Source organism: Eumetopias jubatus, unplaced genomic scaffold, assembly GCF_037043125.1.
Source record: "Eumetopias jubatus isolate StellerSeaLion01/CBP00866 unplaced genomic scaffold, mEumJub1_p1.0 scaffold_1, whole genome shotgun sequence".
Taxonomy (NCBI): Eukaryota; Metazoa; Chordata; class Mammalia; order Carnivora; family Otariidae; genus Eumetopias; species Eumetopias jubatus.
The window spans coordinates 13,588,320-13,731,924 of record NW_028274807.1 but is presented as its reverse complement, the minus strand read 5'-3'; the positions used below and the strand labels follow the sequence as shown (position 1 = coordinate 13,731,924).

Below are 143,605 nucleotides of genomic sequence, written 5' to 3'. Positions count from 1 at the left end.
TCCCCGCTGACATCATGACCTGAGCCGAACTCACAGGCGCCCCATCATGAAGATCTTTTATGGAACCGTAATTGGAAAGACACAGGAACGATGGGCTAAAATAGGATCTGAATCTTCACCATCTCTGCTCTTGTCCTGTTAGTCTATATATGTGGATTTGATAACTGAACCTGAAACCTCCTACAGGACTATACTATTACTATGGGAATTTTAAACTCTGTTCTATGGAACTACAGAGCTCTCCAGAGAGTCCTTAAAGAATCCTGCAGGAAATAATCTGTTTATTTATTCAACAAATATTCACTGAGTGCTGGCCAGATGTCTGGCGCTGGGTTGAATATGGTCTTTGGGGAGATAGAACCGCCAAGTTTCTGGCCCTCACTCTTTCAATCAGAACAGCTCTGCTGGTATCTGTTTCTGGGTAAGGTGTTCAAAGAAAGTTCGAAATCTTCTGTGACATGGTACACTTATTTAAAAGAAATTTCTAGCAAGCAAAGCTATTTTGGGACTATGGCCTAATAGTTACATGTATAAATAAATTGTACATCCAGCACAGTGATGAGCACATTGTGGGTGTGGGTGTTATTCGGGGTGGCTATCTTCAACTGCTATAAAAGTGACCCCAAACACAAAAGGTTTATTACTTGTTGATATTAAATGTCCCTTGTACATCTGTGGCTTTGTTTCATATGTCATCCTCCTTTGGGACTCAAGCTGACAGAGCATCTCTATCTGGAACTTGCTGGCTCATGGCAGGGGGGAAAGAACATGGTAGAACTTACATTGGCTCGTGAAGCTTCTGCCTGAAACCACACATGCCACTGCTATGGGTTCTTCATTGGCTAAAGCAGGTTGTACGGCTTTGCCTGATGTCATTGGCACAGGAAAATATAATCCTCCCATAGGGAGGGGCAGCTGGTATTTGAGAGTGATAATGCAAAGTGTCATAGTACTCAGTAAATATTTGTTGGTTAAACAGCTCAATGCAGTAAATAATCATGTACCAATGCAGTCTCAAATCCCAGCCATAGAAGTCAGTCTCTTTGAGTAGAAGTCCATGATTGTGCGCTTTTGTGAATTGTGAGAAGAGCTGAAATTAGGTTAAAAATCATCTCAAGATTTTCATGAACACAACACAGTAACAACTACTCTTCCATACTGGGTAACAAAACCATAATATCCATTCGCCCAACCCCACATCCCTTCTGCCTTTTCTAAATGAGTTTTACATATTAGGAGGAAAATGGTCTGGAACTTCTAAGGATCAAGAAGAAATTTGCAGCAGCAGAAGGTCAGCCTGTAAGCCCCAAGGAGTTGAAGAGCTTAGTTCGAGAGCCAGATTGTATAAGACAGGGCTTAAAAAGTAATCTGGAGCCATCCTATGTAAAACAAATTGTCCGCCAAGAGGAAGCCTCAAAGAGTTGCAAAGTATGAAGGAATGAAATGATTTCCAGACTACCATGAGGATTTTCTTGATTGAACCAAGACCAATTTATGAAATCATGTTCTCTGTGAATCTATGATTTTCCCCTTTTGTGCAAAAATATGAAGGAAATCATCTAGAAAATTTTAGTGTAACCTGGACTACATAGAGGAAACACGCTTCTCTGTGCAAAGAGATACCGTGAAGGAAAGCTATGGTTGGACTCGGTAGGTGCAAGTGATTGAAATTTGACTCATGATATCTTTAGCAAAGGGGACTAATAGTGGTTCTCAAAGCTGAAAAGCGCAGAGGTGGATTTGGCCTTAGGTACAGCTGGATGCAGGAGCTCATGCAATGATGTGTGGTCTTTGTCTCTGTCACCCTATCTTCTTTGTTTCTGTTTGGCTTTATTCTGCAGGCTGGGTCGCATCCATCCAGGTTTTCCTCACCTGGGCCTTGATCTTTGCAGAACACACCTGTCTCAGCTGAGCATTCAAACATATCTGGAGCTACTTGCAACAGAATTAGGTCTTAGCCTGCTGGCTTGTCTCTGTCCTTCCTTTGCAGCATATCTGGACCTCTTTGTGAGCTCCCACCAAAGTCCTTTGGCTCTTGCCATCTGCCATTTGCTGCAGGTGACCAGCTATCCTATTTCCTATTTCTTATTGTCTCCTATCTCCTTCGGTGGGGCACTAGCATGACTTAGTATCACCCAGCCAATGCTGCCCTCTCTGTAGGCTTTGTCCCCCAGATTTTTAAAAAAAGATTTTATTTATTTATTTATTTGGAGGGGAAGGGCAGAGGGAGAGAGAGAATCTTAAGCAGACTCCACTCTCAGTATGAAGCCCGACTCAGGGCTCGATCTCACGACCCTGAGATCATGACCTGAGCCAAAACCAAGAAGTGGAGGCTTAACCAACTGAGCTATCCAGGCACTCCTTTCCCCCAGATTTTTAAAATGCCCACATCATGGCACCTGTCACAAAGCTCCCTTCCACTGGGACATTTTCCCAGGCCACCACTCGTGATATCTAGCAATTGAGCTGCTAGCTTGTGACAGGGCTGTCCTTCCCCCACCTGCCAACCCAGATAGCATCCTCTCTGCCCACCAAGGGGGAAGTTGAGGGAGTCACAGATTCCCACTTTCCATCTGTATTGTCTGACCTCTCTGGGCACCACTGAAGCTAGCTTTGGTCTTCTAAGAAATAGACATTGAAATGGGTTTAACATGCAAAGATTTTATTAGAGCAAATGCCTATGGGAAAAATGAGGAGAGAGATCAGGGAAAATTTGGGAGAGCTTGCAGACCTTGAGAAAAAGGAGGAAAGGTTGGGTGGAAGTGTCCCAGACTGACGTGCAGCTTAAGGAATGTTCTGCAAGGATGCCTGGTAGTTCTCGAGCCCATATGAGAGTTGTCAGTCTCCTAGGCAGGAACAGCTAAGTGATTTGTGGGGCCCATTATGAAATGAATACACAGGACCTGTTGCGGAAAGTTGTTAACAGTGGGACGCTTAACCAAGCACAGGACCCTTCTGAGTGTGGGCTCCCAGGGGACAGCATGAGTCTTGTGGCCATGCAGCCAGCCCGGCTCCCGGGAATTTTCTCTTAAGAGCGCTGAGGATGAACATATTATCCTCCCTTTCCAGCTAATACTTTAAAAATAGGGCTTTAATCCTGACACAATTTATTTGTATTAATGGTGTGAAGTGGGGATTTAATTTTTTCCCTTAGGTGATAACCATATGTCCCATGACCATTTCTTGAATGGCTGGTCTTTCCCCTTCTGATTTAAACACTCATTGTGTCAAATATTAAATTTCCAACCATACGTAGGTGACAGGAAGTGATAATGGAGCTCTTTTGTCTTATTTTAGCCGCTCAAGAGAGCAGATGCCATGTTTCCTGTACCACGTAGGAACGCCATGAAGGGCAGGCAGAAGGGTGACTCGAGATAGGTTTGTGACCCTTAGCCCCTCAACAATATAGGGTGGAGAAAGAAGGAAGGTCGCAGCTCGAAGAGGATTTTCCGAGAGAAGTTTGGTGAATTTGGAGTCTCTCTACCCTACAAAGGTGATGGGATGCTTGCTCCTCTTGCTAAGGCTAGGGAAAGGGGCTCCCGTGGGACCACTCAGAGAGCTTGCTCTGGATATCCCACAGCTGGAGAGACACAGCAGGCTGATGCTCAAGACAGAGCAGGCTGGTCCCCCAAGAGGGCACCTCCCTGATGGTGCTGTTGGCGGAAGGGTTGCTGGTCTCCACCTGCAGCCACAGCGTGATAACCAGCCCCCCTTCTTGCTCCTTCAAGCCTGGGCTGAGAGCTACCCCCACCTTCCCAAGCCCGGTGGGCTTCCCTTGCTTGTCGCTTTCCCTGCCCACACTTGTACTGGCCGGCCTCCCTTCCTGGACTTACCTTCCATTTTCCCCTCCCAGTGTGCCAACTGTTTCTAATGGGAAGGAACCTGGGTGTGATGCACTTTGATATTTTAGAAGATGATATTTATTCCTTTTCCCCCTAATTCAAACTGTAATTTATGCTGAGTGCACAAAACTTGGAAATGGGAGCCCAGTGCAGAAATGCGGGAAGGCTTGTCCTGGCTGTTCTTCCTTTCTGTGAGCTACCCTCAGTTCCTAGGGGATCCCAGCTTGGCCTGGAGCTCCAAATGCATCTATGTGCTGACCCTCCAATTTACATCGTCTTCCAGTTCTTCTCTTCTGAGCTCCGGGTTTGTATGTCCAAAAGCCTATATATATCCACCTGGCATCTGATGGAGCTCCTGATCTCTGCGCCCCACTGTCTAGGCTACCCTCCACCTGACACTCTGCTCCTTACCAGGCTGGCCTGTGGTGGTCAGGCACCCCCCCCCCACTTCTCCCCCTGCTCCCTCCCTGTCTACACTGAATCTATCATGAAGTCCCGTCAGCCCAACTTCCAGAGTAGATGTCAAATCTGTCCCCCTCTCCCTGCTCTGTGGCCATGCTCTTCACCTAAGGGGCCTTTTCACTCACCTGCACAGAAATCTTTTTAGGGTCTTCCTCCTTCTGTCCTTTTCCAAAAAGTCAGACTTGCATTTATGGGCTTTGATCATGACTCAATTTATTTGTATTAATTGTGTGCAGTGGGGATTTAATTTTTTCCCTTAGGTGATAACCCTATGTCCCATGACCATTTCTTGAATGGCTGGCCTCCTGGGTCCTCGCATAAAAATCGTCACTCTCACTGGTGCTAGGACAAAGTCCAAACTCCTTACGGTGAGCTGTGAGCTGAGCCACTGGGTACAACTGGGCGGTTTGCGTCCTGCTTGCCCTGCTTGGCCAACATGGTCAACGGGCTGACGTCCAGCCTCCTCTCAGCTTTGTGTCCTGCCACAGGGTAAACTTCTTCTCCCGAGGACAGGGTGCCTCTCTCTAGCTTGTGCCTGGTGCCCTGGCACCACGCCTTAATGGCCTGGCGTCTGCTCTCTCTCTGGCCTCATCTCTCATTGCTCTGTCCCTTGTTTCCAGGACTCCTGCCCCAGTGCTCATTCCCACCTCTGTGCTACCGCAGCTGTGGGTCTCTTTCTCTTGAATGCTCTTCACGTGACCTACTCATTCCCAGTCTTTGGGTCTTGGTCCAGATATTGCCTCCTCTGAGAGGTCTCCCCTAACCACCCTAATAAAATGACTGCCCTAGTGTGCACACTTACTTACACCATACACTGATGTGATTCCATCAATATTTAATAGATGCCCACCATGTGCTGGGCATGTTTTATGTGTTGAAGCAGTGAATCCAACAGACAAGAATTGCTGTCCGCATGCATGTTCCTTTCTAGTGGTAAGGGTCAAATAACAGATGTGACAGTTAATTTTGTGTTACCTTGGTTAGGCCGTGGCGCCCAGATTTTTGATCAAACACCAGTCTAGTTGTTGCTGGGATAATATTTTTCAGATGTGATTGGCATGGATATCTGTAGGCTTTGAGTAAAGCAGATGATCCCCCACTGTGTTGGTGGGCCTCACCCAATCAGTTGAAGACCTTAAGAGAAAAGACTGACCTCTGTCACGGAAGAAGGAATTCTGCCTCCAGCCTGCCTTAAGACTTGAGACTAGGATGTCAACTCTTCCCTGGGTCTCCAGCCCCCTGCAGATATTGGTATGCTTCCACAATCATATGAGTCAATATCTTTTCTTTTTTTTTTTTTAAGATTTATTTATTTATTTGAGAGACAGAGAGAGAGAATGAGTGGAGGGAGAGGGAGAGAGAATCCCCAAGCAGACACCCCATCAAGCATGGAGCCCTCTTTGGGGCTCAATCCCAGGCCTTGAGATCATGACCTGAGCCAAAATCAAGAGCTGGATGCCCCACCGACTGAGCCACCCAGATGCCCATGAGAGCCAATTCTTTAAAATAAACCTCTTTCTTACACACACACACACACACACACACACACACACACACACACACACACTGCGTTTATTCTGTTTCTCTGGAGAATCCTGATGAATACAATAGACAGGATAAATCAGTAAAATAAATGATCTAGCACACAGATCGTGATAATGCAATGGAGAACCCCCCTAACCTTCTCTGTTTCCTTCCCTGCAAGCATCTGTAACTGTCTCATTTGATGTTTTCTTTGTTCCCTACCTTGTCTACCAGGGTATCATTCACGGTTATTTGCTGTTCTGGTTATCTTCACTGCATAACAAAGTGGATTAAACAGCAATCACTTCATTGTGCTCACACATTCCACGGGCGAGGAATTTGGAAGAAAATTCCATGGGGATGAGTGTTCTCTACTCCATCAAGCATTGCCCTCAGTTGGCAAGACTCAAGGCTGTGGGCTGAAAGGGCAGAGGCTGCAGGAGACACTTCTCAAGAGGCTTCACTCATCTGCCTGGAGCCTGGGCTGGGAAGGCTGAAGAATGGGTCCAACCAAGACTTTGCCAGCACCACCTATATTGCCTCCCATGTGACCTGGGTGTCTCCCAGCACAGTACTTGGGAGGGAGAGCTCTCTTTCTTTCTTTCTCTCTTTCTCTTTCTTTTCTTTCTTTCTTTCTTTCTTTCTTTCTTTCTTTCTTTCTTTCTTTCTTTCTTTCTTTCTTTCTTTCTTTCTTTCTTTCAGATTTTATTTATTTATTTGAGAGAGAGTGAGTGAGAGAGAGCATGAGCGGAGGGAAAGGCAGAGGGAGAAACAGAGACTCCCCGCTGAGCAGGGAGTCCGACATGGGGCTCAATCCCAGAACCCTGGGATCATGACCTGAGCCGAAGGCAGACGCTTAACCAACAGAGTCACCCAGGCGTCCCGAGAAGGAGTTTTCAAGGGCAGGCTTTGGACAGGAAGCATTCAGAGAGAGCTAGGCAGAAGTGGCTTGGCCTTTTATGACCTAATTTCAGAAGTCACAGCGTACCACCTCTGCCATCTTCCAGTGGTGGAAGCAGTCTTCAGCCCAGATTCAAGAGGCGGGGACACAGATCTCCCAATCAGAAAAGATTTAAAAAATGGATTTAAAAAATGTGGCATATATATAACAGAATGGTATTCAGCCATAAAAAAGAAGGAAATTCTGCCATCTGGGGACTACATGGATGGACCTCGTGAGCACGATGCTAAGTGGAATAAGTCAGACGGAGAAAGAAAATACCGTATCTCACATTATGGAATCAGAAAAAAATCCAAACTCATCCAAACAGAGAGTAGATTGGTGACCATTGCCAGGGGTTTAGGGTTGGGAGAAATGGGTGGTGGTGGTCAAAGCATACAAACTTCCAGTTCTAAGAGAACTGAAAAGAAACATCAGGAGGCTTTCTAAAGAGAACAAGTTTTGGGGACCTCATGTACAGCTTGATGACTACAGTTAACAATACTGTACCGTATACTTGAAAGTTGCTGAAAGAATCCATCTTAAGTGTTCTCAACACACACACACACACACACACACACACACACACACACACTCAAGGTAACTATGTGAGATGATAGAGGTGTTAACCAACATTATTGTGGTCATTATTTCACTATTATACGTATACCAAATCATCATGTTGTACGCCTTAAACTTGCACAGTGTTACACGTCCAGTCTATCAACAAAGCTGGAAAAAAAGTTTCAGGTGATGTTTTTCAGACTATCTCATGTGCTCGGCACCTACCCCAGTTCCCAGCACATAGAAGATACTCAACATATATTTGTTGATTGCACACACAGAAAAACCCAAGCCAAACAAAATAAATGTTACTTATTCTCCTCTCTAGAGATAGCCACTATTAAAATATGATTCTATTATTTTTTCAACATATGGACTGTATCTGCATATATTCTTTTTGCTCAGTGACTGCTTCTATAAATACCACTGACATTATAATATTTTCCACTTAATATTATGACTTTCCCATGGCCACAAATTTTCTTCTACCCCACAATAGGGCTGTGTAGTTAGTTGCACATTTTTGGAGGTACCGTATTTTATTTATTTGATCTGCTGGTGTGAGGCAATTGGATTTTTCCCAGTATTTCACAATTAGTAAATACTACAAAGAACATATTTGTTGCATGGCTTTGAATACTTTTCCTGGAAATCTTTTAAAGATAAATTCCTAGAGGTAAGATTCCTGGGTCAAAAGGCATGTATGTTTCCAAGATTTCTGACATATATTCATACAATATGATTTTCTCATTTTTGAGGAATCAAAGCTGAACATTCAACAAAAGTCATGTTGCATGTTTTGAAATAGATTTATTTTCTTTAAAACAGTAAAGCATAAATGTATTTTCATCTATTCTAAGTGTTTATGGCTTTTGCTTTTTTTATAGTCGGTGTTGCAATAAATTCAGAAGTGCTTCTGAAAAGAAATATCAGGAGGCTTTCTAAAAATATCACATCTTTGCAAAAATGCTCAGATTAAAAATGGAGTGTGTCTCGAGCAATTGAATCCCACTGCAAACCAATTCATCTCCATTCTAAGGAGCAAAGAAAATTGCGTGGTGAGAGGCGTGACTGTAGCACATTACACATAGCTTGCAAACTTGTTTGAACAACACCCCAGAGTCTAGATGTACATGAAGAGAAAATTCAAGTTTTTAGTTTCATGACAGTGCTATGACACTCTATCCCTTAGAACGTGATAGCAGTCCATGAGTTTTAATCTTGTCAGGGATTATCCAATTTCTTTCATTTGTGCGCACCTTTAGTTATATTAATGATGGGTGTTATACTGATGCGTAATCTAACTTTTATAGTCTCACTAAAGTTGCAGAGTAAAGAACCATGCCTTCAAATATTGTATCGTATCATATGTTATATATCATATCACGCAGCTGTACTTGCATTTACAATTTGTGATCTATGTTTAATCAAGCTCTCCTTAAACTTATAAATTCTACATGCTTAAAATTTGCACATTCTATGAACCAATTGGTTTCACAGTATGTCATATTTAGCTTAGCTAGTGTGATGTCTAACTTCTTTAATGTATCAGGAGGATGGCCTCTAAAACATACATCTATCTGTTTCTATGTCTATCTCCTTTTGAGCAAACAATACTAGTGGAATAAAATACTAAAGGCTCCAAGTTTTCTATTAAAAATAAAATGATTTATAGTAATTTTCCTTTTCCCAAGTTCTAGTAAAAGGTAATTGACATACAACGTTGTATTAGTTTAAGGTGTACAACGTAATGATTTGACATATGTATGTATTGTGAAGTGGTTACTACAATGAGTTTAGTTAATATCCAGTACTTCATATATGTATAGTGACTTCTTTTTCTAGTGATGAGAATTTTTAAGAGCTTCTGTCTTAGCAACTTTCAAATATACAATATAGTCCTATTAACTGTAGTCAATGTGGTACATTATATCCCCGGGACTTATTTATCTTATAACTGGAAGTTTATACTTTTGATCACCTTCAGCCATCTCCCACCAACAGTCCCTCTCCCTGCCTCTGGCAACCACCAATCTCTTTGTTTCTATGAGTTTGTTTGGTTTTTTTTTTTTAGATCTCACATAAGTGAAATCATATAGTATTTGTCTTTCTCTGTCTGACTTATTTCACTTAGCATAATGTCCTCAAGGTCCATCCATATTGTCCCAAATGGCAGGATTTTCTTCTTCTTTTCTTCTTCTTCTTCTCCTTCTTCTTCTTCTTCTTCTTCTTCTTCTTCTTCTTCTTCTTCTTCTTCTTCTTCTTCTTCTTCTTCTTCTTCCTTCTTCTTCTTCTTCTTCTTCTTCTTCTTCTTCTTCTTCTTCTTCTTCTTCTTCTCCTTCTCCTTCTCCTTCTCCTCCTCCTCCTCCTCCTCCTCCTCCTCCTCCTCCTTCTCCTTCTTTCTCCTTCTCCTTCTCCTCCTTCTCCTTCTCCTTCTTTTAAAAGGTTTTACTTATTTATTTGACAGAGAGAGACCGAGCACAAGTAGGGGGAGCAGCATGCAGAGGGAGAGGGAGAAGTAGACTCCCGGCTAAGCAGGGAGCCCAACATGGGGCTCGATCCCAGGACGCTGAGATCATGACCTGAGCCAAAGGCACATGCTTAATGACTGAGCCACCCAGGTGCCCCAATTTTCTTCTTCTTTTTATGGTGAATAATATCATATATTATTATATAAGGATTATATAATACATAATCTCATTTTTATTCATTCATCTATTAATAAACACTTAGGTTGTTTCCATGTCTTAGGTATTATAGATAATGCTGCAATGAACATGGGAGTTCAGATATCTCTTAAGATAGTCATTTCATTTCCTTCAGATATAGAGCCAGAAGTGGATTTGCTGGATCATAGGGTGGTTCTAGTTTTCATTTTTTGAGGAGCCCCCATACTGTTTTCCAGAGTGGCTGCACCAGTTTGCATTCCCACCAACAGCATGCAAGGCTCCTTTTTCTCCACATCTTTGCCAGCATTTATCGTCTCTTGTCTTTTTGATGATAACCATTTCTAACAGGTGTGAGGTGATATCTCACTGTGGTTTTGATTTGCATTTCCTGATGATGAGTGATGCTGAGCATCGTTTCAGGTACCTGTTGGCCATTTGTATATCTTCTTTGGAAAAATGTCTGCCCGGTTTCTCTGCCCATTTTCAAGTCAGTTGTGTTTTTTATTGTGTTTTGTTTTGCTATTCAGTTGTATGAGTTCTTTCCATATTTTGTATATTAGCCCCCATCAGTTATATTGTTTGCAAATATTTTCTCCCATTCTTTAGGTTGTCTTTTCATTTTGTTGCTGGTTTCCTTTGCTATACAAAAACTTCTTTTAGTTTGATGTAGTCCTATTTATCTATGGTTGCTTTTGTTGCCTTTGGTGCCTTTGCTTTTGGTATCAAATCCAAAAAAATCATTGCCAAGACTCTTGTCAAGGAGCTTACTGCCTATCTTTTCTTCCAGGATTTTTATGGTTTCTTATCTTCAAGTCTTTAATCCATCTTGAGTTGATTTTTGTGTATGGTGTAAGATAATGGTCCAGTTGCATTCTTTGTGTGTGGCTATACAGAACACCCAACACCATTTGTTGAAGAACCTATCCTTTCCCCATTATATATTTTCTCCTTTGTCATAAATTAATTGATCATATATGTGTGGGTTTTAAGTCTGGGCTCTGTTCTGTTCCATGGATCTATGTGTCCGTTTTTATGCCAATACCATACTGTTTTGATTACAATAGCCTTGCAATATACTTTGAAATCAGAGAGCGTGATTCTTCTAGCTTTGTTCGTCTTTGTCAAGATTACTTTAGCTATTTAGGGTCTCTTTGCAGTTCCATACAAATTTTAGAATTGTTTTTTCTATTTTTGTGACAAGTAGCCTTGGAATTTTGAATGGGCTTGTATTGAATCTGTAGATTGTGTGGGGTGTACACACATTTTAACAATATTAATTCTTCCAATTCATGAGCATGGAATATCTTTCCATTTATTTATGTCTTCTTCAATTTCTTTTGTCAATACCTTTTTTTTGTCAATATCTTTTTTTAAAAACCAACTTTGTGATTTTCACTGATGGGCAACGACTTCCATACTCCTAGAGATCACTAAACTGTGTACAATTAGAGATGCACCGTTATAGAAAAGCAGACAGCAGAATTAAATAGAGCAACTTAGGGAAATATTAATCTTCATTATTTTGCCCATTTTTCATTATGTGTACACAGAAGCATGAATGCAATTAGAAATCTTTTAATGGCAATAAAGTTTGCAACCACCCATCTATGTGCATCTTTCATCAATACCTTAAGGTTTCCAGTGTACAAATCTTTCACCTCTGCTTAAATGTATTCCTAGGTATTTTTTTTATGCAATTGTAAATGGGATTATTTTCTTAATTTCTCTTTCTGACAGTTTGTTGTTAGTGTATAAAAGCACAACTGATTTTTATACATTAATTTTGCATCCTATGGCTTTATTGAATGTTTTTTAGTTCTAAAGTTTTTGGTGGAGCCTTTAGGGTTTTCCGTATATGAATATATCATCTATATATAGTCATCTGCAAATAAACACAGTTTTACTTCTTCCTTTCTGGTTTGGATGCCTTTTATTTCTTTTATCTTTTTCTTTTTCTTTTTCTTTCTTTTCTTTCTTTCTTTCTTTTTTTTTTTTTTTCTTTTTTTTGCTTATTGCTCAGTCTAGTACTATGGTGAGTGGATATTTTTGTCTTGTTCCTGATCTTAAAGTAAAAGCTTTCAGTTTTTCATTGTTGAGTATGCTGTCAGTTGTGGGCTTGTCATACACGGTCTTTATTATGTGGAGATATGTTCCCTCTATACCCACTTTGTTGGAAGCTTTTGTCATGAATGGATGTTGAATTGTGTCAGATGCTCTTTCTGCGTTCATCGAGATGATCTATAGTCATTTTCTTTGGCAGGATCATTGCAGCAGCAGATGACTATTCTGTAGCTGGGTTCGTTTTCAATGGTATTGTCACCATTCCTGATGCCCGCCTCTAATGAACAGCATTGAGATCTTTGTTGAGTAGGGGTTTCCTGCCATGTCTTTCTAAGTTCTTGCCCTTTTAACGTGTCTTCTTTCTGTGTCAGTTATGTGATTCTTGGCATCGTGAGGAATCCTTTGACATGGTTTGAACATTGGTTCAGCTACAGCTGTCCATGATTGGGGTTGTGACTACGGGCTCAAGTCTTGCTTTCTCATTTTCCTCACCAGTACCTGAGGGAAACTGGCACTTTCTCCCAGTTACTTCTCTGAAAATTTGTGCACAAAGGGGGTATAACTTGAGTTTAAAAAGGTAAAATAATTAATGATTGAAGATTTTTTTTGGAATCTCTAAATTATACCTCTGAAACTAATAAAAAATATATTATTTAACTAGCATAAATCTATAAATAAGATTAATAAAGATTTGAAACATAAGAACAGAGATAAAAATTGATATGATCTTTTTGTAAGTTAATAAAATCATTAATAAAATAGGTCCATGAAAGAAAAAATAAATAAAAAACTTAAAAATAAACTTTTTTTTTCAGATTAGTTCAAACTAGTTCATTTACATTCATTCAACAGTTCCAGGCAACAGTTTTTTTTGTTTTGTTTTTGTTAGACCAAGCAAATTTCTGTTATACCAAGGTATTTGTACTTTGTATCAGTGAGGACTTTGGGACTAGAATAATTCAACAAGTACGCATTTGAAACAAGGTGTCCTAGCTGGGTGAAGTCACCAGGGTTTCTGGGATGTTTGGGCTCTGAAGGATAACCTTGGACACTTAAGAGTGTCTGTATTATTTCCTGTCATTTTTATAGGATCCAAAAGTCCCTTGGCAAAGAAGTTTCCCTATGTAGTGATAATGGCTTATATCCATAACTCATGATGCCATGCAACACTGCAACTGAGTGTGTCTCCTGCCACTTGTGATGAGTTCCACACGTTTCCAGGGTCCCCATACCAAGTTTCAGGCCCATGTCATAGTTGTCTGATGCTATTTAGGGCTTGCAAAAATTGTGAAAAATACTTCCAAAATGTCTTTATTCTTTCTTTTTTAAAAAATATTTTATTTATTTATTTGGCAGAGAGAGAGAGAGACAGTGAGAGCAGAAACACAAGCAGGGGAGAAGGAGGCTTCCCTGATGCAGGACTCGATCCCAGGACCCTGGGATCATGACCTGAGCCGAAGGCAGACGCTTAACCGACTGAGCCACCCAGGCACCCCCAAAATATCTTTATTCTTGACTAAAATTCCAGGAAGTCCAGAAACTCATGGATGGCATAAATATATTGAAATAGAAGTACTCCACTGTCTCAACTCATGAATGACAACTCCTTCTCACATTTCTTTTACCTGAGGATTAAACTGGGGAAAAGTGCCCAGCATTTCCTCTCAGCATATTTCCATTGAGTTTTTGCTTTAACCTTGGTGCTTGGGTATTTATTTCTCCCTCGGTAATCTTCAGCATTCTCTGAGAGGCAAATGCACACCATTGGTAAAGTCACCAAAGCTTTATTTTATGTCTATTTTCGTTTGTACTGTGTACTGTATCACCAAAAAGTTATAATTTTGACTTTAAGCAAGGTAGACCTCATTGAAATCTTTAATACATTTTTTTTTTTTTGTTACAAGTCTGGACTCTGAACTGGCTATTGTGCATTTAGATTTGTTTGTATAACCATCTGTGTACCTATTTTTATTGCTTCTCTTTTGAGATTGGTTGTTACGTTGAATTTTATGCTTTTGATCTAAAAACGGCTTTCAGATTTCTGGTTTTCAGATTTCTTTTACTTTTCATGTCCATCTTGGCACTAGAGAACTCATTTATCTTTACTATTGTAATCACATCTCCCTGTTAAGGGCTAGCACCTCCCTCTTGCTTGAAGATGACACAGAGCCTTGGTCCAATCTCCCCTCCTCACCAAGCAGCCAGTAGCTAGGGATAAGTCACAGCATGATGACTGGTGAAGTGCCGTTCTGAATAAGGGAGCAATATGACCATATGTTGAAGAAGCTGTAGGACCTAGCCAATGTGTGCTGGCAGAAGCCAACAAAGAATGGAAGGTCTGGATTTGCAGGTGCTGGATCAAGGGGAGTGGAACAGGAAGTTGGATAAGGAAGAACTCATCAATTTGGGAGCACTCTCCTGGGATATTGGGTCTAACAAGTTGGGCAATGATTTTTTTTTTGGATCTGACATCAAAGGCATAGGCAACCAAAGGACAAATAGGCAGATGGGACTGCATCAAACTAAAAAGCTTCAGCACAGCAAAAGAAACAATCAACAAAATGAGAAGGCGGCCTACGGAATGGGAGAAAATATGGTTTGTGTATCTAATAAGGGGTGAACCTTCAAAATATTAAGGAACTATGCAACCCAGTAGCAAAGAAACAGATAACCTGATTTAAAAATGAGCAAAGGTAGCAGTGCCTGGGTGGCTCAGTAGGTTGAGCATCTGACTCTTAGTTTCAGCTCAGGTCATGATCTCAGGGTAGTGAGATCAAGTCCCACATCGGGCTCTGGGCTCAGCACAGAGTCTGCTCAAGGTTCTCTCTCCCTCTCCCTCTATCCCTCTCCCCACTTGTGCTGGAGCTCTCTCTCTTTCAAATAAATAAATAAATAAATCTTTAAAAAATGAGCAAAGGACCTGAATAGACATTTCTCAAAAGAAGATGTACAAATGGCCAACAGGTACATGAAAAAGTGCTGTTGCACTCATCACCAGGGAAATGCAACTTGAAATCACAATGAGATACCATCTCACACCTGTTAGAATGGCTATTTTCGGAAAGACAAAAGATAACAAATACTGGGGAGGATGTGGAGGAAAGGGAACCTGGTGCAGTGTTGGTGGGAATGTAAATTGGTGCAGCCACTGTGGAAAACAGTGTGGGGGCTCCTGAAAAAATAAAAAAATAGAAGTACCTTATGATCCAGCAATACCACTTCTGGTTATATATCTGAAGGAAATGAAATGATGATCCTGAAGTGATACCTGCACGCCCATGTTCATTTCAACAATACTCACAATAGCCAAGATATGGAAACAACCCATGGATGAATAAAGAAAGTAAAGTGTATGTATGCAATGGAACATTATTCAGCCATCAAAAAAAAAAAAAAAAGGAAATCCTGGCATTTGCAACAATATAGGTGAACCTGGAAGACATCGTGTTAAGGAAAATAAGCTAGATGCAAAAAGACAAATATTGCATGTTGTCATTTATAATGTGAAATCTAAAACTGCCAATGTTATAGAAACAGAGAGTGGAATGGTAGCTACCAGGGGCTGGGGAGGGGAATATGGGGGGAAATTGGTCAAGGGGTACAAAATTTCAATTATGCAAGATAAATAAGTTCTGAAGATCTAATGGATCAAAATGTGACTATAGCTAACAATGTTGTAAACTTGAAATTTGCTGAAAGGGAATATCTTCACACACACACACACACACACACACACACACACACACAAAAGGCAAGTATGTGTGATCATGGGTGTGTTCATTAACTTGATTGTGATGAACATTTCAGTGTTTAATATATAAAACCATCAAGTTGTATTCCTTAAATAGATACAGTTTTAAATTGTTAACTAAAACAATAAAATAGAGGAAAAAAGATATTAAGGTTTCCACCTTGCCCTTTCTTAAATATCACTGCATTTGGGGGAAGCCAACTGCCTTGGCAGGTGGATAGTCAAACTACCCTTTGGAGAAGTCCTACGTGACCAGGAACTGAAGTCTCCTGCCAACCATCGGCATGAACTTCCCAGCCATGCATCTTGGAATTGGATCTTCCAGCCCCAGTCAAGCCTTCAGCTGACTGCAGCCCCAGCCCACATCTTTCCTGCAACCTAAAGAGAAACCCTGAGCCAGAATCTCCCAGGTAAGTCACTCCCAAATTCCTTATCCGCAGAAACTCTGAAAGATAAGGAATACTTATTGCCATTTTAAGCCACTAAGTTTGGGGGGCAGTTTGTTACACAGTAATGGATAGTTAATATAGGGAAATGCCCAAATATTTCAATGACTCTTTAGGTCTGAATTGATCTCCAGACACCTAGAGCCTCATCATGGGTCCTCTGTTAGAGTGGAGGCGTATGGGAGTAAGATCATAAATGGAGTCTTGGCCCAGCTCCAGCTCGCAGTGGGTCCACCACATCCATGGACTCATGTGGTGATGCTTCCAGTTTCCAAATGTACAGCTAGAGTGGGCATATATGGTAATTGCCACAACCACTGCCTTGATTATTTGGCCTGTGGGGTAAGAGATATTGTAGTGGGGGAGGCCAAGATAGTTGTGCATCCCAAGAAGGATACGAGAGATTAGTTCCAATTTAAGGACCTGAAGGATGCAGATATGATGGCCCCAACATATCTCATTTAATTCACTAGCCTGGCCCCAGCAAGAACCACTGGATCCTGGACCATGACAGTGGATCACTGTAGACCCAGCCAGAAGTAGCACAAATTGGTGTTACTATGTCTGGTATGGTATTTTTTACTAAAGCAGATGAGCATAGTCTTTAATGCATAGTATGTGGCCCTTGTTCTGGTGAATGTATTCTTTTCCATCACTACAGGAAAGGAGGAGAAAAACACCCAATTTTTATTCATTTAGAACAGATAATAGTATATATTTATAGTTTTCCTTTGGGCCAAGTTAACTGTCCCGCTCCCTGTCATATATAGTCTGAACAGGACACCCTGAAGAGGACTATATCAACGCCTCAGGCCAATCAAATAGATGAGCAAGAAGCAGCAAGTGTAGTGGAAGCATTGATCAGTCACATGGGCTCCAGATCATGGAAAGTAAACTCCACATTTCAGGGGACTGCTACATCACTGTAGGAATCTAGTGGTCTGAGGACTCCTGGAATGTGCCGTCCGTGATAAAGGACACATGATTGCATCTCCCGTCTCCCATCACAGAGAAGGAAGCACAATGCTTACAGGTCCTATAATTCCTGGAGGTGGCATTTTCCATGTCTGGGAATACTCTTCTGACCCTTAGGCTGGGTTACACGGAAGGCTGCCAGCTGCCAGGCCCAGGGGGAGGGCTCTGGAGGAGATCCAGGATATAGGGCAAGTGTGCCAACTTGCTTGGGCTGTAGGAGCCCGCAGACCCTAGGTTACTAGAGACGTCAGTGGTGGGAAAAGACCACCATGAGCAGTTGACAATAAGTCCCAGTGGGAGAATCCTAAAGTAGACCCCTCGGATTCTGGAGTGAGGCCATGCCATTGTAGTGGGGAGTTTCGCATTCTTTCGAAAAGAGCTCGTGGTGCGTTGCTCCTGGACCCCGATGAAGATAGAGCATCTGGACCTGGGACACCCAGTGACCATACCTCCTGAGCTGCTCCTTACGGGCTGCATTCTGTCAGAGTCATCAGGTTAGAAGACTGCCTGAGCTCAGCAGCCTCCACGGCGAGATAGAAATGCTGCCTCCGGAAGCGACCGTGAGCAGGGTGAGGGCCAACGCAAGCTACGTAAGCACGCAGCTCAGACCTCCACACCCTGCCCCATTGTCTCTGCCACCAGCTCTCCACCAGCTCACACCCGTGGCTACATTGGGAAGGGAGATCCCCTTATGACACACTGACGGAGGAGGAAAAAGCAGGAGCTTTGTTCTTGGATGGTGTGTGGGTGGGGACATGGCAAAAATAGTCAGCTCTGGCTGCCCACGGGTTGGCCTTAAAGACACCAGTGAAGGGAATTCCTTCCAATGGATGGAGCTTCCATGGTGCAGCTGGTTAGCTCCCTGGTCTAGATGGAGAATATCTATCATCCATCTATCTCTCTACGCGCACAGACCCATCGGCAGTAAGAAATGACTTGGCCGGTCGATCAGATGCCTGGGAGGAGAAAAGCTGGAAGATCAGGGTTAAGGGTGGTCTGAGGTAAGGGCAGGTGGATGGACCTAAGACAGTGGGCACAAAGTGTAAAGATATTGATAGCCGTGCCAATGTCACCAGCAAACTACCCCCTTGAACAGAAGAGGGGCTAAACGACCCCATCTCTTCAACTGTTTTTATTTATTTGTTTGCTTGTTTATTTATGAATTCGTTGTTTTCTAATCTATGTTCCAGACACTTTCCATGTTGACTTATGACAACAATAACCAAGACCATCTCTATTTTTGCGGCACCTTCACTTATGTTTGCCTTATTTTAGCCCTGCACCTGTCCTGTGAGCTCGGAATGACAGAGAGGAGCTACTCCCTTTAGAGATGGAGAAAAACTGATGATCACAGGTCGTAAGTGCCCTGCTCAGGGTCACAGAGCCAGCCGGTGAAGAAGGTTCTGGTTTCCACACTGCTGTTCTGTTTGCTTTGGGCCTGGCCTCCGGCCGTGGAAGGAAACCAGAGCTGAGTCAACCAGCAGGGGGCGCCTGCCTCTTCTCGGCCGCAATCAGCCTGCCAGAATGCCCCCCTCTGGTGACCGGGGACTCCGCTCAGTTCCAGACTGCCCTTCCTCCCCACCCGCTGGTCACAGTTTAGAGTTGTCCCATTGAGTGTGCTTTCTCTCCAGGTCCCGCTGCAGACCCGGTGATGCAGCCCGGTTCTGCCCGGTGCCCAGCAAGAAATGGATAGGCGGGAGCACCCGTAAACTGAGGCCATACATTTCAAGCCTTTAGTGCTAATAATAGCCTTTCCCTTCGGGCCATAATACAAATGTGGAGCTTGGTATGGAGGTTTATCTTTGTGGCATGAATATTGATTTTTTTTTCCAAATATGTCTTTATGACGCATGCTTTCTTCAGCACAACTCTGTGTTTTTTGTTTTTTTCCCCCTACTTTCCCAGGTATTATGGTCTCCTCTTCTGCAGCGGGAGACCCTGTGAATTACAAATTCATTCAACCACAACAAGTTTGTATGGAGTTCTTCCTAAGTGCATACAGCACGTCACAAAAAGCCCAGCCTTGATGGAGCCTCCATCCTATGGGAAGGGAGGTAGAGAGCAAACAAAATAAATAAGGGAGACATAGGTTTTGTCACGTGGTGTTAAGGGCCACGGAGAAAAATCAAGCATAGAAGGGAAAAGAGGGAGTTGGGGGAAATTCGCATTGTGAATGAGGAGGTCAGCCGTAGGTTTGCAGAGTAGGTGACACTTGAGCAAAGACCCAAAGATGGTGAGGGAGCCAGCTCTGCAGGTGTTTGGGAGAATGGATATTCCAGGGAGCGGGCTGGTGCGTGTGGGGAGCAGTGTCTAGGAGGGTGTGGCTGGGTATCGTGAACAGAGAAACTGAGGTCAGAGACGTGAAGAGACAAGGGAAGGAGAACGGGGCGCTCATAGGGCAGGATGCTTCACAGGTCATGGGAATGATGCTGCTGTTGACCCGACGTAAGCTGGGAAGCCACTTCCAAATATAGAGAAATTCATGCAAGGAGAACCGGTCCAGAGGATTCTGTGTGAGGGCCTCTTCCTATAGAAAATTTTAACTTCCATTCCTTCTCGATAGCCTCTTTCTGAAGTTTGGGGGAAGGAGGCAAACTTTCACATGTGGAGTCCTGAAGCCTTGGGCTCCCCTCTGGCTGGGACGTGGGGGATACTGTTTTCTTACTGAAATAGCCGGGACATTTGGCTCGTGAGGACTGATGGAAATCAATCGTGGTCACAGCCTGGCTCTTGTAGGGGCAGCCATCAGCATTTTGCTCAAACAATAGACTTTTCTGGTCCGGAACATCAGCACAGTGCTGCTGGGGGGCTGTCGCAGGAGGGCGGGCTTGGTGCTACCACGCATGCCCCACCACCCTCCAGGTGCCATGCCAACCAAAGTCCAGGGCTCTCTCCTTTCCTGCAGGCAAATCAAGAGTTACAGGAGGTTCCACAGGTGTTGCTGAGCAGGCGTGCATGGGGGTTGGGAGACAGAAAAGTCCTTGCTTCATGGATCTGAAATTCTCGAGGGACTGAGAGACAGTAAACACATAAGCTAATGTGCGCTCTTCTGTCAGCTCCTGATGAATGGCATGAGGAAATACTGAGCAGGGTGGGGGGCAGTTGGAGGATGGCTCTCTGATGAGACAGCAGAGCCCTGAATGAAGTGAGGGACAGACCATTGCAAGTTGTAGAAGCAATGTGTTGCTGGTGCAGGGAGCAGCAAGGGCAAAGGCTCTGGCGTGGAAAAGAGCTCAGTGGCTTGAAGGAAGAGCAAGAGAGAGGTACAGCTGGTCTCAGGAGGCCGGGTGCTGAAGAGGGGGCCACCACCAGGATGAGTCACTTGGGGTATCTTTTCGTGGTGGTGGCCCATTAAAGGGTTTGCAGTGGGGAAGGGATGTGAGCTGATTCCCATTTTTAAGAGATGGTTTTGGCTTGGATGTGGAAGCTACACAACTCTGGATTCAGGGAAGAAATCCAACCTGGAGAAAATGCTTTGAGTTCCTCAGCAACAGGGACAACTGGGTTGGGGGAGTTCTGGGGCATTCTCGAATGACTTCTCTCAGTGTTGTGATGAGGGTATAAAAAGAAGTATTGATCAAGGTCACGCTCTGCTGATAAATGCCAGGCACCAGGCTGAATGCCTTGTGTGCATCACCTCATTTAATCTTCGTGCTTCCTTAATGTTCACAGATGAAGGAAACCGAGGCACAGAGAGGTGGTGAGTCACGATTCATTTTCATTGCCGGGTGTTGCCGGCAGCCTGCTCACCAGCACCACACCAGGCTGCTTCCACACACGCCTTTCCTTCAGGGGAATCCTTCCTTCCTCAGCCTTGCACTGTGCCATTCAACAGGGGGGTGTCGTGAAAGAAGAGTGGCGAACGTGAACTCTGGGGACATGGGTCCAAGTCCTGCCTCGAGTGTGTATTGGAAGCTTTGTCTGGGGAGAATTAATGAGAGCAGAGTTCACAAAACGTCTTCCTGGCAGCGTGTATTCATGCCTGCTGTCTTCGCTTTGCTCTCTGTCCCTTCCCCGAGTCACCAGTCACCGTCTTCCTGTCTCCCCCGCCCCCCCAGCCAACTTCCATTTCCTGCCCATGCCAGCCTGATTACTTCTAATTGTCTTTGACTGCTTCCAGCTGGGTCTCCCGAGCTGGCTGTTCTGTGGCAGCACAGAGATAGTTGCTAGCCATCTGGAGGGAGGAGATGGGACAAGAAGATGGGAAGGAAGGAAGTGGCTGGGACAAGTCAACGGACAAAGCTCTCTGTGGCTTTCCAGCCCGCCATAGTTGGTCATGTTTTTTTAAAGGGTTAACTCATCCAAGGTAGACAAGAGCTCATCTTGGGCACGACAGAAAGTTTGATTTGTTGACCCCCCCGCCCCCCCCGCCCCGCACCAAAGGCAACCAACGATATAACGGCAAAGGCTTTTGGAAGCTTATTAGAAATGTTCTTCCCCAGGACAGATGGAGTCTTGCAGTCAGGAGCCATGAAACTCTACTCACTGGAGAATCAGCAAACTCTTACTTTCATTCATTTAATCAACAAATATTTATTGGATGACGACCATGTCTTGGGCACTGTATTAGGTGTCCCGGGGCAAATAAAATGTAAAATAAGACACAGCTCCTGTTTTCAGTGAGTCTAACAGAAGAAAGACCCTCATGGTAAGTAATGTAGGACACAAGGAGAATGTGAAATGAATGATCCATAGTAAGAGAGAGTGGAGGTGAGCGATGAGGTGAGGAAGCCGGATCCTGGATGAAGACAACTGAAATGTAGTGCCCAAGGAGATCCCACAGGAGGATGAGAAATCTAGTTTAGGACAATTCATAGCGAATCTTGAATGCTGGACTACTGCTTTTCAACCAGATGTTTTCTGCATTATCTATTATGAGGGCAATCGATTTTTTTGGGTACTAATTTGTCTTACATAAAGGAATTTCTGGGGTTATTCCTTCTTAAACAAGACCATTTCAAAGAACAGGACTGGTGTAGTTCAAACACCAGTTCCTAAGCCCAGGCAAGCATAGGATTTGGACTTTTCTTTGGCATCCATCCCAGCTGATGGAATTAACAGTGAACTTGAATCAAACCCAGGCATCAGGCTTGAAAAAGATTTAATGGGCCTGGATTTTCTCTCTTCTTCACCCCTTTTCTGACCTCTACCCTGAGAGGATAATTAAAAGGAAAGAAAAATCTCTATTTTATTGTAAACATCTTCCACCATTTTTGTGCCTGAAGCTAACTTTTTTCCCCCTTAGGCCATAAAGAGACTTTGATGAAACCGACTCAGAAATTTGCCATATACCATAAAAAAAGGAACTTCCAAGTTTTCATATAGAGCCAATGTCCTAAATTTTTTTTTAATCACACTCTATTAAAACAACATTGGGGAAACTCCAAAATATTTTCTGAAAGAAGATTCAGTGTGGTTATGACCCCAAAGTGAGTTCCATATTTCTCGTTCACCAGATATTTGTTGACCATTTTACTTTGCAGACACCAGCCCTGGTCATTCAGCTCCCGCCTTCCCTCTCTCTACCCGGTGTTACTGTCCTCAGATCTGATTGTTGAATCAGACCCATTAAAGCGTTTGGACTGGCCTTGCAGAAACTGTGGGAGTGGGCTGTCGGTACAGCCCCTCAGCACAGTAAGAAAAATATTTGAAAAACATGTCTCATGTTGGGGGGGCGCCTTGCGGGGGCGCAGTGGCTTAAAGTGTTCCACTCTTAGTTTGGGCTCAGGTATGATCTCAGGTTGTGGGAGAGAGCCCCTGGTCAGCACACCCCTCAGCCACGAGCCTGCCTGCTTAAGACTGTCTCCCTCTCCCTCTGCCCCTCCCCTCTGTGCTCTCTCTCTCTCTCTCTCTCTCAAAATAAATCTTAAAAAAAAAACCCACACATGTAATATTGGAAAACAGGGACAATAAGACTGACAGAAAACACAAGCTTAGTCATAACGAGGCTGGTGACTCCTAACTTGTGAGTAGTTGACTATAGCATATTTAACATTTGATCTATTTAAGAGAGACGTTTCTCTGGGTCGCTTTTCAGATGGGTCAGAGAGCCCCCAACTGGATTAGTGACAGCTGTGTACCCCCCGCTACCCCCCCGCCCCCATCTCAGAGCACTGACGGGGATCGTGCCACACTCGTTCACCGAGGAGTCAATAAAGAAAGGAACTAGGTTAGGACCGAATCCTCCTTCGACTCGGATGTAATACCAGGGGTTAAGTACGCATTAAACGCTGGCGCCTTTCATCTGGCTGCTCAACAGGTAGTATTTTGTGAATGCTTTCCCCTTACCTCCCCCCCTCCCCCCCAAATCTTCTGCCTCCCGCGATTCCTCATTCTGGGTTCGGGAAGACGTTGGGGATCCTGGGGAAGAGCAGAGTCGTGAGTGCAGCCGCGCTTGTTTCTGCGGGATGAGCACAGTCACGGCGCGCTCAGAACAAAAGCCCCGACGAGCCGGGAGCGCGGATCGACCCCCTCCCGCCACCGCGCGCCGTGTTCCAATGGAAAGCGGAGGTGTGAACCTCCGAGCGGAGACAGCGGGCGCCCTGGTTCCTACGGTGCTGCCGCCACTACTATTGTTGCGGGGCTCCTCCTCCAGCACCGCCATCGGGGCTGCGTGCGAGCCGGGACAGACGCCCCGCCACCTCCCCGTCCTTCCTTCCACGCAGCGTCTCCCCATCCACCCAGGCTCCACAGGGCCCTACTGTGTGCCGGGCCCTGGACTGGACACCCACCGCCTAAACCCCCATCCACCGGGTTCGAGAGCCCTCGCTCCGCCCTCCCTTCGTCCTGCCCCGGGTGGGTGCGGCCGGGGGTGCATTTCAGCGCCGAAAGGTCCAGAAAGCCCGAGCCCGGAATCCGGGCGAGAGGCGCCGCGGGAGGCAGCCCGACTGGGGCGGCCCGGGAGCGCGCGTCTCCGAGGCCGCGCGGGGTACCCCTGTCTGGCGCTCAGGTGACTCCGCCGCCCACGCCGCCGCTCCCCTCCCCGGGCCCTCCCCTCTCCCGCGAGGGGCGAGTTCGGCTGTTGCGCGCGGCGAAGGAGGGGCTACGAGGGATTTGAAAGTGCACAGACTGCGGAGTGGAGCTCGCATCTGTTCCCGCCGCCCGCGACCGGATTGAATTTCTGCGAATTCAAACTGAATGGGGCTTTCTTCTGCTGCCTTCCAGAGGGCGCCTGCAGCCCGCCGCGCGCCGCTCTCGGGCGGGAGCCGTCCCCCGGCGCGCAGCTAGGACGAGCGAGCCGGCTCCGAGCCCGTGCGGGCCAGCCGGCGGCGGCAGAGCGGAGGCTGCGGACGCGCCGGGGCTCCGGGACCCGGCACCCGGCACCCGACCGCGCCCCCCTCCCCCCCCCCGCCACCCCCCGGCTCCCCGCGCCCGCTAGCGGGGCGCGACTGTCATCAGCCGCCGGACGGGACCCGGTCGGGGTCCCCGGGGTGCTGGCAGGGGCCCGGGCGACCCTCTGAAGAAGAACTTCTTGGGGGCGGGTCCCCGGTCCCCGGTCGCCCGCTATTGTCTGCGCTCGGCGCTCGGCGGCGGCCCGGGGGCGCGGGAGACGCGGCCCGGGCGGGGCCGGGCCCAGGGCGGCGGCGGGAGGAGCCCGGACAGCCGGAGGCGGCGGCCGAGGAGCTGCGAGCGCGGGAGCCGAGCGGAGCCGGCGGGCGGCGGTCGAGCGCGATGCCGGCGGCGGCCGGGGACGGGCTGCTGGGCGAGCCGGCGGCGCCCGGGGGCGGCGGCGGCGGCGCCGAGGACGCGGCCAGGCCGGCGGCGGCCTGCGAGGGAAGTTTCCTGCCGGCCTGGGTGAGCGGCGTGCCCCGCGAGCGGCTCCGCGACTTCCAGCACCACAAGCGAGTGGGCAACTACCTCATCGGCAGCAGGAAGCTGGGCGAGGGCTCCTTCGCCAAGGTGCGCGAGGGGCTGCACGTGCTGACCGGAGAGAAGGTGAGCCGCCCGGGGCGCGGGGTCCCCGGCCCTCGGGGCGGGAGGAGCGGCGGGGGACCCTGCCGGGAGCACTGCACCGGGAGTCCGGCTGCGTCGTCCCGGCCCTGCACGTCCCCTCCGCCTGCCTTTCCTTGCGGGTTGAAAGAGGGGACGAGGCCAACGCGCGCGCACGCCCCCGCGGCGGGCTTACCGGCTTGGCCGGAGGGGCGGTCTGGGGTCGGCTGCCCTGGGGGGGGGGGGGGCGGCTGGTTTACCCACTAAGCCAGCCGCAGCCTTTTTGCTCCTCGAAGAGCGCCGCCTGGTGGACACCAGCGCGGGGGATGGTGGAGGTGCTCTGTTCTTGGGGCCCATAGGAGCCCCACGTCAGTCGAGGGGCTGGAGCCAGACCATTGTGTTGCGTGGGCCATTACGTTTTGGGTGGGGGAGCCGGTTAGCCAGCCCTTGGGGAAGCTTAGAATCTGATTCCTCTCCCGGGCTTAGGAGGTGGGGGAAGGCCGAGACCCCGGGGACATTTTACACCTGTAGGCTGGGGCAGCTAGGGAAGTTTTTCGTGCTCAGGTGAGGGTTTTCCGGCCCCTCTTCCACCCACCCATTCCCTCCCACCCCTGCTTTCCGATCTCATCCACCCCTCCATTCCCTACCCATTCCCGTCTCCTTCCCTCCATCCCTCCTCCACTCTCTTCAGCCACTGGGTAGGAGCTGCAGTAAGGCCCCTGCTCAGGCCGGTACAGAACTACACACTGATATCCCCAAGCTTCAGGGTTGGGAGGTGCCTTCATATCTTCCTGGAAGAAGAGAAAGCGAAGGAAGATCCCCAGAGACCCAAAGGGGCACCCTCTCCAGACTTGTGAGAAGTTAGATGGTTGTGAACCCTTGCCAGGCTTTGCTGAGGGAGATCTAAGTTGTAACTTGGATCTGTGAGAAGAAACTCAAGATAGGATGACTTATTTTTGCAGGGGAGTGGCCCAGACACTGGGTCATCCCAAGTGGTGAGGCTGCCTGGCAGCTGCCCAAGTTTGGGGCAAACTTCTGGTCATCTCAGACTCAAGGCTCCCCCTCCTCCCCTGCCCCCCCCCCCCACCTCCAAGGCTTGGAGTCTCTCAGCACTGGCCAGGGAGCAGCCCCTTTTGGTGACTCATTCATCAGGGAGGCATCAGCACATCCGGGGAGAGGGGCCTGTAGGCTTCCTACCTACCCTTCTGCCCACTGACCTGAGATCCTCTACCCGGCCTGGGAGTTCCTGGGAGTGCCATACTGTGGAGCTCTGATTCTGGGGCGAGCTGCCCTGCCCTCCTGTCCCCAGCCTCACCTAACTTTGGTTTCCCTCCTCCTTTCCCTACTGGGTCCTGAGGCCCCTCGCATTTGAGTGCAGGTCCCTATCACCTTGTCATTTGTCCTCTATTCCTAAGCTGCTCATGCTCCAGTGGGGTACCTTTGTTTTAGGTAGGTGGAATTAGAGCGAGTAGTTTAAAAAGTGCCTCTTGCTTGAATTTCCATGTAAAAAGGGAGTGTGCAGAACGAACTCACTGAATTAAGTCTTCAAAGAAGAAGGAAAAACACTCCTAACCTCATTCTAGTCCAAAGAGAGCAAGCACAGCATACTTTCCAATCCTTTGGTTTTGCAGTGGGCTGGCCAACTGACACATCCGGCCGGGGTGCACGGCCGAGGTCCCCCTCGCTAGCTACAGTGGGCTCACTTCCCCATGCCTGGGTAAATTCCTGTTGGCATGGGTAGTAGAACTTTGTTTTCCTTTGAAACGTATAGGGTTCAGTCTGGTTGTGCATGTTCCCGCTTGAAACTTAGCAAAAAAGAGACGAGACTTTATACTGACGGCATATGGCCAACATTACGAGCGCATGCATCTCGCCTGCCCCGCCGCTCAGCCTCTCCTGGCTTCTCTCCACTTTCCCATGCCCTGTTGGGTCTCTGGCTCCTCACCGGTGCAGTTTGGCTTCATAAGACAAGGCTGTTGGCCTTGGCTGAACTGGGCGAGGATGCGCTCCGAGCTCAGGCCCTACTCGGGGCTTCTAGAGCTCTGTGCTGGGCCCACAGGACAACCTGGAGAGCAGGGAGTTCTTGCCCAAACGGGGTCCAAATGAGGAGCCTTTTGCACCCCTAGGTGTCCATGTCCTTTCTCTCTCGTCTTATCTTTCTTTCTTTCTTTCTTGAAGACTTTATTTATTTTAGAAAGAGAGAGAGAGTGCAAGTAAGCTGGGGGGAGGGGCAGAGGGAGGAGGAGAGAGAGAATCTCAAGCGGACTCCCTGCTAAGCAGAGCCCGCGGGAGGCTTGAACCCACGACCCTGGGATCATGACCGGAGCTGAAATCAAGAGTCAGACACCCAACTGACTGAGCCACCCCAGGCGCCTCTTGTCTTATCTTTCTTAAATGAATCTCACCTCGTCTCAGCCAGGGGAGGGGACCATTAACTGCCTGTCAGGTTGTCATTCTCGACTACCCGATTGGCTCTAGCCGTGAGAATCAGTGCTTCAGGGAGTACAAGCATCATGAGAAACCTGGATTTTAGTTCACTTAATTGCCAGCTTTAAGGAAACAATGGGTGTCATTCATAGCTTTTATCTCCCAAATCCAACACCTTTAACGCTTAACCTAGTAGATTAGGGTTTTGGCAGAGCACAGAGATTAAAATGTGCGTGTGCGTGTGAGCGCGCGTGCACTGCATGCATGACTTTGGGAAGGATGACCGAGTTCGTGAGCCCCCATCCACACTTGTGTTCTGGATATTGTCTTACTGAACCCAAACACAGGTGAAGTCAATCTTCTGCTATATGCAGCCCTCTTTTTACAAGGGGAGCTGGTAAGAGGGTTTTCAGGCTGGTGAAGGGGTACTTATGTGAACCTAGCAAGGGGAGACCTTGAGGTGACAGTACCCCGGGGGAGGGGAAGTGAGGTGTCCCTCCCCAGTGGGTGATATGAAGGGCCCGGGAGAGCCTCTCCCCCCAGTAGTGCCCCCTTTTTTGGGGTGCATACTTTAGATAGAGCCCTTCACTTTTATCCTTGTCTTCCTTTTTTAAAGGACATAGACCACAGCGGGAGGAAAATTAAGTCACGGACACTGTAGTAAGAAGTGAATGCATGGCCCTGTACCATCCCCCAAGTGGCAGGATCCGGGGCAGCTTGTGGTGGGGAATCAGTTCATGCAAAAGCTGAAAGGTGGGATGGAGAAAGGGTAGAAGAGAGGGTCCCCACGTTTGGCCTGCCTCACAGTTGCAATCTCAAACTATGCAAATTTGGGTGATTTGTGGCCAAATCTAGAGTACCGCTGGTTTAGGACACTGGGTGTGTGTGTGTGTGTGTGTGTGTGTGTGTGTGTGTGTGTGTGTGTTACATTTTGACTCAGTGCACATTTCCAAAAAGATCTGGACCACACCCTCCACGGCTTGCTGGGAATTGCAGTTGGAGATGACAGAAAACCACTTTTTCCTGACTTTCATCTCAGGCTTCAATCCTACCTCATCAAGAAGCTTCCTTCGGTCACCGCTGTCTGCTGGACAGTATTTTCGCCTGCCTGCCCTCTGAAGTTGCCTGTTTGAAAGTCATTTGGATCTAGATGGTCCTGTTGCTGCTTGAAAAGAGAGAATGGGTTTGGGTGATACCTGTTTTTGTCCTCCTTTAGCTTTGAGTGGATGTCGTCTCTGTTAATATGGCTTTAAAAATAAATAATTCCCTCGGTCATGTGAGACTCCTAACGGGTATGTTCTTAGGCCAGGGTGTCTGCGACTACAGGAAACTGACGATTGGAGGAGGAAAAGGCACCACAAAATCAGATTTTGAAGAGTATTCACTGTGGCTTTGAGACAAAGAGCAAAGTTGCTGAAGGGGGATATTGAGTGATGACTTTGAAAGACCCAGAGAGGTTGTGCTTGCTGCCCCTGAAATTGGTCCATGATACCTATGAAATGCATCGTTTATGGCACATAATTGGTTATTGTTACATTTAAAAAAAAAAACGTGCGAAAAGAAAGTCGGAAAGGCTGACAGTGAAAAGCAAGGTACATCTCAGGTAGGGGGCTGGTTTCAGAAGCAAAGCTGCAAAAAAGGGGGCAGGGGTTGATGCCACAAAGGACCTCCTTTTGTGATTAAGTCTTTCTGAGATGCAAAGTTGGGTACATAAATGATTGGTTAAGAGGTTTAAATATCTTGTTCTAACCCTTGGTTTAAAAAAAATAAGCCTGTTTATCACTTTCGTTGGAGCTATTTTGGGGCTAAAAATAAGGGTTGCCTGCTTAGTAAGTTGCCAATAATTATGCTTGGAGCACGACAGTGCCAGATACCTGGAGTGAAGGAGTTACTAAAAATACGATTTACTATGTTTTGCAGAACAGGAAATATGACTAATTTTAGAGATGGCCTTTTGGCAGATCTGTTTTTAGAAAGTATTTCTGAAACAAACAGGTGCTAAATCCTGTGTGTATATATGTATATATATATATATAAATTTTTTTTGAAGTGCTAGAAATGTAGGGGTAACAGCTCCGAGGAACAAGAAATGATTAGAGAACTGGAAATTCCTATTAATCCGCAGCAGGAATTTCTTGGCAAGAAGGAGGCGTTTGGCAAAAGCACCTGCTCAGTGTGGCGTGCGTGACAAGGCAGTGCCTATAATTTCTGAGATTGCATGCTGCAGTTGCGGGCACATCCTTTTTGAACTTCCTGCCCCGTCTCATCTTTTTGAAGTACGTGTGAATGGTGGAAATTGGCACGTAGGGCTCAGTTCTTAGTGTTCACCGATGCGCAGGTCCCGTGGACTTCAAAGGGAGCTTAGGAATCGGCACAACAGGGCTGCGCGGGGCCCGCGAAGAGCCGTACAACCCTAAATTTTCTCTGCAGGTGTTGACTCACCATACAGGCTGGGTTCGACGACAGCGTTCTGCTCCAGGGAGGCATGGCAGTCAGCCATCCTGGTGGGGATCTTCCAGAAGGTGGGGGGAGGGGGAGGACGGCGGCAGCTGCATCTGCCCGGAGAGATGGGCAGGCCAAGTGCCTTCGGTGACCAGGTGGTTTGGGCACAAACTATCGTTTCCCTTGGGACATAACACCCCTGTCTCGATTATTCATGGTAACCCAGTGACCTGCTCTCTTGGCTAATGGAAATGCATAGAGAAGTGTGCAAGCCTTATTTTTAGCAAACTGGTGCGAGCTCTTTAAAGATGCTCTCAAAAAGATGACCAGTAGGAAGGAGGTGAGCCCCGGGGCCTGAATAGGACCCGAGGAGGCTGATAACCTGTACAGAGGGAGGAAGGGAGGGCTACTGCCTCTCCTTGATCACAAGGACCAGCTCTCAGGGGGGTGGTGTAGTGTGTTTTGTGGTTTATCCGGGGTCCTCCCTGGATTTTCTTACTACAGGCTTGCAGTGGCGCTGGGCAGGTGAGAACCCACTTGCTGGGGTTCTTACCTGTAGGGATGACGTAGAGGAGTGCCTTAGTAGATTTTCCTCTCTGACCTTTACTTCTCTCCTGTTAGAGCTGCGTCACAAATAACCATAAACTGGGTGGCTATTCCCTCCCAGTTCTGAAGGCCAGGAGTCCCAACTCCAGGTGTCAGCAGGGCCGTGCTCCCTCTGGAGACTCTAGGGGAGGATCCTTCCTTGTCGCTTCTGGCTTCTGGTGCTTACCGCCAGTCCTTGGCATTCCTTGGCTTGTGGCTGCACCGCTCCAGGCTCTGCCTGCGTCTTCACGTGGCCTCCATCCTTCTGTGTGTCCCCTCTGTCTCCAAATCTCCCTCTCCTCATAAGAACACCAGTCATTGGATTTAGGGTTGACCATAATCCAGTAGGACCTCATCTTCACTTGATTACATATGCAAAGGTGCCATTTCCAATAAGGTGCCACTCACAAGTACCGGGGGTAGGACTCGAACATGTGTTTTGTGGGACACGGTGCCGCTCGCGGCGCCTCTGAAGACTGTTAGGCTTGTGTTGCTTGGGGTTTCCTGGGAAGCAGGCCTTGAGCCGGAGAAGAATATGGTCTCGGGGAGTATACTTACACCGGTACTTGGGAGGGGAGGGGTGGGGAGGGGCACAGCAGACCCTGCCGCTGAGATGGTCCTACACAGGGGTCCAGGTTGGAGTGAGGGGACCCGTCATTGGATGGGGGCTGCCCTGGGAAGGGGGCATGACCTTGGGCACTTGCTGAGGGCCGTTGGGGGCGGGGCCGTTGCTTGCAGCTAGAAGCTGGAAGCTGGGAGGCAGCCTCGCGTCTGCAGCTCACTGGCTTTACTGGGGGAGACAGGACCAGGGCCCAGCTGGGAGGGAGTCTTAATCTGAGTCCAGGCTGCTTCCATAAAGAAAGTGGCCAGCTTCCCCGCCCCACCTTGCTGACCCAGTTGTGATCCCTGTCACCCTGAAATGAGGGTGCATCAGCAAGGTCTACACACCAAACTCCGTGTCCTGGGAAATATTCTGGCCTCATGTTTCTCTTCGGTTGGAATTCTTGGGGGCCCTGATGTGTGTGGGGGGTACTTTTAGGATACTTTTATGTGTTGTTTTCTCTGGAAAACTTGGTGTCAGCGGAGTTTGACTAACTTGTTGACCAGTGCGCCTAGTTCAGAGACAGTAGGAGGGACCCTCCCTCCCCTGGGTCGTGGGAAAAGTTCTTGAAGCAGTTGTGGGAAACTGGGCTATTGTCGGTTAGAGTTAATGATTCGGGACATTCCGGTGGACAAAAGACTACTTGGGTCAGAGCTGTTTCTTAACATGTTTTGTGTGTTTTTTTTTTAAAGATTTTATTTATTTGACAGAGAGAGACATGGTGAGAGAGGGAACACAAGCAGGGGGAGTGGGAGAGGGAGAAGCAGGCTTCCCGCCGAGCCGGGAGCCCGATGTGGGGCTCGATCCCAGGACCCTGGGACCATGACCTGAGCCGAAGGCAGACACTCAACGACTGAGCCACCCAGGCGCCCCTGTTTCTTAACATCTTACCACCTCACCCTGCTGGCCCTGCCCTCCTTAGCTATGCACTTCCTAATTACTGGCTTCTTTTTGGTTTTTAATAATTTTTGTGTGTTTTAGGATTCGTTTGGTTAAGTTTTGGTGTAGTTCATACAGACCCAGGTTCTTAAATTCAAAGGTTTCGAGAGGGTATGTAGTAAGAGGTCATTCTGCCCCTCACCGGTGTGCCTCAGCAGCTGGTTCCTTTCTCTCCCCGGAGGCACCCCTGTTTCTAGTTTCCTGTGTATCCTTCCGAAGATGCTCTCTGTGCCTGAAAGTGTTCATACACATTTGTAAATGTAGGTATAGAGAGGTGTACACCGTACATGCTGTTGAGTGTCTTGCTTTTTTTCACTTAGTAATATATGTGTTGTGCATCCTTCCCCCAAAACTATATAGGATTGCCTCATTTTTTTAAAAAAGATTTTATTCACTTATTTGAGAGAGAGAAATAGCAAAAGAGAGCACAAGTGGAGGAGAGAGGCAGGGACAAGCAGGCTTTCCACTGAGCAGGGAGCCTGATGTGGGGCTCGTGGAGCTCCATCCAAAGACCCCGGGATCATGACCTGAGTGGAAGGCAGATGCTCAACCGACTGAGCCACCCAGGCGTGCCTCATTATTTTTAATTACTGCATTTTATTCATCAGATGGAGCTAACATATTTGCTGTATCATTCCTTGTTGGTTAACTCAGAGGATGTTATTTAAAGAATTAAAGACATTTAAAGAAGGGACATTTAGGTTGTATGGAATTTTTTGTCATTCTCAAACTGCAGCAGTAAACATCTGTGCCCGTTGGTTATTTTGTAAATGTCTCAGGCATATCTGAGGGATCAATTCCTAGCCTTAGGTAAAAGGGTATGATTGTTTTAACTATCAATAACTGTTGTCAAATTGCCTTCCATAGAGGTTATCCCAGTTTCTGTACACGTTAACCTGCCGTGGGGGTATCTTTCCATAGCTTTGTCAATACAAGGCCCTCTTTAAACGTTTGGATCTTTGCTGGTTTTGTAGGTTAAACATGGGTATCCAGTTTTATTTATAGCTCCTCTTATTTACAAGTGAGTTGAGTATATTTTCATGTTTAACGACAATTTGCATATATTTCTGTTCACTGCTCCTGTCTGTTCACCATTTTCCCCTGGGCTTTGTGTCTTTTTCTTATTGATTTCTAGGTACATATTATATATTAAGGAGATCAGTCCTCTTTCAGTGATCTGTTTTGCAGCCTTGTCCATCTTCTCCTGCTCCCTGTTTATTCTTTGGCTTTGTTTCTTGGTGATTCTTGCCACCGCAGAAGTTGTTTCCCTGGATCCCACTAATTAGAGAGGGACCATAGATGAACTTTGTAGGTCCATGACCCCTTACAAATTGTATGTGGATAATTATATATTTCTGGGGAGAGGGTCCTTGGCTTTCATTGGATTCTAAAAGGAGTTTTTTACCCCCAGAATGTTAAGAGCCACTGCTTTGTTTGCTCTGCATTTTTGGGATGAGGATTTGGGCTGCCTTGGTTTGCTAGCACCTGTGCTGATTGGGCTAAAATTGCAGATTACACTCAGATCAGGCAGGCTGGTTCTACAACCATGACCTTCGACTGGGCGTGGTATTCTGACATCCGGCTCCTACTGTGCTTGGGTCATGGGCATCGGGCATGATAGAGTGTGGACGGATCTTTGGAAAACCTTGACTCTTGCCCGGACAACTCTGAATCCATGTCCCATAATCTCAAAGGGAGTAGATAGAATTTATGGTGGGTGGTTGAGAAGAAAAGGAAAGGGGGAATATCGAGGGAAATGAAAATCTTTAAAGGAGCAATATAGTCCGCCACTTGACTTGGACATAAAATGCACTAAGTGTAAGCACCTGTGTAAAATTATGCCTTGGGACCCTCGGGCTCTTTTGTCTTCCCTCAAAGTGCTTCTCATCACCTCAATTAGCTTGTGGGGCTGTTGTAACAAAGTACCAGCAACTGGGTAGCTTCAACAGAAGTGTATTGAGCACAGAGACTGGAAGACTGGAGACTGGAAGTCCAAGATCAAGGTGCCGGCAGGGTTGGTTCTTCCTGAGGGCTGTGAGGGGGCGTCTGCTCCGGGCCTCTCTCCTTGCCTCGCAGATGACTGTCTCCTCCCTGTGACTCTTCTGTCATCTTTCTTGTATGTGTGTCTGTCCCTGTGTCTGTACTTCCCCTTTTTAGAAGGACACTGGCCATATTAGATTAGGGCCCATCCTAACGACCTTACTTTAACTTGATTACTCCTGTAAAGACCATATGTCCAAATAAGGTCACATTCTGAGGTCCTGGGGCTTAGCACTTGCTATGGTCTGAATGCTTGTATCCCCCTGGGATTCATATGTTGACTCCTAAGCCCCAATGGGATCCTGTTTGGGGGGTGGGGCCTTTGGGAGGTGATTAGGCACGAGGGCAGAGGGCCCATGAATAAGACTCGTGGTCTTATAAAAGAGACCCCAGAAAGCTCCGTTGACCCCCGCAAGAACACAGCAGGTAGACATAGCACCAGACCCCAAATCTGCCAGCGCCTTGATCTTGGACTTCCAGCCTCCAAAACTGTGAGAAATAAATTTCTGTTGTTTAGAAGCCACCTAGTCGATGGTACTTTGTTAGAGCAGCTTGGATGGATTAGGACAAGACTTAAACACATGAATTTGGAAGAGGGGAATGAAATTCAACCCATAACATCACCTGACCGCATGGTGTATATTTATGTATATTTATATATATTTATGTGTTGACGTGTTGTCTGTCTCCCCACTGGACTGTAGACCCCATGAGGAAGGGCTCACTGCTCTCTCCCTGGTGTCTAGAATAGTTCCTGGAACAGAGAAGGTGCATCAAAGAAAGCTTTGATGTTCCCAGGACAGGAGGGCAGCCTCAGAGCTACAGTGTCCAAGTTAGCAGGGACTGGTTCTGCAGGCACTGTGTCTCCACTCCTTGCGGCTCCTGGGTATGCCTGTGTGAGTGACGTGTAGAGGGAACGGGTTGTCCAGGTGGCGTTCTTTGGGAAAAATCTCAGCCCCGGAACAGCTGTGCCTTCTGCAGGGATTTGCTAAGGAAGGCATCTAGGTATCAGAGTGAAAGGTGACCGGCCAGAAGCAGACAAATATTTTGCAGTGTCATGGGACTTTTAATGGACCCTCAGCTCTTTCCTGAGAAAATGTACCAACACTGCAACAGATGGGTGAAGTTGCTATTTGCAAACATACATTTTTTTGGATGTTTCCCATGGAGATATATGGAGGTTTGGATCTGTCTCTTTGACTATAATTTTTTAATAAGTTTATCAGTCTCCTAAGCCAAATGGCTGCCAAAACATTTGGCAATCCTGCTTGCTTCTCTCGCCTGTTCTCTGAGCCATTTGATTCTTTCTCATCTCCCTGTTTGCATTATTTCTGCTGTTTTTATCCCGTAGTGAGTTCTTGTTGTCTTACATCCCATCCCATGGCTTTTTGGTGAGGTGTCTGGCTTTCTTTCTGCCTCTGTTTAGCTACTCTTGTTCCGTGATGCTCCTCTCTTGGTCACTTCCTGCCCTTTGCCGGAGCTCTGTGAATAGAACATGGGAGAATGGACAGCAGTGATGGGCACCCCGGAGCACGGAGCGTGGTGCTGAGGGACAGAGGGAGCACCTGCCCTCAGGGAGTCTTGCTATTTCTGTGGAGGGATGCTAGGATGAAATTACACTCCCAGCGAATCCTTTGTCTACCTAGAGCAACACGAGGGATTTCATGAGCTCCTGAACCACCGAAACCCAACAGGAAAGAAATGAGTGCCTGCTCTTTGCTTTCCCCATGCGGATGTAATACTGATAACAATAATCACGAACATTTATGGATCTCATACAGTCTGCCAGGCTGTGTCCTGGGTGCTTTGCTGCAAAATGGAATTTCTTCCTTACAGTGGCCTTTTGTGGTAGGTCCTGTTGTGTTACCTTTGCAGAGCCACCAGCCATCCGGTTGTGCCCAGGACTCTCAGGCTTAGCAGTGAAAATCCTACGTTTTGGGAAACCCCTCAGATAGTGGCAAAACCAGATTCGCTCAAGAGAACATTTCATCAGAGTGGAATCCTACCGAGGGTTTTCAAATAAAAGTTTTAGTGAGCAGCTAATCGGGTCATGAATCAGCAAGGAATAAACCAAAGCCCAAAGTCCTGGGCATGGCTGGGGTGCTTGTTGTGATGACAATCTCTGTGTGTGTTCCCGGGGAGTGAAGGGTGCCTTTCCCGCCTCCACCACGCTCCACCATGCCAGGTTCAGTGGTCTGCCGCCTTTTATGAGTTCACTAGAGATGAGGACCTTGAGCCTTGTGTGCATGCATGTGTATACGATACACACATAAATGTATTATGTATATACATATACACAAACGCGTGTGTATCTATATTAAATAGAAATCATATCATATTATGCTAAACATAAATGCATAACTTTTTGGCAGCAGATTTTGTTTTTCAGATTTTATTTCTGAGAGAGAGAGAGAGCGCACGTGTGCATGGGAGGGGGCAGAGGGAGAAACAGACTCCCCACTGAGCAGAGAGCCTGATGCTGGACTGCATCCCAGGACCCTGGCATCATGACCTGAGTCAAAGGCAGACGCTTAACCGACTGAGCCACCCGGGCGCCCAGCAGCGAATTTTCTTAATGAAGGAAGTGGTGGGGACTGGTAGCTATGTTGAGTAGGTCTGGTTAGCATTAATCTTAGTTTTGTTTTGTTTTTTTTAAGATTTTATTTATTTGTTTGAGAGGGAAGAGAGCATGAGAGGGGGGAGGGTCAGAGGGAGAAGCAGACTCCCCGCTGAGCAGGGAGCCTGATGTGGGACTGGATCCCGGGACTCCAGGATCATGACCTGAGCCGAAGGCAGTCGCTCAACCATCTGAGCCCCCCAGGTGCCCTAGTCTTAGTTTTGGTAATTTTCTTTTGTGTTGGAGGGAGAAAAATCTCTATGAGGGGAGAGAGAAGTTGGAATCAAAGGGTAGGACTGCATGTAAGTCCATGTCTTCTGTAGCCCACCAAACAATCCCGTAGTCTTCTTGTTAAACTGCCCTCCTGCAAGAATGAACACAGATTATTTATTAAAAACAAAGCAAAACACCAAGTGCCTTCACCTTACTTATTATGCAGACTAGCTGGAGCTTGACCAGTTTTTCCAAGCTCCATTTGGGCTGAGAAGGGGCATGGGAGGCAAATGGAATGAGGAAGTGCCCAGGTGAAGAGAGGTGTCAGAGAAAGCTGGCTGTTGAGTCTGGGATCAGAATATTCTAGCATTTTATCTGAGCCTTATGTTAGTGGAACCAAATGGATAAAGGTAAGTGTTATCACTGATATAACCTGGTTTTCAGTTGGAATTACTGCTGCTCCGATTAGAAGTCTTGCTTTCTAAGTCTAGTCTTTATTCCGGGATAAAAATTTAATTAGAGAATGTAGTCTCTGACTCAGTTCTCAGTTGAACATTTATATTTAGTAATACTAATAAAAAAAAAAAAAACCTTGTTTTGAAAACACTTCTCCAGGTTTGTAGAGTGTCATTCCCACAAGATGACATTTTATTCTATTAAAAACTAACATTTGTGAGCAGTAGTTGCAATTTCAAGCCCAATTTGATGTAATGAAACTTGAATTTCCCTCTGGAGGGAATGGCCATATGACTGTTGTACTCTCACCTAATTCATCACTCTGAGATGCTCTTTTCCTAGATCAAGGATGCGCTTTTTTTTTTCTTTCTTTTTTGTCATAGAAGGCCATTAAATTAAAGCACCTGAGAGTGTGTGGAGTAATAGTTTCTTTCTAATCAGACTTAGAGTAATGTCTTACAGATTTCAAAGGGGCATATTTATTTAAAAATAAATACAAATCATCTAATATAAACCAGTTTCTTCAGATGACCAACTATACATATTTTTAAAATAATTTTTAAAAGCATTTTTAGGGGCGCCTGGGTGGTGCAGTTCATTAAGCATCTGACTCTTGGTTTCGGCTCAGGTTATGATCTCAGGGTTGTGAGATGGAGCCTTGGAGTTGAGCTTCCATGCTCAGCGCAGAGTTGGCTTGAGATTCTTTCTTCCCCCCCATCTCTGCCCCTCCCTCAGCTCGCGTGCACGCATGCGGGCACACACACACACACACACACACACTCTCTCTCTCTCTCTCTCTCTCTCTCTCTCAATAAACAAACAAACAAATAAAAACTTTAAAAATAAATAAATAAAACCATTTTTGACCAGGTATTTAAGTGTTTTAAAATTCTTTAAACCAGGCCAGTTTCAGGTGTGTTCCAGAATATCTGAGGTTATTAATCAATTAGGTTAATATTTGTTCATTGCCATGCCTTTTTTCTTGCATAGCTACTTACATACACTCTCTTCATCATTAACTCAGCCACTTGCTACCACACTTCACTAATCACACTTCATTGTCTACTTCCATTTTGTTTTAGATACCTTAAGACAATTGTCCCTTTTTTTGAATAATTAAACATGAGTTTTTATCTGTGGTTCCTTGTGGAAAAAAAAAAGAAACACAAAGAGGAAAATAAAAATCACCTGTAATCACACAATCCAGCAATAACCACTGTGAACATTTTTAGGTGTTTGGGCTGGGTTGGTCTGCGTACACATGATTCAGAGATATGTATACAGATACATATGCGCATCATTGATTTTTCCCCCTTTGAACCCATTTGCTAAAAAATTGAGATTCCAACCTTCTTAATACTTCCCCCCCACCTTAATATATAGAGAACATTTTCCCATGTTGTTAAATATTCTTTTAAAATTTGATTTTTGGTGATAAATAGCCTTCCATTATTTAGACTTACTGTAATTTTACAAATTCGTTCCCAATTGTTGACCATTGAGATTATTTTTAACATTTCTCTACCTAAATGATATTGCTGTTACTATCCTTGTATGTACATCAGGAAGCCATTCCTTAGGATAAATACTTAGAAGCCCTTTGACATATTGCCAAATTACACTTTAGAGAGATTATGCCAAGTGATACAACGTATGGAAGTGACTTTCAAAAAGTGCATTTTGGTAATTAGTAGGGGTAAACATAATTTGTGTACTTGATTGAAAATTTGTATTTCTTCTACTAACTGTTAATGATTTTTCCCCATTTTTTTCCTGTTTGTCTTACTGATTTGTACACACTTTTTACATGTTAAGGATATTAGTTGTTTATTTTTGATTCATTGCAAATATTTTCTTCCAATTGGTCATTTGTCTTTTGATTTATTTTGTGTCTCCTTTTTTGAGGGGGGCAGATAAAAATTTTAATTTTGTGTAGTCCAACCAATTAGTCTTTTTTCCCCCTAGTTTTCTCTTATTTTTTGTGCTTAAGTAAATTAGAGGGTTTGTCACTAGTTTTGTTTTATAAATTTATTATTGCTAAATAGAGTATGAGTCTTGCCAGTGTTTCACTGTTGTCTGCAGAAAACTCTTTGTGTTGTTGGGTGGGAATTTTTGACTGTTTTTTTTTACCCGGTTGCTGTTGAATCTAATGGTATCATGTGCTAAAGCACAGGCTTTAGGGGATGACAGTCTTGGGTTCCTATCACCTTTCTGCTACTTATTAGCCATGTGATCTTGGGCAAGGTATTCAAACCCTCCAAACTTCAGTTTCTGTGTCTATAAAATGATAATAGCTCATGGGTATTCAGTGGGGGTTTGATATTTTTTATATATATATATAAAATATATATAAAATATTTTAATACTTATATATTATATCATATATAATATAATATTTATATTTTTATGTATAATATATAATATAAATAATATGTGGTATATAAAATATGCAAATATATGTGTAATATATATAAATGCCAAAATATATATAAATTTGATATTTTATATATAAAATATATATATGCACCTGTGCATAAAAACATATATATACATATGTACATATAGATAATGTACATACATATACATGTATGTGATATACATGTATATAACGTATGTATATATAATATATATATATAGTGTACACATATATATTTTATATATATATGTGTAAAGTACATATTTATCCTGAAAATATATTCAATATTGTGTTAGTGAACAAGTAGCAGCTGGTTATTCTCTTCTGTTAGACTTTCACGTTTATATTTAACTCTTAAGGTAGGTGCGAATGAGGCTTCTTCAGATGATGAGAAATAGATACTCACTGAGTTTATCATGGGTGATGGAGTTTTATTTTAGGCATAAAGGGAAGTGAGGAAGATTAGGGCTGCACCTCTCAGCCCTGCAGTCAACACCTCCCTGAGGACCTCAAGGGGCACTTGGCACCCCAGGGGGCCTAGATGCCTGCATTCCTAGAATCCCACTCCCCTCCTCTCTCCTCTGCCTGGAGCTTCCAGCAGCTTCTGTGGCTCATCGGGAATATTCCTTCATCCGCCCTCTGCTCTGGCTCACAGCTTCGTACTTTTGGTGGCTTCTCTGCTGACTGACTTTTACTTTCAGCTCTTTCTAAGTATTAATGGCTCCCTTACATTTCCTAGATTGGTGACAGAGTGCTAGGAAGGTTTGATCATTGAGTCCTTCCTGGCCTCACCTTCTGGTCACCTTCTCGGCATGGAGCATCCTTTAACAGTAGGAAGTTGTTTTAATGGCGAAAGAAAGAGGAAATCTAGCGATAATTCCCCACCGAGTTACCAGATCAGTATGGTGTGGAAAAATTTATTGGACAACTTAATTCCCCATGTTTTGGTTTGGTAGCCAACTCTTTACTCAACACTCAACAAAACATTTTCCTGTCTTTGGGGGTTATGATTTCTTCTACATTTGTGGTTTTGGAGGTACGGTGCTACATTTGTTTACTGGCTCTCTGCTAGAAGTCCCCGTTATTTCCACTGTGATCTAAGACCTCTTTAGATTCCAGGACTGGGTTGAGGATTTTGTCTTGGACTATTATCGCCCAAATTTCTGTGTTTCCGGCTCTTATAGTGTCCCCCAAACCTCCCCCCACCCAAAGGCTACTTTATTCATGTACCTTTTCAGCTACATTTGGCTGCCGGTTTTGTCCCAGGATGTGAGAATAGACTACTGATTGTTTCCTGCTGCCTTTGGGACAGGAATACTTCTTGAATTAGGGCTAATTTTGGAGTTTAAGTATTAAATGTCAAATTTTGAAGAAAGCATGTCTGAGATCTCTGTTGTGGAAGAGAAGGTCATGTAAGGCTTAGGGGAAGGGAGAGGAAAACAGAAACAAGCTGATGACTTCTTTGCTTTTCAAAATCATGCCCTCTATACCCGTGGAAAACCCTTCCCATTTTCAGAATGTCCTTTAATCTAAAGCCATTTGCTAGGTGTACGGTGAAGTCAGAATGGCCACTCCTGGAGAAATTTTCCAGTTGTAACCAGTTTTTTAAAAACGTGTTATCTCGGGGCGCCTGAGTGGCTCAGTCGTTAAGCGTCTGCCTTCAGCTCAGGTCATGGTCCCAGGGTCCTGGGATGGAGCCCCGCATCGGGCTCCCTGGCTCCCCGGGAAGCCTGCTTCTCCCTCTCCCACTCCCCCTGCTTGTGTTCCCTCTTTCGCTCTGTCTCTCTCTGTCAAATAAATAAATAAAATCTTAAAAAAAAAAAAAAAAGAAAGAAAAACTTAAAAAAAAAAAAAGTGTTATCTCCGGGCACTCCGTGGCTCAGTCCGTTGAGCATGCCACTGTTGGTTTCAGCTCATGATCTCAGGGTCTTAGGATCGAGCCCCATGTCAGGCTCCGTGCTTAGCGGGAAATCCGTTTGAGATTCTCCCTCTCCCTCTGCCCCTCGCCCCACTTGTGTGCATGCTCTCTCTCTCAAAGAAATACATCGTTAAAAAAATTAAAAAAGCATTATCTTGGGGCTCCTGGGTGGCTCATTCGGTTGAGCAACCAACTCTTGATTTTGGCTCAGGTCATGATCTCAGAGTCGTGAGATGAAGCCCCAGGCAGGGCTCTGTGCTGGGTGTGGAGCCTGCTTAAGATTCTCCCTCTCCCTCTCCCTCTGCACCCACCCCCCTCAAGCTCTCTTGCGTGCTCTCTCTCAAATAAATAAAGTAAATCTTTTTTTAAAAAAAGCATGATCTTTACTTGGCTATTGGAGATGATCATGTGTCTTTTCATTCAAACATTTACTGATTGCCTTCTTTATGCAGAGCTGCTCGTAACCTGTATGGGCTTTTGTATGAATTAGAAAAAGGTATGACTAGGCAGACCGTTTAGAAAAAGGCATCCCCTCTGGGTAGACCAGTTGGAAAAAGGGGCTCCCTCTGAGTGGCTACAGCTCCATGATGCATGATTTGGTGAGCAGAGCATTTCAGGGAAAAAAAAAAGTACACACACACACACACACACACACACACACACACACACACCCCTTTCCTCCAGAGCGCACAGGATGGCAAGCCAAGTGAGGCCTGGGTTTCTGTCCCAAACATCGCCCTCCAATGGATGTTTTTGTGTGAGGCACCAAATGCACTGTGAACAGGCACCAGAATCAGATCTGCCCTCAAAGAAAGCAAGGTCCGAGAATCAGAATCGAGCTGTGAACCACAAACAGAACTTACGGCGTTACAGTGAGAATTTTTCCTTAAAGAGTGACAGATTAAGTGTCCTAGGGGGTTTTAGAGGATCTCAAGTAAAACTCTGCAGCCTCAGTCCTGGTTCCTGTCTGGAAAAGTCCACTTGGTTGCTTTGCTGGAAAAGAGAAAGATAAGCAACACAAGAAATAAATTTAGGTCTGTTTGTGTCACTCACTGCCCAGGAGACACAAGACGTACTCCAGCATATGTAACAATTAAGATCTTGGGGGAAATGCCCTTCACTGGAGCCTTAAGACCTGTGACCCCTCTGTCTCCTGAGTTATCATTCAGCCTGTTGGAGGGGCCCAGGGCTGAGACTTCCTGTGTGTCAGGAACCTACAGCAGCTGTTCAGCTGGGGTCTGAGAGCCCCCTCTCTGGGAGCTCAAAGAGAAAAATCCCCCCACAATGTGCTGATCGCTCATCAGTCCCCTCTGCACAATTCCTTCCTTGGAAGGGTAAATAGTGTGACAGTTTAATAAGGGGTCGGTGACCATTACTTGCAAATGGAGAGAATCAAAAGCAAGTGTCTTTGAAAAGAGGTGTTCCCCCCCCCCCCGCCCCCGCCCTGGGAAAGGAATGTGATGGTTTTGGGTTTCTCTGTGTGTAATCTGAGAGGCTCATCCATCTCGGTGTGACAGAGGAAAATTTCAGCATTAGGAAAGTAACTTCTGATTTATCACAAACAGCTGGGTGGGCCATGCCTCACTGATGCACAGGCAGAAGCAACCTTTTAAATATCGTTGCTCAGCGTGGCTTCTGCCTCCAAAAGGGCTCGTGAGCTGGTGCCTGGTGTTTTGCAGTGTTTGTCAAACCACTGTTGTCCTGAGCATCCTCACGTGGAGGCTCATGGCTTGTGTTCTGTGTAGGCATTTGTTTAGGCTGAATTGGGTCCCCCCCCCAAATTCCTGTATTGGAGTCCTAATTCCCAGTTGCTCAGAATGTGACTGTATTTGGGGCCTTTAAAGAGGTGATTATGGTAAAATGAGGTCAATCTGACTGGTGTCTGTCTAAGAAGAAGAGATCAGGACACAGACACACACAGAGGGAAGACCATGTGAGGGCACAGGGACAAGACAGCCATCCACAAGCCAGGGAGAGAGACCTCATGAGAAACCAATCCTGCCGACACCTCGATCGTGGACTTCCAGTCTCCACAACTGTGAGGACATGAGTTCTGTTGTTTAAGCTCCCCAGTCTGTGGCATTTTGTCACGGCGTCCCCAGCAAACCAACACAGTGTTTATATATCCGTATATATGGTGTCCTGAGAGCTAGGGCCAGCCTCAGGAATCACGCTGGGCAACTTCACTGTAGTGAATTGCGTTATATCCAGATAGTATAATACCTGCAAACAGCCCCCTCTCTCAGTAGGGAAATTAATATTGCTGATTGAACTCCGGATTTGTTTTTGTTGAGTGATGCTGCCTGCTGATTCCATGTAGGAACAGTTCAATCAGTCAGTCAGTCAACCAGCCAACCAACCAACCAGCTAACCAACCCTCTGAAAATATTCAATGCTGACAGAATTTCTATTTTCCTGATATATTTACTTTCTGTCGCCTTCAGAAGAATAAAGTATTTTAAATTTCTACTGGAATTTCTTTTTTTTTTTGAGAGCGAGAAAGATTACAGTGGGGAGGGGCAGAGGGAGAGAGACAGACAGTGTGGAGGTAGAGCTCACAGGAGCTGCAAATGACCCAGAGGGGCTGAGGAAGACGGAGGACACAAGTTGGTGCTAAGACTGGACAGGAGCAGCAGGGAAGGACGGAGAGGGCAATCAGGAGGCGCCGTGCTCAGTGGCTCCAAACTGAGCGTGGAGCCTGCTCAGACACTTGGGATTCTCTCTCTCTCTCTGTGTGTGTCTCAAACAAACCAAATTTATTTGGTTCTGTAGGCTGGAAGTCTAAATCAAGCTGCAACAGGTTCGGTTCTGTCTGAAGGCTGTGAGGGAGAATCTGTTCTAGGTCTTTCTCCTAGCTTCTGGTAGTCTCAGCTATCCCTTGGCTTGTAGATGGCATTTTCCCTGCATCTTCCCTCTGTGTGTGTGCCTGTCTCTGTGTCCAAACGTCCCCTTTTTATAAGGACACAGTCATATTGGGTTAGGGCCCTCTCTACTGACCTCCTCTTAACTTCATTATCTGCACAGACCCTAGTTCCAAATAAGGTCACATATCCATAAGTGCTGGGGGTTAGGACTTCAGCATGTTTTGGGGAGACACGATTCAACCCATAACATCCTGCTAGGATTTTTCTCCTTATCCTTAGTCATTCACTAGCCCCGAATGGCCTCTGGACTCTCCAAGCAAAGAGCAAGAGACAAAGTCAAGGGCACAGTGAAGGAGGTGGAGCAGTTGGGACCCAAACACCCGGGCACTGGTGTTCCCTGGGCTTTGGGTGGAGAGGGCTGCCTGCACCTTCCATGGGGCTTCATCGCCTCTGCTCCCCATCTTCCAGCTTTCTGGGACACTGAGCTCGCTAGGGGTGCTTGGGGCTCATCCCAGAGCGACAGTTCACTTGGGGAGAGAAACGTGGGGGGCCAGGTGGAATAGAGAGGTGTTGTAGAAATGCAGATGGTTACGCTGATGTTCCATTGAGGAAACACCGGACCCTGGACACAGACTTGAGCCCTGAGCCCTCCAGGGGGGCTGGCTTCTGTGGGAAGGCAAAGAGGTGAGTAACATAGGGCCTCACTGTTTACCCACCTGGCCGTGGTAACACCTGGCACCCTCATTTTATGTTTTCTGGTTATTATATTTCAGGGCAAAGGTAGGTGTGTTGAATATGTGTCTCGTGAGCTCTCTTTTCTTCAGGACTCTCAAGGCCTGTCTTGGTCGCCCCCACGGAGAAGTCCAGCATTGAACTTTGCTGTGTGGTGGGATAGAGGCTTCCGGAAAGTGTGAAGAGAGGCGGCTTGTCAGAGTAGCTTGGTGTGCAGCAATGAATTTGGGAAGGCTGAGAGCAAGGGAGGTGTCTGCCCGTCTTGGAAGAGGCTGGTTTGAAAGCGAAGCCCTTAATATCCACGCAGCGTTCAATCAGTATGCCTCGTTAGTTTGTCAGGAGCCTTGTGAGGAATACCGTTTGTGAACTGACTGTCTTTTATGGCTTAATGTGACACACATGTATAATGTATGTTATAGTGGAGACAGTTTTAATGATTGTAAATTGCTCTGAAGTTATCAGCCCCCTCCCACTGCTCTATAGGTATGTGAGCCTAGGGGGAGAAGCTTTTTCCGAACTTGTTGGTATGGGGAAGTGATTTGAAGGCTGACAGCAATTTCCTGGTGAACCAACCTTACTTAGATCTTCTGTTTTTACACTCTGTGTTACTTTCCTGGGCTGTAACAAAGCGCCACAAACCAGATGGCTTAGAATAATAGTAATTCCTGGTCTCACAGCTCTGGAGGCTAGAGGTCTGAATGGGCCACACTTAGGCTCCTTCCATCTTCCCAAGGCCTTCTCCTTGTGTCTTTTTTTTTTTTTAACATTTTATTTATTTTATTTGAGAGAGAGCGAGCATAAGAGAGGGGAGGTCAGAGGGAGAAGCAGACTCCCTGCCGAGCAGGGAGCCCGATGCGGGACTCGATCCCGGGACTCCAGGATCATGACCTGAGCCGAAGGCAGTCGCCCAACCAACTGAGCCACCCAGGTGCCCCTCCTTGTGTCTCTTCTTACAAGGACACTGGCCATACTGGGTTAGGGACCCTTCCTACTCCTTTCTGATGTCACCTTGCTGCAACTATGACACCGGCAATGAGCCTGTTTCCAAATCAGGTCCCGTTTAGAGGGACGGAGACTTAGGACATTCACGTATCTTTTTGCAGGGACCTAGTTCGACCCCTAGTACATTGCAGACCTAATTCATTGTCTGCCACCACTGAGCATCCTCTCCATCCTCCCCTGCTCCTGTCCAGCCTTAGCACCAACTTGTGTGCTCCGTCTTCCTCAGCCCCTCTCGGGTCCTCTGCGGCTGTGAGCTCTACCTCCACGTTGCTGTTTGATTTCATCTCCTGCTGACCCGTCCCTTGGCCACTTTCAGGCTGAGTCCTTGTTAATCCCCCGCATCTCCAGTGGCTTGCGGCCGTAATACATCTTAACCACTTCGAAATGAACTTGAATCATGCTACAGCCCTGCTTAAAAAAAAGGAAAAAAAAAAAAAAGCCCTAGACTGCTTGGTTCCCTTCTTAACAACAAAGTGAATTCCCCCTTCCAGCGCCTGTGTTCAGGGCTGTCAGCTCAGTCCTCGGATGGTGTTCTTGTTTCTGGCCCCCTTCGTGTTGGTCCAGGTAAGGCGGGTTCTCTGTCTTCTGAGTGTCTTCTTCGGGGTTCCGCCGGCCCCCTCCTGGCTGCCCGTCCTTCGAGCCCCACCGAAATGCCCCCTTCTTCCACAGGGCCGGCCCTGGCTCTGCCCAGCCTGAAGCATTTTCTCCTGCCTTCTGTCTCACCTGCCGCACGTCACCTCTGACGTTCACCGTGACATTGGGGACATTAAGCAAGCAGGCGTTTGCTTCTTCGCCAGTTTGATTATTTAGGTAGAACCAGGTTCGAGGCGTGAAAAAGCAAACATTCTCATCGGTGCCTGTCCTGATGTTTCGCCAAGGGTGGCCCTTGGGCAGCTCAGTAGAACAGAGGTCTTCCTGTGGAAGTTCTGGCTCCATTTCTAAGGCTTTGTCACGGTCCAAAGGTTTCCTCCGGACAACATCCCTCTGCCGAGCCCTGCGTGACACCTAAGTTAATCAGTATTCTGGAAATACGCCTTTATCCAAAGTCAGCCGCCAGTTTATGTGGTTTATGTGGTTTATGTCTAACTTCCTGACGGATTAGATGCAGAGTGGCTGGAAAGAATTTCCCAGGTGTCAGAAGAGAGGGGATCCAGGTAACCCCAGAGTCCTGTGTTTGTTTTCCTGGGGCTGCCTAACAAAGGACCACAGCCCGGGTAGCTTAGAGCAACAGAAACGTCTTCTTGAACAGCCCTGGAGGCCAGAAGTCTGAGCTCAAGGTGTGGACGACGGGGGCGCACTCTCTCCGAAGGCTCTAGAAAGGGTCTGTTTTCCAGGCCTTTCTCCCAGCTTCCGGTAGTTCCTTGGCTTGTGACAGCATCGCTGTAACCGTCATCTTCTCCCTGCCTGTGTGTCTCTGTGTCTCCGTTTCCCCCTTTTAAGGACACCGGTCATATTGGATTGCCCCCCCCCCATGTCCTCCTTTTGCCTGATTCCATCTGCAGCAACTCTATTTCCAAAGAAGGTCACATTCTGAGGTACTGGGGGTTAGGACTTCATCATGGAATTTTGGAAGGGGGGATGGGATACAATTCAACCCGTAAGTACTGAGTGTCAGCTCTCTTGTAGAGCCTGGGGCCTGTCTGACTTGGGTGAGGCGCTGAAGCTTGCCAGGTCAGGGGGGTTGTTTCTTCAGAGAAGATGGAGATGAGAAGAAGGGGTTGACCGTTCTGTCCACACTGTTTCCCTCCTGTCCCCAGGAAAACCATCCTGGGTGTGCTGATGATGGGGTCCCAGCTGTTCTGCCCCGTAGGGGCGTCAGGCTGCCGGTAAGAGTGACTGGCCTGGCCTGGGGAGACAGGCAGGGGTCAGGCCTGCTCGCCTGGTCAGAAGGGATCGTTAGGACCTCTCGGGGAGAGCTTTTGAGATCTCAGAGATAAGGGCCTACCATCAGTCACATCTGTGTTTAACTAACGTTTAAATTTGTAACTCACTCTTCTCAGTTTACACTGTCCCACCTGGGCTGTTTCTTCCTCTCTTCACCAAGTTCTGATAATCGGTGTGATTGAGCTACGTCCTTGATGCCAAGCAGGTCTCACGAGGCAGTGGAAGGATGTAGAGATTTGGGAATTACGGTTTTATATAGTGATCAATGTAGATAGTAAGATCAGTTTTTGTTTTTCTTGGTGACGCAGAATTTCCTGATGGAGCTGTTTACATTAATCAGCCCACTGGGTTAGCCCAGCTTGGGCCCCAACCCCGATCACCTGGTCCCCTCTACACAGCAAGAAGCAGCTTCGCTGTGGATTGGGAGTCAAATTCAGGCTGTACCATAGCCCGGCTGGGCGACCTATGTGCAGATTTCTTAATCTGTGTGAACCAAGAGCTTTCCCTCCTGTAAAAAGGGAAAACAAGAGGATCTTCTTCATAAGATTGTGGGAATTTCAAGGGACGATGTATGTAATATGTCTTGCAGAGTCTTGCTTGTCAAGTGCTTACTATAAATGGGAGTAGTCCCAAGTTGAGATTTATATGGCTTGGTGACTGTGGCCCATATGTGTGCCTTTTTATTTGTTTTCACACTATGCAGTTGACAGAGAAATGGCAATTGTCCAAATAGCTCATTAATTTTATGCTTATAGGTAACTAAACTGTAATTTAGATCGCTAAATGGATCCCCAGTCGCCTTGATTATTTATGTAACTTAAGTTATTCAGACAGTTGTCTACCTTGATTGTTTGATTGATCTGGATCATGGAGACCTGTGCCTAATTACAACATGAATTTTTAATACTATTCCTACTATTAATCTTTTCTTTATGTAATGAGAAAAATGTGTTCAGTATGAGATTATCACTATTGATCTACTTTAAAAAGCTATGGTAGCAATCAAAGTGTCTAGCTTTTTGTTTGCTTGTTTTGTTCTTTTGATGGAGGGGAAGAGGTGAGCTTTGCAACCAGTCTATCTTGTCTCCTATAAAAGACACTATTAAAGTCTTTCCAGCCTGATTTTGACATAACAAAGCTCGATTAATTTTGATGGAAGAAGTAGATAACTGGCACTTGACCCAAATTCGCAGTAGGGACCCAGTAGCGTAGGAAATCACAAACTGATAATAATCCCCCAATCCCAGGAACCTGTCCGTGAAAAATTGAAAAAGGTACCTCAGAATTTAAAATGTATTTTCAGAGTTAGCAATCACATACTTTTAAGTGGGAAACATCCTTTTGAAGTCAGTGATTGCTCTCTTGAAATGATTTTTTTTTACTTGACTATAAATATTCATGTTGCTGTACGTGTATATTTAATATTGTTTCATTAGTTACTTTTTTTTGCCATTGGAATGGGAAAAAAATGGGAGGTACTGGAAATACTGTTAAATTGAAAATAATTTTAATTCTTGGCCGAACAGATGAACTTATTCTTGCCAAAAAAAAAAAAAAAAAACCCACAAAAACCTTTTATAGCAGGCAGTTGACTAAATGATGAATAAAATGTCTATATTTTACAAGAATTCTGAACATCGATGTCCTGGATAGAATCAGAATGATTGTCCCAGTCTGGGAATTGCCATACTGTGTCACCCCAGGCAAGTCCCAAAGCCTCTATTAAATACAGTTAACCCCCTCTTGTTAATGGAAACAAAATGGAACTCCCAATCCTTTCTTGAATGGTCACATTTTCAGAGGGATTGGCTAAGAAAAATATACTTTCACAAATGAGGGGTTTTAGAGAAACTAAGAGAAAGGTTTTAAGTAAACTCTTTAATTTTTTTAAAATTTTATTTTATTGTCTTAATCACCATACATTACATCATTAGTTTTTGATGTAGCATTCCATGATTCGTTGTTTGCATGTAACACCCAGTGCTCCATGCAGAACGTGCCCTCTTTAATACCCATCACCAGGCTAACCCATCCCCCCACCCACCTCCCCTCTAGAACCCTCAGTTTGTTTTTCAGAGTCCATAGTCTCTCATGGTTCGCCTCCGCCTCCGATTCCCCCCCCTTCATTTTTCCCTTCCTACTATCTTCTTCTTTTTTTTTTTTTTACATATAATGTATTATTTGTTTCAGAGGTACAGGTCTGTGATTCATCAGTCTTATACAATTCACAGCATTCACCATAGCACATACCCTCCCCAGTGTCTATCACCCAGCCACCCCATCCCTCCCAGCCCCCACCACTTTCTAAAACACACTGGCATTTAAGGAAACTCAACAATAGCAACAGAAAGTACAGCCCCTTTGGGGATGGGTGTGACTTTCTCAGCAGATACTTGCAGTCACTACTAGAGGCTTGAAGACCTCTTTAAGGAGGATGGAGCCAAAAACCAGTTCTGTTTCTTCCTAGAACCATCTCAAGTCCCCCCATTCCCGTAAGCTAAGCACTTAATCACGGCTCTCTAGTCGAGTATTCAAGTTGTGACTATACCCTACAAAGGACTTTTTTTTTTTAATGGTCAAAGATTGAAATTCTGGCAGATTTTTGACAGGGATCTGCTTCAGGAAATCTTTTTGGCTTTACTTTTGTTGCCATTTTCTGTCTCTGCTTACTTTTTTTTTTTTTTTTTTGCTAAACCTTAAGTGGACAAATGGTGAAGAGTAGAAAGCATATTTATCTGACGTTTCCTAAACTTCATGTATCCCTAAAAGCAGCCAAAAAAGAAAAGAGAAGAAAAGGAAAAAAATCCACTGTGACAAATGCAAATAAAAAGATGGCGGCCTCCTTTTCCAAAGATAAGCAGGAGGTAGATGTCCAAAGTTAAGACCTAAAGGATGTGCTTATTTGTAGAAAAGTTAATGACCCAGAGTAGTATTTTGAAACTCATAAGCAGGGAAAACAGGTGACAGAGATAAAAAGAAACTCAGAGCACTATGATGATTCAAACTGAGTTTCCTTAGATCACATTGCCTCCCACTGGGAAGTGCTGGCAAGCTTCCTTTGGATTCGTTGCTTCTTCTCTTAATACTACAATTTGTGAGAAGTTTTGGTGGGGGTTATGGGCTGAGTTGTCTCACCGCAGAATTCGTATGTTGAAGTCCTAGCCCCCAGTAGCGCAGAATGTGACTGTATTTGGATTTGGATCTTTAAAGAGGTAATTACTTTTAAACGAGGTCATTAGGATGGGCCCTAATCCAGTCTGACTGGTGTCCTTCTAAGAGGAAATTAGGACACACACAGGCACAGAGGGAAGCCCATGGGAAGATGGAGGTAGAAGGCAGCCATCTATAAGCTGAGGAAGGCCTCAGAGGAGACCAACCCTGCTGACACTTTAATCTCAGACTTCTAGCCTCCAGGACTGTGAGAAAATAAATTTCTGTTGTTTAAGCACTTATGCTGTGGCAGCCTTTGCAAACGAATACGCTGGGAGAGATTTATTATAATGATGGAAAGAACAATCTGTATTTAAAGAAAAAAGAAAGAATCAAGCGCTCGGGGGTTCGGGTTTCACCCAGGCCTTCTCCCTGCAACCCCCACCCTGTGCACACATGTGTGCAAACACGCACACACCTCCCACCAAGTTCCCTTGTTATCTTCTTGTGAATTCCTTGCCCTTCCTAAGAGCCATTATCTGCTGTCAGTGGAAGCAGAACATTCAATATTCCCAGTGAGTGGAAGGGAGGCCAGGAGGATTTATGGTGTCATTGCAGGAACACAAATTCTGCTTTTATACAGACTGACACCATAAATGTCTGTGTATAAATCAGAGCAGAGTGGAAAAAAGACCTGGCTTTCTCTTTCTGATGAACACAGGCACTGGGGCTGGCCCTGACATTGAGTGTGTGATTGAAGTGGAGGGGAAGGAAGCCATGTGCGCACGTGGCAGGGGGAAGCCATCTGCAGACGTTTATTGAGGACCTCATGTGAGAGGGTCACCAGCAGTCCCGGGGGCAGGAGATGGGAGGGCTGGTAAGGATTCCTGGGCTCAGTTAATGCACAACTATTATTTCCATGAAATAGCCCCCTTTCCCCGAGCAGTCCTGACTTTTGTTTTCTCCCCCATTGGCGCTATCTGCAGAGATCAATCATACCCTGTCCTACTGGCTTGTCACTGTGTTTGCTCAGTTGTAACTACAGCTAATAAATGGTTACTGTGTACCAAGCACTTTGCGCGATGTACTTTGGCCGCCATTATTACCCCCTCAGATGAATAATCTGAGGCTTATTGGGGTTAGGTTTTTTGGTCCAGGATTTCTTAGTTCTGGGACTCCTCCCTTGGTTTTGTTCTAAAAGGCGTGTTGTAGTAGAGAGGGAGACAAACTATGAGAGACTCTTTAACTGTAGGAAACAAGCTGAGGGTTGCTGGAGGGGAGGTGGATGGGGGAACGGGGTAACTGGGTGATGGGCATTAAGGAGGGCACATGATGTGATGAGCACTGGGTGTTGTACGCAACTGATAAATTCTTGAACTCTACATCTGAAACTAATGATGCACTTACTGTATGTTGGCTAGTTGAATTTAAATAAAAAAAAATAAAAGGTGCGATTTCATCCTCACTACAAATTTGTGTGATGGGTAATCTACACAGCTTGTAGATGAGACAGGGGAGCATTTCTTTGCACATTCATTCATTCATTCATTCAGACTTTTCTGTTGAGTGCTCTGTCTCAGGAAGGTAGTGTGCTGTGTCCAGGGCTCAGAGGGTAAGGGACTTGGCCAGAACCATCAAGCCTGGACAGCGCTCTCCCCACACCCTGGTCACTCGCCGCATGTGGCTGTTGAACGCTGGAAACATACCTGATCCAAATTGACATGTGCTCTAAGTGTAAAAAATACATGTCAGACGTCGCAAAGTATGAAAAAAAATGTAACATATCTCATTAATAGTCACTCACGATAATAGCCAAGATCAGTGTGTTCTCTGCATTGAAGAGTCTTTTGGTTTGTCTTTTTTTTTTCTTTGTTCATTTGTTTTGTTTCTTAAATTCCACATATGAGTAAGATCATAAGGTATTTGTCTTTTTGCTGACTTACTTCACTTTACATTATACCCTCTACATCCATCCATGTCTTTGCAAATGGCAAGATTTCATTCTTTTTTTTGTGGCTGAATAATATTCCATTGTGTGTGTGTGTGTGTGTGTGTGTGTGTGTGTGTGTATGTATACATATATATATATATACATACCACATCTTCTTTATCCATTCATCTGTCGAGGGACGCTTAGGTTGCTTCCATAATTTAGCTATTGTAAATAATACTACACCAAATATAGAGGTGCATATATCCTTTTGAATTAGTGTTTTTGCATTCTTTGGGTCAACACTCAGTAGTGGAATTACTGGATCATAGGGTAGTTCTATTTTTAACTTTTTGAGGAACCTCCATACTGTTTTCCAGAGTGGCTGCTACCAGTTTGCATTCCTCCCAGCAGTGCACAAAGGTTCCTTTTTTTCCACATCCTCACCAACACTTGTTGTTTCTTGCATTTTTTATTTTAGCCATTCTGACAGGCATGTGGTGGTAGCTCATTGTGGTTTTGATTTGCCGTTCCCTGATGATCAGTGATGTTGAGCACCTTTTCATGTATCTGCTGGCCATCTGGATGTCTTCTTTGGAGAAATGTCTGTTCATGTCTTCTGCCCAAATTTTAATTGGATTATATTTGGGGTTTTTTTGGGCATTGAGTTGCATCAGTTCTTTATATATTTGGGATACTAACCCTTTATCGGGTATGTCATTTGCAAATATGTTCTCTCATGCAGTAGGTTGTCTTTTAGTTTTGTTGATTTTTTCCTTTGCTGTGCAGAAGGTTGTGTTTTGATGCAGTCCTAAGAGTTTACTTTTGCTTTTGTTTCCCTTGCCTCAGGAGACCTATCTAGAAAAATGTTGCTATGGCCGATGTCAGAGAAATTACTGCTTCTGCTCTCTTCTGGGCTCTTATGGTTTTAGGTCTCACATTTAGGTCCTTAATCCATTTTGAGTTTATTTTTGTGTATGGTGTAGAAAAGTGGTCCTGTTTCATTTTTTGCATGTAGCTGTCCAGTTCTCCCAGCACCATTTGTTGAAGAGACTGACAGAGCTTCAGTTTGGCAAGATGAAAAGTGTTCTGGAGATGGAAGATGGTAATGGCTGCACAACAGATATGAACATACTTAATAATGGTTTATTTTATGGTAGGTGTCCTATCAAAGGAAATAATAAAAAAGAACAACCAAGACCCTAAGGACCACATGTCTCACTGTGACTATTATGTGCAAATATTTGACCAGAAACAGCTGGGTCAATGAAAGTTGATAGGATGGAAGCTATTCAGAATAAAATGTTCCAAAAAAAAAAAAAAAAGCAGAGGGGGAGGTCAGGGGGGCTGGTGTGCCAGATCAAGAAGGATTTTTTAATTTCTCATTAAGGAATCAAGTTTATTTTAAAGGATGATCATAACTATCCTTAGAAGGACAACTCTAATGTCTCAGTGTGGAGGCGGGGGGGAGACCTGAAGGAGTGCAGGGAAGCCCTTAGAAGGCTGGCCAGAGCAATAAACATGGCAAGAAAGGAACCTTCTGGAGACTTTTGATAGGACACTTACCATAAAATAAACCATTATTGAGTACATGGCTTGCTAGGGAGGGTTGGGGTACAGCCCGTCCACATGGGCAGTGGGGAAGCTCCTCTTTTCAGCAAGTTGATAGTGATGGATGGCCAGGAGTAGTCATGCCCAACCAACCCATTTTGTTTTGGATTCATCCATCTATTGGCTTTCAGATGATGTCATTTGAGGCTTCCTCTCCATTGTCACCAAGTGATATTCTGGGTAATTGAAAACGGGTCCAAACTGGAAGAAAAATGGAGCAGGAAGGGGTTGCTGGGGGATCGGAGTTGGAGACAACTGGGTATTCAGTTTTTTAACCTAGGTATTTATGGATTCAATATATTTGGCACTTCAGGAGCCAAGCATGGTGGGGAGTACCAAGATTAATTCTATGCGGTGTAAAAAAACAAACAAACAAACTTGTCATCTGTTGCCAAACTGGGCCTCCTGACTCTTTTCCAAAGCCAAAGAGAAATGATTTTAGCACTACCTGTTTTAATTCGAACTTCATTTCCCCTTAAGATTCCCGAGTTGTGGAGAACTTTGGGCCCCGGAATTTGGGGTTACTTTTTATCCTGCGGATAATAAATACATTTTGACGACCAGAGGCGTGCATATTCTATCTACGCAGATGGGCTCTGGATAAGAATTCCAGTTTGCGTATCTACTGCCCTTGGTATGCGGCCCCACCAGTGCACCTTGCCTTCTGAAAATTCTCCAGTTTGCATTTTTCCTTGCTTGCAGGAAGCAGTTTCTGGTTTCCCACCAGCAGGATGTTTCCAGGGTGTCAGGACGTGATTTGCTTTCCGAGCTGGAGCTGGAGCCTGGGCACAGAGAATCCCCAGCGACCGAGGTTTCAGAACGCCACGGGGTGGGCTTACCTTGCGAGCCGGCTTTTTTTTTTTTTTTTTTCCCCTTCCAACGGAGTTGAGTTCTTTGCTTTTACCCAGCGCTGGGTTCTGTTATCGTTGCCAAATCATGTCCTAATGAGCTCTGTTGTTTAAATTGGGGAAGGAGACTTTTCCCCCTCATTTACAGGAAGACAGATTTTAGTGCACAGCAGCAGGAGGGTGGCCATGGGGAGCCAGGGGTCAGAAGCCGTCGCGCTCCGCTGCATAAAAAGCAGCAATTAATGGACCCCTATAAAAGACAGCGATGTGTGTTTGCTGTCTAGCATCGTCTCTCTGTGAATCAGAGCAACCTTGAAATTAATTATAAAGCCAGCAAAGGATATTTTCTGCTTTCTGTGAAATAAGTATCCTGCACACAGGCACACGTTCCACTCGGGTGCATTTACACATAACGTTTCTTGGGAAGAAGGCATGAAACCAGTTTATTTTCAGAATTCCCCACTGGGTCATGCTAATCGACACAGTTTTCAGCCCTTGTACATCAGCTCAGGCTTGGGCTGGAGCCCGGAGCCTCAGAGCCCTCAGCCCCTTGTCATTTTCTTCCTGGCTTTAGCTCACCCCTTGCCTGATTCATTTCGTCCAGCATTGTTCTCCAGACTTTATTGTTAGAATGCGATTTACAGAGTAAGCCATTCTAGTATTCCTGATAACTTTCTTAGAGGTTCTGCATTAGGCTGCTAGAGCTGCCATCACACAATGCCACAACCAGGTGGCTTAAGCCACAGACACTTATTTCTTAACAGCTCTGGAGGCTGGAAGTCCAAGATCCAGGTGTCGGCAGGTTTGGTTTCTCCTGAGGCCTCTCTCGTTGGCTTGCAGATGGCTGCCTTCTTTTCTCTATGCTCGTGAACCCCTGGTGTCTCTTCCTCTCTGTATAAGGAGACCTGTCCCATTGGATAAGGGAACCCCCCTGTTTTCTTGTTTACTTGTAATCACCCCTTTAAAGGCCCTGTCTCCACATAGTCACATGAGAGGTTAGGTCTTCAACATATAAATTGGACGGGGAGATGCAATTCAGCCTATAACAGATTCTGATGTAGTTAATAGAATCTTTTTCTTCCAGCAACACTTGTACTCATTCATTCATTCCTTCAAGAAGTACCGGAGTGTTGTCTATGTGCCAGAGACTCTTCTGGATGCTGAGAGCATGGGAAGGTGCCTTGGCTTCTTGAGTATCCGAGGGTGAGGCAGATTCCATACCCAATCAATGAGCTGTGTACGATTTAAGAAGTGACCAGTGCCAAGGTGGGGGAGAACAGGCTAGAGTAATTGTATCAAGTGCTGGGTGGTTATAGCTATAAATAGGTGACTCAGAGAAGCCTCTCTGAGAGGTGACATCTCAGTAAAGTCTTGGAGGTGAGGGAGTAAGTGTGCGGCCCCATCCCCCAGGTGGGATATACCTGTCACATCCAAGGAACGGTAAGGAGGCAGTGGGTGAGCTGAGGGAACGGGAGGGGGACCAGAGGGCGACGGAGTCAGAGAGCGAGCTGGCTGCGTGTTGGGGAGCTGTGGGCGTCATCAGCACTTTGGCTCTTCCTCTGGGAGAAATGGGGGTTGGTCCTTGCTTTTGGAGAGCTTTCCTGTCCCCTCCCCCTCCCCGATTAGTTGCTCTCGAGAAGGTGACAGGTGGGTCAGACAAGTTTGGGAGGGAGAAGGGCTCTCCAGCAGATGCATAGTCCAGAGTTAGATGTGGCGGTGAGAGGGACTTAGGGTGGCACCAGGGGGTGGCTGGTGAAGAGTGACGGATCTTCTGCACTGGAATGCCAGGGTGCCATACACACGCTTTAACGCTGGTCATGGCGCCTCTCTCCCTGGTGACTTCTCCCATACTCAGCCGGATGCTTAGGAAGCACGAAACGGCTTTATGTGGGAGGATGGCCGGACGGTTCTAGTACATGTGTGGTGAGCAGGGGACATCAGCCCACTGCCTTTAGCTTGGCAGTGACCCCCAATTTCTTTCTCTCTCTGACTCACCCAGAGAGGGCCACCAGGGAGACACTTTGTGCAGTGTCCTCCGATCTGCTTCCGCTAGCATTCAGTCTAAGTTGTGTGGCTTCTGTCCAGGCTGAAGTGGCATCCAGAAGGCACACAGGTGGTGGCTGTAGGCATCCGTCCTCCCTCCTTTTCTCCCGCTTTCCTTAACTTGGCTCTCGTACATGTTTATTGAGCTCCTCTGTTCCTGACACTGTGCCAGGCACTGGGCATGCAAGGGTAAGCCACCATTTGGAGTGACAGTGGGGCTCATGCCAAGAAGGGGGTTCTAGAAGAGGGTTCTAGGAAAAGGACGAGGCTTGAAATAAGCTGAGAGGGGTCCAGCGGGGCCGATCCCAGAGTCTGGAAGGGGGTGTGGAGGTGAGCGAACGTAGTGCCGGGAAGGAGGGTCAGCCTGTTATAGCCCAGTAAGAACACAGGATAGAGTGGGGGATGGTGAGTGCCATGGTGGGGGCACAGGGCATGGGCGCAGCTGGAGTTGGCGGGTCTGGGAAGCCTCTCATGGAAGGTGACATTTCTCAAAGTGGGAGCGTCTGTGTCTCTGCATCATAATCCCACACAAACTGAAACACGTCCATAGGTGGCACCACATTTTATCATTTTAATGGTCGAAGGGAAGGATTTTGGTCTGCCTGTCTTACAGCGGAGGATGGGGAGGGCTTTAGTGGTTAGACCTACCCAAGGCAGGAGTAGAGGTTACCAGGAAGCCACCATACCCACCACCTATGGCACACTGGTGGGACCATCCGTCCTCCCTTCTTTCCTTCCTTCTCTCCCTCCCTCCCTTTCTCTCCCCCAGTAGCTCCCCAATAGCCAAGCACTGAGCTAGAAGCTGGGAACCCAAAAGAGAGGAGGCCAGACACCGGAGGTTTCAGTGAAGGTGTCCCAAACTGTTAAGCGTGTGTGGTGGGTGTGAGAGCTGGGGAAGCGTCGGTGACCTGAGGCAGTCTGGGGTGGAGAAGTAAGCTGTTGTCCGAGGTCAGAAGGGAGTGGGGCCTGGCCCGGGTGGGGGGCAGGACTGAGGCGGCAGCCCCGAGGGGATGGTGGAGACAGAGCTCAGAGAAGAGGTATGAGCAGTGCTCTGACCGCCTGACCGGGGGGTCTGAGGGCCCCAGACCTGCTTGTGAGGACGATGGGGAGCAGTGGAGATGGGAGCCTGGAGGCGGGGCTTCCTGGCTCTGTGTCCACTCCTCTTGCACAAAACATGCAGCTCCCAGCAGTGAACACTTCTTGAGGGCTTCCATGAGTGCTCCTGGTGCTGAGCACCCTTCTTGCGTGCCCTCGTTTATTTCTCCCCTATGAGGTATGCACTATTATCCTTCCCTGTGTTTTTTTTTTTTTTTTTTTTCTTTAAGCGAAGGCTTAGAAGGGTCCGGGCTATGAAGTGGCAGAGACAGGCTTGGGAGTCAAGGCTCTGGAACCTCAGAGCCTGAAGGCCCAGCTGCCATGCTGTACCACCCCCTCACCTGCCGGAGTGTGGAAAGCAGGTGAGATCAGGAAAGAAACAGGTCCGGCCCCAGCCCTTGGTGAAGGGATATGAGCCCTTGGCTCTTACTTGGTTTTCATTCTTCTGCAGGATAAGGGAATCCCATGGAATTGTATGATGCTGGGATGATCTTGTGGTCTGCTTGGGCGGCCATAACCACAGACTACAGATTGGGGGTGTAAGCAACAGACACTTATTTTCTTACAGCTCTGGAGGCTGGACGTCCAAGATCAAGGTGTAGGGTTGGTTTCTGGTGAGGCCTCCTTACTTGTTTGTAGATGGCTGTCCTCTTGCTGTGTCCTCACGTGGCCTTTCCTCTATGCTTGAGCAGAGAGAGAGAGAGAGAGAGAGAGAGATCTGTGGTATCTCTTCCTCTTCTTATACGGACACCAAGTCTTATCAGATTAGGGCCTCACCCTTATTATCTCCTTTAATCTTAAATACCTCCTAAAGGCTCTTTTCTCCAAATACAGTCACCTTGGGGGTTCGGCTTCAACATACAAATTTTGCGGCAGGAAGACGCACTTCAGTCCATAACAGATGGTAAACTTGAACCACAACAGAGGATCTGAGTTCTCCCCATGAGAGAGCCTGAAGATCCATGTCTCTTCCATAGTGTATACTTGGCGTGTGGAACAGTGTCAGGTGTATTTTAGGTGCTTAATAGATGTTCGCTGAAGAAGAAAAGAGTCATTTGAGTTTAACATACATTATTCATTAAGAAACCAAAGCATTCTGGGGGCGCCTGGGTGGCTCAGTCCGTTAAGCGCCCAACTCTTGATTTCAACTCAGGTCATGATCGCAGAGTCCTGGGATGGAGCCCCAAATCAGGCTCTGCGCTCAGCAGGGAGTCTGCTTGAGGATTCTTCCTCTCCCTCTGCCCCTCCCCTGCTCGTGTGTGCCCGCATGCACTCTCTCTCTCAAATAAATAAATCTTAAAAAAAAAAAAAGAAAAGAAAAGAAACCAAAGCATTCTGGAAGAAAGCTCCTTTTTTGGCTAATTTCCATGTAATAAGAAAATTCAGTTGGTCATGGCCTCTTACTCCCTGTGCCTTCTGATTATTTAAAACATGGTATGAAAGCGCTTAGATTAAGGAAAGACTCTAAACTTTCCAAAAACACAGCACACATTGTAGAAGGGGTAAAACATGTGTATGTTTTTGTGATATTAAGGAGTAGGTCTTTGGTCAGCATTCTTTTTCTTAGTCGTATGGAAGATCCATTTTGCATCTGTCTTTTCATTTTAGAGATTGGACACATCTACAATTCTTGATGTGTTTGAGAGTAATGAATTTTAAAGGCAGTGGAGGTGATCGAGGATGAAGGGATGAATTTTAAATCCTGTTAACTCTGATCCTATGTAGACAGTCTCAACTAAGTCAATATTTAAAGAAGATGAGAGACTAGGCTGATATTAAATCATTGCCTTGGGATTTAAAAGCAACTCTATTCCAGAGAGTTCGGGATGCCAAAATGCGGTCCAGGTTTCCTTTTTAATCTGCCGGGGGAAGGAAGCACACATTTTTTTTTTTTTCTTAGCTGAACTAAGCTGGAGTGCTTTTTCACCCTCTCTATAGGTTGCTTCAGTAAAGTAACATGGTAATGATAGTAAGAGCATCAATTTAAGGAGCACTTACTGTGGGCCCGACATCGTACTAAGTGCTTTATGCACATTATCTTAGGTACGAGTGTGTGCCATGATGGGATCAGATGATTTTGTGCATCCCTCCTTCTGAAATACAATTCAGTGTTGGAATTTTTCCTCCTAATACAGGCCATTAAGCACGATTTCTTTTCTGCAACTCATCTTTCTCCTGTCAAATTGGGATCCAAGCACTTGAGCTCCTCCCCCTTCCCTGTGTTGCTCCTCCCCTTCCATGCGGAGCCGACTCCTTCACCTTTTCCTTTTCATCCTTAGGATCTTCTTACCTGCAGATACACCTTCTCTCCTGCATCTTCTCCCCCCCCAAATATTTATTTATTTATTTTAGAGAGAGAGAGAGAGCGTGCACAAGCGGGAGGGGTAGAGGGAGAGGGAGAGAGAATCTCAAGCAGACACCACAGTGATTAGAGCCTGAGTCAGGGTCGATCTCACAACCCTGAGATCAGGACCTGAGCCAAAGCCAAGAGTGGGACATTTAACCCACCCTGCCACCCAGGTGCCCATCTCCTGTATCTTTACATAGCTGCCATCCAGTTATCTTAGATACACTCATTATTTTGGTCTTGGGGGGATTTCCTTTCCTTTCTTAGGAGTTTAGCTATTTAAATTTGCTGATCTTATCCATCATTGATTGGTAGGCTTTTTTTTTTTTTTTTTTTTTTGGTGGGAGCAGGGGGGATGGTGGAGGACGGTAGGAGTTGCCAGGTTGTGAGAAATGCAGTTTCTTACTTAATGAGAGAAGTTGGTGAATAATCCGTTTCACTGTGGTCCACTGGAGCCGTGTTATTCTCTCTCTGTTCATTTTCCACCACTCCCGAAAGACTTGGCAACTCCTCTTGGGAACATGGGGGCAGTCTTTGGAAACGGATCCCTTTGTAAGATCTTGGGAGACTTTGCAACTTGAGTCTGTTGACGAGCTGGAGTCGTTGGATTCGCCTTCTACAGCAAGATTGTTTCTCCTGATGTGCCGAGGATGGCATCCAGGCTTCCCTACTCCCTTGACACCCCCCCACCACCCGCCCCTCCCTAAACACACGCTTTCAGTTGGGTCCTCGGCCTTGGTCCTCAGCTTGAGTCTGCACCCATTTAATTTTTACTTTGTACAACTCCCCTGACTCAAGCAGTTTCTCTTTCCGGCGAGAGACCCATCAGCATGCCGAGATTACACCTTGTAGAATCAGTGTTGGATCTACTCTGCCTGCAAATCTCTGATTACTGTCAAATTAAATTAGATGCCTCCCTTTGCTGATCATTGACTGCCTTTCCCTTAATTTCCCGCTCAGTGTTTCCCATTTCAGTTGTTAGAGATGACGCTGATGTAATCAAGAACGGCATTCCGTTTTTCAGTATTACTAAGGCAGAGGTGGTAAGTGTCGGGGGTGAAGTAAAAAGCCTGGGGCCGGGGTGGTGCGTGGAAATGGAGGGGGTGGTTAATGGGGTGACTTGGGGGGCTCAGGCTTTTCACCTGGGGGGTTTCTCAGAACCAGCAGAAGGTGGGAACCCAGGTACCCAATGACAGGGGAGCACATCTGGTGTGCTAGTTTCCTGGGGCTACGTGACAGAGCCCTGCACACTTGGTGGCTTAAAGCAACAGGAATGTATTCTCTCGCAGTTCTGGAGGCCAGAAGTCCAAAGTCGATGTCACTGGCCCAAACTCAAGGTGTTGCCAGGGACGTGCTCCCTCCGATGGTTCTGGTAGCTGCGGGACCTGGCTTGTGGGCCGCCGTCTCTCTCCTCCTTCCCACAGCCTGCTCCTCTGGGTATTTGTGCGAAATCTCCCCCGGCCTCTATTTCATAAAGACACTCGAGCTGACATTCAGGGCCCACGTGGAGGGTTCCGGTTAATCTCACCTCAAAATCCTTCGCTAGGCCCCATTCACATGGTCCAGGAAATAGGACTGAGAGTCCTTGGGTGGCCCTTATAGAACTTACGACAGACAATTGAAGAGCTAACTAAATTATCCTAATAATTATTGTGTGCTCTGTCGAAAAAGGCAGATCGTATTACTGCCAGGCTTTCAGACTATTGTTTGTTCATAGGACTTTTAAGAATTTCGTTGCCGGAGGGTGTATTTTTAAAACATTGCAACACAGACTCAAGCAGAGACAGAATCTAATTGTACTTTTCAGCATCCCTCTTTCTCTCCACCCTCACGAGACAGTGGATATATACATACGGGTATGTGCACGCGTGTTTATGCACGTGCACACCCATGTATGTGTATATGTGGCTGTAGAGGTCTGTGTATGTCTATGGGCATGTGCATGTGTGTGTATATATGTGTGTATATATATTTTTGGGGGGCGGAGGGTCACAAATGAGTACAGTTTTTAAAGCTTTTAGTCTAGCATTTCCTGACCTTGTCAGGGCCAAACTACAGCCAGAGCCTAACTTTAACTTCTGTGGGGGGACAACCTCAGCCTCAGGCTGACTTGGGCTACAGCAGACCCCCAGCTTGTCTGGTCCGTTGGCTGATGGTCCCCTCTTAGTCATATCTTTGGATTGAGGACCTGAAAATCCCCCATTAAAATGGGTGAAGGGGTTCAAAAGGCACAAACTTCCAGTTATAAGATAAATAAGTGCTAGTAACACACAGCATGATGACTATAGTTAACAATACTGTCTTGTATATTTGAAAGTTGCTGAGGCAGAACATCTTAAAAGTTCCTGTCACACACACACACACACACACACACACACGCAAGTTATAACTATGTGTAGTGATGGATGTTAACTCAATGTATTGTGGTAATCCATTTGGAGGATCTACACCATCTCAAATCAGTATGTTGCCTACCTAAAACTACTGTACTGTTATATGTCAATTTAAAAATTAAAAAAAAAAATAAGTGAGACTCTGCTCTCCAGAAGAGATAATAAATTAAGCTATTCACAGCTATTTTTGCATCAATGGTTCAAAATAAAAAGGTTCAATGATTCGCTCGGGTGGTAACCTGTTGGTCCCTTACTGTTTATGCAGAGCTGCGCGTGATGAAGAGGAGAGTGGTCCCTGCTTCAAGGGCTGAGTGCTCAGGGGGACCGCAGCTGGTGGCTGTGGTGGGCCCTAGGGAAAAGGAGAGAAAGCACCCTCTGGGAGGGAGGTGGCACTTGAGTTAGCAGCTTCAGGACTGGGGTGTTCGGATGGGTTGGGGGTGGGGGCACGAGCACAAGCTTGGAGGGTAACCCAGTGTGTATTCAGGAGAGAGAGGAGACCAGCTCCCAGGGCAGCTGGGGTTGGCCTGGTTGGAGGAGCCCGAGTGCTGGGCCAGGGAGTGTGGACCTGGCCTTGTAGACAGCGGTGAGTCCCAAAGAGCTTTAAGCGAGAAATCAGAGTTCCAGACCCAGTGATTTCGAGGCAGAGTATAAAGTGACTTCAAGGGCAGCCAAGACAAGCACTAGGGAGAAGGGGTAGGGCATCGATGTCGTAGTCCAGGCTAGTGGTGGCCAGACTTAATTATTATTATTAAGGATTTTATTTATTTATTTGAAAGAGCAGGAGTGAGAGAGAGCGAGAGAGCATGAGCAGGGGTGGGGGTAGAGGGAGAAGGAGACTCCTCCCTAAGCAGGGACCCTGACGCAGGGCTCGATCCCAGGACCCTGAGATCATGACCTGAGCCAAAGGCAGACGCTTAACTGACTGAGCCACCCAGGCGCCCCCAAGACTGAATTCATTTTTTAATCACAAACCTATGTCAGGAAAATAATGTGTGAACTCCTCACGGCAAATATTGTCTATCAGTCATCTACCAATCATTTATTTTTTCATCTGTATCATAACTCTGTACTAATATGTTGAGTATATTATGAAAGTTATAAAATATAATCACACAAAAAGGAAATACATAGAGGTGGAAGAACCACTCTTTGGGTTCCACACCCTGTGGCTCAGGAGCCTTCCATGAATATGGCTCTTGGGTTGTTCGAGTCCCAGGGATGGTGCGTCTGGGTGCTGGAGGCATAGTCCTAAATAAACCGGATCGGCGGCACGGGAACAGAGAGGAAGGAAAGGTGAGGAGGCATCAGTAGAAGGAATCGACATGATGTCAGCGGCTGGTCCCATGGCAAGAGGAGCGAAATCGTAAAGGGCAAAAACAGTGGTGTGTTTTAGGGCCTGGTGAGCAGGGAGGTGAATGCCACCAAAGGGAAGGGGTGCAGACCTGGCCGGAAAAGACAAAATCCCCCTCCTCCCTCTTTCCCTGCCTTTGTACAAAGCTGGAGGGTCTGTGCATGTGACATGTTGATTGTGAGGGCAGTGACCCAGGAGGGGTGTTCTGTGGGTAGCTGGGATACAGCCCTGGAGCAGCAACCACCAGGATCCTGATGTAGGGCCAAGAGCTAACTTGCACTATAACTCACCAAGGGGAAGAGGAGAATGCTGGAGGCCAGAGGGCCTGGTGCAGGGCAGGGAAAGGGCGGGAGAAAGGAGAGGGCATGGCATCCCCCAGGTCCCCAGCCACACCCTAGAACTGAAGATGGGGACAGATTTAGCTCTTTCAGAAATGGAGGCCCTGGGGATCCCAGCCCCTGGATGGATGATGGCTCAGCCTGAGAGGGAGCCAGGAGAGGCCCTTGGCTGGAGGAGAACTTGGCGTTTCAGGCTGTGGAAAACCAAGTTCAACACTGACTCTTCACCGCGCCTTCCAGATGACCATTCAAGTTTGCCTTTTTACTCTCTTCCTTAATAATTGGATCTGGTTCCTGATGTTACACTTTTCCTTTTTCCCCCTGATGCTTATTTTATAAGCGTTTTCTCCTGGTACAGAGAAGTAGCTATGTACTTTCCTAGGGTTTTTGTGAATGATGAGGGAATAACCTTTGCTTGCGATGTCTGACAACAGCCACGTTCTCGGTGTTTCCTCAGGTGGCCATAAAAGTCATTGACAAGAAGAGAGCCAAAAAGGACACTTATGTCACCAAGAACCTTCGGCGAGAGGGGCAGATTCAGCAGATGATCCGCCACCCCAACATCACCCAGCTCCTTGATATCTTAGAGACGGAGAATAGCTATTACCTGGTCATGGAGCTATGTCCCGGGGGCAACCTGATGCACAAGATCTATGAGAAGAAGCGGCTGGAGGAGTCTGAAGCCCGCAGATACATCAGGCAGCTCATCTCTGCCGTGGAGCACCTGCACCGGGCTGGGGTGGTCCACAGGTAAGGACCCTGCCCTGCTGCTGATGACCGACTCTGTGCTGAATGGCCCGACAGTGCTTCCGTGTGCTCTACGTAAGGCTGAATGGTTGCAGCGTGCTTTACAGTTCTTCTGCATGTGTCATGGAATTATTTTGTGAGCTGGGTTAATGCCATCGTGGGGTTAAGAGAGTGACATCAGAAGCCAGAGTGCCTGGGTTTGCATCCTGGCTCTACCCTTTCATAGTTGTGTGACCCTGGGCAAATTACTTAGCCACTCTGAACCTCAATCTCTTCTTCTGTAAAATGAGAATAATAACGATACTTGTCTTGTAGTTGGTGTAAGGGTTAATAGATAGAATGCTATGAGTGAATATATGAAAAGTGCTTGGAACCGGGCTTGGTACATAATATGGGCCATGTTAAGTGCTGGCTGCTCTTCTTTATTTGCAAAGTATAATGAGACCAGTTGCTCAGGAGCCTGAAAGAAGAATCAATGTTAAGATGGCATGAGATTGTTTTTCAGCTAGTGCTAGGGGTGGTGTTTTCACTGTATTTGCCTTATATGTGGTGGTTGTTCAATAGCCGTTTTATTCATCTGAATTGAATCACCATTTAAATTGTGAACTTGCTCTTGCAAGGGAGGGGTGGTTCCCATAAGCCAGACCCACCTTGCGAATGCTTATGAAAATCAAACAAAAGTTTGATTGACCAGTCTGTTCCCTCCTGAGGAGGAGCTCCACGAGGAGAAGGGAATGGGAATAGCATTTTTAGCAATGTTGTCATTTTTAGTTCTGTATTAAAAGAAAATGGAAAAAAAAGAGAAAAATATATAAAAATGGCCCTCTTTTCCTCCTAAGGAAATGTGAACTTCACCAATAAATGCATAGTTCTTCCTTCTTGAAATTATGATTAATAATCACTCTAGGTTGTTGAGAAAAATTAGGGGTCATGTTTCATTGATTATCATTTTAAAAAGAAAGATCAAGTCATGAAATGCGTTATGTGCATGTGTGGGGGTATATATATGTGTATATACACACACATGCAGGCATATGTTTGACATTTTTTTGTATTGAGGTACAATTCACATACCATGAAATTCATTTTAAAGTGTACGATTCAGCTGTTTTAACATATTGACAGAGTTGTGCAACTCTTACCACTATCTAATTTTGGAATATTTTCATCACTCCAAAAAAGAAGCCCTGTACCCATCAACAGTCATTCTCCATCCCCCCCCCCACCTCCTCCCAGTGCCTGGCAACTGCTAATCTGCTTTCTGTCTGTGGATTTGCCTGTTCTAGACATTTCATATAAAAGGAAACAAACAGTATGCGGTCTTTTAGGATTGACTTCTTTTTACGTAGCATCATGTTTTCAAGATTCATCCCCAGTGTGCCATCTATCAGTACGTCACTCCTTTTTAGGGCTGAGTACTAGTCCGTTGCAGGGAGAGACCACATTTTGTTTACCCATTCATCAGTTTACGGACATTTGGGCTGTTTACAACCTTTTGGCTACTGTGAACAACGCTGCTCTGAACCTTCGTATAGAGGTTATAGCATGAACATGTGTTTTCACTTTTGTAGAATTCTACCTTTAGGAGCGGAACTGCTAGGTCACATGGCAACTCTGTGTTTGACCTCTGGACCAGACACATATTTTTAAAAATTCAGCTTCTCACGGTGTGTGTTACGTGTTTGAAAGCCACTCAGATTGTGATCAGTGAAGAAAGCAGCTCTAGGCCTTTCATTAACAGAACTTGTACTCATGGGATTGGATGCTCTGCCCCCTTGTGCATAAGCCTAGGGCCACCGTCGGGGTGGTTCCCTGGCTCAGTCCCTGCAGGTGGATGGTTTCCTCACTGAGGTGAGAGAATCTCTCCGTGTTGTCATGAAATCTCGGTTCATTAGAACTCTTTGAGTTTATATCAGCAAGGAAGGGAACATTCAGAAATTTGAGGTGAATAGCACTATTTTTGGCTCTTTCCCACAATACCCTTGTGAAGCCTGTTGTGTCACGGCTCTGCCACGATTAGGAGAACAACGGTGGTGAGTGTGCCTGGTTCTATCTTTGTTTATGGCCATGACAAAGGCAGAAACCTCAGGAATGAATCAGCCGGGATAACGGAGTCTGCTGGTCCCAGCGGACCCTGGACGAGCAAGGGAAAACCAGCGAGGGCTGTGCGTGGTTCCCTGGCCTCTCCCACAGGAAACTCTCAACAACGCTTTTAAAGTAATTTTAACAAATTCCAATCGCTCTCAGCGCAATTACTGTCAGAATGTCAAAGGAATGAATTTAATAATGTTTTGATAGCAAAGACGGTGCGCTCTTCCTCTGATCTCTGGCATTCTACTTCTTCCTCTCTCCTTGGAAAGAGACTCGTCAGCCCGAAATGGCAGAGGCTCAGATCTTTTAAAGTTAGGGAAGATGGGAAACCTGGAGGAGTTCTTCATGTTTCTGTCTAGCAATCACGTTAATGAATGCCAGTGCGCGGGACGTCGGGGGCTAGGTGGGGGAGAACGTCACATGAGGATGTTTGTGAGGAAGAGACTCATGGGTGACTTTAGCTGAATGACTTGTCTTTTTCCCAGATTCTATCCTGCCAATGTATAGCATACTTGACCCAGCTTAGCGCTGGAATACTCTTCACTGTAGCCCCTCTCCGTGGTGGAAATTTTTCTCTTATATGCTGCAGAGATGGAATGGACTTTCATAATTATTTTGAAGTTAGATTTTGCAAATGAATAAGAGAGTATAGTATTTCAGAGGTGGCCCGGAGTCACTCGTTGGGAAGATTTCTGAGCAAATAGATTGGATCATCCAAAAGGATTTAGGGTGAGTTTTGGTGGCTGTGTATATACGATGATTTAAAGGGCTTTTGGTTATGTGTGTCAGAGGATGCTCTAAATGCGAAGTTCCTGATTAGGCTGATACTATATCCTTGTGTTCTCATCGGCTTAATTCTTGGCAAAGCCTTCATTTCCTGTGACACGAAATCTAAATACTTAATTATCTACTTGGAACTACTGAAATATCATTTAAAGGAAGCAAATCTCAAAAAATCATGTAAATATTGTAAGTGGAAAGAGAAAAAAGGAAACCAAAGCTCTATCTAGCAGATTCCCTGAGCTGGCAGAGAAATTCATCTTAAACAGGACCTGCCAGGACCTTTGTGTCTTTTGCTCTAACAGGGCTGTGGCTAGCTTTTACAAAAGTAGAGTATGGTCTCATTTCTTCATTACCCCGTGTTAGGATTGCCTGAGATACTCCACCTTTAAGATACGAGTTTTTTTTTTTCTTTCTTCTTTCTCTCAAACGTGCTCATCCAGCACGATGCCAAAACCTGATGATTTGCCTGTTGTCAATGGAGCGTTGACTCTTAACATCGATCAGTGAAAAGTGTGATTATACCGAGAGGCTAATTTGAGATTCATCTGTTCATTCAAAGTAACAAAGGCCAGTCAAACTGTACAGACAAAACATCACAGGGTAATACAATACTGCCCTCCCTAAGCAGGAAGAGACAAGCCTTGGGGCCCTGCGGGACCAGGATGGAGAGACACATGATCAAAGGGAGCGCGAGCCTGTATTTGGACAGACGTCCACGCCACCGCTCCCAAGGCCATGACCTTACTCATTTATCAATATTGGGAAAGGGCCTTCTGTGCTCAAGAGGAATGCAGTGGACGAGAAGGGGGCTCTTCTTTGTTCTCTTGGGCCTGACAAGAAGCACTGGTAGGGTCTTAAGTTCTTTTAACTCTTAGGTTTTCTTGGAGAGGGGAGGGAGGAGAAGGCGGATGAGAAGGGGGTAACTTCTGCTCACATCCAGGAACTGTTTGGGATCCCAGGGCCTTCTGCTGAGAGAGAGCACCTATCTGGAGGCGCCGGTGATATATATCAAAGGTTTTGTGTTTCAGCTGGATTTAGAAAATACGATTGGAAATAAGAGATTTCACAAAGCTCTAACGTAGCAGCTTTGTGGAGTGGGTATCCAGCAGTCAGCGGTGTTGATTCTAAAGCTAGACCGCCCGCACCCACATGCTGGTTCTGCCACTTAAAAGCTGCATCAGGCAAATCACTCAGGCTTTCGTGCCTCCCTACACAATAGGAATAATGGATAATCCACTTCACGCAGTTGTTGTGAAGATTGAATGAGTCAATTTGTGTAAAGTGTCAAAACTGAGACAGTAAGTACTGAGTGCGTGTTTGCTCTCATTAGTTCTGAGCCCACCTCATTCATTCTGTGCCTGGGAAACTGAAGCTCAGCGTTCTGTGTGCTGAGGGCCTCACGGATGTCCTGGGCTTATACTCATCCCGCTCATCCTTCAGGTCCTGGCTCTAAGCTCACCTCCTCCAGGCGGCTCTCCAGGCTAGGCCCCCCTGGTCATAGACTCACACTGCATTTCTGCTTTGCTTTCCAAACACTTTTCTAACGATAACTGACTTTGTTTGATATGTTTTCTGCACAGGCCGCAAGCGAGCTCAGCATCGAGCCTGGTAGGCACACAGCAAGACTGTTGAATGCATGAAGGGGAAGTTGAATGAGCACAGCTAGTGTCAGGGTTGGCCCTCGGATGGAAGCATTCTGGTAGCCAGCTCCGTGTTCGTTCTGGTATATTCCATTCTGTCCCTGGAATTTCAAGGGAGTTTCTTCATTGACTTAGTACCAATTTGTTTATTTTTCAGGTCACAATCTATAGAGTGGCATCTTTTTAGTGACTGAACAGCTCTTTCATTTTATAAACAGTTCATTTCTGGAGCACTGTAGGAACTCAATAAAAGGTTTCATTTGGAATATATGAATCAGGTACATGCTTAACAAATTATTCTTGTGTTTTATCAAAATGCCCATATTGTAAGTAAATCAGTGATTAAAAAAATCATTTGCTTTTCATACAGTGCTTTTGGAGATAAACCTAACCCAAAAAAACCCTCTTGTTTCCTGCAAAATGCTGATGGCCTTGGGGAGTTATGTGCTTTTCTTGGATGCTTTATTCTTAGCTTATTGCTAAAATCCATCTCCACAGGCCCAAATTTCTCCTCCAGACCTAATCCTGTCTGAGTTTGCTCTGGACACCCCCTGGGCTCCTGCTTCCTGATCTTTCATATGAGGGCTAATGGCCCCCAATGCTGTTTGCTTATCACCTGATTAATCACCCTTTCAAGTCTTTTCTGGGCTCTGCAGTGCACTTGTCTTATTATTATCCTCGGCTCCAGCCTCTCACCTCATCTCTGCTAGCAGTTGGTTAGCCTCCTGGTTAGCCTCCGAGCGGCCACCAAATGCTTGGGCACATTTTCCCACTTCCTCCTGCTCAGGGCCTGCCGGGCGGCCACTCTTGGGACGCCGTTTTTCAGACCAGAATCAGGCGCACGATGTTTAAATGACTTGCCCAGGGCCACAGGCTGGTCAGTTAGAGAGCCTGTCTGTCCTTGTCCCCAGCTGCTGGGTCTTGCCCTGAGACCGTGCTCAGTGCCTCTGCCTGGCTCCTCCGTGGCTCACACTGCCTGCTTTCCGCAGCCTTGAACCCCGGCTGGGCCTTGCGCTCAGTTCTTCGCTTTCATCTTCCGTCTCCACCCGAGAGGCATGCACTCCGGGGTCCCTTCGTCTAGGCCTCAGGTTTGTTAGGGGCCCGACCTTTCCTTCACTCCCATCCCAGTGTTCACATGCACACTCACACACACACACGTGCCCGCACACACACGTACACATGTGCAGCCCCACCCCACCCATATACACACATGCGCACACACGCATGCACGTGCTGCCCACCCACGCACACGCATGCAAGCACACACTCCCGCATACATGCATGCACACACAGGTATACACGCACGCACATGCACACTCACGCTCTACGCTTCCCCAGTACTGCTCCCGGCTGCCGTTGGTTTGAAGGTGTCCAGCAGCTGCTTCCCCTCCCCTCACCCCCTGAGCACCAGGGCCCTGTATGTTTGTTATGGCAGCGGGGTCCTCCCTGACACACACCCCTCTGTCTGGGGGGCTGTGACTGGAGCTCTTGGTGGCTAGCCTCCAAATCTTAGAGATTCCATCGTTCAAGAAACGCAAGGAGAGTGTGGGTGAATGAGTAGGTGCAGGGGGAGCGGAGGGGTGTGCTTGGTAGCCTGTGGGTGAACCTTTAATTGTTAGTCCTGTTGGAGCTTGTTCTTTTGAAATAAACTAGAACAAAGGGCTGGTGCTTAGGGCTTTCCCCCCTGGGTCCTCTCAGTCTCTGGAGAAACACCCACCAGCGTCGCCCAGTCTCCCCCTTCCCGAAGCACAATACACCCGGAGACCCAAGGTCAGATCTGCAGAGCGCTGTGAAGAGAGACCCTTGGGCGTTTCTCCCAGAACTGCCCAGTTTCCAGGGAAGGCTCTGTGCCTGCACTCTGGGAGGCCTTTTCTGGGCTGGGCTCCCTCCTTTGTTCCCAAGACACATGGTAATTTCCTTTAGTAAATTCCCAAGACACATGCACCCCCCCACACCCGCCCTAGCATTGTCCAGGTAACCCGATCCTCTGGTGCCCCCTTATATTAGGGCATGCCCTGTCCCCTTTCTTGCTTGTCCTGACTCCTCTTTGAAGCTCCTTTGGCCAAGGAAAAAGCTGTTTCCCCCCATCCAGGGGCCTTTTTCTTCCCTTCCCTTTTTTTCCTGTGTTACAAGTTTACTCTGACCTTCCAGTCTGCCTGCCACAAGGAGAAACTCCTCACACTGCAGGACCGTGGGAAGAGCCCCCTACTTCTCTCTCCCCTCCATAAAGTGATTAATCTGATCCAGGAGCATTACTGTGAAATTGAGCATTGCCTCCATCAAGTGCGAACCAGTCAGCTGTCCAGAACCTTCCCCTATGTCAAATCTGACACTTAACAGAGCCAAATATTTTGTTCTTGGTGGTGAAACTAGTGTAAGTACAATGCTTTTCACATGGACCACGGGGAGGTTTTCTGGAAAACAGAGGCCTACCAGTATTTTCTTTTAAAGACACATTGTGATACGCTCACACTAAAACCTTGTGAATAGATTCATCCCTCTTATTATTCAAAGAGGTGTCTCTCAGTTCTGTGGTCTCTCACACTAAAACCTTGTGAATAGATTCATCCCTCTTATTATTCAGAGAGGTGTCTCTCAGTTCTGTGGTCTCTCGGGAATATTTTGTGGCCTCTTTGGTCATTGTCGATTAGCTGGGCAGAGGCTCCGAGTGGCCCACTGTGCTGAATGGGACTCATAACTAATTTCAGGGGGGTAAGGATGCTCCCTCTGCAGTGAACATCAAGTGAGGCCACTTGATTGTAGCCATAACATTCCTAGGACTTATCTCCTAGGAAGGGGAAAAAATCCCAAAAGCTACTTTTAAAGAATTAATAGACTCTATTTTTTAGAGCCATTTTAGGGGTTACAGAAAAATGTGCTGAAACTGTCGAGTTCCCACATACCTTCCCATCCCCCCTTCCACATTGTTTTCCCTGTTAATGTCTTGTTAATAGCACAGGACATTTGTTAGGATTGATGAACCAATACTGATACATCATTAGTGACTAAGGTCCACAGTTTACATTAGGGCTCACTCTGTGGTCTGTAGTTCTGTGGGTTTTGACAAATGCATGATGTCAGTATCATAAAGAATGATTTCACCACCTATATGCAAAAAATATGCAAAAAAATATGCACCTATATGAAAAAAATACCTATTCACCCCCCTCCTCCTCCTTCAGGCAGTCAGGGATCTTGTTACTGTCTCCAGAGTTTTGTCTTTTCCAGAGGATCTATGGTTGGAAACACACAGTGTGTACCCTTTTCAGACCAGCTTCTTTCACTCAGAAACATGCATTTGGGGCACCTGGGTGGCTCAGTCTGTTAAGCGTCTGCCTTTGGCTCAGGTCATGATCCCAGGGTCTTGGGATCGAGTCCTGCATTGGGCTCCCTGCTCATCGGGGAGCCTGCTTCTCCCTCGCCCCTTGCTCCTCCCTCCCTGCTCATGCTCTCTCTCTCTCTCTCTCTCTGTCAAAAAAAACAAAAAAACCAAAAAAAACAACAACAACAACAACCATGCATTTGGCTTCCTCCTTGGCTTTTCATGACTTGATAGCTCATTTCTTCTCATTGCTGAAAAATATTCCATTGTCTGGGTGGACCACCGTTTGTTTATCCGTTCACCTACTGGACAGGTTGGTTGCTTCCAAGTTTTGGCAATTATGAATAAAGCTGCTAGGAACATTTATGTCCACACATTTTTGACTCTTTTGAGCAAATACCTAGGCAAAAAAGACTTCTAAAAATATGATTTTAAAGCCTTTTTTCCTAACGAGTCAGAAGGAAAATGTTGTCCCCCTCCTTCTAGATATCTTTTGAAAGACAAGGCAGGAGGTAGAACTAGATGAAGCCAAAAGCGGTCAAATGTTCCTTTAATTTGGGTGGATTGGGTTCGCTCATCTCCTGGACAGAGACTAATGGAGCTCACCTTTAACTAGTCATGGAATCTTTAGGCAGTTAGACTGGTTATTGCTGAAATCTTGTAGACACATTGACAAATGGGTCATATAGGGGCAAACAACCGGTGAACAGGTTTGTTCTGAGCATTTGCCTCGGGGGCTGGAGTAGGTTACTATGGGATGCGGTGGGTAAAAATGAAAACCTATTTCATTTTTTTCATTTTGCCTGATAATTACATTTAATACTTCCTCCCCTGGTTTTATGACATTTTCCCGATTTCCCAAAAGTGGGCATTTTTTTTTCTTTTGCATTTTTTCTTATTTTCAGTCTCCCATTTATATCATTCTTCTAATCATGGTGGTTGTTCTCTAAGGCTTTTATGGTCCCCAAATTATCCAGCTTAGCTTTATAATTTTTGGCAATTGCTTTCTTATACCCCACCTCTTTAAATTGTTTTTCTCCATAGTGTATGTTCTGAACCAAATTTCTCCTTCAGTGCCTTAGTGTGGCTTCCATTCTTTCCAGGGAAGGAGGTTTAATTTCGCTAGAAACAAACTGTGGCCTTCCTTTAGATTTAAATAGCACTGCTGCTTTATAATCAGTTTTCACAGGATAACAGTTTGGGCTATTGCTGGCCCACTGTTTTGTGTGCGCATGCAGGTTTTTTGGAATTACCGTATATGCTTGAATATAAGGTCAAATTAGAGCATGTCCTGGTTCTCCTCCAAAAAGAGGAAGTGTCTCACCTGGACTCACTTATGACTCAGGGAGCTCGAGAAACCTCCCAAGGAAATGGATAGAAAGGGAGACCAGGATGTTTTACATGGCTTTAATAATAACTTCTAGCGAAATGACCTCCCCATTGTGAGGGTTTGGGAGACAACTCTAAAAACAATTCACTGAGTGGTTAATTTATAGAGATTTTAAATGGGCGCTTATTATTTACATGGCTTGTGATAAGATTACCAGCAAGCGATTTAAAAAGTGCTTTGTGACAAACATCCAGTCAACTTTAAGATCATGCTACTCTGGTAATACGGCACGAAGACTGTCAGCCTCGTCCTGGCTGTGGCAAGTTTCAATGACACTGTTTCATGAACTGTGAGGGTGTGGGAATAATATTTCTGAAGTTAATGTTATGGCATATGCTCTTAAACACGATAGTGCAGCTTTGTAGATAGTCGTTTGGTAGTTCCATTGCATTTTAAAAATGTTTATCCGTTTGTTTTCCAAAAAGCCTTTACTGAGGGACAGAGTTTTCCCATTGGAAAAATGAGGAGAAGATTATTGTATATTTGGGGTCATCCTGCATTTGGACATACATGATACCCTTTAAAGGCTGATACAGTTTTTATATAGTCTGTGTATTGTTTCAGCTGGATCCAAGTGAAAGGATCCAATTCTTCCTCCCACCTCCCAGTTGGTGGGTGCATGTGGATTGGGGGATATCCATATTCCCTAGCTGCAAGTTTCAACTCAGACGTCCTTCCTCATCCAAGTGTCCAGCCCTAACGCTACCAGCCGCCTTCCAATTTTGAAAGATATTGGATGCTTTTTAGAGCTCACCCTTTTCTGCACTTGACTTCTTCCTATCTTGAAATGCTTCCCAATGCTTCCCTTCCTTGTTCCTGGGACAGCAGTGTCCCCGACTTCCCTCCTCTCCCCGACATTCTCTCCCTGGGCAATCTCATGTCCTTTCCAGACTCAGCTTCCCATCCCCGCCATACTGAGGTTGAAAATTGGTAGTTTGCAGGCCATGTCTTGCCGGCAAGGTTGCCCCTGCAGCGTGGTTGTTACTGTTTTGAAATGTGAATTTGTTGCCAGCATTTAAAAATGGGGATAAAATCCAGATTTCTAGTTCCTCTTGGAGAAGAGGATGAGCTGGTACGGCTGGGACGGGGCTGTGAGCATCTGTCTCCGTGAAATGGGACACTGCTCTCCGTTTACTAAAAGCCTTAGCAACTGCTCCCTTTTGTCTCACGACTTTGATGTAGTGTTGTTTGCTTATCATGATTACACTATTCTGTTCTCTTCAGTAGAGCTATGAGGAAAAAGGATTTCTTTTGCCTATGCCTCTGTTCAAAAGTGGGAAAAATAAAAAAACTGGACCAAAAATGCCATGTGTTTCAAAACCGTGGAAGGGAACATGGTGTGTGTGTGTGTGTGTTTGTAAGAGAAGAATGTTCTTATAGATCTAATACTCAAGGTGTGTCTGAGTTGACAGCTTAAAGATGCTTATCCTGTAATCATCAACTTAGATGGTTTTGATGACCAAATGAATACTTTAGCCCATGTTTTTTTCTTCTGAAATCCAGAACAGTCTCTTTGGTAATGTAGATTCATTTGTATTTACTGAGTACCTGGGATGTGCAAAGGTCCTGGGGGTGCAGTGGTAAGCAGGGCTGCCATGTTTCCTGCCGGCTAGGAGCTTACAGTCGGCTTGCACAGATCCTACAGGCACCCCACATTCAGCATGAGCCTGAGTACGATTCTCCCTTCCACTCTTCAAGTCCCCTCAGTGTCAATGATCAGAGTCACCCACAGATTGATTAACAATCTTCATTCCATCTGCAAACTTAATTCCTTTTGGGTATGTAATGTTAACATTCACTTGGTTGTAATACCAGGCATTAGGAGCCAACATCTTTGGAGTCTGTTTTTCTGCCCACCATGATATCTGCTTTCTTAAATGGATGATCATCTGCCAATTTGTGGATGACACTCGGGCTCCATGCATGGAGTTTGAAGGACTGATACATTATGTTAGCTTTCAATTTTTTTTTTTTTTTTTTGGCTGCTTCCTCAAGTCTGTTCCTTCCCCCAGCTGGTGTTGCTCACCAGCTCACATACACGTGGCCACATTTGTATTTCCCCACCTGTTTGGGCAGCGCCTGTCTTGAATGATTCTTCCATTCTCTCCCAACCCCATTTATTTAAATTCCAAGTTTCCGCTTTGATCCTGCTCCTTCTGGAAACTTCTCATGATGTGTTCTGCCCTCAATGCTCTCTGCGTTTCTGAAATCCTTTGGCTTTTTCAGTCTGCAGCAATTAATTGTATCATATTTATAAATATTTACTTATTGATTGTGGAGTTTTGACAGGGAGCTTTTTGGGTTGGTTCAAAGTAGCTCTCAAACAGTTCGTTTGCCTTCAGAAGCAAAATGTCATTCCACGATTTCAAATGCCTATCTGAAATATCCTGTGGTTTTGTTTATTTCAGGGACTTGAAGATAGAAAATTTGCTACTAGATGAAGACAATAATATCAAGCTGATTGGTATGACTTTTTTTTTTTTAAACAAGACTATCCTTTAAGTGTTGTGTTGTCAATTCTCAGTTATTATTGACTTTGAAAATTATTCATCGTCTATTTCTAATCCCAGACAATACTCTAGGCCACCTCCTTTTACCTCCAATATTTAATAATGGTTTTGAAAATGAAAATTAATTTTAATAATAAACATAACTAGGAAGGTAGAAATACTATAAAGGGACCATAAAATTAATTTCACAGCTATAAATAAGTATCGGTTGGTTACATACATGTTCTGTGGATTATTCAAACTTTAGCTTTGCATAAACTCAAGTGGATCCGAATTTTTATGGGTGTTATTTTTATTTTGGTTAACCGTAAAACTTCTTAAAAATAGTGAAAAATAGTTTAGTTCAAAAGTCCTACTCTTAGCTTAGCCATTGTTTAATTCCCTTTCCATGAATATCAGAATGCTGAAGTCGAAGGGAACCCAGCTAACCTTCCGTTTTTATTATAATCTTTATCGAAGCCCCATCGTACAATTGTGCACAGAGAAATCCCCACAGAGGGATAACTTAGAAGGAAGGTAATCAGAAGGAAGTTCCAGGATAGAGTGAGTCATAATTGGTTCATAATTCAGGGTCCATAAGTGAGTTCACTCCATGACTCATTTTCTAGAAGAATTCCTTTTTGTTTGCCTGTATGATTGCTCTTGGCAAAAGTCTCACGGCATCATTTTTACACCCAGATGTGAGCACCATCATTGATTCCTCTCTTTTCTTTCTTTTTCCCACCTCAGGTGCAAGTAATTTTTTCCATCTCAATGGCTTGAAAAAGGCTTTCTATTAGGAGAAAAGAGAAGGATCAATAGAATGTTGTGAATTTAACTCTCGTACCCGAGAAGGAAATTTTGTTTGGCAACTACTAAAAACCATCTCTAGACTCTCTGAAACATGTCATTCGAATAACCAATTAGATTCTCTGGCTCCCAAAACCAGACTGCTTGGCTGGCTGAATAAGCACCGCTGACAGGTGTTAATGAATGAACATACCGATCCTTAGAAAACTAACAAGAGGAAACCATTTTTTTTTTTTTAAATTTCCCTCAAAAGATTTTAAAGATCAGATGCTTTAAAATGGACAATTCAAAGAATTTTCTTTTCATCCTGTCGTTTCACTATCGTGTTTTGGTTGTCCCAAGGGCCAAATACAGAAGCATAAAACAAGACAGACGTTGAAATGCCCTTAGGATGTCTTACCGGTCCTGGTTTCCGGGATCTGTGTCATTAAACAAAGGCCCGTCCTGGTGGGGGGCGAGGAATGGAGGAAAGAAGATTGTTGAGGTTCCCTGGCAGGCTGACCTGTAACTTGTCTTCAGAAAATGTGGAGGTGACAGAGACAGGGTTGCCCTAATGGCAACAGATGGTAAGAAAACAGGCCACGTGAAGGCCAGATGTCCGTTATAGTAAAAGTTAAAATAATTCAATTATTTGAATTAATTCCCCCATGCACCGTCCAGACTGAGGCTGAAGCAGGTCACCAGGGCATGGTTTCCGTCTCCTAACCTGGTACTGCTCCTATTGCCCCTTGCCTTCCCTCTTGCCTCCCTTCCCCTCAGGCCTTGCTCTCTCTTTCTTCCCAAGCGATAGCCCTAGACGATCATGTATGACACTAGAAGTGTACTGTGGAATGAACAGTGTTGAAAAGCCACAGCTTTTTGCATTGGTTAGAAGTGTGCTCAGAAGATTCTGGAAGAACCAATCTCTGTAAATAGTGGATGCGTTTCTAAGTAGCTCACAGATTGGCCGCCTGACAATCCCTCTTAGAGAGGACCCGTGCCAATAAGAGGAGGACATGCTCTCCGTACGTGAGAGCCCACGGTTCCCCTTGAGGAGAGCGGGATGGTGGCTCTTTGGATTCACACGCCTCGGAGTCTCCTCTGCTCAACATGGCAGCCACTGGATTGGCACCCAAGCCCGGGACTCCAAGTGGGTTCTGTCAGAAATGAGGTATTAGAGACCACAGTGTCCAAGACTGCTGGCAAGGAGGCTCTGATCATTGGATTTCCCGTTATTTGAACTTTTTATGTGGCTCCCAGTTCCCTCATGACCAGCATAAACCAAAAGGCCTACCTCACACCTGAAATCCAAAGAGACATTATAGTACCAGATAGGACAACTGGGAATTGCCTTGTGTTTACCAATATCCAATTTTCCCCATTTTTTCCAGTGGGTCAGTCACAAAGCTAGTGGTGGGCGCTGGAGGGAGGGAAGACCCAGGGTCTTGTGCGTTTTCTTGCCCCTGGGTCGGGCCATTTGGATCCAATGTTTCTATGACTGTCTTTTTGCAACTTGAAAGCTCTTTGAACCTTTTCTTCAAAGGAATTACCTAGTTATTTTTCAAAGATGGATTATAGCTATTTCCATTTCCTCCTATAATAGTTTTCCTTCTTTGGAATAATTTGATTTAAGTGAATTTACTTAAGCCCGATCCGCCATGTTTCAAATAAACTAGAGCTAACTGGGAATAAGATCTGATTTAATCAAGATTTCCCCCCCCCCCTTTCAGAAAAAGTGGTCTGATGTTTGATCGTTTAGAACAGTTTTGTACTTCAGTTTCCCACAGCAGTGTTCCCTGGGGCATTTTGTGAGATTCATTTTGCGGCTCTCTGAGGATAGTGGGCTTCTCTATTTACCAGATCTAATTGGGGCAGACCTGGGAGACACCCCGGGAAGCGGACTTCTCTCTAGTTTCACCGTTCTAATTATAGGCACGTGTGTAAAATTTTAATAATTACCCTTATGGGTGTGAAAAGGACCGGTTATTTCTCTACAATATATTTTAAATGAAGCCCTTCTGGCGAGGTCAACATTAAGTCATTTAAAATGCAGATCTTCTCTCCTCCCTCACCAGGTCAGCTGCTAATTTAACTTCTTGAACCTGTGCTTGAGACAAGGCAAGGCATTGTGTTCTCCAGCTTGCCTGGAAGCAGGGAGGGGCGGGGCGGGTGGTGGTGGCAGGATAGAGGGTGGGGGGTGACCTGGTCTCTTATCTCACCGTGCCCTCTTGGTGTCCAGCAGTTCTTAACAGACCCCAGTCCACGAGTGGAGGGAGCGACCTGAAGGAGGCAGTCCTTTGCTGTGAATGGCACCCCGCTGAGATTAGACACAGAGTCTTTATTTAATGTCAGAAATCTAGAGAGAAACTTTATGGGACTCCTAGGAGATCAGGCCTCTAAAGTGACTGCGAAACTTCCCTTAAAATGTTGCCCCCCAAACAACGTAATCTTTATTCCATGGTGCTCTTTATGCATTTGTTGTTTTATTAAAATTCCTTTAGGATGATTTGCAGACCCAAACACTTAAGCAACCATCCAATTTCAAGCACGCTATGATTTTTCCTCTTACAAAAATATTTGCCCTCCCCCTTTTTTCCTGTGTCAGCAGTACTACAGGGGTCTGAGAGGTCTGAGAACAGGGGCCCTCAGATACTTTGGCACAGAGATCTCCTCTTAAGATGGGAAGCCGGGGGCCCTGTGGCTCCTGTAGGGACCTTCTTGGGCAGGTTATGTGGGACCTACTAGTGGGGACTGGGGGGGGGAGAGATGGAGGGGGGAAGGAAACAGGGGCTGGGTGGGGGGGAAGAGTAGGGAGCAAAGGGAAGTTACGAGAAAAAAAACATGGAATCATAAAAAAAACAAAAGCAAAGGAAGAGTTACATGTGTCCACATGCAGCATCCCCCAGTGGTTTGCCAATCCCTAGGGTAGGTTCTGGTTCTCCATCTCCAAGCCCAGTGCCTTGACTAGTTTTTGGAGCTCTGTCTTGGGGAGGGGGCTCTGTTTGGGAAAGCTCCTTCATGACACAGTCTCAGCCAGCGACTGTGGGGAGAATTTCTAGTGGTGCATCTTGACCCGTGGTGTGAGTCACTTGATGGACTTAGTGTCACTTCACGCCCCATCCTGTGTTTTTCTGTTCCTGAGCGTTCCCGAGCAGTTATAGCAGTGAGGCGCTTGCAAGTGGAGGCACATTAGTCAAGGAGAAAACACAGTAATGAAAGCAGGTATAAATCCTACCGGTTGAGAAAGGACAAGGGTTTTGTTCAAGACATGGAGCCAGTCTCTGGCCACTGAGCCCTGGGGGCAGAGTCTCCTGTTTGGGGGACGAGAACCATAATACTCACGTTGAAGTTCAAAGGAGAAGCGATGATCTGAATTCTGGGGTCAGCAAAGATTGAGGAAAGATATCAGATGGGGACAGAACGCTGACAACTCTGATTACCTGTCAGTTGCAGTATCCTGAGGATCAAAAAGGTAAACACAAAAGAAAAGGTGTACTATACCCAGCGAGCTTTGGATGCGTCGGGCTCTTCTTTGCTTTTCCCATTTGCCTTCATCATCCAAGAGCAAGGCAACACTAGGAGGTCGCTTAGTCCAGTTCTCATTGCTGTCTTCCTGATGTTAGAGTTCCAGCCAACATTCAGCGTTGTCTAAATGGTCGGGGGTATAGTTTTCTCTCTTCCAATCCCCACACATCGCTACATGCACCGGGAGCATTTTTAAAAGACTTGCATGAAATTAAAACACTGAGCTGGAAAATGTCAAGTCTACATGGGGGGATCGCATGTCACCCGGGGTGACGCTGACCCCAGCCAGAGGAAACGGATCTTCCATCCGTGTTTCCCCACATGACCCCTTGGAAGCCAGATTGCTGACTCCGAGGCCTCTGCTCGTTCTCTCTTCCTGCCTGTAGTCCTAGAAAGCAAAGCCTCTCTTTTTCCTTGATGACTCATTTGCAAGGTTTGATGAAAATATGTTTTGGTTCAACATACTTTTAGCTCTAGCTGGATTTTACAGTGAGGACTGATATAAAATGTTTCCAGGCTCGAGACCCCATATCCAGAGGTTATGGTCTGCAGCTGCTTGGTGCTCCTTTGGGATGCTAAATGATGTGTCAGCCCGAGAGAACGTTTTCTTTCCTACTGCCGTCTGGTTGTTGGTTTGTTTTTTTTTTTTTCCTTCTCTTTCACAATTTTCTAATTCGGAGCCGGTTTTGTCTTCCCCTGTTTGCAGACTTTGGTTTGAGCAACTGCGCGGGGATCCTGGGCCACTCTGACCCGTTCAGCACACAGTGTGGCAGCCCGGCCTACGCCGCACCTGAACTTCTCGCCAGGAAGAAATATGGCCCCAAAATCGATGTCTGGTCCATGTGAGTGATGGAGCTTATAAAAGGGAACTGTTGTGTCCGCCCTCCCTCTCTTATGAAATAACCTTTGAGTATTTGATGACAAGCGTGTTGTATTACCGGCTCTGGGATAGATATCCGGTGATTCTTTGGGGCCTGGCTTTCTACCTCTGTTCCTTCTGGTCGGTTCTCCACAGACCACCAGAGAGGCTTTTGCCAAAATACCTTCCGTTGCTGGGGAGACAAGAAAACAAAGTTCTGAGCTCACGGAACTCACGTTCTGGTTTCACGAGTCACTCCTGTGGTTCCCCTGCTTAAAATCGTCCCGCAGCTTTCCTTTGTTCCAGAAGAAAGCCGCATGTGTCTCCTACCCCACCCTCTGCTCTCGATTCCTCAGGCACCTTGGCCTCTGTTTCATCTTTCCCACCTCTGGGCTTTGCACCTGCTCTTTCCTGGGTCTGGAATGCCATTTCCCGGTTCTTCAGGTGGCCTGTCCACTCCCACATTCCAGTTTTAATCCGGTGCTCCCCCTGCAGAATGCATCACTGAGTTCCCTGTCAGAAAGGCCCCCACGATTCTGTCTCCTCACCCTTGCAAACCCCATGGCGGCCTGGCATTTTATGGCTTGTGAATCCATTTAGTGTGTGTCTCCCTAGTTGGGAAGGATGCTGCGGGAGGATGGGGACCTTATGGGTCTGCTTCCCCAGTGTCCCGCACAGGGTGGGCCACCAGTCACCCCTGAAGGGGTGGGTCAGGGGTCGCTGCAGTGTTCCTGAGTCTGGGTCCCCACGGTGCCCACACTGAGTAAGCCCCTCAGCATCAGGTGTGAATGGTACGGGGAGCCGTGCAGGGTCCTGGATTCTGGGGTAGGGACTAAGTTCCTCACCAAGGGGAAGTGGGCTGTAGCCAGAGAGTGGGCTCCTGATTAAGATGGAATTTGGCGATGAGGACGGCCCATTTGAGCCCAGGATATGTTGATCCGGTACATTTCTGGAATTCCCCTACTTCTCTCCCTTCTCGCTACATATCCCTTGTCCAGATTGGAGAAAAGCTCACATTTGCCGCATGCTTGGTGTATGGCATGCACCATGGCACTTAATTTTCACAGTAAACCAGTGAAACTTTTACTCTCTGGTACCCCCATTTTATGGGAGAAGAAACCCATCGCAAGAGACATTAAGAAAATTTCTGAAGGTCACGGGGCTACTAACTGGTGGAGCTGGGGTTTGAACCAGGCAGACTCCAGGGTCTCAAGATAAAGGACTGAATCCTGAGCCTGGCCCCATTGCCTCGTGGGAAGCCATTCTCCACATCTGTTCTCTAGCGGGCTCCGTGTTGTTTCCTATCCCTTGCACGTGCTGTTCCCTCACCCAGGGATTCTTGTCCCTGCTCCTGTACACCTTCTCTTTCCCTCTTCTTTTCTGGGATTCCACTTCCCCTGGGCAACCCTCCATGCCTCCTACAGGCTGACTTGGAGCCTCTGGTGTCTCATCTGTTTCCTACGCCCTGCTCCGCGGGCTCTCACCCCATGGTCACGGCTCCCCTGCCCGAAGCCCTGCTCTGCAGGCCAATGGGGCAGGACAGTGGGCACGGAGCCAGGGCTAGAGAAAGGAGGGAGGGGAGGGAGGGACAGGAGCTATAGGGTCAGGGGCTACCATTGGCAGAGGAAGCCAACAGAGCCAGGGAACCCCGAGGGAGGGTCTAGAAGGGAAGGGAGCTCAGGAGGTTCCAGTGGGAGGTGAGGGGAACTGGAGCCCAGCATGAGATGCTGAGGACAAGAGAATTCCCGGGGCTTGGGTGCAGCTGGTCACAGGTTAGTGGGGAGTCGGCTTCCGTTCCTGGGAGGGCTGAGTGCTCTGCGTTAATTATCCCCTTTGATCCGCAGGACAGCCAGTGAGGCGCTCTCGTGCCCATTTTACAGAGTAAGTGGTGGAGATACACTTTGCACTCACGGCTCTTCAACCGAAAGCCTGAGCTCCCAGGGACTTTCCTGACGCCTCAAGAGGAGGTGTGGTTAGCGCTGTAGCTGGAGTGCTTATGGCCCCCGGGGGGGAGGGTGCCGGGGGGCCGCCAGAGTGAGTGGGAGTGCTAGCAGGAAGCCCCGGCAGAGGAAGCCTTCTCATCGAGGTTCCCTGGGTTGTTTGGCCGGCATTGCTGATTCACAGGCTCTTTATTCTGGGCCCAGAAGGGCCTCAGAATCCTTCTTAACACAGCCATCAGAAAGCACTGCCAATGCATCAGAGTCGATACTTGAGGTGAAATCCATTCTTGGTCCCTTTCAATGCTTAAGAATTCTCACACATGTCTGGCACATGTAAATATTTATTGAGGGATGAATATAAATGTTAAAGTCTATAATCACCTTCTCTCCTTAACAGTTAGGGAACTCACTTATGCTAAATGGAGAGCTATACAAGGGACCATTTGTGCACCAATAAATAAATAAATAAATAAATAAATAAATAAATAAATAAATAATAAATAAGAAGGCTATGGAGCATAGAGAGCCTGAAAAGCCAAGAGGTTCAGAAGCGTGATGTAACTGGTGGCGTGGGAGGCGTAATGACCATGGGGAAGAGAAGCCAGCAGCTGGAGAGCAGGTGACAGTATCCTCCTCTGGCCCTGCTCTCCCAGGGACTGAAGGGTAAGTGTCATCACGAGTTGTTATGGTGACAAGGCTCAGCCTACGAAGGGGGACCTTTCCACTCCATGGCTGCCAACACAGGCAGCTCCTCACCGCCTAGAAATGTTGGTAGAAGGGAAGAGCCTTGTGGATTGTCAGAGCGGCGGGGGAACTCCTGGGCATGTTTCACCTGCGTGGAACCTCTCTCTCGTCTCCTCGTGCTGACTGTAGGATGGGAAGAAATCATTTCTCCTCTTTGGGGAAATCCAAGGGGAAATGGAAAGCACCAGCTGCAAAAGGCAGCACCATCTGAGGGTCAGGTGTAAGCTCACACTTTGTCCCTGGCCCTCCTGCCAAGCCCCTGGGTTTGGGAAAGAAATCCACAGTTAGGGACCCCAGGTGCTCTATTTCTCAGTTTTGGGGACCCCATGATTCAAATAAAGGGACCTGGTCTCCTGCCACCTGTTGTGTCCCCACGCGTCAGCCAGAAGCAGTGGCTCCACCCGGAAGGTGGCTTCAGAGGAGGGAAGGTGGAGGGGAGCTGCGGGAGGGAAGGGGGTGACCCAGAACCCTCGCTTCCCTCCTCCGCCCCGGCTTCTGCCACCGCTGGGCCCTCTGGAGCTGCTGGACGTTTCTTCGCTCACCTCCCACTTAGTTGCCTTTTTTTCCCCCAAGAAGGTGATATGCAGCTTCCGGTTTTCTGAAAAGCTCTCGTCAGGCCTCATTCTTAGTCCTGGTGCCAGAGAGTAATGTATGGGTAAGTCTTTGACAAATGGTAACACACCATACACACCTTGGTCTTTTCAGTTGATTGTGGCATTGCTCCGGAGGCTGATGGGGGAATCTCTAGGTAGACCAGAAACTCTGTGTGCTAGTGCCCCGTGGTGGGGCATTGTGGTAGAGATACTCACCCTGTTTAGCCATGAAGGACCCTGTTTTATTCTAATAAATGAAGTTTCCCTGGAGCAAGATTGGTTAGCTGACCCTGGAACATTCTCTAGGGGATGAGGCCACAGGACCCATGCCTAATTCACAGGGGTGGCATCAGTTGGGCCCCTTTTAGAAGCTGCTGTTGATAAAGCTTAAAAAGCAAAAAGAGGCCACGTGAGGAACAGATAGCTTACCAGCAATTTGTTCATTCGGCAGTTACGTGTTGAGCCAGGCGCTGTGCCGAATTCTGAGTGCACAGCGGGGAGTCAGATAGCCAGGCAGCCTTGGTCAATCCTTGGTTCCACAAAGATTGTTATTAACGCTCACATACCTTGGACTGAGTGACAGGCAGTGTTCCAGGGGCTTTGCAAGTATTAACTCATCTTGTCTGCCTAACAACCCTTCAAGGGAGTGCTCTGTGATCCCACTTTACAGATAAGGAAACTGAGGCCCTAAGAGTCTTGGGCCCTCACCCAAGTGGCACTGATAGGGCGTATAGAGCTAGGATTTGACCAAGCTGGCTTGACTCTAGAGTTTGTCTTAAATCGTCACTCTTTACTGCTTCTACTTCTACTATGTTGTGCTTCCTCTCCTGGGATTTCCATTCTAGTGGGGCAGACGGTTTTTAAACAAGCTGTAAGCTGGGTGTGGTAACGGCTATGGAGGAAATGGGTGAGATGCGGGGAATGAGGATGGGGGTGGCCTCCAGGGGAGGAAACCTCAAAGCCAAATCCTTAGGATGAGGAGAACTGAACTCTGGGGAGAGGGAGGTGTCAGGAAGGAGGGCCTGAGACACAGGGAACAGGATGTGGCAAAACTGGGGTGGGGGTGGGGTGGGGTGGGGAGGTTTGGGAAGGGGTTTGGGTTTCACCCTAAAGGTTATGAGAAGCCACTGGAAAATTATAAGCAGGTGGGTAACAACATGTTATGGATTGAATTGGGTTCTCCTCCCGAATGATATGCCGGAGTCCTAACCTCCAGTGTCTCAGAATGTGATGTTATTTGGAGAGAAGGTCTTTACAGGGGTAACCCAGTGCAAACGAGGCCATAAAATCCAGTATGACAGATGTCTTTATAAAGGGGAGAAATTGGGACACAGAGAGACGCAGGGAGAGCGCCATGTGGGGCTGAAGGCAGAGCTCTTAGTGCTGTATCTCCGAGGTAAGGAACACCAGATTGCCACAAACCACCAGCAGCTCTGGGAGCAGCATGGAACAGGTTCTCCCTCCCAGCCCTCAGGAAGAACCAACCCTGCTGACTCTCTCGGCTTGGACTTCCAGCCTCCAGAACTGTGAGAAAATCAATTTCTGTTGTTTAAGCTCTGGAATCTCGGGAAAGGCCAAAAGTAAACTGATGAGTAAAAACTCTCCACTCCAGATCCCAAGAGCCATTCTTCTTCCCAGGAAGTACGAAGTATGAAGTGATACCTGTCCTGAATCAAGTTCACTAACAGACGAATAAAGTAGACTAACGGAATTCTTGGTCATCACTTACCCAACGGAGCGTAAGCCTCCATCAGCCACCCAATCACCATGGTTCGATGTAAATCCAAATTCTCAAGCATTGCTGCTACCTGTAGGTAAGAAGTTACTGGCTGTATGAAAACCAGAAACAAAGAAAGCCACAAAATATGCAGAATTTCGTTCACGCAATGGTGGAAGAGTCTCCTAGGAGTAAGAGAGGGCGAGCCCTAGTGCATAAACACTTTTCGAGAAGCGTCTGCGTCATGTTTACTAACCTTTCAGTGGGCAAAGCAGGCTGCATGGCCAACCCAGAATCAGGGGGAGAGAAAGAAATTTCCACCCTGTGATGGGGGGGAGTGGAAAGGAATGTGTGGGCTTTGGGTTTTTGTTTTGTTTTGTCTTGCAATCGAACACACTTACCTACTGCTATGGACTGAACTGAAGCCCCCCAAAATCCATACATTGAAGCCCTAATTCCCCAGCATGACAGAACTGGAAGTGGCGCCTTTGTGAGGTCATGAGGGTGGAGTGCCCATAATGGGATAAGGGTCCTTCTAAGGAGAGATTCCAGAGAGCTTGCTTGCTCTCCGACAGTGAGGAGAAAGCCAGAAGGTGACTGTCTGCAAACCAGGAAGAGAGCTTACCACACACAGCCCGGCCATGTTGGCACCCTGCTCTCAGACCCCGGGCTCCAGATCCATGAGAAAATGTCTGTTGGCTGAGCCACCCCATCTGTGGTATTCTGTCATGGTGGCCTGAGCCAACTAAGACACCTACTTACCTACGCGTGTTACCTGTAAATAATTTCGACGTGTCAGGAGGCACAGCTGCAGAGCTGGGTCATTTCAAGAAGCCATCAGAGGAGAGTTTAATCTGCTTCTGAGGCATAAAGTGGAGTTTGCCAGGTGGAGGAGAGGAGAGGAAAATTTCCGGGCAGAGGGAACAGCATATGCATAGTCTTGAACTTATAAAAACCTGATTACTATCATTCTTGATCTGGAGAAAATGAAAACTTCAGAACCTTCTTTAAGAGATTAATTTTCCACTGCTTTGGGGTGTTGTGTCTGAGATACTGGTTAGGTTTCTGTTTGGTGCCCATGACTTTGCTGGCAGAATTGGAAATGGAAAACCCAAAGAGAATTTAATTTAAAAGCCCGTTTAAGAAAGAGCGAAAATGGAACGAATTTTCTTTCGGGGTCAGACACTGTTATTATAAAACATCCCTTTTTATCGTTCTGAAACAACAGAATGAAGAATTCACTTCTCAAATCAAAAGGAAACTTCTGCCTCCGGAGGTTTGGACCTTGAGGGATGGATGGGGCCTTTCTCCAAGACTTCTGGGACTGACTTGGGAAGAAAACCAGCTTGTCACTCACGGAAACCTTTGGAAGGAGAGCTCTTTCCACGAATGGGGCCCCCAGGACCCTCCTTATCTAGTGAATCAGGCATTAACAATGTCAGTAGGAAATGGTGTATGCTGTCTTGGGGCTTTTCCACTATTTTCAGTGGTCTTCATTTTCATATACGAATATCTTTCAAATCATTTGCATCTTTAATCGAGATGACTGGAGTATGTTGATCTCTAGTGACCTTTGAGATATCAGACATGAAACCAAAAATGTTCGTTCCGTGGTAGTGAACCGTTTTTATGGTTAACTGACTTTTCCTCAGAGTGGAATATATGCTGATTATAAAAACAAACAAACAAACACTAACGCAGATGTACTTTTTAAATGAAAAGAATAAAAATTAACTTTATTTTCAGAATATTACTGTGCTCTTTTGAGAACTTTGGTGAATCTCTACGAGTAAGGAAAATAGAAATTGAGAGTCCTATCGCCAAAACATTGGAAATGCTATATCGTTTCAACCAAAGCTGCTTTTTGTTCTCCTGGGAGTACCTGGGGTGGGCGAAGCATTTATGTGAAGACCTGGTGCCTAGTGGAGGGTAGTGTGCAACACACCCAGACCACCATCCCAGTCTCACTGAATCTCTTTTCACTTAGTGGGAAAAAAAATCTCTCCCCAGTGCTGTCCCTTCGGGTAGACAAGTTGGCTGAGGGGAGCCATCTTGTTTGCAGCCCTGCTCAGGCATTTAGACCTTAGACTCTGTTTTGTAAAAATACTACCAGATACCACCAGCTACTGCCAGTGGTCAAATGGGGGAAGAATAGCATTTTCTCTCCATTTATACCCCCTCAAAATGGCAGGAGAAGGAGGTGGAAACAGGAGACCTATGATTTCTTTTGGGTAGCTTAGGGCTTTTGACTTTTACCAGAGAAATTTCCTTTAGCTTCTGAGATTTAAAATCTCAGACTTTTTTTTTTTTGTAGCTAGCCTGTGCATTTAAAAATAGAAGAGGGGAAGGGGGAAGGGGAAAGGAAGGAAAAGTCTTAAAATCCACAAGAAGGTAATTTTGTGTGGAACGCAGTCCATTTTAAGAAGTGGTCATGAAGTTTGAGATTTTCCAAATGGACAGATCTGTTCCCACTCTACTTTCAAGACTTTATTTATTTTATTTTTTAAGATTTTCTGTATTTATTTGACACAGAGAGAGAAAGAGAGAGAGAGAGCGAGCACAAGCAGCAAGAGCGGCAGGCGGAGGGAGAGGGAAAAGCAGGCTCCCTGCTGAGCAAGGAGCCCGACTTGGGACTCAATCCCAGGACCCTGGGTTCGTGGCAGATGCTTAATAACTGATTGGGCCACCCAGGCGCCCCTCCTTTCAAGACTTTAAATCAGAAGTTGTATTGAAAGTTGGTGCTGAAAGATGGAAAGATGTTGCTTTTAGGCAGAGAGTTATTTTTAATTTTTTGGAGGCAGTTCCTTTCTTGAAGAATCATACAGAATCCAGGTGTGTCAGCTGGAGGTTCTGTCAGCTTCACTCTGGTATAAACTGGGCAGTTCTCGAGGATGCCTACCTGCTCTGTGGGAACAGTAGCCAGACACCCCCAGGGACCAGCACAGCTCTGTCCCTTACTTTGTCCCTTGTGTCCTGCTAAAGGTGCTGCCTGACTTCTCCAGGATGGTCCGACCCTCTGTTTTTCCTCTCTTGGATGATAGGTGACGCTCCACCTTTTCCTCCAGGGAGTATCTCTATCTGACAAAACATGACAACCATCACTGGGCTTCCTGACGTAATCCCAAAGATTCCACATTTATATTTCATGGGGCCCCATCCCCTCATCTTCCTGCTTTTCTTCGTTGTCACCTTATCTTTCCCTTTTGACGCCAGCATATTCCACACTGGCCGGTACCTTTGGGTTTTCTATCATCCAGTAATTGACTGAGCCTTCTTTCTTTCTGTTTGGAAAAACCCCCGTCACGTTTGTTTGTTGCATCCTTCATTCCAGTCTCTCATACCTTTTTTTCTCTATTTGTGATTCGGGGCGCCTGGGTGGCTCAGTTGGTTAAGCGTCTGACTCTTGGTTTCGGCTCAGGTCATGATCTCGAGGTCACGGGATTGAGCCCCATGTAGGGCTCTGCACTCAGGGTGGAGTGTGCTTGAGATTCTCTCTTCCTCCCCCTCTGCTCCTCCCTGCTCATGCTCTCTAATACATAAATTAAAAAATCTTAAACAGAAAAACTATTTGTGATTCCTGGGGGCCCCATGGCTGCCATGGAGATGTTAGAAAGCCCCTGGACCATATTTCAATAGACACATCAGGAAATTCTGAACATATCTTGAGACTCCTACTAATTCTATGGGATTACCGAGGTTTATAAACTGCATTCCACATTTTTCCCTTGGTATTCTCACATACTTCTGAAATGTCAGAGGGATGGGATTTCTCTTTATCCCGATATTAAGCATGTATGAAAAGCCTGGGGAGAGGAATGAAGACACTCGATCTGGTTTCTTCATAAAATCTCTTGGAACGGAATGACTCTTCACGTAGATTTCCATTATTTTTTGGTAACAGGATACAGTTGTTGTATAATAATTGTAGCTTTGTATCTGTGGTTTTTAAAAGTTCAGTGATGAAGCAGATCACATTTATCAGGCACTGAGTCTGTACCAGACCCAGGATCTAGTACTTTCTGTGGCTTAGTTCATTTGACTCTCATATACCTGAGAGGTAGGTACTGTTGTTACCCATGTTTTATAGAGGAGAGACCCTGGATGAGACAGCAGGGTCCTCTTTAACGACTTGTGACTGTTTTTGCTGATGATAAACCTCTCCAAGCGAAATGAAATTCTGGAGTCAGTTTGGTAAAATAATCGGTTTTTATAAAAACCACTCGCTCCATCCTGGTTGGAGTACTCTGCACAGGATCACCAGCACTGTCTTTAAAACAAGCATCTGTTACATTTATCTGTGGTCCCAGACAGATAATGGAGAAAGGTAGTGATTAGAATGTCATCTTTTGAAGCCAGCTGGTGGCGAGGAGATGTCTCAAAGACGCCCTGAAGAAAGAAACTTTCATAAAGGTTTTAGAGTTGGTCCTCCGGCCTCATATTACATGTTATGTTCATATTACATGTTACATCCTTCAGCTGGATTTCCTGCCGTGACTGTAACGTCCTACCTCCTATAGCATGTGGCACAATTTTATGCATCCCACCAGTGACGGGAAGCTCTGTGTCCCCTGAAGACAAAGGGAAATAGAAAAGGTCATAGGGCAGTATTCTTCAAACTGAAGTATTATATACTCTTCTTGAAAAGGAAGAACATAATTGGTAACCCCTGGTTTTGACTTTAGTTATTTTTATTTAAATTTTGCTTAATGTACGTGAATGTAAAATTAAACTCCTTTTATGTATGGCCCTGTACAAATTAAAACCCAAAACTAATTTACAAGTTAAATATAACCAAGACTAAAAGAATCCCCAAATATTCAGATTAGCAGCATTAGTTGGGTGCCGTGGCTTCTGCTTTTTGAGAATGGAATTGCTCTAAGGGGTCTAGGCATACTTCTTCCTAGGCACAGGCGCTCTGAGCTGGTCGGCCCAATGCCATGTGATCACTTAATTCTCCCCCCCCATTTTCACCCTCCAGTGGCTTTCAGACCTGACCTTGCATCTGAAGCACCTGGACAGCTTGTGAAAACCCAGATCGTGGAGCCCTACCCCCAGAGATTCGGATTCTGTGAGTTTGGGGTGGGGCCCAAGAATTTGCAGATCCAACATTTCCAGGTGATGCTGCATACTTTGGGAACCACCCCAAAGTCCATTTCTGTTCCTTTCTTATTAGCCTGTGACAATAAGAGTGCTATATTTTGGGAAAGGTTGTGTGTTGGTAAACACAAATGCAAAAGCAAGCACCGAAATCCAGTGTGTGCTTGGTTATATGGTGGCTGTCCAATGGCCCTGGTTGCGGCTTGTAGGATGTTTTAGTATATCACCAAAAGAAACTCAAAAATAGAACTGCTGAACCTCTGAAGATGTGTCCTGTGTACCCCAGTTTGAGAAACAGTGTATGGTTGGATATTATGAAACATTTACCTGTGGGGGGGGAAATGATACTGTGTAAGAACGAGGCTCCTCCGCTGTAGGTGTGAATGCTATGACCAAGACAAAGGTGCCCAGAAGCCAGCAGGGACAGAGAAGACTGGTCTTGTTCCACAACCAAAGGGGAGAAGAGAGAGACCATGGCATAGTACAGGGATGCCTTCCTTGTGCCTAGAGTTGCCCTAGATGGAATGAGCTGCATCGGGGAGGTTGGTAACCGTTGTCTTGAAGGTGGTTCAGGGGCCCCCAAGAACTTTGTGGATGTTCTGGGAGGGTTTCCTATTACAAAAGCCACGTGTCCAAGACCCCTTTGAATGCAGAAATTCTACAACTGGGAGGGTGTGGGGGGCTTCTTAGTTTTCTCTCTGATTGGTCTCCGAGAACCCTCCCAGCCAGAATGTTGAGCTCTGTCTCAAACATACCACAATGCAGCCTCGCATGGTAGGTTCCCAAACGCGTTACCAGCCCTAGTGCTCCATCTCTCCGCCCCTCCCGGCTTCTTCAATTCTGTCACTGTTCCCACCATTCGTCCTGCTTTTCAGGTTTGTGGACAACTTGGCACAGCTCCTTCCGATGTCTGTTACTTACTAGACTGTCTCTCTCTGGCCTGCCGTCCCTCTCACTCAGCCTCCAATAGCAGTGTGCCGATTTACCACCCCAGGCTCCCGCTCCCCAAATTTTTTGGCTGCGGAACTTGTATTCACCCAACATCTGTTCTTGTCCTGGGGAATGCGTTCTACCAAACACCGAGGGAAATGGCTCTGCGTATGCCTGGTTCATTCTTGTCTCCATCTCGTCTGCCCAGCTTATCATCCCCATTCCAAAGACATAGAAGCTTGCACTTAGATACTCGCCCCTCCCCCCCAGAGGCCACCTGTCTACAAGTACTTACTATAGACCTTTTTCTCCCTTAATTGAACGCCTCTGTGGTCGGAAGCTGCCAAGTTCATTTCTTAAACCCCCTGCGTTCGTCGCTACTTGAAAAGATTGTGCTTAGTCATCTGTTGACTTGTTGACTGTCTGTCCCCACAATCCAAGATGGCCGGGCTTCGTCTGGTTCACCCCTGCCCAGCACCTATACCACTGCCCGGGGTGGGAGCCAGCCAGCAAGTGTCTATGGCCTGAATGTTTAGTTATCTGTCTCCATAACTCCACTGTGAGTTACAGAGGAGGCACCGGATCTTAGAGTTATGTCTGCAATTTGAGACTGATTTCTGGCTGGAGTCCGTGGACTCTGTACCTGTCGTGATCCGGGGCACTCTAATTCAGAGGCGCCTCGGTGGAACTGGGCCCCAAGGGTCTTTATTTCAGTCAGTCTCACTGGATTTGTTTTGACTGGAAATCCTATTGCCTGTTTTTTAAAACATATTCCCTCGGGCACTTTTGAACACTTGAGACCTCTTGGCAGACAGGCATTTCATCCCCATCAGGAAATCTCATCAAGATGATACTAGGTTTGCGTATCAGGAAAATAAAAGTCCTCCAAGAAGATGTTGCCGTTCGCTAGGCTGGCTTTGGGTATAAGCAGTTAAGCCCATTCAGAGGTATTTCGACCACATCTGAGCTACGGGGCCAGGGCTGGGGGAGGCGGAATCTTACAATGAGCAACAATATAAAAAATAAGAGTGGGAAGGAGACACCTCCCCCAACCGCCACCCGGGAAATTCTCTAGTTATAGGCACAAACAGAATTCAAGGGAAAAGCAACAGGCCAGTTTTGGGGATGTGACTTTTGTTTCGAAGGACTGACAGGTAATCAGACCTGCCAGCCAGACTGTGGCTTGCCTCCCTGTGCAGGGTCTTGCCCTTTATTTTTTTGTCTAGCTTCCTCCAGGTTCCACCTTATAAGTCATCCTTGGAAGACCACATAATGGCAAGACTTCTTTTACTCAAGGCTCCTAGCATGCTCCTGGTATTTTTCACAGAATTACGTCTGGACTTCCTTCTAGAAGGAAGTTTCCCTTCTTTAGGGGGTAGCTCTCGAAGTTCCTTAGACTCCTTTGATCTCCACAGTCCATTGTCCAAGTCTTCACAGGCAAGCTTTTACCCATGCCTTTCACTTTTGCTCCTTCACTGTGGTGCTGAGTTTTCTAGAAAGAAGGCCTCCTGAGGTCAGCATGAAAGTGCCAGGGCTGAAGCTTCGCCAAGCCCATGCCCTATTTGTCTTCCTCTCCCGGGGGCCCCATTCTGGGCTCATGCTTTGGTGTGTCTCTTTTCAGAGGTGTGAACATGTATGCCATGTTGACTGGGACCCTGCCTTTCACGGTGGAGCCTTTTAGCCTGAGGGCTTTGTACCAGAAGATGGTGGACAAGGAAATGAACCCCCTCCCCACCCAGCTCTCCACAGGTAAGGTGCCCGCCGCTCTGGATTCTGGGTTCTAGGACTTGTATGCCTACCAGGTTTGGTCCATCCATGAAGCAGTATTTGCTTTGCAGAAATGGTATTAGGCCTTGTCCTAGGATTAAACTGTGACTCAGGGGTGGTTGAGTTTCCCATGGCTAAGCAACCATTCATCTCACCTTGGTCCTTTTCTTCTTCATTATAACTCTGAACCCCTAACTTCCTCCTTCCACACAAAACACACACATCAAAAGGATCTTGGAAAAATAATTGCAGTCTTGATTGTTTTAAAGCTCACCATATTATAATGTTGACTTTGAAAAAAGCATTTATAATCACATTTCTATTGTGCTTTCCTCAGTCAATTCACTGTAAAGAAATATTACTTTTGTTCAGGTTTGGTCTGTGATCTGTTTTGCTATTTGAGGTTTTGAGCCTGTTCAAAAGCTTTTAAATATATGTAGTTTCAGTTACTTGATTAGACTGAATCATCAGGTGTGTTTGGCAAGTATTCTCAAACTTCAGGTGGTTCACGTTTCAGTAAACAGGTCACAGTAAGATTTGGTTTCAGACCCAGTAAATTAGCACAATTTGTTCTTTTGTTTGGGTCACAATTCATTTCAAGTTCCTGGCTTCAGGTTGGCCCTGGCAATCATTTAATTGGCTCCTTAGAATAAACTCAGCTTCAGCTTCACTGAGATAAGGCATGCAACCAAAAAAAAAAAAGTAATTATTTAATTTCAACTTACAATACATGGTTTAAAATACAGCATTTTTATTTTACTACTGTTATGTATTTTTTCTCTTGAGTTTATAAAGCATCCACGAAGCCTGCCAAATGGAATTCAAGCTGAAATGCATTCTTATATGTCATGATCTAATTTGGTCTGTACTTTGCTAGGGAGGGTAGAATCTCTTGTACCCTCATGCCTAAAAAAGGCAGACAGGGCTCACTTTGAATACCACTGAGACCCTGAGGAGCTGGAGAAATGCTTCTCATCATTTTAGTCATGATAGGCCAGGCTATGCTACAGTAACAAATAGCCCCCAAATCTCAGTGGCTTAAGACAACAAAGACTTATTTCTCATTCATGCCACAGATCTGTGGAGAACTGGATCAAGGGTTGGAGGATTCTGCCCCTTCTAGTCAGTCAGAGTCCTAGACTGATGGAGCAGCTACCATTTCAAACATACCTGGTCCATGTGGAGGAAAAGAAAAGTCTAGAACATCTCTCATTTAGCAATTAAGTCTCCCACCAATGTTCTATTCATAACTCCTAACTTTCTAAAGTGTGTCACATGGCTTCACCCAACTAAAGGGGAATGGGGAAATACAACCCTGCTGTGTGTCTAAAAGGCAGAAAACCAGTAACATCTATTGAACAGCATGAGTATGAGCCACAGGTTGTGGGAGGAAGAACAGGTGGTTCAACCCAGGGTAGTCCCCAGGGTGGGTTGCGCATCAGGGTAGGGGCAGGGAGATTAGCAGCCCAAGAAGTCAGTCTCATTACTTTAGAACTGACATTGTTTTGGGGCACTTGGGTGGTGCAGTCGGGTAAGCTTCCAGCTCTTAGTTTTGGCTCAGGTCATGATCTCAGGGTCCTGGGATCGAGCCCCGCATCGGGCTCCCTACTCAGTGGGGAGTCTGCTTCTCTGCCTCTTTCTCTCCTTCTCTTTCCACCCCGCCGCACCACTTGTGCCCTCAAGAGAGAGAAGGACAAGCAGACTCCCTGCTGAGTGTGGAGCCCCACACGGTGCTCAGTTTCATGACCCCAAGGTCATGACCCAGACCTAAACCAAGAGTCAGTTGCTCAACCGACTGAGCCACCCAGGCACCCCAAGAATTGCATTTCTATGTTTGATTTTCCAATTCAGGAATCTGGACTCCTCCCCTAACCTTTTTTTTTTTCTTTAAACTATTGGGATATATAAGTATTTCTCCTATTTCTCCTCAATGAGGGTTTCATGCCAGGTATCAAGCGTGGTGTTTTCACAGAATAGATTCTCAGGGAATCTAGGTTGCTGCCAGAAGGCAGCCCACAGATCCTCCTGCCTGCTCAGGGACAGGATTTGACCCGATGCGCTGGGGTCCTGAGCTGCGTTCTGGCTACTGGAGGGGTACAGGTCATCTTATCTTGTTTACACAGTGAATGACCTCAGTTTCAGAGGTGAGCCCCTGGCCTTCTGATGGCCATTTTCATTAAGCCTCTCACCAGCACATCTTTATTTTTTTTTAAATTTTATTTATTTATTTATTTGAGAGAGAGAGAGAGAGAGAGAGAGAGAACACGCACAGCAGGGAAAGGGGCAGAAGGAGAGGGAGAAGCAGACTCCCTGTTGAGCAGGGAGCCAGATGTGGGGCTTGATCCCAGGACCCTGGGATCATGACCTGAGCCAAAGGCAGATGCTTCACTGACTGAGCCACCCAGGCGCCCCTCACCAACACATCTTTAATTTCATGATTCTATCACTCATATTTGCAGTGATCTCTATACATCTATTATATAATAGTACTCTTTTTTTAGATTAAGTTGGGAGAATTTTTGCCGAGCTGACAAAAAAGGACAGCCCTTGTGAGTCCTTTGTGCATGCTTTTGAAGAATTGCCCCTCATCTCTACCAGGTGGTTTGAAAACTTAAGCTTCTGGGCCCTTTCCAATTCTCGCTTCTAGACAGTCTCTTTCTGCTTGTTGGCACTTGCGAATCGCAGAGTTGGGAATGCCTTTCATGGTTTACACATTTTTCAGACAGCTTATCTTTACATCTCTACTTCTCAGTGATGGTGCTTTCATATTCCAGTCACTTCCGAGCCAGGAGGGTTTTGTACCATGAAGTCATGAAAGTGAAGCCAAAGGCGCAAGGGTAGAGCCAGTGCCAACGGGAATCTCTGAGAAGGTTCAACTGTCAAATAATTGTCGTTACTGCTTTTGCCTCGGAGGTGATAAGGAAGGAGACTCGGGTGGGGATAGGACTCCCATTTGCATCTGCTGGGCTACACATCCGATTGGCTTTGTCTGTGTCCTGTAGCCTTTTCCTTAGGCACGGCGTCAAGGTGCTCACACAAACCAGTCCAGACTATGGAAAGCAGACTCCGCATGGAGGGAAGTGGGTTTCGCACTGGAGAAGTGCGTGCCACGTGCGATGTGGAGCAAGGAGGGGGAGCTCTCTGTGTGGGTCATCCCTACCCTGGGGCCTGAACGGAGACCCCAGTTACTAGCTTAGAAGGGTAGAGAGCAATGAGAGGCCGGGCCCACCATGGCTTTCTAGGACATTGGAGAGTTTTAATCCCTTTTGCTCATGAAACCTAGGAATTTTCAGGATCCTAAGACAAACTTCAAAGAACTCTCCCGATATTTTCAAAGTCCTTTGTGGATAGGAATGCCATGTTGGTGATGTCCAAAGAGATAAAATTCTTCAGTAGAGATTAGAACTAAAATTGCTTGTGCTCATCAGCAATTTGTGAAGATGCCGAGTGCGTGGTTCTGAAAATAGAACAGAAACGCACATCCAGTCTGTTCTTAGTTCTTTGGGTTAATCATACTCTGAAAAAGCCTGGCAGTAGCCTGGGTTGTACAGGTCCTTTGAGGGTAAGCGACAGAGATGTCTCAGAAACATCATGAACTCACAGCCTCCACATTTCAACAGGGGAAGCCCATATCTTTTTTGTTTGACCAATAGATGGCCCTGATTAGGCATCCAGATGACTCTTGCAATGTAGGGGAGTCGAGAGAAGGGAGATAGAGGTTCCAGAAAGAGGAACTTCTTCTTCGTCGTCTTTTTTTTTTTTTTTTGGAGATCTCTTTGCTTTTCAGACCATTGAAGAATATTTTAGGAAAATTTTATTTGGAGACCCAGCTATAAAACTTAGAGTATTAAATGTACCTCATGAGTGAGCTGGTGTCTGCACGTATATTTTTACCCACTCCATTCTTAATGAGAAATGACTTTCTGGTGACCACACCAACTGGATGGGAACCCACTGGGGGAGTTACCCGGTGGCATGAGCAAATAAAAATTGTTTCTTTTGGGTGGATTCTGCCATCACCATCAGCCCCTCTTTTGAGCGCTTGATTTCTACCCTGAAGAAAATGGGTTGACAGAAAACACCTACCATTCTATAAGAACAGTATTAGAATGACAACTAAAAGCTTGTGAGAAAGTGACTTTTCTTCAAGAGGTTAGATTATGTTAGAAAACTGAAAGATAACTTTGAAGAGAAGGATAGAAAAGTTTGGGAACTGGGGCTCCTGGGTGGCTCAGTCGGTTGAGTGTCCAACTCTTGGTTTCAGCTCAGGTCTTGACCTCATGGGTCGTGGGATCAAGCCCCACATCAGGCTCCATGCTCAGCCGGAGTCTGCTTGGATATTCTCTCTCCCTCTGCCCCTTCTCCAGCACACGCTCTCTCTCTCAAATAAATAAAATCTTAAAAAAAAAAAAAAGAAAAGAAAAGAATGGGAAACAAGCAATTAGGACTCTGTTCTGGAGTCTATTACTTGGTCTACTGGAAATTGGATATCATGGACACAGCTACATAAAAGGATATTTTTTATAGTGCCAAGATGATATGAACGTGCTCCGTAAGAGAAGGAGCATAGAATAAAAACAAAGTCATAATCGCACAACTCAAGCAAGACAGACCATCTTCATTTTGAAGTAATCCCTGGCATTCTTTGTCCATATGTGTTAATGTGTATTCTCCTGCTAGCAATTTTGGAGCCTGTGACCTTCCTGTGCATTATACACATGTTTTCCCATGTCATGCAGTTGTCTTACATTGTTATAATCTTCAGGGATGCAAATATCTACTTAGAGATGAACCAGCTTCCTATCCTTAGTGCCCGGATAGACAGCAGGTGCTTTGTTAAATATTTGTCTAATGAAAGGAGACCCAGGGCATTTTTTGCCTGGGATGGAAAGGAAAGGGGGCTGGAGGGATTTTATAGTTTGTCAGTTGCTTCTCATATTCTTTGCTACCTACCATGCTCAGCATAACTGATATGACCACAGCAAACTTCGGTCAGCTGCAAAATAAGGACAAACTTGATTGGCATACATTCTGCCCAAGCAGCCCCTTCATTTTGAGGGAGAGCACAAAAGGAAAGGGCCTATCAAGTAGACATGGGTTTATAGTGTGGTGCTTACTGGAACTTGGTACGCAAACTAGGCATTTAAAATTTGGGTGGCTGTTACAGAGTTGACTTACACTTTCGCTGAAGCTGGCTCTCTGATTGGCTTGGCTGCATGGGCGTGGGCTCTGGCTGGTCTGGGCACTGTTTTGTCCGTTCAGAGTCTGGGGACTAAGTGGACGGCCATGCAAAATGGCTTTAAAAGAAAGAACAAGGGGTGCCCGGGTGGTTCATTCAGTTAAACATCTGACTCTCGATTTCAGCTCAGGTTGTGATCTCAGGGTTGTGAGATGGAGCCCCATGTCAGGCTCCGTGCTGGGCATGGACCCTGCTTAGGATTCTCTCTCTCTGCCTTTCCCTCTGCCCCTCCCCACCCCTCTCCCCAATTCTTTAAAAAAAAAAAAAAGACCAGAAAGAAAGCAGGACCTCCCTTGGTCTCTTGAGACTCTGTGTGTCACATGGTGAGAGGCAAGTTAGAAGCTATAATTCAGAGTGCCTTTACCCTCTGGTTCCTTTCTGAGTACTTCCTCAAAAACCCACCTTGAGAACAAGCATTTTCTCTTTACTTTCTTTTATCCCTTCAAGCATGGAAATAGAACAGCTCGTGGGCTCACCTTTAGAGATGGGCTGCAAGATCAGACCACAGGTTGTCCTGGGAAGTGCAGGGCATGGGGAGACCCGAATTGGGTCTTGCTTCACCGATATCTGCCCTTGGACAGATATCTTAAACTCTTTGGACTTGAGGCACCCGGAGATCTGGGGAATAGACCAGTGCTGGCCATGACTCAGGAGCCCAGGTGGACCACCTGCCTTGAGTCTCGGTGGCATCTGCATTCGGTCTGTGACATAGGTATGTTTGCCTAATGTCTTCCCAGGTGCCATCAACTTCCTGCGCTCTCTCCTGGAACCAGATCCTGTGAAGAGGCCCAATATTCAGCAAGCACTGGCGAATCGTTGGCTTAATGAGAATTACACGGGCAAAGTGCCGTGTAATGTCACCTATCCCAACAGGTAAGTACACACAGAGGGACCCCTTCTCAGGCCAGATGGGGCTGCCTCCTGAGCCCTGAATACTTCTGGACAGGAAGTGGTACATGATTCAAGGAAAAGCTGCGTTTTCTCTTCGCTGCCCATCCCCCACTCTGTGCCCACACCTCCAGGGACAGGCCCACCTCAGTGCACAAGAGGAAGGGTAGAGGGGGCTATCCCATGTGGTTGTGCAGACTGTGCCCTGCACAGGGCACCCAGCAGAGGGTGGGTGGAGCCTGGAATCCGCGCCACATTCCCCTTGTCATTCTTGCTCCAGGGGCTTACATCTTCACAGAGTGGCACCTCTTTCTAATTCACACAGAGGGACCGTTCAGACTAGCTGTGGCCTGAGTGTGTGTGTGTGCGTGTGTGTGTGTGTTTGAGTGTGTCTATGATGGTATCTGGTTGTATTTGAGTGTGTGTGAGATCCATTCCTGGGCTCTCCCACCAGCCTCAGGCAGAATCCAGTGGGATTGGCCCTCTCCCCATTCAAACCACCCCTCGGGCCCCTCTTCTGCATCTTTGTTCCGATGTTTAGTTTAGCCCCGAGTCCCCTGCTCGGAATGGTGGGGTCAAGAAGAAAAGGCGGTAGAAGGAGACAGTTGCTTCAGGCTGTGTTTCCCTGTGGACTTCCTGTGAAGGCTTCACCTTAGCAGCTTCCAAGAGGAGAATGCTTCAGGCAAGGCTCGCAGGCGGGGATCCACACCGTGGAAACCCTGAGGGGCACCTCGTGGTGGCCCACATGTCGCCATTGCTGCCGTACTGACTACAGATTTGAAAACACGTATAAGAAAACATTCCCTTGTACTTTCTTCCTACTCATTTGACATATTGTTAACTGCCCCGAGTGAAGGCATGAGGCCCCTCACCTTGGTTCCTTTACAGCAAACATGAAGACCACATGGGTCAAATACCTTCCAGTTCTGGGACCCACACTCTAGGGCCTGGGCCTACTCACTGTAATCTGAAGCCCAGATGAGAACAAGGACCACTGATGAGGGGGACAGATATTTTTCAGAATGTCCAGGAAGGTCTGGAAACATCCACCAAGCCGTAGGAAAGCTGTCACACAGAGTTCTCCAAATAGGATGGGCAGGCAGGGCTCTGTCTTGGGGAGAAAGTTCTAGAAGAACTTTAAGAGGCCACAGATGGAGTTTGCATCCATGCTACTGAGCCAAATTTACACTCACTGTGAGTATAGATGAGGTAGTTTCACTCCATTGCCATCTAGAATTCTAGCATTTGACTCTTGAGAAGTAATTTAAACCAAGTCTAGGTTACTCAGGTTACCGGGGGAACCTGGAAATATACTGCTGGTTTCCACCACTGGCTCCACTTGGCCCGTGTCTGAAACAGACACCAGAAATATTACCTCAATGTGAGATGGAAAGCAAAGCCGAGGAGCCATGGCTCATTACCAATGCTCACGAAGGACGGCAGCACACAGGTATGCTTTCCGCTAGAGGAGGGGGTGCTGGTGGCGGCCACGTGAGTCATTAAGCTAACGTAATCACTGCCTAAATGAGCATAATCAATCCACCCAGGGTGGCAGCTGTTGGAAGGAAGCGGAGCTGGCATTAGAAATAGTCTCCCCCTCCTTGTTGGCCACATCCTCATGCACAAAGAATCCTACCGTGGCGCCTCATTCTGTAGCTTTTCCACAGGTGGTCGTCAGGCATTTGTAGATTAAACCAAATTCAAGGGTCCTGTACTGGATTTTGCCAGATTAGCAATTTTTTTTTTGCCTTTGGACTTGGTCAGAAGCGTAAAGGCTGCACATGAACTAGCCGGGTTGTGAAAATGGTTAAGATCATGTCTGTTAAAGGAAACAGCCGCTTACTATCTTCTGTTTATACAAGGCCCACTGCTCATTTTGTACCGGAGGCAAATCACTGTTCTGTTTTAAAGTACCAAAACCAGAAATCTGAACTGTTGCGGGAGGTAGGTTTTTTACAGTCTTGATTTTGAAAAATGTGTAAGGCAAAAAAAGAAAGAAACAAACAGTGCTTTTGATAGTTATTTTTCTGGTTTGACCAGAGCACAGATAAATGGAGTCAGAGCATGTGATCAGGGAAAGGAATATGGACTGTATTAAAGTATATTTTATAGCTTCCCAACAAACCTAGCCTCAGATTTCATTATTTTAGATGTTGTTAAAAATGTTTTACTTTGGGGAAAGAACAAAAATACAGGGCTTATGTTTTGTATCACTCTTCTGTAAAGCCTTCTGTTAAGTCATTTGGGCTTCCAAGTTGATCTCCAAAAGGCAAGAGGAAAATATCTTTAAAAGTCAACTTTTTATAATAAATATTCATGCCAGTCAGTCAACAGTTTGCTGTGCAGGGGCCAGCCTCCCTGTGTGCTAGAAGCAGATATTTTTAGGGAGATAACCTTGGCTGCCTTCCTCCATCGCCCTGCTCGAGCCTGGACAGTCTCCCACCCTCCAGTTAGCTCTGGAGGTGGGCGGGAGGGAAAGGAGGTCATTGGCAACAGGGTGAAATTAGGCCAAAGTGGTATAATAGGTTATTTAATGCAGATTTACTTAGAATTATACCTGGTGTTCTGGAACGTTTTACTCGTGTCCAAACATGGGGAGATAGTCAAAATTAAGTAACCGATTGCAGACTTCCAAATATACACGTTGCTTATTGAAAATGTTTAGTACTCTCAGTCAATAGAGTCGACAGTGTCTTTGGGCAGAGCTCTCGTGTTTCTGAAGACAGTGGCTATGGAAGGGCAGAGATGGGGTGCCTGCCCCTGCTTACTGCCCCCTTCCCACTGCCACCCCCGAGCCCCACCCTCGTGGCACCCCTCTTCCGGGACCTGCTGCGGGTAGGGGGGGGGCGGGCGGCTGAGGGTGGCGGCCGGTTGATTGGCCAGGGGCGGCTCACGCAGCTGTGATCTGATTGGCCAGGGGTGAGGCCATGGGGCCGTGGTCTGATTGGCCAAGGACAAGACACAGGGCCATGGTCTGATTGGCCAGGGGCAGGGCCACGCCCACACAGTCATTACTGGATAGTTTCCAAAATCGAGCCTTGTGCTTTAGTAAGTGCTTTGGCAAACTTCAAGTAATTGTATTCTTTTTTAAGAAACATTATTTTTACCGCTAGTCATTCCAAACCACCCCCCATCAGTTATCTAGAATTTGATTTTATGGCCAACAAGGAGAAGGCGGATTTTGAGTTTCCTTGCGTGCATTTTCTTTGGGTGGCACTCCCTCTAACGAGGGAGTGCTGCTGTAGGTTATACCGATGGGTGGTGGAAGATGGTCCGCAAACCTAGGTCTGCCCTTGCTGCCCTTTTCAGCTGGCCTGTAAATTTGGCAAGTCAGTTTCCTCTTCTGTATCATTATGGACTTGTCCTGTGTGGTTTCTCAGGGTATTATGGTCCGAGGTCCCATAAAAAATGTCCTCGGACCCTTGGTGGAGGGTGGGCTACAGAGCTCTCTGGCCGGATGTGCTTGCCTTCCCCTCAGAGTGCCCTATTTATATCTCTTAAGGGATTTAGAATGTTCTGTTTGATGATGTACCATCGCACACACACTCTATACTCCTCAGACTGCTTTCTTGTTCTCCATAGCCCTTCCTCGTGTCTATTTGAGAGCTGCTGAGTGTAGAGGTTTAGCATCTTAGACTCTGAGCCAGGCTGCCAGGGTTTGAATTCTGGGGCTCCTCCTTCCTGCCTATGGGACCCCCAAGGCAAGTCACTTCACAGGTGTGGGCCTCAGTTTCTTCCATCTGTAACATGGGGATACTAATAGTACCTACTCATAAGATTTTCATGAAGGTTAAATGAATTTATTTCATCTGTTCCCTACTGCAATGTCGACTCCACAAAACAGGGACTTGTTGAAGGAATGAATAAACGAACGAGTGGATGAGTAGATAAATGAATAGCAGGCATTCATTTCTAACCAAGGAATTTATCTTCATAAGCTTTAATCTGTCCTCCGAGAGCACCCTACTTTATGGCCGAGCCCCCAGTTCCCTTTTGTGAACGCGGGATCCCACACTGTTCCTTTAACACAGTCTGGGTTGGCTCCTGAATGTGCTCCTTTCCCAGCCCAACTTACATCCAACTCAAGTGTGGGCTCTACCCACGTCCAATAAACACATTTTTAGAAAAGAGTGCCAGATTGTAAAGCAATTCAGGGATAATTGGGGGAAATTTGAATATAGTCTAGATATTAGAGAATACTAAGAAATTATTACAAATTATTAAATTATTGAGTATGTGGATGGTATTGTGATGCTGTAGGAGATGTCCTTGGATCTTAAAGGTACACACTGCGGTGTGTAAGAATGAAAGGTCATGATGCCTGTGATTTAAAATACTTGAGCACTAAATAAACAAATAAATAAATGAAGAAAATAGGGCAAAGTGTTAACAGTGGTGTATTCTGGTGTTGGGTACACAAAGGGTATTTATACTCTTCTCACTAGTTTTCTGTCTGTGTGACATTGTTCATAATAAAAAAGTCAAGTGAATGAATGAATGGATGGTTGGACACGATTGTTCATTGGGGCCCTGATTGGTGGGGGGCGGTGGGATGCTTTGTGCCGCCATGTTTGTGAGCATCACTGAGGAGGCCCTGGAGCCCCTCAGTGGAGGTGGAGAGGTGACCGGTGCTCTCTCTGCTGGGCAGGATTTCCCTGGAGGACCTGAGCCCAAGTGTGGTGCTTCACATGACGGAGAAGCTGGGCTACAAGAACAGCGACGTGATCAACACTGTGCTCTCCAACCGCGCCTGCCACATCCTCGCCATCTACTTCCTCTTAAACAAGAAACTTGAGCGCTATTTGTCAGGGGTGAGTGGGGCCCTAGTGGCAGTTTTCTCTGCTCTCCATGGAAAAAGGAGCTCTTACACCTAGAGTGTTTCTCAGTTGCTGACACTTGATCTGAGCTGTTAATTTAAACTAAATGGGAGGCTGAGTTTCTGAATGTGGGATAAAATAGTAGCAAAACCTGCTTCTCAGGTAGCTAGCGCTTTTTACCTGAGGTGTTTTTCAAATATCCTCCCACAGAGGTAAGCCCTGGGCGGCACTGTGGGAGATTCAAGCCACTTTCCCCTTCAGTTTCCCTCTTGCGTTTTCTGTCTGCCTCTGAGCTCCTTGGGTTCCCATGTTAAAGGCATCAGGACTTCTGTGGTCATAAAAGTTGGGGAGCAATGCCTCTCAGGCATTCATCTCTAAAGCATGATTTATGAGGAAGCCATTATTTATATTTACTTCTCTGGAAAGTAAAATGAAACTGAGCTTTACTAGCTTGACCCTGGTGCCTTCAGTCTGGGCGTCAGAGAGTAGGTGTCCTGTGCAACAGGTGAGGTACCCTCATGCCTTGGTCACCTTTGTCCTTCTGCCACAAGCAGTTCATCTATGCCTGGGGAAGGAATGTACATGCTTCGGTGTCTAGTTTTGACTAAATCATCTCTCTCTGCTTAATAATTCTGCATGGAAAACTTGATCAAAGGCAGTATGGTTCTGCATACCACTCCTGTTTCTCCTACTCGGAATGGTGGAGGCTGACGGGTTCTGATAGGAGGTCAGCCTGTTAGAGAGATTCAGAATTGTCAGGAAGCCCATTGGAAATTTGATTGCAAATCCACTGTCACGAAGGGCGACCCTCACCCTGTGTACATGGCACCTTGGGATCTGATGGTGTGGGACTGTCATGGTTAGGAAGACATTTAGAAAACAGAACATGAAGAGCTTCTAGAGCTTTTTCAGTGCGCTATTTTTTTTCAGTGCAATTTAAAGTCATGTGATAGCCAACTCAGTGTTTCGCAAAATTCCACTAAACAATAGGCTTAGAAACCTTTTGTGAGGTTTCTCTGTTAGCACTAAAGATGAAAATCCACCTACAGTTGGGGAAATGATATTCTCCCTGTCATGGCAGAAAGGACCACACAATAATGCCCAGAAGACAAGATGGTCAGAGTGTGTCTCTTTAGCAAATAGATTTGGGAGATGTCTAGAAAACGTGCTGAATAGACCAAGAAGCTCATTGGGAGGTTTGTTAACAGTTGGACGAGAGTGCAGATGTTTCTAAGCTGACTCAGCTTAGGGAATTTGTTCAATTTTGCTCCAGTGGGAAATTATCCACAGAAGTACTTTTTGGGTGAACCACCAAAGGAAAGATGTACATGAGGAGAAGCATTCTCAACAGTAAAAGGCTTTTAAAAATAAGATCAGTGTTTTATGGGGGGGGGGGGGGGCGCGGGAACATGCCCTGCGTCCGCAGTGATGGGATGACGCTTCTGATGGGGACAAATACGCAGCTTTGAGATGGTGTCACAGTTGCAGGAAAGCTACTGTAGGAGAGAAGTTGAGGCCAGAAAGACAGGACCCTTGACCGTTTTTTTTTTAAAGATTATTTATTTGGGAGAGAGAAAGCGCGTGCATGCGCGGGTATAAGTGCTGGGGGGAAGGGGCAGAGGGAGAGATTCTTAAGCAGATTCCATGCTGAGCTCAGAGCCTGTTGCAGGGCTTGACCTCATGACCCTGAGATCAGGACCCTGAGATCAGGACCTGAACCAAAACCAAGAATTGAACGCTTAAGCGACTGCGCCACCTAGGTGCTGTGACACAGTATATTTTTTATATCATTTTATTATGTGATAAGGAGTAAGAAAATCTCTTGTACCGTGCCCAGGTTCTCTGTTCTCTCGTGATAATGAACTTAAAAGATACTGGACTTGAAGCTGCTTCCCGTTTCCTTTTTGTGAGACCACATGCCCCATGTTTCTTTCTTATCTTATCCTTTTAAATTCTATTTGATATGTATTTTATCATGTATGTGATCTGTTAGTACAGTGGTACATGCTTATAGTTATAAATAAATATGCATATATTATAGGTGCCTTCCTATACCTTTTTCACTTATATGGGTTCAAGGTCATACCATTTGGGGACCACTGTGGTAGAAGATAGTAGTTAAGAATTTAAATAGCTGTCAAGCAAAAGGAAGAAAAGAGGATCAACACACTGATTTTTTTTTCAAATGATGACTGTTGTTCAAAAATTAGTTTTTAGAAAGTGTCTCCATGAAGCTATCAAATTCACAATTCCATATTTAAAGGGTGAAATTGCTACTTTCCTAAATAAGCTAGCCGATTCAAACATTCTTTTGGCAGAACTTCTTTGGATGCCAATCGATAAGATGGAGGGACTTTTGGGGTTTTTTGTTTTGTTGTTTTTTTAAGATTTTATTTTTAAGTAATCTCTACACCCAACGTGGGGCTTGAACTCACAACCCAGAGATCAGTAGTCACACACTCTACTGACTGAGCCAGCGAGGCACCCCAAGGGACTTTATTTATTTATTTATTTATTTATTATGATTCATTTATTTATTTTTAGACAGAGCGAGTGAGCGAGCATGCACATGAGCAGGGGGAGGGGCAGAGGGAGAAGGAGAGAGAGAATCTCAAGCAGACTCCACACTGAGTGCATAGTCCGACATGGGGCTTGATCTCACGACCCTGAGGTCACAACCTGAGCCAAAACCAAGAGCCTGAAGCTCAACCGACTGAGCCACCAGGCGCCCCAGGACTTTAGTTTTTAAAATATTTTCTTTCCTCTGTCTCCACATGTACAGATACACATTTTGGTTACTCACACTCTTCCTAAACAATCACTAAAGCTCTTAGGCTGTGTCTTGATTTGTCTTTGTTTCTTGCCATCTGCTTGTTTCTGTTCCTGTGCTCTGCCCAGCATTGGGGTGGCATGCAAGTGTTGCAAAGCCGAGCCGGTCTTTGTCTACCGAGAACGTTCCCTGGAAACTCAGCTAATGTGGTTCTCGCTGGAGAAGGTTTTTATTGTATTGTGTCTGTTTTGCACTTAACCCTTCAATCATAGGACATACCTGGTCTGAGAACCAGCGTCTAGGCGAGGGGCTGCTTTTAACTAGAGTGAATTAATCCCCACGGAAAGCTACAGCTGGTCTGCTCCATAATTTCCACACACGGGTAATTTAATTGCATGGTATGCATTGTCCCAGCTATTAATCTCATCAACCAATTACTAACAACCCAAGTATAATTTTAAAACTGAAACTAGTGAACTAAAAAGTAAAATACATACCTTTTTTTTTTTAAAGATTTTATTTATTTATTCATGAGAGACAGAGAGACAGAGGGAGAAGCAGGCTCCCAAGGAGCAGGGAGCCCGATGTGGGACTCGATCCCAGGACTCCGGGATCGTGACCTGAGCCGAAGGCAGACGCCCAACCATCTGAGCCACCCAGGCGCCCAAATACATACCTTAACAATTCCTTAATTATTTGTCATTTCTCCTTTTCTCTCTTGGTTGTCATTTCTTCTTCCTAAAACCAAGAAGTGTGGACTTTATGTTGGGGCCTTATGTAAGGCCATTCCGTGAATATTTGTTGGTTGGCAAACTAATTAGTCATTTAATTCACCCGTCTCCAGACAGGATTGCATGTCAATCATGCACCTAGATCATCTTAGATACAGTTTGCCATCATCTTTAAGCTGTATTATGAATTGCTGTGACTCACTGGGGGGTGGGGCAGATGAGGCTTATTGTTTTTCAATAAGCCAATAAGCAAGGTCCATATCCGGTTTAATAGGTCAATAAAATAAGTTATTCTTTCTAGCTCACGTATTTGGTTTCTGCTTTCACATCTTAGAGTAGCCTTCATTGCACTGATGAAAAGTCTGAGACCAGCAAGGAGAGGTGATGTGCCCAGGGTCAACAGTAGGAGGTTGCCTGACTCTGGGTCCGGGGCTCCCCGCCTTACCGCATCCCGCCTGCAGGCCATCCTCAGATGAGGCTTTGCATTGCAATTAACTGGCTTGCCAACCACTTTTGACACTTTCTCCGCCAAGTGCTGCTTTAAAAATGAACGACTACTTAATGGACATTTCTGCTTCCTGTGAGTTAAGCCATGCTTTCCCCCCCTTCTCCTCTGATAGAAATCTGACATCCAGGACAGCATTTGCTACAAGACCCAGCTCTACCAGATAGAAAAGTGCAGGCCCACCAAGGAGCCCTACGAGGTGAGTGACCCCCAAAGCAAAACCCAGGGTCGCTTAGGAAGAGTGGATTCCCATTTGGAGAGCAGAATGGACAGGAAACCAATGATGGTGGGACACAGAAGCAGCAAAAGACAAATACTTACTGGCTTAACTGAGCCCCGAAAGATGGTTTCCAGTCGAGCCACGATCTCTCAGTCGTCAGACTGTGTGGTTCTCAGCTGTGGCCACACATTAGAATCACCCGGGAGCATTTAAATATGTGGGTGCACAGATGCACCTCAGACCAATTCCACTGAATCTCATGGGGCAGGAATTGGGGGCAGAGGGTGGTGGTGGGGGGCTCAGTATTTTTTAAAGGTCCCTGGCTGATGCCATTGAGTGTCCAAGGTTGGAAACCATTGTGAGGTCTTCAAAAGGCAAAAATGAGATACTCAAAAATATACGTGAGTGTAACGCTTGGCATCAGAAGGAAAAAGTAAAATGAGGGACAGGAAAAAGTGCTGGATGAAAGCAAGCTTTTCCGGGCACCTGTCCTTGACAACTTGATGGTACCTAGTACATACGTAAGAGAAGATACCAAGATTCTTTGATTTCAGAGTAAAAACTAGTATCGTATGGCAAGTTGTACCAATTTTGGACCCCCACATGGGTGCTTGGGAAGAGACTGTGCCTGGGAAGCCAGATCCGGGGCCCGGGGTGAGGCCGCCCCCACCCACCCACCCACCCCGGACTCCTCACTCCGTGCTTTGTCAGATGTGGCTTCTCTGCCTTCTCACTAATTTTCCTGGGAATCTGCTTGATTTCCCCTCCCAAGCCTCCAGAATGTTTTCGTTTGAGGAGAGATCAAAAGGGGAGCCCTCCTTCCTCCCTGCCCTGCTTGAGGCCGACGGGCCTGCCCGCTTCCCTCCTCCCTTGTCGGACTCCGTTTTCATCCTGATTATTGCACAAGCCGGGCCTGTCACCAGAGAAGGAAGTTCTCCCGGCTTTTTCTTGAGCGAAGGCTGCAGTGAGGGTGGGTGGTGACTGAGCATCATGCCAGGCTCCTTGGCAGCGACAGCACGTGCGGCATGGCCCAAGCCAGTCCAGTAACACAGGTGACACAGAGCTTGTCACGTGTAAATGTGACAGGAGCCCAGGGAAGGCCACCCCTGAGCGTCAAGGCGGGGCAGAATGGCACGGCTGTCCCATCTAGGCACAGCCTAGGGGACAGTGAGATTGAAGGAGGTGGGGATGAGGAGGGACGGTGGCAAGGATGACCGGGGTGGCCAGGGAGCGTGCCGGAGACCCTGCTGGGAATGGCACCAGGGAGACCATGGGAGAGGCCGAGTGTAAAATGGTCAGCGGTGTCGGCTGAGCAGTTAGTTAGACCCTGGGGGCTCTTACAGAGACCAGCTCGTGGAAGTGGCAAAGGCAGAAAGAGATTGCATGGGTTTCAGAAGGGAAAGAAGGGAGGTGGAGACAGTGAGCGTAGACCTCTCTGTTGGTGGCATTGGCAGTGAAGGGAAGGAAGAGGCCGTGCCCCCCCCCACCCCCTGCTTGAAGGATACAGGGTTGTGAGGAGTGAGGGCAGAGGAAGTTGGGAGAAACTCCAGGGATGGCTGGGGGTGGTGACCCCAGACTGGAGGCCTCCTTCCTCTGAGACAGGCTGCAGCACCAGCATGATGAGGATGTGCATCAGCTTTTGCGGGGGCCGGGTGTGCGCTGGGGCTGAGCAGCAAGCCCACGCATGGCTTTCAGGCTGAGGGCAGGAGGGCGGAAGTAGTGTAGGGGCCAGACTCCCCTGAGCTCCAGACCCCTCCGGCCAATTGCTTACTAAACCTCTTCCTGCATGAGCGAAGGTGTCCCCAAACCAGCGTGCCTGGAACTGGCCCACCCCCAGGGTCTCTGCAGATGGCAGTCCCACCCCCAAGTACAGGGCAGAAACCCGGGAGTTACTTTTCCTCAGCCTCAGATCCTGTCAGCAGGGTCTGCCAGCTTGACTCCTAAACCTCTCAAACCCCAACACCCCCTCCGTCTCTGCCCTTCCACCCCATCCCAGACAGCACCGCCTCCGGCCTGGATGTTGGCCACAGCCCTAACTGGTCGCCCCCCCTTCCCCATGAACCCCTGGCTCTCCCTTTTTTGCACACCAGCCAGAGCCGAGCCATCCACACTCAGATGGGATCACGTCACTTCCCTGCTGCAAGCCTTCGAAGGCTTCCTTAACCTGGAAGGCAAAGTCGGTGACATGGCCGCCATGTCGCGGATTAGACTGGCGTCTGCTTGCCTCTCCAGCCTTGTCCCCCGGACCCACACACGCAGCCCTGCTTCTTGCTGTGGGCTCAGACCCACGGGGCCTTTCAGACTTCTGTGCTCTCTTGGCTCCCGGCGCTGTGTACACCCTGTTCCCTCTTCCAGAATGTTCCCCTCACCTCTCTTTGCTGATTGGTATCTTCTGTCTTCAGATTCCAACCCCTGCCATTCTCTGACCTCTGCCATTGGGTCCCATCTCTCTACAGGCTGTCACACCCCATTCTGCATCCTGGGGCTCGTCCCATTTGCACGTTCTGTTTGCTCAGGGAGTGTTTGACTCAGATCTCTCTCCCACTCTGGACCGTGAGTTCCATAAGAGCAGGGAGTGTGTCCCTTTTGCTCCTCGCAGTATCCCTAGAGTCCCACACAATGCTCTGGCATGCAGCAGGCGCTCAGCAAATATTTGCTAAATGAACAAATGCAAGAATCGGGTGGGTCTTGCCCCGGGTCGCAGGCAGAATTGGGACCACAAGGGAAGAAGGTGGAATGATCCAGGCGGGACACCTAGCTTGACTGCAGTGGCAGACCCACCTGCAGCCTAGCACCTAAGTCTCACTGTCATTACCAGGTGCCCAAGCCCTAAGGCAGGGAGGGACATCTCCGGGTCACTTGCTCAGAGGGTTGTCACCTCAGCTGGGGTGCAGAGGATGCAGAATTCACCGTGATGCTCTCTTGCCTCTTGGTCTGCATTTGACTCTTGAGGGCCTCAAGTAACAATGCACCCAGTGCCCCATGCGTGTGCCCGCAATGGCCTCCGAGCCACCTTGCTGACGTCTGTGTCCTCGGTTGCCCTCGAACCTGACCCCTGCGATTGTTTGTTTGAAAGCGTCTGTCGTGGGAAAGGGGCCGTTTTTTTTTCCCCCCACCCAGATTATTTTTCTCTGATGATTATCTCATTTGGCCTGAAAACACCTGGCGAGTGTTTTAAACATTTGTTGAAATATTTAACAGGGTTTAAATAGGAACGCTAATGGGAAAAGAGCATTTCAATTTTCTATGATCCGTTTGTTTTCTCCAAATGGCAGCGATACTTGTACTAATTAAATTACGAGCCGTTACTAGATTATCTAACCTGCCTCTGTTGGAGCCCAGAGAGTGGAATGGGGCCAGTTAGAAAACATGTTCAGAGGAGCTGAAAGGGCCCAGGGTTTCTAGGTGAAGCCGCCTCCTCAGAGCCTCCGCGCGCCTCCTTCCAATCGCCAGGCGCTGGTCCAGGAGAAGCCGCGGGGAGGGGGATGGGTTTCAGGTCACCCGCATGCGGGCTGGCTGGGGGGGTGGAGGGGGGCTCGGGGCCCACGTCCTGGCCCCGGGAGCGCGCGTGGCCTCTTTGTTCTTCTCAGTTCCAGTTCTTTTTCTCCTGGGAGACAAAAGAGCTGAATTAAGTTGAGAAAATGTCCCCCTTGGGATTACAGGACTGTTCTTGGGCGACTTCTTTCCTCCTGTTCCTTTCTCCTCCTCGTCTTTCTCCTCCTCTTCCTTTAAAAGGTGGCATATATGTCTGTAAAAGTGGGACACATGTCTCATCTGAGAACGCCTCGAGCACGTGCCCCCAGGGACTCCTCTTCCTTAAGAAAAAAAAAAAAGAGGCCCTCGAGGATGGGGGAGGTCGAGGAGGGGCAGTCGTCATTTTGAAACTGGCTTCTGAGAGCCACATAGAGCTGGAGGTCATGTTTGTTAAAGTCCACTAAGGTGCGGGGAGCAATGTCAGCTCGGCCTCGGAGGGCTTCTCGGCAGCGCAGTCACGGGGCAGCGTGGGAAGGACGCTGTGCGGGGGGTGGTGGCAGAGGGACCGGATCCGTGTGCAGGGGCTGCCGTAACAAAGGGTCACACACAGGGCGCCGAGCAGCAGGGATTCGCTGTCCCTCAGTTCCGGAGGCCACAAGTCTGAGCTCAAGGCTGGTTCCCTTCAAGGGCAGCGAGGGGAGAAGCTGTCCTGTGCCTCCTAGCTACTGGGGGTTACCGGGATCTTGGGGGTTCCTCGGGTTTGGGGTTCCTTGGCTTATAGCACCACTGATCTCTGCCTGCAGCTCTTCTCTGCAGGTGCGTCTCTATGTCCAGTTTCCCCCCTTTTATGAGAATCTCAGTCCCACTGCATTGGGGCCGGATGACCTCCGTAAAGGTGACTCCCCAGCAGGCCCCCTCCTCAAAGGCGAAGGCGAGTGCGCTTTCGCACTCCCCTTTCCCCCAAGCATCAAAGGGGACAGGATCCGCTGCCCATCCTGACTGTCTTCCAAGAAGGTCACATTCTGAGGTCCTGGGGGTGAGGACTCCAATATAGGAACTTGGGGGGAATGCAGTTCAACCCATCACAGGGGCAGTAAGTTTAAAGGGAAAATACTAAAATGTTTGCTTTTGGTGTGTTTCAAATCTATGCAACTTGTAAAAATAAAGTCTGGAATCAGATCAGACAATCTGTGCTGTTGGAAATCGGAATGGTGGCTACCTTTGGGGGCTGGGAGAGGACACCGGTGGGGGTACCAGTTGGGTTCTGTATCTTGATCTGGGTGCTGCTTCCGTGCATGCTTTTGCTCTTGGAGAAAATGCATTGGTTGAACCGCTTCCTTGCCAGGAGAGCACTCCTCCATTAGGTGTCTTAGACTTAATAAAAACTAACCTAGAAAATCTCTTCAGTGCATGAAGTAGAATATCTGCTGCCTAGGTGCATGATGGTTTAGGAGTTTGGCTTCTTGTCTCTAAACATTGAAATGAATAATTCTCAGCCAGAGCTGCAAGTGGTAGGGGATAGAGTTTAGGGGATAAACGGCAGGTACAGCTTCTTAAATTGTTGAAAATGTTGCTTTTCATAGGCCTCCCTGGACACCTGGACAAGAGACCTTGAATTCCATGCTGTGCAAGTAAGAACCTGGGGGTTATGATGGATTAGTTCGAGTTCTCCAGGAAGAACGAACAGAGAGGGAGAGAGAGAGAGAGAGAGAGAGTGAGAGTGTGTGTGTGTGTGTGAGATGCCTGGATACCCAGGGAAAAGTGGATGTTTCAGCTCAGTCCCAAGGCCTTCTGGAAGCAGAATTCCTTCTTCCTCAGGACACTTCAGTCTTTTCCTCTTACTGCCTTCAACTGATTGCATGAGGCCCACCCACACTGTGGGGGTTCCTCTGCTTTACTCAAAGCCTACTGATTTAATCGCATCTAAAAAATACCTTCACAACATCTAGACTGCTGTTTGACCAAACACTGGGTACCATGGCCTAGCCAAGTTGACACTTGAAATTAACCATCACATATGACCCTGAAGGTTGGTGGGTCTTTGCTCAGGGCTCTCTGGATTCTATGTACCCCCATCCCGGTCTGGAATTAAAATGCAGAATCCGATTGGAAGTGGGTTTATTGGAATCCCCTCAGATCAGACTGGTGCTTTCTATGTTTAGTTGACCATTTTTTATTGTCTTGTTGTAACTATACACTTGGCTATGCATTCATGTTTCTACCTATATGAGAAGTGGGCTGTGCAACAGTCCAAAGCTTCTGTGGCCTAATTTATGAACCAGGCCCTCTTTTTCTCAACTCTGTTGTGTTTTTCCTGTGGCAAAATCAGATCTCTGTGGCTTTCCCAAAGGAACCAGCAACCAACACCCGGACCCCTGGGCCATCCCAGTGGAAGGTCACCCTGTTACACTCACAGATGCAAAGCTGGGGAGGAAGGCAGAGGGGGCCCACTCTTTGGAACACAGGAGACTAGAGTCACAGGGATGAGTCTCAAGGGAACCAGCCCTGGGGCTCAGATCTCAGAGGCCGAGGACCTGCTTCTCCTCCTCCCACTGCCTGTTGGGCTTGCAGACCGATCCTTCCAGAAGCCCGGTGCACCATCACTCACTAGCTTCTTCCTCTTTCCTCTCAAACAATCATGACACTGGAAGAGTCTTGGGTAGACAGTCCTTTATGAGGCTACATTTTCAAAGTGTCCAGTTTTGTCAATGTCCACGCACTTGTGCAGTGGGTGGAATGTGGTTTATAGGGAACTGGAAGCTGTTTTGTGTGGGGCTTGCTTCTGGGGCCTCACGGGGTCCCCTCTCTCATCTGCCTTGGGGAGTTCGGTTGGGGGGGTTGCGGGTGTGGGGAGTCTGTGAGAATCAGAAGAAAGCCAAAGAGAGGCAGCGGCTTCACTGGGAGGGGAGTGGGTGTGGGCATGTCGAAGGGGAAGATAATGAGTCCCTCTGAAGATCTGTTTCTTTTACATAAAGCACTTTTGCATCCTGTTCCCTAGATCTCTTGTGGAGAAAATAGGGCATGCAAATGAAGAGATATAATTGGATGATTGGTTGCATTTGGTCACCTGTGCTTGGAGGGCGCTGAGATTGGCTGGTGGTACACAAAACGCGTTTCTTGTGTGTGCTGTCGACCCGTCCACAGGGACTGATCTGGCAGTGTATGCCCGGCAGGGATCTGTTGGGTGGTGAATTCTTGGTCTCCCCCTAAGAAACTGGTCACCGTGAAATCACCCATTCTTTTGGGCTGGAGAAGGGCGTCCTGGGGGCTTTTGGAGAAAAACACAAGGGTGCGGGATCCTGGGATTAAGTTCAACAGAGTGGCCCGAGCAGGTGTCCTCATTCCATTCGCCCCATCCCTTGCCCACCCCCCACCCCCCCGCCCATAGGGGCTTTCTGTTTGGTGCCAAATATCCCTTTGTCAGTTACCGAAGAGATTTCTAGAGCCAACCTTGGGCTCTTTCTACAGAAAATTCATGTGTAGTACACCTCTCAGTGCTAATGGACTCTAGTTAGGTGGTGGTGCTGGCCCCCAGAGACTTTGCATCTTGACCCTTTGGCTTTTGAGAAGCCAGAGAGAGTTGGGGAGGAGCCAAGATGAAGCCATGAAGCCAGGCAGCCCTCTAAAGAGTAGGGATCCCAGAGCAGGCCAAAGGAAGATGTACTCATTGTTCTAGAACACAGTCCTGAAAAGGAGGGAGCTGCAATCTTGTCTTTCCTTCCAGTACTGTTTTATGGTGTTTCATAGAAGTGCATTTGATTGCCTTTTTGCCGTTTAGAGTGTAAACAGTGGACCTGGTGATTTTTCTCTTAGGGGTGAAACAGAGGTAGAAAGAACAGCATGAGAGGAGGAAATTTTGCCAGACTTTTCAGGACAAGCCTGTCATGTGCCCTTTGATGCTTGGGGGCACAGGGGAGTGAGAAAGCTCGCTCCCCTTTGTGTTAGAGAAGGGGGTGTTTCATTGAAACATGGAGAGGGAAGCAGTGGAGGATCATGGCCTTGACTGAGATGGACTGGAGCGGGCAGCTGCCCCTTTCCCCTCGGCAACATCCTACACCATGACCTGGAGCACAAGTGTTCTCTGTGGCATCCCCAGTGCCGACCTGGAGCCCAGGGACCACAGCCTGGTCCCCGTCCCTCGCCAGCCCTGTGTCCCCTGGGTCCGCCTTTCGCCTGGCCCTGCCCCAGCCTTCCAGAGGGCGTGCGGCGGCAAGGATGGAGAACACCCACTTTCCGGGCTTCGCCTCTCCTTTCTTCCCGCCTCAGCCCTCCACTGGGGACAGCCACAGCGTCCCCCAGGGGCTGTGGCCCCCACGGTGACCCTCAGGCTCAGCACGGCACCCCCACTTCCAGTTCCTTCCCTCCCATTTTCTCCCACCCGCCAACTGGGCAGCCTAACGAACCCCACTCTGGAAAGGCTTTGAAAATCCCCCTTGGAAAGGGCCCTACAAGCACAAGGAGAGGCTTCCTTAAGAAGCTTTTCAACAACATCCATGAAAAATGGATGAGCTCTCCTGAATTGCAAATGCTCTTAACATTGAAGGCAAAAATGTGAAACTGTCTTTTTTTCCCCCCTCACTGGCGGTGAGGTCAGGGACACTGTTAAACAGTAAACATCAAACACTCTTTAGGGCCAGAGAAGGAACTTTGGAGTGGTATCACCCTTCCCAGAAGCTTGAACTCGATTTTAATTCAGTTTGGTTTTCACTGGCTTTTTTTTTTTCTTTAACATTTCAGTAACTATTTATTAAGCCTTCTCTATGTGCCTGGCTTTATGCCAGAGGCTGTGGGGTGGAACATACAGAAAATAGTAAAATTCATTCCTGTCAGAGGGATTATAACAGAGTTCAGGAAAGGCAAGACTTAGAGCAAAAATGGCTAAATAGTGCCGGTGTTAAGCGCGCAGGCGAGGGCCTGCGTGACCGAGGGTGGGCAAGGCTCAGAAATGCCCAGGATGGCGCAGGGTTCCGACCTCCTTGGCTTGACTGAACACACATGAGTACACAAGGAGATGGAAGTGGTTGCATTTCATTTGCAAAGTTGCCTTTGCAAAACCACTGCCGTGGGCAGAATCTGAGGGCCCTGCTTTAGAGAAGACTACAGATTTCCGGAAGTCCTCATGTGCTTTGCCTTAGCTCCTCCAGCATGTTCTGGAACAACTGACCTCCTCGGGGTGACCTTCCCCTTGCTGGAACACCTTGAAACAGTGCCGTGCAGGGAGCTGAGGGTGACGGGAGCCAGCCTATGGCCTAGGGAGGGGGGCTCCCTGGAGCGTCCGCGGGGCCCTGGCTCTTCCGTTGCTCAACGTGCAATTGAGAACAGAGTTTTGAGAGGCTGGGCTTTCTCAAATCTCCTTGGATAACTCTTCAAAGGGGAGTCACATTGTGTATTTGTGTGTGTGTCTGAGTACATGTGTTTACTTCTGACTTGAAGGACGAAAAGCCCAAAGAACAAGAAAAAAGAGGAGATTTTCTTCATCGGCCGTTTTCCAAGAAGCTGGACAAGAATGTGCCCTCGCACAAACAGCCCTCTGCCTCTCTCATCACACAGATTCAGAACACTAAAGCTCTGCTGAAGGACCGGAAGGCCCCCAAGTCCGGCTTCCCCGACAAAGGTGGGTCAGCTCAGGCTACCGATTAGGCCCCTTGTGTTGAGATGCATGGTCACTGCGTCCCCCTCATGGGTGGCTGTGTGGGCCCCTGGGACACACACGAATCTTGTGCCCATGGGAGAGTGGTGAGCACACCCAAGGGAACCCGAGAACCGTCAAGGTCCAGACTGTGTGGTTTTGGCCACCCGTGCCGGCAGACTTTGAGACAGCAGGGGCGGGGTGCACTGTCTTGTGGGAGCAGAGACAGGGTACGTGGCATTGTGGGAGGGAGCAGAGATCGGGGTACAAAATATTTCAGGAGTGGCGATTGGGACGCAGGAATAGAGACCGGGGTTGTGGGATAAGGCCCTGAAGCATGGTCGAAGAGTCTGGGCTCTGGGCTGGGGGTGGGGGGCTCAGACCCCGCTCTGTTGGCTTGTTGTGAGCTAAGTTCCTGACCCTCAGAGGATCCAAAGTTGTTCCCTTACGGGCGCAAGGAAACCCACCTGTCGGAGCTACTGTGTGGATTAAATGAGGTACATACGTGGGCTTGTCCGCCCCTTTCAGAGTCCAGCACATCAGGTAACTGATAAATACGAGGCTCCGTCCTCCGGGACAGTGGTGAGCAGCGTGGAAAGCAGGCAGGCGAAGCAGGAAAGTGTTGGGCAGATTCAAACAGTGGGGCTGTTCCCCAAAGAGAAACCTGGTTCTCAGCCAGAGAGGAAAATTCCATTTGATTCACTTTCATTCTTGAGCTTTCCCGAAAGGCAGTGGGTCTCACAGGAGGAGCTCGGCTTATCCCCCAACTTAGTGCTTCTGCCTTCTGGCTTTGTCGGCAGCAGCGAATTCGGGCCCTTGACGATGCCGTCCCGTGGATGTCCCCGAGAAAGTCTACGTCAGGGCTGATACTTTGGATAACTTTGCTACGCTCGAGGTAGATTCCATGCCTGGTAGTTTTCCTGGGCCTGTTACCATTTGTTTCTTTGCGTTTTTTCCTTCACCTTGGCATCTGAGAGCATGATAGGTCAGAACTTACCTGGTCTCTAGCACTGAGCACTCACTGTGTGGCAGACCCTGTTTCAAGCTCTTAGTTCACCCCACCCCCACTTCTAGAGGCACAGGGAACCCTACAAAGTCAGAGAGCTGGTGAGTTGACAGAGTCTAGATTTCCAGTTGGGCTGCCTGGCTCTAGAGCTTTCTCTCCTGACCCGTGTGGCCTCCTGCTTCCTGATAAGGATGGATGAAGAGGAGCCAGCCAGGGTGCTCACGGGGTGGGGGGCTGGTGAGCAGGCCCTTTCTGCGGGGGGTGATGCAGTGTGCGGGCCAGTGACTCTGGGCTGGGAAGCTTCCTCGCAGGCTCTCCATCTCCAGGGAAGTGAAGGATGCAGGACTGGGCAGAGGGGGACGTTAGGCCACCAATTGGGAGCACACGGCCATGGCGGGGAGGGGAGGGAAGGGGAGGCTTGTGTGCCAGCTGGAGCACCGGACACATCAGCCCTTCAGTGAAATTTTGCGTCTCTCTGCCGGTGAACCTTAGGCATCTGTGGTGGCCTGAGGAGGAGATTATTCCGGAATCTGTGGATTTATTTATGTGAGGCCAAGCGGATGCCCTGTGCCCTGGGCTCTCGTGAATCACTCTGCTTATTCCTGCAGCTGAGGCTTGACGGGGGGACGGGGGCCTAAAACGTGGGCCGGTAGAAAAGGGAAGTGAAGACAGGGCTTGTTCCGCAGGACCTGGCTTTATTTCCCTCGGCTGCAGGTTGGTGGGGGTTTCCCTTTCTTTTCTGGCGCCGCCTGCAAACCTGCATTCCAGGCGGTGCCAACCTGACGGGGAAACCATGGGGGCGGGCTCATGGCCTTCTGTGTAGAGATGAGGAGTGTGTCACCCCCGTCAGAGTCGGGTGAGGCTCCGGTCGGTCGGGCGTCGTGAGGGCGGAAATTCGGACACTTACGACAACACGGATGAGCCTTGAGGACGTTCTGCTCAGTGAGACAAGCCAGTCCCAGAAGGACAAATACCAGAGATTCCACTCATGTGAGGCCCCCGGCGTAGTCAGAGTCACAGACAGAAAGGAGGATGGTGGGTGCCAGGGGCCGGGAACGGGGGTTACTATTGAGTGGGGAGAGTTTTAGATTTCCACCATGAAGAGTTTTGTTTCCCAGCATCACGGATGTATTTGACACTACTGAACTGTTACACCAGAAAACGGTTAAGATGAGAACTTTATGTTATGTTATGTTACGTTATTTACTTATTTATTTTAACCACAATTAAAAAAAAAAAGTCACAAGGGAAGCACTCCTTCCAGTGTCGCTTGTCTGAGCACCAAATTCACGGGTCCACAGCCCGTGGGCTGGGTGTGTGTGCTTCTGGTTCTGCTGATTCAAAGACTCATTGGCAGGGTCCGGAATGTTAAGCAGCCAAAAGGAGAGCAGATGTCAAGGTGGTGCCATGGGCAAACCGGAACGCGGGAGGCTTCCTGTCACCAGCCTGCTGTCCCCTCCAACCTAGGAAGAGCATCTGGTTCCCTGTGGGGAGCGCCGGACGCTGGGGCCCTTTGCTTCTTGGTTCCTTCTGGTGTCCCCGGGGAAGGGTCGTCTCAGTCAAGAGGCTGAAGCAGGCAGGGGAGGGCCGTTCCCATCCCCGTTCACGCGACTGTCCTCATGATGTCCTTTGCTTTCTTGGGTGCAGATTCCTTCGGCTGCCGCAATATTTTCCGCAAAACCTCAGACTCCAATTGTGTGGCTTCTTCTTCCATGGAGTTCATTCCCGTCCCACCCCCCAGGACCCCCAGGATTGTCAAGAGACCAGAGCCCCCTCAGCAGGGCCCTGGGGGCCCTGGCATCCCCCCCAAGGAAGACCCCCTGGTGCTGGATATGGTACGCTCCTTCGAGTCCGTGGATCGCGAGGACCACCCCGAACCGCTGTCCCCGTCTCATCACTATAGGGCTCTAGGCTCACCCGGGGGCTTGGCTCGTGGGAATCCCGGCGAGCGGACGCTCTCCCCGGCCCTGCTGCCTGGAAGCCTGTCCCCTCTGCAAACTCCTTTGCATCCCACTCTGGTCTCCTTTGCTCACGAAGAAAAGAACAGCCCCCCAAAGGAAGAGGGCGTGTGTTCCCCATCTCCGGCTCCCAGTAATGGCACCACGCAGCCCCTGGGGAGCCCAAATTGCGTGAAAAGCCGGGGCAGGTTCCCCATGATGGGCATCGGACAGATGTTGCGGAAACGCCAGCAGAGCCTGCAGCCCTCCGCAGACAGGCCTCTGGAGGCCAGCCTGCCCCCGCTGCAGCCCATGGCCCCCGTGAGCCTCTCCTTCGATGTGCCCGACGGGCTCAAAGGCCAGTGCTGACCTGGGCCAGGGGCAGGGTTCTGGGTATTTCTTAGGAAAGTAACGGAACAGAGCTCCCCACGTGCATCGGGTTGTGAAGATTGGAAGCCTCCTTTAGGGCCTCTCCTCTCCCCCTGCCGGGCCGTGTCCCAACTATGAGCGGCTCACACCCACAGACCCAAAGCCTGCACCACCCGGGCTTGTGCAGGGACCCCAGAGATGCTGGAATTTACTAGGAGGTGTGGCTAGAGGGGCAGCGTCCTGTTCTCCTCCCAGCCCGCCCACTCCCCCCCCACTTGCCCACCTCCCTCTGCTGGGCCGCTGGGGGGCATCGGCCTCTGGGCTGCTCACATCCCAGCCTGTTTTGGATCTTTGCTCACTTTGTGCTCTGTGGCTGCCTCTCAGGACTGTGACTTCTCCCCACGTGACTGGCGGTGTCCCAGGGTGGTTCCCCTTCCTCTCGTAGAGGTGAATCCCTGCCCGCCCGAGGAGGCCCTGACTCAACTGCCAGGCCCGGGGCACTGCCAGCAGGACACCCCCTCCCTCTGTGTGGGAAGGGGCACCGGGGCAAGGACAGAGCCAAAGCGCGGGCACCCCAATGAAAGGAAAAGGCCAAAGGGGACACACATTTGCCATCTTCTGTTTTGGTTGAACCTTGCTAAGCATCGGCGTATCTTTTCCAAAGATGATTTTTTCCTTAGGGGATGTCAGATCAAAGTAACAGAATTTTAAAAAAAACCTGGGTGGGGAGATGAGAAGCGATCCTACCAAACTCGTGTTTTCACGAGAGGATATGCACGGAGGGCACCGGCATTCTCCCACGTGATGTTTCCAGTGGCCACTGGCCCTCCCATGGCCTGCAGGAGGGCATGATCGTGGCGGGCCCTGTGTTCTTCCTGCCGTGCCAACACAACCTGAACCTTCTGGAAGGCATGGGACATACTTACAGTTAATGATTGAGAAAGAGAGAAGATGTTAAGGTTGAATGTAGATGCATCTGGAAGGCATCGCTCATTACCTCTGCTCAATGCAGTTTTCGAGCTGCCAAGAAACCAAGTGTGGTTTTGGTGGGACGAGTTTGCTGTAAGCTCTGAGCAGCCTCACGCGGCGGGGATCACGTTCAGAATGCAGTTCCATGTCTTCTCTGAGGAAAGCAGCATTCCTCAAACGTGCTTTGAGTCCACGTTCTGTGTTCATACCTTTTGCCAAGGTTCGAACCAAAGATGCATCTCCGGTTCTGTGTCCGTGCCATCCCGTGTGGTTTTGTGGATCTCGGTGTTGTCTGACCGTGTCTCCCAGGAGCCTGCTGGGGCTGTCTCCACGTGGGGCCTGGGCCCTGGCACTTGGCGGGGGCTGCTTTGTCATGAGCAAAATTGGAAAAAAGAAGAATCACCACGGGGTTGGATAGCGGTTAGCTCAGGAGGCGGGTCACACAGTGGCTTGGGGTCTTCAGCTCTTGGCTCGTGCAGGCATGAGCAGAACTCACAGCTGTGGTCACCCCAAGGCTAGTCCACAGCCCATTGAGTCTGAAACAGGCCGTGGGCTGGTTCTTATGTCTTTCCCTATTTAGCCGTCATGACCTCCATCTGCTCTACACGTTTCTGACTGAGCCAGGAAAGAGCGGATATTTGGCTGACCCTGGAAGCCACTGAGATACGCCCAGTCTCGGCTGACCTTGACAAGACCCTGGAACTGCTCCCTGCCCCCTCGCTGGGATCCTCCCGGCTGAAGGGCTTGTTAGGAAGGAGTCAGGCTCCTGGCTGTTGGTGTTATTCCTCTGTATGGCTCCAGACCGGGTTCCAGAACTTTCCATTGAAAATGGAGCTTTTTAAGTGGAGAGAAGAAAAGCATCTGAAAAAGACCTCTCTCCGTTTGACGTGAAGTGTCTGGTTTTTGATCGGTGAAGGAACCTTTTTTGAAAGTGTGACGCTCTGCAGGTTTGCAGGCTCTGTCCCTGTGCCTTGTGAACTTCTTTCCCTCTATGTCTCGTTCTTGTATTGTGCTTTCCTTGAGAACGTGAGTGTTTTTCTGTATCGCTGTTAGCTCATTGGGACATGCATTCTGTTCCTCGACCCAGCCGCACACGGTCGTACAACTAACTGACCGTGTCACCATTGGTCACTTGAACTGTGAACTCAGGTTTATTCCAGAACCCAGTGAGAGGTGAGGGGGGAGTGAAGAAGGGGGGGGGGGCAACTGTATTTTTTGTATGTGAGCACCTGACAAATTTATGAAACCAAGTGAAAGAAGAAATGTTAAATTCTTTATTATTTTATTATATTTATATGGGAAATTTGACTGTCCCTTTGGTAAGTACAAAGTGTGTTGTCTGTGCAACCCAAGACTGTCTGTCATTAGTCTGTGCCCATGACCTCAGTCAGCCTGTAGTTAACTGACGGACATGACCAACCTGTCACCGTGTGAAGTCCAGGAGGAAGAGTCAACTGTAATTGTACGATTTGGTCGTAAGTAAGGACTGTATTTATGTCACCATTATTAAATATATGTACTTTTATAATGACTGTGAAATACACTTTTCCCTCACTCTGACTGCCTCATTTATTTGCATTTGGTAAATCTTAACACACTGAGTACATTGCAGTAGTTGGTTGTCTTCTACATGAAGTCCGTGGCCCCGCCACTGACCGGATACAAGTGGGAATCGAGCTGTAGGGTATTTGGGGGCATCTTCTGCTCCTGTATCACCACTTCATTTTGCTCGTAACAGGTGTATGATCTACAGAATTCTTATCTGACCGATGTACAGCAGATGGCGGTTCAAGACGAATCAGCATTTTTTTTCTTTTTTAGGGGGTTCAGGATCTTCCTTGGAGATTCTGAAAATGGCACATGAAGAATGACATCTGTGAACAGTACATCCAGCTTTTGTCCTTGCTTTAGGGATGGGTGAGGGATGGGGGAAGAAGGCTGGTGAAGTGGAATGGGTGGGTTGGATTGTCCCAGTTCTGACTTCACTCATCACTGTCCACCTTGCTTAAAGCCTTGTGTCCCCCTGGATGGTGTGGCTCAGAGAATGGCATGATGTGAGTGCACCTTCCGCCACACGAAGCTCCCTGAAGCTTGATGGGCTTGCGGAGCCACAATGAGTATCTGGTTTTGGTGATGCTCTTTCCTTTTAGGAGTCCAAACATTTCAGGGCAGAGAGGAACCTGAGGTTATGTGCATCAACCCCAGCCTTTTGAAGAAGAGAAAACTGGGGCCCCGAATGGTTTAAGGACTCCCCAGCATCCCTAAGTGAGCTGGTCCCAGAGCAGGCCTGGGAGGCAGGGCTCCTCCCTCAAAGAACACACAGAAGTCAGAGTGTGGCTGTCGTGGGGAGAGTGGAGAGTCCACATCAGGTCAAGCTGTCATTACGACGGGTATCTTTGAGGTCCTTCCCTAGACCTGGTCTTTGCAATTTCAGGTCACTATCAGAATCGTGCAGCTTCTTGAGATTCTGCACATCGTGCTCTTTCCACCATCCAACCACTGGAGAAAGACTTTTTCTTTCTCAACAGATCTTCCAAGTGAGCAGCAACCCCTGGACATCTTTGTTATATGCATTAGCTCTTAAAAGGCTGTTGGGTTTTACTAGATGAAATCAATAAAACATTTTCTAAATAGCCATATCACGAAACGAAGTCAGAAAGAGTGCAAGACTGATATTTTTAGGGGGGTCTGGAAGCCTCTCGGTTATTATATTTGTTTTCTTTGTAGGACCCTCTGTGAGCTCCAGGCACAGTGAGAATAATTCAGGGCAGTACTGGGAGCTGGTTCAATTTCATGTCATCACTTCTCAATGAAAGGAGCATATTTCCTGAGTAGTAAATGAGTGTATTATTTGTGGCAGCTTTTTCGTCAAGGGAGCTTTTCAGACATCTGGTTCCAAAGACAAATAGGGTATATATTTGAACTTCTTTTCTGCAGACCTGTTTTCGTGACACACCGTTATCTCTCAGATCTGATGGTTGTGGCACCAACAGACTGGGGTGGGGGAAGGGTGGGGAGTAGTTCAACATTCACAATCCCCTTCCATGGGGATATCTACGTCTGAGCTGGTACGTGGATAAGGAGCATTTGGGGCAACCGGCCCTGGCAGCCTAGAGTAGCTTGGTGTGGAGCAAACCCAGGGGTCAGCTAGAGCTTAGTGGTCTAAAACCAAACAATGGCATATTTGTAGGGAAGACAATGCCGGGACACGGCATTATTCTCAGAAATGGGTCTGACTTCAGGGCCTGAGCTAGTTACACAACATATTCCCTGCTCCGGAGATGACCCATTAGGTATTTTGAAAGGAAGGTCTTTGGCTGGTGTTATAAACCCTCAGGAAGAACAAAAATGTATTCGTTATAGGCCTTGTGACCGGAGCCCGCTGAAAAGGGCAGGATGTGAGCCTGTGTCACGAACACGGCTTCTTGCCCAAAGTTGGGCTGTGAATTCGTGGCAGGTCTGCGAGGAGAATGCCTTCCGTGACCCCTTCGTCAGTGTTCACTTCTTCTCTGGCAACCCAGTGTGTTAGATAGATGTGGCTTTGTGCTGATAACAAACCCCAAATCTCTGTGACTTGCCCAGTAAAGGTTTATTTCTCACACAAATTTGTATGCAGTTTGGCGGATGCCAGAGCCGCCATCTTCCATGTGGTGACTCAGGGATCCAGGCTGCTTCCCGCCCATCGCTCATCCACGGTTCTGTGGCTGGGGCAGCAGAGGAAGCATGAGCCAGAGGGCCTTCCTCTGCCCTTGAGTGTTCTCTGAGGGCTGGAACTAGTTCTGTGGCCTTCCTGTGAGCGAGAGGCTGAGAAATATGGGGCCGCATGTGGATACTTGGGGTACAGTTACTGTTTCTGTCACAGGGAAGGTGAAGATGCCTGCTGCTTAAAGGGCCCCTCAAACTGGACTGGCCTTTCCCATAGTTACACAATTATGGCACCGCTTGTATGTGCCGATTATTTGTTTTAAATAAAGGGATAAGCATTGTAATTATTAATGTTTCATTTAATTTAAGGGGGGTGTTATGGGCTGAATTGTACCCCTCCCAAATTCATATATTGAAGCCTTAACTCCCAGGACTTCAGTATGTGGTTGTCTTTGGAGATAGGGCCTTTAAAGAGCTAAAATAAGGCCACCGTTAGGGTGAGACCTAGTCCAGTCTGACTGGTGTCCGTACGAGAAGAAGAAATCTGGACACATACAGGGACACCAGACAGAGGAAAGACCATGAGAGACCCAGGGAGAAGGCAACAATCCACAAGCCAAGGAGCGAGTCCTCAGGAGAAACCAAACCCGCCAACACCTTGATCCTGGACTTCCAGCTTTTAGAACTAAAGAGAATTAACTTTCTGTTAAGCTACCCAGTCCATGGCCCTTTGTCATGGCAGCCCTAGAGAACCAACGTAGTGGGGAGGTCAGATAGGAATATTTACATGCTCCACAAATCTGACAAATTTTCTCTCATATGCTGCATCCCATTTACATTTTCTTACAACTAAATCACTCCCAGAATGTCCTTTTATTTTATCTTTTTGCAGTGAAATCTCACCTTTCCAAGTGTCCCCTGTTTACCAGGCCCTGTGCCAGTTAGTTTCAAGTGTATTTCTTCCTTTAATCCAGAGAGGCACAAACTTCTTCTGTAAAGGGCCAGATAGTAAATATTTTACGCTTAGCTGCCAACCGTGCGACCGTTGTATATTCTTCTTTGGGCTTGCGGTTTTGTGTTTGTTTTTTTTATGACCCTTGAAACATGTGAAAACAATTCTTACCTGGTGGGCACGTAAAAACAGGCCACCACAGACTTGGGCCCTTAGGCCTCCTGCTGTTACCTTCCCAAGAACCCTGTAAATGGCTGTGTTGTCTCTGACATGGAAGTTTAAGTAGTTTGCCCGGTTCACACAATCAGGATTTCAGTCACATGCTGAAGGCGTTCATTTTAGGAACGAGCCCCTTGTAAAAAAAAGAGAAAGAGCTCCTTTTGTGCTAGCTGGGCTCCTAGGTGCTCAGAGGAGTCATCATTCATAGTAACGAACCGGCGAAGGGTCTGGGGCAAAGGGAATTGGGAGGTGGGGAGAGACTCTGGCCTTGGTCTTTGCCGTCCCTCCCTGTATTGCTTTGAGTGGATTTCCAGGGTTGGTTGCTATCTGCAGGCCTAGTGGTGCTTCGGGAGAGCTGTCCCTGTCACGAGCCTGCCCCCGCCATGGAGTCCTCACCCTCAGATTCATCCCTGCCTTCATCTGCGTGGAATGGAGCCTGGCTCTGGGGCGCAAATCATTTTCCATTCAAGCCATGTCCCTTTTCTCTCTGTGAATGGCCTCTCAAAAATGGGTTCTTACGACTTATAAAGAAAGAGCTTGCTGAAAGTCTCAGGGAACAAGTCTAAATCTAGAGCAGACGTGAAGCCGGATAATGCCTCATAGACGAATCATCGCCGTTACTCACACCTGAATGATGCTGTGTCACCGCAGGTTGGACACGTGTCCCCTTTCCTGAGAGATGAGTTGTGTCATCTGAATCAGCTCCAAAGAGCCCATTCAGAGTCCTTCCCACCCATGACCACTTCAGTTACATGAACCCTTCTCACTTTCAGAACATTCGGGCCCAAGCCACAGAATCACAGGGACATGGGGGGGTCACCCAGCCCTAGGCTCAGTCCCCTGGAATTTGGGGCAGTCCTCGAAGAGCACCAAGAAATGTGGGTTCTTAGAATAAGCACAAAGCAACCTCACGGAGCAGAGTTTTTATAACCCTCTGCTAATTTAAATTAAAAAAATTTTTTTTAACTTAAAACTAATGTGTCATGTATTCAGATGCAAAATCAGTGTGAGTCTTGTGAGTCCAACCCTCCTTGTCCTCTCTGCTTTGGGTAGTTCCGGGAATAATTTTGAAAGGTAGAAGTCAGAGCCAACCTCCCTCTTTTACATTGATTTACATGATGTATTTGACACCAAAATGGAGAAATGATGCATTGAAGAACTCCCAATTTGTCAGTGGCAATGTCTGCCTCCATGATCAGTTTTCTTCCCACTATCCCTGGCAAAGAGCCCAGAGTTAAAGGAAGGCTGGGGATGCTTAGGGGTGTCACGAAGTTGGGTCTGCTTGCTCCCCTTTCAGATTTTTGGTCCCCAGAGTGGATGATCATAATAGAAAGAAGGAAATTAATTTGTGAAGAGGGGATATATATATCCACTCCCTTTTGTTTAAAAGGGAGTGGATATATATAAGTGCTCTCTCCACTTTCCCAAGCCTAATTTGTCTTGCCTTCCTTTGAGTACTCCTAGGTATACATGTTGCAGCACTGACTGTGATAATTGTTAACACATTGCTCTGTCCTCCAGGGCTCTAGGACACTGTCTCTCTCATCTTTATATCTATACCCAGTGATCTAAACACATGGATGAATGGATTAATGGATGAATAGGTGGGTGGATGGGTGGGTAGATAATGGATGGATGGATGGTAGATGGGTAGTGGTGGGTGGGTGGGTGGATGGTTGGATGGAGGGGAGGGTGGGTCAATGGGGAGATGAATTGATGAATGGGTGGATGATAGATGGATAATGGGAGTTGGATGGTTGGTTGGATGGATGGTAAATAGATGGGTGTGTGGATGGTAGATAGTAGATGGATGGATGGGTGGGTGGTAGGTAGTGAATGGATAGGTGGGTGGGTGGGGAGATGAATGGATGAGTAAGTGGATGATGGATGGTGGTAGGTGGTTGGGTGGTTGGATAGATAGTAAATAGATGGGTGGGTAGATGGCAGATAGTGGATGGATGGGTGAGTGGGTGGGGAGATGAATGAGTGAGTGGAGTGGATGATAGATGGATGGTGGTAGACGGATACATGGATGGATGGATAGTAAATAGATGGGTGGGTAGATGGTAGATAATGGATGGATGGGTAGGTAGCGAATGGATGCATGTGGATGGTAGATGGATAGTGGTAAATGGGTGGGAGGTTGGATGGATGGGTGGTGGATAGAATGATGAATGAATAGGATTGAGAGTAAATGCCAAGAGGAGTTAAATGACTTAGTGGATGGCTGCAGGGCACTTAAGAGAAAGGGAAGCACTCCCCTAATTCAGGGTATAAGCCCTCAAATACTTTCTAAACATAAAAATGAAGGACCTGGAAAATAAATAGGGCATGAACTTTGGATACCAACATCCTTCACACATGGTGGCCAGTGCACTGCCTCCTCCTACTCTAAGTCCATTCGCCACCCTGGAAACAAGTAATCATGGACCTTGGTTGTGTGGCGAAGCCCTTGTCCTCATCTGTCAAATGCATGTACAGCCATTTGACTGTTTTCCTTTGGTGACCTTAGAGAGATTTGGCAAGAATGCGAGGCAACTATGTGAGAAGCGGAGCCTGTTCCCTGGCCCAGCTCTTCTGCTCACACAGTTGTTTACTGGGCCAGGACACTGAGGCCCAAACTCCTCTCTGTATCCTAACGCTGACTTTGAACTACTGGCGTCCTCACTCATGTCTTGTCGCCCCAAGCTTCCAGCCTCATTGTGCGCAAACCATCTAAATGCTACACACAGATAATGCATTTTTTATGAGGCAGGTATTTGGCTGACCGGGTGGCATTCACACACCTCTGTCTCACTCCAGCTGACCTTCTCCACCCTTGTGGGCTGAGCTGTGTTCTCCCAAAGTCCATATATTGAGGCCCGAACCCCCAGGACTGCAGGATCTGAATGTATTCAGAGACAGCGCCTTTCGAAAACGTGATTAAGTTAAAAACAAGACTGCTGGGAGGGTGGGCCCTAACCTAATTCGATGGTGTCCTTATAAGAAGGGGAGATTTGATGACACAGAGAGACTCCAGGGATGCAAGAACGCAGAGGAAAGACCACGTGAGGACAGCGAGAAGGCTGCCATCTGCCAGCCCAAGAGAGGGTCCCGAAATTTGATCTTCAGCCTCCTGAACGGTGAGAGAATAAGTTTCTGTGGTTTAAACCACCAAGGCTGTGATATTTTATCATGGCCTGCCATGGCAAACTAACACACCCACAAATCGCAGATTGTGGAAATAATGAGGACCATCCGATGAGAACAAACAAAGGCAATTAATCAGAGCTGGCTGTCGCAAAAGGGTCAGAATCATCACTTGCGTACGACAGAGACTCAGTGGTGGGCAGAGGAGCAGGAAAAGTTTACAGTGGAATAAAGGGAAGGTTTCAGGTGTGCCCTGCTGGGTGGCTATTGTCATGGGGAAGCCGGAAGCAGGCTAACTAGAAGGGGGGCATATTTGGCTTTTTCTGGTTGGTTCTGAGGTGGACGGAGGGGCAAAACTGGGGAAGTCGGGAGTCACTGACCAAGTCCTAACCGTGCAGGCTGATTGTGGCAGAGGCTGTGGTTTGGCTTCAGAGGCTGGTTACCGGAGAGGTGGTGGGTCAGAGTTGGAGCCATTGTCCATTTGTTTATCTGTATCGCACAGGGTGGTAGGATGTCTTCTTACCCCGTTGATCTGGCTTAGTTTCTTAGGACTGCTGCAAAAAATCGCCATGAACTTGGTGCCTTCAAACAACAGAAATTAATTCCCTCACGGTTCTGGAGAAGGGAAGTTTGAAATCAAGGTGTAGCAGCGCCATACTCTCTCTGAAGGTTTAGGGGGAGGATCCTTCCTTGCCTCTTCCAGCTTCTGCTGGTTCTAGGCAGTGCCCGGCATTCTTCAGCTCGTGTCCAATTCTCCTTCAACGTCTGCTCCATCTTCACGTGCCCTTTTTCCCTGTGTCTTCACATGGCCTGCTTATGTTAAGATACCAGTCACTGAATTTAGAGCCATCTTAAATTAATTACGTCTACAAAACTCCACATCAGGTCACATTCTGAGGTTCCAGGTGGATGTGAATTTTGGAGGAGATTCTATTCAACACTCTACTGGTTAAGGGCCCTACTCTCTGTCACCAGGGCCGGAAGCCTGGCAAATCTGGACTTGACATGAGGCCTTGGGCACAACAGGGGAGTCGACTCTGCAAAGTCTTGTGATGTCCAGAATTGAGGATGTTAGGAAATGACATTTTGGGTGGAAACTTTGGGATGCTTCGAGGCGGAGAGGAGAGGACTCCATATGTGACCACATGAAGTGACTGGCATGCCCATCAAGAAGGCAGACACTGAAGCAGTTAGATGTTCTAGTCTCCTCCTGACATAGACTTTCACAGAGGGACAGCTGGGGGGCAGGGCGCTCAATTTGGGAACGCTATGCCCAGGGGTTTATGGAATCTTGACGTGACCGGTGATTCCCCACAAATCCAGATCAACTCTATCAACTCATCAACTCTATCTTTAGAACAGAATATTCTCTGGAGTTTTAGGCATGTTTATCAAGCTCCACACTAACCCATTGTATTCAAAACACATAATCTCATGCCCCAAACCAGCTTCTCCTGTGCTCCCGCTCATAGTAAAGGGCATCTCAGACGCTCCAACCTGAGCATCATCCTGGACCACACTCTCCCCTCACTTCCCACATCTGGTCCATTCACAAAGTACCTGTTAATTCCATCCTCCAAAGATGAAGGGCTAGCCAGGGTCATCAGTACAAACTCCACATGGGAGGCATGAAACACACTCTTCTTCCACTCTTGCCATTTAGCATGGTGCAATGGAAGACACATCAAATTCAGACCCATCTGCAAAATAGGAATTTGGGGGTAATAGGGTAAATGAGATTACTTAATCTATACAATTAATATATACAAGACACCTCGTATACTCTGGTACAAAGTATGTGCAATGGAAGCATTAACTGTTGTGTGCGGTTTATGCATACAAAAAAATCTGGTCAACTCTTGCGAGCATGAACCATATCACCGATGTTAAAGAAACAAACGAGTCCTTTCTTCACTTTTGCTTTTGAAATGGGTGTTTCTTCTAAGTCTTAAGGATGTCGAAGTGTTTTAGCACAAACATTGAGGCTTTCCTTCTGGATCATAAGAGAAACACCATGTTCAGTGATCGGTTACTATTTTTCTCAAAAATGTGTGCCTTTTAAATTTTTCAAACGCCACCCCCCACCCCGAACAATCAGAGCAAACACCAAGGCTTTTCAGTTTTAAGTTCATCATTCAGAATCCTTGGCAAGTTTTCACAGAAATTCCCCTGGTGGTCAAGTTCTCTTCCAAGTGAGTGTAACACGTCAGCCAGCACGGCTCACGATTAACTGTCCCACATGCTGACCTTTCGGCATTTCCACTGCTCTTGTGAGTGACAAAGCCACTCCTTTGTGCTCCATCACTGAACCGGCTCCTGCCTTCCTTAAACTTTCCGGGACAACCAAAAACCTCTCTTCTTTGCCATCTTTCTTGGCTTCTTATCCAAATGCTTCTTTTGAATCTGTCAAATGTCCAGCTTGCCCATTGTTTTACTTTATACAAACTTTGAGATCCTTTGCTCTTAAAATTGCAACCATTTTCACTCGGGCATGAAGCAACACGCACGTCTTCTTCAACCCTCTGGCCCAGACCTGTCTGCTAGGTGCGGGGGGGTCCTGCCGCTGCCAGGCATAGACGGGTTGGAGCGAATTCCTTTTAAGATTAGTCATTGACTTCCCTCGGCCTCGCAGGCCCCCTCTTTGGGCGCGCAGAAATCCACTTCAGTGGACAGACAGATACATTCATGGTGCAGAGTTAAAATGTGTATCCCGTCCGTCATGAGGAATTTTACCCGTCAACTTGACTAGCCATGGAGCGCTAGTCAGATTACATGTTATATCTGCCTGCATCTGTGAGCACCTTCTCCGATGCGATTAGCATTACCCTATTGGAGGACACAGTTCGTAGATTGCCCTCCCCAGTGTAGACGGGCATCACCCGATCCCTTGAGGGTCCAAATAGAACAAAACGCAGACAAAGAAGTTCTCCCCTTTTTTCCCGCCTCACTGATGGATCTGGGACATCTCATCTCATCCTCTGTGGCCTTTGACCTGGGATTTACACCAGATGCTTCCCTGGTTCTCATGTCTTTGAACTCGGACTAAAATATAACACCAGTTTTCCCCAGCCTTCAGCTTACAGTGGGCAGATTGTGGGCTTTTCAGCCTCCTTCATCACATAAGCCAATTCCTCAATAAATCTGTCTCTTTCATAGACATATATATTGCATATATACACACATATAGGTATAATATGTATATATATTTGATTGGTTCTGTTTCTCTAGAGAACCCCCCTAACATACTGACCTCAGAAGGGCCACGTGCCATTTGGCTAGGAGGCACCCCCCAGATTCCCCACAAAGCTTTATTCTGTAGAGCCGCATAAATGACAGTAAGCCGCCAGGACTACCCTGTCTTGACCCAACACAATTCCAACGTGAATCTGTTTTCTTTTCTCCCCTTCTCATCCCAAAGTATCCACGCTCATTAAAGATGTCCTCATGGGGCGCCTGGGTGGCTCGGTCGGGTAAGCGACTGACTCTTGATTTTGGCTCAGGTCATGACCTCAGGGTCATGAGATGGAGCCCCAGGGCGGAGCCAGCTTAAGAGTCTCTCTTCCTTCCCCCTCCCCCCCTCCACCCCTTCCCCTTCCATCAAAAGATGTCTTCACGTTTGCTGCCTCTGTCTCTTCATGTTGTTCCATTCACCTTGCTGGACCACTGCATTCTGGCATCTTCTCCCACTGCCCCACTGAAATTGTTCTCCAGCAGCATGAGGACTCTTCTCGTTGTCAAATATATTAGACATTTTGGGTTTTCTTTTTTGTCCCCCACGTCCCCAGGACCTGAAACCGAGAGCCGCAAATCAGTCAGCCCCAAGCTGCGGGAGCCCGTTTGCCACAGCCAGACTGACGGGCTGCCGACCGTGCTTTATGGTGGACATTTTTCACCTATTTCCCTGGACTATCTCTGTTACCGACTGAATTCTGCCCCCCTCCCCCTGTTCATATGCTAAAACCCTAACCCCCAGTGTGACTGTATTTGGAGAGAGGGCCTTTAAGGAGGCAATTCGGGCTGAACGAGGTCATAAGGGTGGTCCCTAATGGGCGAGAACTCAGGGCCCTATAAGTAGAAGGGGACACACTGGGGATGCTCACACACAAGAGGCCACACGAAGACACAGCAAGACGACAGGCATCTACCAGGAGACACCGACCCTGCTGACACCTTGATCGGGCACTTCCAGTCTCCAGAACTGGCAGAAAAGAAATGTTTGTTGTTTAAACGCATCCTGTGGTGTTTTGTTATAGCAGCCCCAGCTAAGACCCTTTCCTTCCAGAAACTCTTTCCTACCCCATTCCATGACTCTCGTCTTCTCTATCTGATTCCTCCTTCTCTGTCTCCCTCTGGATTTCTTCTCCCTTCACCTGCTTTCTAAACGATGGTGTCCCTCTCTCCCATCCCCAGCCATCCGGCTCCTCCTCATTGTCTCAGCTTTTATCTGCCAGCCAGAGCGGCACCATCTGTAGCTCCCTGAACCTCAAATGTGGGTGTCCGTCCGTTTCTGGCGGGATGTGTGTCAGATACTCCGTGGGCACCTCAAAGTCAACACTTGCAAAGCCAGACTTACCAGGGTCCCCCTCTCAATCTGCTCTCATTCCTCTGTCCTGTTGTCTTTGGCCCCCAGGCCAGAATCCTGGCTGTCGGGCCTGATCCCTGTGCTTCAGCTCCCACGTTCAACCAAGTTCAGGATCTTGCTTTTTCCATCCTTCACTGAGGCCACTTCTCTTCATATACTGACCCTGATCATCTCTGATCAAGCCCCTTGCAGCAAGCATCTGGCTAACTGGTCTCCCGGAATCCACCCTGAGTCCACCTGGCCCCTGCTCTTCCTAATAGCAAACCCTGACCACGTGACTCCCCTGCTTCGGGCCCTTCCCTGGCTTCCTGATGGCCATGGGTGAAAATCTCCACTCCTTAGTGAGAATGCAGGGCTCTGTGCAGTCTGGCCCCTGCCCATCCCCCAACTCACTCCTCACTGTTTCTTGCCTACAGCTTTGTGCTTTCACTGTGCTCAAGTGCTCAGACTTTCCTCTGCACATTTGCCGTCTTCTCTGCCAGGCCCCCTTTCCTGCCTGTTTTGTAAGACGAGTCAGGTATGGTCCTACCAGGAGAAATCAGTATCTGCGACCTCTGAGACTGGGTTAGCTGCCTATGGTTGCTGTCACAAATCACTGCACACTTCATGGCTTAACAACGCAAATGTATCCTCCACGTCCGTGAAGACCAGAAGTCTGAAATGGATCTGATGGGGCTAAAATCAAGGTGTTGTCAGGGCTGGTCTTTTCTGGAGGCTCTGAAGGCAACTCTTGTCTCTCGGCCTCTTCAGCTTCTAGAGGCTGCCGAAATTCCTGGGCCTGTGGCCCCCTCAAAACACATCATACCCATCTTTGCTTCCTTCATCACATACCTCTTTTCTCTGGCTCGGACCCTCGTCCCTCCTTCTTTTTTTTTTTTTTTTTTTTAAGATTTTATTTATTTATTTGAGAGAGAGAAGTCGTCCCTCCCTCTTAGAAGGCCCTTTGCAATTAGATGGGGTCCATCCGGGTAATCCAGGATAATCTCCCCCATAGCAAGACCCTTTTAATCATATCTGTGATCAAAAGTTCCTTTTGCCATAAAAAATAACACTTATAGGTGCTGGGGATTAGGATGTGACTGTCTTTCGCAGAGACGTTATTCCGTCAACCGCAATGATCCTCTCTGATTCTCCCATAACTGGTTATATGTCTCCTGATCACTTACTATCTTAGTTGACGGTTGTCTCTTTCTGCATCGGTCTCCCCCGCTCCTACCTCCAACTGCATAGGAACCCTGGCTTTCTCGTCTTGTATTCACAGTACCAGCTGTGCCTGGGACATAGGAGATGCTCAGCAAACATTTGTTGAATGATCAAATAAATAGAGACATTATTGTGGTTTTCAGATCTAACTTTTGGCTGGACTCGATGTGTGCTGAGATCACCCAAGAATGTAGCTAGCTCAGAGAAGAAAGGACGCAGCAAGTTGTTGGCTCTCTTTGAACCCCTGCCCCCCCTTACTAAGCCCAGGGGAGCCACTTTCAGGGAGCTGCAGGTCAGGGATGCTCAGGCAGGGAGGCCCTGCAGAATTGGGGTGAGGAAAGCTCTCTGAGGGTCCTTCCTCCCCACGCAGAGGAGGTTTGAGGTTTGAAGAGGTTAGTATTCCTGGGTTTTCATGTTGCCAAACCACACAGAGTTGGAGCTGGTGACTCCTTTTGAACTCACCAACCACCCTCCCCACTGTGGCGTGTGGGCTGTTGCATTTCCTTCATTCTGGGCTAAGCCACAAGCTGTGGGATTGGAGCTACCATGTACTCCTCACGGGCTGGGAAACGCACCCCGATCTGGGGCTGTGCCCATTCGCTTTGTCGACCTGGGACTTGCAAGGCTGTGTAACCGGCTGGTTGGAACCCATTGTCCTTCTGCCCTTCGGGCTCCCAGGGTTGGCTGGTGTCTTGGGCGCCAAAGGTCATTAGGTCCTGAGTCCCTGTTCCAGGGTGTATTGAGGCAGAACTGAGAGAGGGGGTCTTCTGGATGGGCTAGGAGCCAGTTTGTCAGGCAGCCTACCAGACTTGAAAATAACAGGGCCAAAGATGACGAGCTTGTACCTTTTGGGTACAAACGGGAAAACAGCCGCGTCTTGAGAGGGGTGGGTCTGGAAAGAGGGGCTCGAACCAGCAACGACTGAATCCAGAGGGAGAGCCCCACCACGCCCCCGTCAGTGGCCCGAGACCGGGCTTGTCGGGAAGGCAGCAGGCTTGGAAGTGCAGTGAAGGCCGGTGTTTGTGAGACCTGCCATAACGAAGGCACAGGCAGGAGGCTTAAACATCAGAAACATATGGTCTCATAGTTCTGGAGCCTCCAAGTCCAAGATCAAGGCTTTGGCAGGTTGGGGTCCTTCCGAGGGCCGTGAAGGAGACTGTTCCAGGCCTTTCTCTAGTCTCTGGGCGCCTCGCTTGTTCCTTGGCTTGGAGGCAGCTGTCTTCCCCCCGTGTCTACACGTTTTCCTCCCTCCGTGCGTGTCGGCCTCTGTATCCCTGCTTCTCATATGGACACCAGTTATACCGATTTAGGGCCACCCTAATGACCGCCTCTTAACTTCATTATCTCTACAGACACCCTGTCTCCAAATAAGATCACATTCTAGGTACTGGGGGTTAGGATTCCAATGTATCTTTTTGGGGGGCGTGTGGAGGGACACACAATTTAACCTATAACAGCCTGTCAGCTAGGAGGTGAGAAGTTTTGCTCAAATTTTCCCAAGAAAACTTTTCTCTGCCCTTTGTGTGGTGGGTTGCAGTGGAGGAGGGGGTGGGAAGGGACAGGGACGGAGGGGCCTGATGAAAGACACTGGGGTCCCTATGTCCCTATGTCATGATGGAGCTTCATAGAAACGTTTCCTGATTGCCACTGACAAGACCACTAGCCTGTCTTTCCCATTCAGAATATAGCATCTGGCCTTTAGCCTCGGCTGTGGCCGATGCCTGTTTTCTGTATTTAGCAGCTGGTCTGTCTTATTTTCATCTCACTGCTGATTGGAGGGATGGTGGCCATAATTCCTTCAACAAAAATTTACTTGCTACTATAAATATAGATTTACAAATCTATAAATATTTGTTTATAAATAAATTTTGCGAGGGACTGGAGATCTTAAAATAAGACCCTGTTTCAGCCCTGGACGTCAAAAGAGACATTTCTGTGTTTAACTAGAAAAGTATCAGAGGACTTTTTAAAAGTAGGGTTTCTTCTCCCCTCTAATTGTAATAATACCGTTGCATTTTAGCAAGTCTAGAAAATTTTAAAAGGGGGAAAAATGTTTCCCCCCAAATCCCATGACCTAAAAACAACATTTGGTATGTACTCAGAACTTTTTCCTGTGCATTTATAAACACATCTTTACCCTTTAAATAATTAATTTTTTTTAACTTTTTATTTTGAAATAGTTTTGGGCCCACAGTAGTTGCAAAAGTAGCATAGAGAGTTCGTGCGTCCCCTTCGCCTGGTTTCCCCAGAGATATTATCTTTTTCATTATTTAAAAGTGTGGAAAAACTTTAAAAAAGGGGGGGGGGCGCCTGGGTGGCTCAGTTGGTTAAACCGCTGCCTTCAGCTCAGGTCATGATCCCAGGGTCCTGGGATCGAGCCCCACATCGGGCTCCCTGCTCATGCAGGAAGCCTGCTTCTCCCTCTGCCTGCCGCTCCTCCTGCTTGTGCTCTCTCCCTCTCTCTCTCTCTCTCTGTCTCGCTATCTCTCTGTGTGTGTCAAATAAATAAATAAAATCTTTAAAAAAAAAGTGTGGAAAAATATACATCACATAAAATTTACCATTTCGACTGTTTTTCAGTGCGCAGTTCAGTGGCCTAAGTACCTTCACATCACTGTGCGCCCGTCGCCACCGTCCACCTCCAGAACTTTTTTTCATTTTGCAAAACTAAAGCTCTGTGCTCATTACCCATTAACTCCCTACTTCCCCTCCATTAACCCACCAGTCTACCTTCCGTCTCTGAATCGGACTCCTCTAAGTACCTCCTGGAAGTGGAATCACGCAGTATTTCTCCTTTTGTGACTGGCTTATTTCACTTAACGTGATGCCCTGAAGGTTCTTCCCTATCATAGCAGGTGTCAGAATTCCCTTCCTTTCTGAGACTGACTCATAGTCCTTTGTATGAATACACCCCATCTGCTTCACCCATTCATTTGTCGATGCATACACAGGTTGCTTCTGTCTCTTGGCTATGGTGAATGAAGCTACTATGAACATGGGTGTACCATGAAATGGGTTCAAGACCCTACTGTCACTTTTTCTAGATACACACCCAGAAGTGGAATTGCTGGATCGTATGAGAACTTTATGCTTATTTTTTTGAGGAATCGCCTTACTGTTCTCCAGGCAGGCTGCACCATTTTACATTCCCGCCAGCAAAGCACAGGGCTTCCGAGTTTCTCCGCGTCGTCGCCAACACTTGGCTGGGTTTTTCTTTCTGAGGATAGCCATCCTAAGGACAGTGCCCAGGGATAAGATCTTATGCCACCATAGTACCATTATCAAGAATAGAGGAGTCTTTAAGCCTTTTTTTCTATTTAAGTGCATATGCGGTCTTTCTTTTATTTACTTAACAAAATGCAAATACAGAACAAAAACAATTGGTCCAGCAAGGAAAACCTCTCCCTAAATGTCGTTTTCTTTGGCAGCTTCCGAGTCTACCTGAGGGCCACAGCCTCTGTGCCCTGCGAGGATTCACCCGGAGCAGGGAGGAGGGCTAGAGCAGCCTGGTGGTGCTCCCTGCTCCCAGGCTGCGAGGCCGGCGGGTCACTGGGTGGGTCCCTTGTGTCCCGGGTGACGCCCTGAGCCTGAGGACCCGCAGTGTCCGCGATGCCGAGGGGGAGAACGGACACTCCCCAGTGTGGGCTTGGCTCCTTTTCAGCTTTTTCGGCGCAGGAAACCACCAGCCTTGGAAATACCACGGTAGGAGGTCCGCAGGGAACTCTTGATTTCTAACACGTGTTCTTGAGGCTCAGAAAAGAAAACAGCAGTTTGGGATTAGCTTCGGTTTGCACGAGGAGGTTCGAGCTGACAATGGCTAATGGCAGCGACAGGCCAGGCTCTCAGGAAGCTGGGGCGGCTGGACCTCGGGATCTCACAGCTGTCCTTGCTGCGCCCACTCACTAAAACACCCGTCGGCTGCCCAGGGTCCTTACGCCCCATGCCCCTGAATCTGTGATCACAGATCTCCGACCCCCTCCCCCCGCCCCACTACCACCACCACAACCACCACTACCGGCCGCCCTCCCCCAGCTCAGTTCCCTGTAGCTGCCGTAAAAAAGTGCCACAAACTGAGAGGCTGAGAACAACCCACATTTGTTCTAAGTTCCGGAGGCCAGAAGTCTAAAATCAAGGTGCGCCAAACCAAAGTTCTCTAGTCTTAGGCAGATCACTTCATCTCCCCATACCTCACTTTGTTCATCTGTAAAATGGGATGATGGGAGCCCCCCCCCCCCCCGCTCCGGGGGACACTCTTGGCGCTCTTTCCAGCACTGCAGGGATCCCTTTAATCCGGCCTGTGCGTGCATCCCCCAGCTTCTGTGTGCTTTGTTTCTACCCGCTTGTCCCTGTGACCTTCAGCGGCCCCCTGCTGGATCCGCAAGGGCCTGGCTCGGAAGTGCCCTGGAGTTCATGTCCCTGGGGCAGCCCATAGCCCGGGCTGACTGGTGCTCCTTGGGGATGATGTTAGCAGTGCTGGCCTGCCCATGGTGGGAGGGGGGCTGGCTGTATATATACTTGCAGCTTTCCAGGGAGGGTAACCTCGAGGTCGGGTGACGACTGTGTCCTGGTTGGCCCTGGACGTCCCCAGTTATTGCTCTGAAAATCTATTGCGGTCGTCTGTTCGGCCTGCCATGACAAAATACCACAGACTGGGTGGCTTGTACAAGATACTTATTTTCTTGTGGCTCTGGAGGCTGGAAGTCCAAGATCAAGGTGCTGTCAGGGGTGTTTCTGGTGAGACCTCTCGCGCTGGCTTGTAGATAGCCGACCTCCAGCTGTGTCCTCATCTGGCCTCTGTGCAAGTGCAGAGAGAGAAAGATCTCTGGAGTCTCTTCCTCTAATGGCACTTAATTCTTCTTACATTGGCCCTCACTCTTATGATCTCATTTAACTTTATTCACCTGGGCATAGGCCTCCAGATACAGTCACTTTGGGGGGGGGCTGGGGCTCCAACAGAAGAATTTGGGGAAGCCAATTCAGTCCGTAACATGCCCCGTGATGGCTGGTTACAGAGACATTAGCAAAATGCACAAGCCTACAAGAGCCTTTCTGGGCAAGAATTCTGCCTCGGGCCTCCAGCTGATGCCCCTGTGCTTGCGTGGATGATGTGGGACCCTTGTCTTGGCTGCCGCAGAGGCACCTGGCATGCTTGCAGGGAGGATGGGGCTTTCCAGGCCCCCCAACTTCGTGCTCTCCCCCTGCTCCCCCAGGCTGATCACTCCCTTTGGCTGCTGACTGCAACCGCACTGAGCCTGAGCCAGGAGCGTGAGTGGCAGAGGCGTCCCGGGCACTGCCCTCCATCCACGTGACTGGTGGGGAGGCTCCCGGAGGAGTTCACGTTGGCCAAGGGCAGACAAACTGAATGAAGTCGCCTCTCAGACATCCTAATCTGCTGCTGGAACAGCCATGCTCCTCTGGCACCCAGCCTGTTCCCAGCCATGTGGTGCCAAGCGGCTCCTGGGCAGATACAAACGAGAATTAAAACAAAACAAA

The 143,605-nt window shown here is 47.3% G+C and overlaps 1 protein-coding gene across 1 annotated transcript; it reads left to right on the top strand.

The window, feature by feature from the left end:
* The first annotated feature begins 24,905 nt into the window (after window positions 1–24,905).
* HUNK (hormonally up-regulated Neu-associated kinase) lies at window positions 24,906–125,942 on the top strand. Its single transcript, XM_028116851.2, has 11 exons — window positions 24,906–25,169; window positions 65,863–66,155; window positions 77,787–77,842; window positions 82,888–83,023; window positions 95,683–95,810; window positions 101,805–101,940; window positions 106,604–106,766; window positions 110,894–110,977; window positions 116,056–116,103; window positions 119,906–120,086; window positions 122,755–125,942. The coding sequence occupies exons 1-11, from the start codon at window positions 24,906–24,908 to the stop codon at window positions 123,411–123,413; spliced, it is 2,148 nt and encodes a 715-aa protein (XP_027972652.1). The 3' UTR covers window positions 123,414–125,942.
* Window positions 125,943–143,605: the final 17,663 nt, after the last annotated feature.

Excerpts from the sequence above, each read along its gene's own strand:
- HUNK (XM_028116851.2), top strand. The coding sequence starts at position 24,906 with ATGCCGGCGGCGGCCGGGGACGGGCTGCTGGGCGAGCCGGCGGCGCCC. Across the intron at positions 77,843-82,887 it reads CAATAATATCAAGCTGATTG|ACTTTGGTTTGAGCAACTGC; the intron begins GTATGACTTTTT and ends CCCTGTTTGCAG. Across the intron at positions 116,104-119,905 it reads TTGAATTCCATGCTGTGCAA|GACGAAAAGCCCAAAGAACA; the intron begins GTAAGAACCTGG and ends TCTGACTTGAAG.